At 39.1% G+C, this 130,620-nt stretch overlaps 1 protein-coding gene across 2 annotated transcripts; it reads left to right on the top strand.

The window, feature by feature from the left end:
• Positions 1-22,710: 22,710 nt before the first annotated feature.
• On the top strand, positions 22,711-125,237 carry RSPO2 (R-spondin 2). Of its 2 annotated transcripts, XM_038129492.1 has the most exons (6): positions 22,711-22,974; positions 23,285-23,572; positions 79,068-79,256; positions 85,124-85,267; positions 85,948-86,136; positions 124,037-125,237. In XM_038129492.1, exons 2-6 carry the CDS (start codon positions 23,479-23,481, stop codon positions 124,144-124,146), a joined length of 726 nt encoding a protein of 241 aa, XP_037985420.1. In that variant the 5' UTR covers positions 22,711-22,974; positions 23,285-23,478; the 3' UTR covers positions 124,147-125,237. The 2 variants fall into 2 exon arrangements, with proteins under 2 accessions (XP_037985420.1, XP_037985419.1); XM_038129491.1 differs by lacking the exon at positions 22,711-22,974 and having other exon boundaries at positions 23,004-23,572.
• The last annotated feature ends 5,383 nt before the right edge of the window (positions 125,238-130,620 follow it).

Here is a 130,620-nt window from a genome sequence, read left to right as displayed (position 1 = left end):
CAAGTCTTCTAGCTCCATGGAGACAGGATCAATGGCAATGGACACAAATTAAAATATGGGAAAAATTCAGTTAAATTTAAGTGGGAATAACAATATTTTGTTTTATTACCTAGAAGATCATTAGGCAATAGAAGCAGTCACCCAGAAAGGATATGCAGTCTTCACCTTTGGATTTACTAAGTACCTCAGCACCCTGATAGACCTAAACCTGCTCTGAGGAGGGAGTTGAACTCTGGCCTTCAAAGGTCCCTTCCTTGTCTGAGCAACTGGAATTTAAAAAGTGGTAGCAATAAGCAGTTAAAAGTAGATTGCTGCTGGTCTGTAACCATGGTTCAAGAAAGCTAGTCCTACAGCACAAGGATTTACTTTATACATAACATTGATTCCTAGGATGGGGATGAAGAGTTCTGAAACACAGCTGAAGTTAACAAGTTGCTTTTGGAGAGCAGTTTCATAAGGCTGAGCATGCTCTATGCCAAGTTCCTTATTCCCCAGGTTTTCTATCAAGGGGTTGATAAAATTGCAGTCTAGATTCACTCTATATTATTACAGCCCCAAAGCAGTCACTTTAGAACAATCCAGATTGTGCAATAGCCATGTTCCCTGTTAACACAATCAAAGAAGTGCAGTTGTGTAATAATTAAAAAAATTTTAAATGAGATAAAATAGGAATGTTTCTTTGTAAACAGCAGGGAAAGGGCCCACATGCAGCTTTTCCTTTGACTAGAAGAATTTACTTAAAAGTACAGATTTAAAATAATATCATGTCAGGAGTGAGATACTATGTTATCATAGCTTTCATTTCTATGTTTTGGACCCTTCACATACCAGCTGTGTAGGCACAGAAAAGGTACATGCAGATTGGAGCACTACTGAAATGCTTGGTAACTCTGGGTCATGTCAGTTCCATGAAGTTTTTAGGCTTGAGAATGTTTTGTAAATGTGAAAACCTTAAAGCAAAACTTCCATTCAAAATTACAATAGTACCTTCTGTAAAAGTATTGGGCAACAAAATATCTTTGTCATCTCTACCCTTTAATTCTTGCACCACCATGATGCTGTATGTGTCAGAGGGTCTCCCATTAAAGATTTCAGTCCAGCTCACAAACCCCAACACTTTTATGACTTTCACTAAAGAAACAATATTATTTGGTCCTTGGGAAGCTCAAAGGTGGAGTTTATTCAACTTGTGGATGTAAAACTATTGCTTTGTGGGTTGCTTCTGAATTTTTTTTTTTTTAAGGACGGTGGCAGGCTAGGAGTTTCTTGGTTTTGTGCTGTCATTTACATCCTGGTGCTGTCATCACTGACGATTCTGATACACAGATGGGTTTCAGGACAGGATTTCAAAGTAATTCATACTGATTTCCATTTGCTAGTCAGTTTACTGAAATAGAAATCATATAATGAATGTAAGATTCAGAGTGAACTATATTCACTGGTGACATCTTAGGTAGATGCAATTGTATTGTGCATGTAATTCTTTTCATTTTCTGAAATTGCAATTTTAGATGAAAGGGGTTTTAAGTAAATGATTTATTTTAGTACTTCTGTCAGTACCCCTCATCACTGTTTTGGAGAAGTTTAAAAAATGTTCTTGTCACTCTTAAAAAATGAAACAGAAGAGTTGTTGTATAGTTGGAGAGTGGTGTATGTGTTCTGAAGCTCACCTGCTGCTACGCATATGAAGTAATGTTTCTAGAAATCATTCTTGTAAATTGATAGATCTCACCTGGTTTCAATAGCTGAAAGGGAAGTGCTTCATTCAAAATGTTGCTATGAAGGACTTTGGTTCCAGGTACCTCTTGGTGGAGGAAATCTACTGTACTTTCAGCAGCCCAGTAAGAATTCCGTCTGCTCGTTTTTTTTCTCTATGTCCCAATGCTGCTGTTCAGAGAGGCAAGCTTGGCTGAATCTAAATCTCTAAGAACAAGCCATGTCATGGCTCTCCTTATGGTGCTGCACCAGCCCTCTGCTCTGCCAGCAGTCACCCAGGGGCTTGTCCATGTGGCTGAACGTGTGCTTGGCTGGGACTGTCGCTGTGGTTATGGAGAATGTGCTACATTTCCTGCCGGCAGTCTGGGACACCTTCACAAAGAACTGAGTTGTGACTGAATTACACAGACAGGGGAGAGTAGAAGGGGGAAGGCAAAGTTTGTTCTCAGGCAGAGGGTGCTGCTGGCCAGAGTGCGAGTTTGCATTAGGTTGGCAGTAGATGAAGCTTTCTTCAAGCATGACAATTGCAAATTCTGTCATAACTTTCCATTGACTAAGCTTTAGCAATCTCATTAGTAGCAATATTTTATAAACATCCAAGAATAGTTGTTCGCTAAACTACATGAAGATAAGGTCTACTTCATGTCTCTTGTTTTGGCTTTGCTTTTACAAAAAAATATTTGTAGTAAGTGCTAAAAGAAGGCTTGGAAAGGGGAGAGAAAGACTGTTTTAAGACTTCCTTCTCTTTCCTTTAGTTTTGTTTGGAATGATGAAGGGTGAAAGGTAGTGAAATTTTGTACTTCTGCTCCCCGGACTCTTTTAAAATGAAGGTTTTTTTGTTTTTTCCATAAACTTGTTGAGCAGATACAATGTTACAATATCAAGTTTTCCCTCTTTTGGATAATATAAAGATTGTCGTTTTCCCTTTAAGCAACTGTAACATGTAAAGCTATGATTGTCTGGGGGTTAATATATTTCAACTGTCCTATTTAGAGAAGATGTGTTGCCATGTTTGTAATTATTTTAATAATATTTTAATAGTTTCAATAAATGTCTTCTCAATTGCCATTGTAGAAATGCCATCAGAAATTAAGCCTGCAAAAGCCATTCAAGGATCTTTAACAGGAGGGTTGTGGTAAGGCAACAGTGCTGCATGTGAGAGTAGAAAAACTGTGTGAGGGACTTCTACTCTTCCCTGCAATTGTTTATGTAACCTGTAATATCCAGGAGGGAAGCAAAATCAGATGACTGTAAGCTGTACATTAAAATAAAAGCTTAAACTAAATCCCACCTGCAGCTTGGAAAGGCAGACATATTTTCTACTCCAAGTCATCACTAGATTTTATAGCCTAAGACTCTGTTGTGCCAACAAAGAGCACTGACTGCTGGAATTGTTGTGAGTCACAATGGGGAATGAGCATACGTAGGAGATCAACAGAAAATGCCAAGAGCACAGAGGGGTGAAAAGTGGACTTGGCTTTCCTTGATCATTTTGTAACTCAGCAGAGGATTTGGTGTATGAGCTATCTTTGTAAATAAACAAAGTGGCAACACGTAGGTGCCTTCCTCTGTAGAACAAGACTTCTGAGGCCTGTGGATAACAGCAGGATAAGGTGATTAGTAGCAAGAATTGGCTCCCAAGGGGCTCTAGGAGGTGCATGTGAGCTCCCTGCAGCTGGATTCATGAATAGGAGTGTCCTTAGAAAGGATGGCAACTGGCAATAGAAGCCAAATTGTTCCTTGTCAAGTAACTTGTCAATGCCATGTTCCTTGCCATGTATGAGTAGCCAGCTGGCTACTTGTGTCATGCAACCCTGGCTAAATAAAGTGTAATTTAAAGATGTGAAAATGCAAATCTGCAAGCCTCCTAATGAATACTTTCATTTTGTGTGAGAATGAGTAATGCTTTGTCAAGAACAAAACCACCACTGATGTACAGCTCTCCATTAATGGTTCACACAGAGGATGGCTATGGTTTCTTAGCTGCCTGGGCCAAGGAATAGGCCACATAACCACATCTTCCTTAACTTCACATCGCACACATCTTCATAAGTAGTCTATTTGTTTCTTGATCAGTGCATCCTCAGTGATAGGACAATATTTTGAATGAAGGGTATGAATAATCCATATCTCTCCCTGTAAAAAATAGGCTGCATGGTAGCAGACTAGACATGGCGCATGGCAGGCCTCGCCCATCTGCCCTGTGCCAGTAGAAAAGTCTAAACTTGTCCATCCACGGTGTCCCAAAGTATCTTGAGTGCCAGGGTTTGTGTTCACATATGCACTATTGCCGCTGAACAAAGCTGAGCTTTAGCAAGAGTGAAATCACAATTCAGTATATACATTCCACAGCTTAAGGCATTTAAAGGGTGTATGAATTAGATTATTGTCATGTTGGATCTCATCTTCCTGGAGCTAACCAACCCTCAATATGCTAAGTTGGCAATGAGGGGAAATTTTAATGTGAAGAACCTAAAAGTTTAAGCTTGTTTCGGTAGGTTGAACTTCTTGTTGCAGTGAACATCTACTGTAAATGCAAGAATTTGCCTTAAAAAAATGAGGTGCTTGTGAGAGCTTGCACACACTGCAGTAGCATCTGGAAAGGTGCTGGCCATGCTGCTCAGCTCCAGCTGCCTTGGCTGAAGTGGCCACAGGCTGGAAACTGCACTGTGTGAGTTTGTAAGAGTTGGGAACGTGCAGATGATATTTCTCTTATAAGGACCCTGGGCAGGGCATGTAGGAGCAATTGTTTAAGGCAATCATCTTTTTATACCCATGTTGAGAAGACTAAATTGTGTTCCTGCAGAGATCAGGAGTGATGGTATTTAAGGAAATATTGTGCTGTGCCAAAGAGCCATTCGCTGAACATGTAAACGTATTCACCTTGTGACTGAACAGTGAGGCTGCCTGTAGAAGGATCAAGGTTCTACATACGGACAGAGATTTCTTGTTTAATCTTATGGCAAGAAAATGGGTGCTTTATGTCCCCTCTTAGGAATTAGAAGTCAAAGTACCTCTTTGGAGTTTTGGGGTGTTAATTATTTCTGTATGTTTTCATATTTTACAGTAACGCCCACAGAAATGCATTGTGTTATTTGATAATAATTGTTTGCATAATGCATAATTTAGGTGTTTTTTCCCTATTTCTTCTGCTTTAAGGTGCATTTTTCCTCCCATTATGCCAGATTGCTGTATTTTTGAAGAGACAAAAGGTGATGACGTTTAGATAGTAATAGTTTTTTCTACATCAAGCTGCAGTTCCTCCTTCTCACTTATACAAACCCTGTGTTGTATGATTTCCTTGATGTAAAAACCCTTTTCCTAATGATTTTAAATGAAGACATTTTGTTTGCAGTACAGGAAATTTTTAAGTTTGCTCAGTGTAAAGAACAGAGAACAACCTGTTTATTTCTATTCCATAGGTTTATTTTTGACCTAACTAGAACTATGTTTGTTCGGTGCTGTGCCTTCTTTACTGCATATGTTGGGAGAGGCTTATTTCAACTTCATTTCTTCCTTGTTCCACACTTCATATTGCCTTATAAATCTCCCTGAAGGATCTGAAACTCACTCAGGGCAGTCAGATTCCAAAGCTTTGAAAACACTTATTGGAAATTATTAGTAGGAAAAATATAATCCAATATTTTGTATGATTTGAACATAAAGCAAATGTTACCCAGAATGGGAAATGTCCGATAATTTCTGTGAGTCTCCAGGAGGTTCAAATTAGGTTAAAAGTAACAAGAACACTCATCTATTTTGGCTTTCAGCAAGGTTAGATATTAGTTTCCTGGACAAATTCAATGAGTGTTTTCAACAAATACAGAGTTTAAACTATAATTACACGTCTTAACGGTACTAATAATTTGCAGTGTCCCCGCCAAGTAAACAGAATTTATGAGAGGTCAAACACTTGTGAATATTGAGTTGTTACTGGTATAGCCAACTCTAGATTGAGGAACTTGATTCAGACAGCCACATCATTTCAAATTTTGGCTACATTTACTAGAGTGCTATAGGAGCCTTTTGGATCGAAGGTGCCTTGTGTCAATAGTACAGTGAAGGAATATCCCTGATGTGAAATGAGCTTTCCATTTTGACTTCACTCAATCCTCATCCCCCTAAAAACTATCCGACTGCATCTTGTGTATATAATTTATCTGTCAATTCACTCAAAAAGGAGAGCTTAAGTTACTTGGAGGGCCTTCATGCCAATTCCAAAATGAAAAGCAATGAACACTGCCAACGCAGCAATTGCCTGCAGGCTTATTGAATTTCTTTCTTCACTCCTACTTACCACCAAAACCAGCTCAAGGAAAAAAAAAATCCCCATAAAAAGCTTGTTAGAAGTCAACAGAACTGAAAACTGATAAAATACTAAGTGATTTCCTGGGGTAAAAAAAGGGAAAAATTAGATATTAAATATTATTAATAAGCTATCATGTATATGCTTTGCTCTTGAATAGAGCCAGACTCAGCAGGACTGTTGTATGTGTAGGCAGAGGGAACCACAAAGAGATATATGTCGTGTTAGTTTAAGGCCATATATTCCAGTACCCCACCATGTTCTCTATCTTCACTTCCTCTACAGCTTCTGAGTCGGTCCCATGGAGAGAGAGAGCACAGCCCTCCCCTTCCCTCTCTGTTAGTGCTGCACTTGTGAGAAAAGAAAAGAGGATATAAGGGGATATCCATCGGCTGGCAGGCTCCATCTAGGTAACGAGGGGCATCCATCCATCCTTTAATTAAATATCTGCGATGCAGGAACCATCAACTCAACATCATGGGTTCTGGAGCAGCAGGGAATTTGAGATGTGGTGTTTTCCTCCTGTAGGTGTTTCCATCTGTGTTGTTCTCAAACTGGGGAACTATTATGGACCCATATAAGGGATTAAAGATAAAGGATGTGAAGGGAAGTCATGGGAGAAGCATCTACTCCAGAAGAGTGTTTGAAAGGGTTGTCTAAAGAAGCAGGAGAAGGCAAAGGGAGGAGGAGCCTGAGGAAGGTACAAGGACAGTGTGAAACAACATAGAGCATGTTATGAAAAAGAGAGAAAAGAAGAAGTCAGATAAGAAGAATCAAAAAGTACTAGGCAAAAAGTACTAGGCAAAGTTAGGAAGAAAATAGAATAGAGATATAGACAAGATAAAAATTCCAGATAGCCACAAATATCAGGGAGCAGTATTAAATTTGCATCAGTGCATGGGGCACATTGGCCAATGACATTGGTTGAAATGTAATTTCTAAATATTTTTTGGTGTTAGTGGTAATAACTGGGACATAAAACCTGGACAAAACATGGTGAGAAAAGAAAGAGGATGAAACGTTTTCTGCTGTTTGTCTTTTATCTGTTTTCTGTGCATTGGCTCATTAGGTATCCTGCCTGCCTGCCAAGAGAGAAACCATTTTGGATTTGCACAGTTGTAACCATATGGGGAAATGATAGTGTTCTCCCTGAAAAAATTTGTTTTCTCTCTAATGTAAGATAAGATATTTTGGACACATTATGCTGTTTGCATGGAAATATTACAGTTGAGCAGTTACATGGCAGAAACAGAAATGGAATAATAAACTTGAGGGAAGTAGTCTGGTTGGCAGCTTATTGGAGGTTTTGGTTAGTATTTATGACAATCCAAGGGCTTCTAGTACCACAAACATCTTTCTTTTCTTTTTGGTTTATTTGTGATGAGAGAAGAATGACAGAAAAGATCCAATTTTAAATTTCCAACATATTTATATTTTTTCTCTTGTGTTTGGAATGGTGATTTATTAAGTGACAGGGAAGAAGACTTGCCACTGGGGGAATGGCACACTGCAGCTCTTGCTATGCACTGGACAAAGCTTCCAAGCTCTAATTTGCACAGGAGCTCTTATACAAAATGCCACAAATAAATAACATAATGTGGGGATGGCTGAGAGCAAGAAGTCACTGCAGTCCAAACCTCCCCGAGCTAGAGAAGTCTGGCTGAACGATCCTGTGTTTCAACAAGGGATAGAAGGCTTCTCATGTTGGGGCAACCTGCCAGGAACCTTAAGAATCAATTTATTATTGCTAGACTGATCTAAAATGAGGATAAAAATTTCCAAAGCATAGTTGTTCCAAGCACTATAGGTGGCTTGTGTGTCTTGATGCTGTCAAATGGCCTGGAATATGGAACTAGAAATGTGGCTGTTATGTTAGTCTAGAAACACACTAGAAATGTGTGTTGTGTAGTTTGTTAGGAACTTCCAGCTCCAGACCTGCTTTCAAGATCCTTCATGGTGCTTCCAGATGTATCTGTCAAACTTATGAATGGAAAAGGTATAAAGGTATAAAGCTGAAAAATTTTAGGGCCTTAAGCCTATTCTTTACATTCTCCTGATCTGCCCCTAAAAGTTTTAGTAAATAGCCTCAGGCTACCTGATAAAGATATTAGTAGCAATGAGGATGCTATGTCATAGGACTTGGAGCAGAAGAAGAATCCCAGGAAGGGATTCCCAGGGGGTGTTCCCAGCAGGTGTGCCCAGCCCATGGTGAATCCCAAGCCACTGGTGCTCTGCTAGCACCTCTCTGCTGGCTTACCCTTGGAATTTTCACTTTCAGGAAAGGCTTAATCTGAGTGTTAAAAATCTCCTAAACTATAGCAATGTTGGAATTGCCCTGTAAATATCAGAAAGTAAGGATGTGCTATATTCCTACAGCAGCATTGCCCTAGGCACACTGTGTGTTCCCAAAATTGTCTCGCCTTCAGGTGAACAGCACAGCTATCTGTACTTCTGTATCTGACATCAAGACTGTGACAGATTTCCTGCAGTCTTTACTCAGATCTTCTAAAACTGAGAGAATGGTGTTTTATAATTTTTTGTTTCAACAATAGTCACTGATAAAGAAACCAGAAGGAAGAGATGTGGTAGTTGACAGAAAAGGTTATGTTAGTCTCATGGACAGACATGTGTAAGAACACAGTATTCAACCCCCTTTCTTCAGCCAGGTAGTGGGATTACAATTAGAGGGGAATATCTTTGAAAACTATCACTCCATGTGTCATCACCCCACAGGCTGAATCAGTGATAGAAAATAGTTTCCTTTTCAGGTGTCTAGATCCAAAATTTAAACCTACTATGCCTTCTACAGCTGCAGTCTAACCCTTGAGACTTCTGAATTCCCCATACGGATGAATGCTCAATTTCAAAGATGCAGGCTGAACTTCGCAGGAGCTGAAGTTGTGTTCCTTTTCCTGGAGTCCTTCCTGCCTGGTAAGCATTCTCTGAGACCTGTCCTATCAGGAAAACAAAGAAAGAAGAGGGATTTGTCAGCTGTATAGCCTGAGTGCATGCCCAGGACTTTTAGCACCAGGGTTACATCCCTCTTTTTTCTGATTTTAGAACAAGGATTTGAACCTCAACATCTCACCTCTCACAAGGCACCAGGAGGCTTTTCCAGTTTTGCAATTCCTAAATGATTTTTGGATCGGGTCTGCCCCAGGAGGTTTGATAATCACTCCCTTATAATCAATGTTTAAGTGCTTTTTTCAAAGCAAACCAACTGTATCTAAGAAAAAGAAACAATCTGTTGTTTGGGAAGCCAGTAACCCCAAATGCTTTCTATACCTTGTAAACAATATGATGCAGTTTATTGAAAGGTTTTGGTGTAACAAAAACTCCAGCAGTGTAAACAAAGTGGATTTATTTTAACTGAGGTATCAGCTAGTGATATCTGACAGATAAGAGATATCTGCAACAGGAATCATTCTTAGCAAAGCTCTGCTAATGCTTACTTCAGGAGGTTTACTCAAAGGATGGCTTTCTTCTACTGCTTGTTTGAACATGTTACAAAGTATTGCAGGATTTTTTTGTCCACAGTCTCACACTGGACATGTATGATGTATATAGTTTGGGTTTTAACATATTTTTTTTTACTAAAAAAACTAAGGTTTTTTTCATTAGCTAGTCTGTTTTCTCTATTAACGTACTACTTGTCTTTATGAAAAACTCTCCCCTTACAGAGTATCTTGCTGGAAGTTTGAAAAGGCAAATAATGAAAATTATTATGTTGTGTGTATTGCAGAGTCAAATGGAAAAACAGTTGTTGACAATTTGGCATTTAATTAAGCATGCTGTAGCTACCTCAGCCAAATCTCTTGCCTAGTGTAAACAACACTACCAGGTTAGATGTTAAAATAATATTTATAATATAATTTTTATGGCCTCTGTTCTGCTGGATCTGGGCTTGTACAGTCGTGACAGTTTATTAGCCTCATTAGACTGTCCCCAGCCAGGTTCAGATATTTTGTCCTCAGGCTTCTTAAGCAGTCTCAGACCTGACACCTCAAAACAAATGTCCATCTCACTTGGCCTTTGTGTGCCAGCTCATTTTCCCAGTTAAGAGAGGCATGGACTTCCTAGAGTGAGCCCAGCAGAGGAAGACTAGAGCATCTCACTTGGGAGAAGAGGCTGAAAAAGCTGGAACTGCTGGGACTGTCCAGTCTGGAAAAGAGAAGGGACAGGGGGATCTTATATGTATAAATAAATACCTGGTGGGATGGGATGAAAAAGAGAAAGCCAATCTTCCCAGTGGGGTCTGGTGACAAGTTGAGAGGTAGTGGTCACAAACCTAAAAAACTAAATTCAATCTGAACACAAAACCCCCCACTTTTTTACTCTGAGTATGATCAAACACAGGTTGGCAAAAGTGTTCCTTGGACATACTCAAAAGCCATCTGGGCAACCAGTTGTTGCTAGACAAGCAGGGAGGTTGGAGCAGGCGGCTTTCAGAGGTCCATTCCAACCTCAGCCATCCTGCGATTCCGTGATAATTTCTTCGTACATGAGACCACTGAATGGAAATGTGCCAGTACCAAACACTGCAGCGCATCCAGATTTAATACAAACCTATAACATGGCAATGCAGTTGGGCCAGAGCTAAATCAGACCCTAGAAATTGCTAGGAGTGTATTCTCCAAGGCTGGCATGACAAGGGTCCAAGGCCTCCCCTAGTACAAACCATACACACAAGAACAATAGTTGGAAATGTCCAAAATAAATTTCTCCCAGCAATTTCAATATGTTTGTGGCCAGGATCTGGCACAGGACAGGACGGGGCTGAGTTCTAATGCAGGTCTGAAAGAAAGCTTGGTTTGATGTGTCCTCTGAAGATGGAGTACTATCTTGTGTCTGATGTGAACATCTGAGTCATACCCTGAGCATAAACATGAATGGAAGGGGTCCTGAAGGAATCATCTCCATTGAAGATAGTTTGCATTTTGCATTTTACAGGAGCAAAGGGGTTTTTTTGGAGCAAAACATTTTTCAGGAGCAAACTTTAATGTAAGAATAATATATGGCTAGAGAGAATGAGAAAAACATCAGTGGAATAGAAAAATCTGCTCTAAGTCTTGCCAAGAGTTTCATGCTTCTACTCTATTGCTGCTACCACCACTGGTAAGCATGATTTGCCACCTTCCCTCCCTGTAAACTCACATAAGCTTTTCAAAACTTCTCCCCTCTTTCCATATTCCCTTTTAATAATGACTGATTTTACAGTTGTGAGCTGTGGTTTCCTTTGTTTTAGCAGCTGTTGGCTGGGCAAGAGCTCCTGCTCCTGTCCCCTCCATGGATAATGTAATTTACCTTTCTTCAGATGTCCTCCAAGCAGGCAGTGGTCATTTTGGATAAAAAGTTAGCAGGATAATTTCCTCACGAAAATATATGCTGTGATCCTATCGTCCTGGTCTTAGACATCTTCTGTGCCCACTGCTTTTTGGTCCAAGATCACATCCAAGCACAGAGAGAACTGAAATTTGAGAATTCAAATACATGCACCCTCATAGCAGTCATTTCTTATTACAAAAAGAAGAGCATGGAAAAGCCCACCTAGCTAGACTGGTTTTATGTGGTGTTCCCTGCCTTCTTTTCCACCTTCTTTCTGCAGATGATAATTTAGGCATCAAACATCTCTCAAAAAATCTGTAGCATTATGTGTGAATTATAAGCTGAGGTAGCAAAACAATATTCACACAGCCTTCCACAGAGCCACAGCCTCCTCAGCTGACCCAGCCAGCAGTTCCTTGGCTGCATCAGTGTGTTAAATGACATTAGAGAAGCAGATACCAATACAAAGCTCCTTGGCATGGGTTGCCTTTAACTTGGATGAGAAGACACCTCAGTCTGAGGCACCTGAATGAGGCTCAACAAACAGTGCTGGTGCTGAGCCACTTTTTGATCATGCTCTCATCCTTGACTTGTGAAGGACATTTTTTAGAAGTCATGAAACCATAGGTAGCTGTAAGCCAGAGATCCACACACTTCTGCTCCCATCATATATGCTCAAAATCTGACACATGTCCAAGGCATCACATGGAGCTACTAAGGAAGCTGTTAGGGGCGCTGGGTTACATTTGCCTGCCAGTGATGTCCTGATCAAAGGTATTTGGGAGGCAGCAGTGCTCTTGCACCTCCCCAAAGAGCCACCATAAGGGAGATGCTGCTTTAAACAGTGAAGAGGGTTGAAAAATATTGTCACCATGTGCACTTACCGCCATTTTGTTAAAGAACAGACCCAAATCCATAATTTTCTTTTTAAAACCCCTTGCTAGGTCATGTCTCTCATTGGTACTGTCACACAGCTGGATAAACGCATCATGTGGTGGGTGATCAACTGTCTCATGGGTTGGATACAAAGGGTTACAGTGATTGGGGTGGCATCAGACTGGAGACCTGTCCCTAGTGGGGTAGTGTAGGCCTCCATCCTCGGCCCTGTGCTCTTCAACATCTTCATAAATTACTTGGGACTGGAAGGAATACTGAGCTGATTCGCAGACAATGCAAAACTGGAAGGAGCTGTTGAGTCCCATGAAGGCAGGGAGTCCCCACAGAGAAACCTCAACAAATGATAGAACTGGGCAATCACCAACCACATGCAGTTCAACAAGGGACACTGCTGGATTCTGCTCCTGGTATGCAGCAACTCTGGATGCATGGACGGACTGGGGAATGAGATCCTGTAAGTAGTGCCATGGAAAGGGAGCGGGGGATCCTGGTCAATGGCAAGTTGAACATGAGACAGCAGTGCCCTGGCAGCCAGGAGGGCCAAGAGTGTCCTGGGGGACATCAGGCACAGCATCACCAACCAGGCAAGGGAGGGGATTGTCCTGCACTGGGGCTGCCTCACCTCGAGTGCTGGGGGCAGTTTTGGGTGCCACAGTATGAGAAAGACATTAAACTACTAGAGCGTGTCCAAGGGAGGGCAGCAAAGATGGTGAAGGGCCTTGAGGGGAAGTCGTTTGAGGAGCAGCTGAGGTCACTTGGTCTGTTCAACCTGGAGAAGAGGAACATTGAGGAGAGACCTCACTGTGGTTACAACTTCTTCATAAGGGAAAGAGGAGGTGCAGGCACTGATCTCTTCTCTGTGGTGTCCAGTGACAGGACCCAAGGGAATGGCCTGAAGCTGTGTCAGAGGAGGTTTAGGTTGGATATTAGGAAAAGGTTCTTCACCCAGAGCTTGGTTGGGCACTGGAACAGGATCCCCAGGGAAGTGGTCACAGCACCAGCCTGACAGAACTCAAGAAAAGTTTGAACAATACTCTTGGGCACATGGTGTGACTTTTGGGGATGGTGCTGTGCAGGGCTGGGATCTGGACTCAGTGCTCCTTGTGGGTCCCTTCCAACTCAGCTTCTTCTGTGATTCTGTCAGCCTGTTCTTTACAGGCTGAGCCATTCAATTGTGGGGTGAGAGACGGGTACTCAAGAACATCCTCAGCCTCAATGTACATTCAGATCCACATCTACTGCTCCCCAGGCACTGGTAGCCATATGTTTCCCTAGCTGGAATCATCAAGAGATGCTTGATGGACAATGTTTGCAGACAGAGCTTGTCGTGGTCTGATTGCTCCAAAGGCAATTTATAGCTGAGGGCTCTCAGCCCCACATTCCAAGGTGGTTTTCTATAGTGGGACACATGCAATATTTCAGGCAGCAACTGATGAATGCAAACTTTTAGCCCACTAGAATGTGGGATTCTTTCTCCTGCTTCTTTCTAGTCTAACAAATCCTGATTTCCTGGAATTGTTTCGATTACTTCATCCCCATTCTGCCTTCCACTTCCACTAACTACAATACATTCAGAGACGTAGGTCTTAATATCATGAAGCAAATGGGAAATAGTCAGTTGTGTGGTGTTAGCATACTGTTGCTGTCTAAGAAAGTCACCACAACTGTGTTTTGCAAGGACACCATTCCTGGATATTTTCTCAGAATGCATCTGATAAACCACACTGGCACTAGGGGCATAGATTGAATATAGTGATACACATTTCATGTTTGTTTTGTAATTAAGGTTTGAGAAGGTGTTTGCTGAAGAGGGTCTCAGCCTTCCACATTTGCTGGTTTGAGGTAGAAGCAAAGCTTCCAGGATGTTTGAAATCAAGCTAAATGGTGCTATGGAGTTAAAAACTTCCAGCTGAGAAGCAAGCCAAGATATTTTTTTAAAATTATTATTATTATTGGTTATTTCCATTTTAGATTTAGGTGCAGCAATTCAGGTAAAATTTATTTGCAGACATTCAAATATGTTCTTCAGGAATTTAGCCCCTAGTTTCTATCCCATAGGTATAAGGGGTATGATACAAGGTACCTTATCTTTCCCTAATGTTAAAAAAGCATCTTCAGTTTTGGAGGTGACACTTTGTAAGGGGCCAGCAGTAGCACAACACGAATCCCTTTTAAAAATCCCTTGCCTGAAACTGTCCCAGCTACATCCCTCTGCATCCCTCATGAGGGGCAGATTAAATGTGGATTTTGATACTTCAACAATTGCTTACTGTGCAAGATGCTTTTCCCCAGAAGTACTAAACAGCAGGGAGTGGACTTGGGCCCAGGGATATTATTAGTTGTACTCACAAAGCCAGCTATCAGTCAGAAAATATTCAGCTGCCAGCTGTGTGCCAAACCAGCACTGGGGTAAAAGAAGGTTTGGGACAGTCATGAGGGCATTGAAGATGATCAGTAGCTGTTTTTAGACTGAACCATGTGATTTGTAATATTCACTTTGTTAATTTGCATGCTCATTAAAAAAAAAAATCCTAACTTAATATTTTCCCCAAGGAGAGGAGTTGACACTAAATAATGAAAATCAACACAGAGGCCCAGCTGATCTGAAAATATCCCTCAAAGTGATGATAAAAAACTTCAGTATTGAGTTCAGGGAAAGGAGAGTGAAATATCTGCATTTGGCATGGCCTCACATACTCCTCTGCTTTAAAGGGCTCAGTGGACAGAGAAAAATGTCCAAAATAAAGTAGAAATGAAGTCTTCTAGATTATCATATGTATTATTCTGCCAGTGCATGACTGAGTCCTTTAATACTTATTTAAGCCTTTCAGTCCCTAAGGAGCATGATTTATGGGCTTTCTGCTGATCATCAGAAGATAGGCATGGTTATAGGCTACAACTACTTACGTACTGTGGTTCATGCTTTTGGCTCCAGCAGTCTTCTCAGCCCCTGGGGTGCTGTTGAAATGGCTGCCATCACGGTTTCTCTGCCCTATTCTCTAATTTAATTTTACTTTGAAGAATTGTTCTGAAGAATGATGACCTCAAATTTTCACTTTTTTCCCCTTATGGTTTATCTCTATTTTATTTTAAGGAAAGAAATCAGTCTAATTTTGGTTCCAGAAGATAGATATGGTACACTTCTCCAAAACTTGCAATGAAGTAAAAGCTGACATTCAGCTCCCATCATGACTGGCAGGATATAAAGCTCAAACAAAACAATATTTTACTGTGGTTTACTGGACTTTTTTAAAATTAAAAGCTGTATTTTGTGGCTCTCACATTTTAGAAATATGTCTTCAGTTACATCTGTACAATTCCTCTGACAAAACTGAATGTAAGCTCTTCTGCTGCCCTTTCACCAAGACCCTTGGTTTCTGTATAGGTATTTGTACGAGGTCATGTCAGGGCCTGGCATCCCAAGTGCACTGAGCTCATGCTCCCCTTTCCTATTCCTGTCACTGTTAACTCCTTCAGTGTAGGATCACCTACTGCTCCAGGCTCTCTCCTGAGCTGGGCTAAAGGAGGTGACAGTGTTTCAGAGAGAATGCTCATGACTTCTCTTTTAATTTGTTTTCCTGAGCTGTTTGTTCAATATATAAGGCAAGGAGTAAGCAATGATGTGACAGTGGAAAAGTACAATATTTTGCAGATTATAAAACTGTCTTGAACAAGTTTGGTTTTTTTTTTTTTTTATTACTGGAGACAATTTTACTTTTGAAACTCAGTGTAGATTAACTACACAATTTTCAGGATTTTATCTAAGTATTCTCAACTGTCCAAAACTCTTTTTAAACTCCCTTCTTTATTATCATTTGGCAGAGATACTTCTTGTATATTCCAACAAGTATTGCAATCACTTTATTGCTAAATAGATATGCTGGAGAAAACATGCACTTAACATCACAACATTTAACACTTAGCCTTCATTAACATTAAATAGTAAATATCTCTAAATTATACTTGGAAGACATCGCCAAAGCCAGTTACTAAATTAGAAAATATGTTGAATACAACATATGTCTATGCTGAACAATGCTTCTGTTACAAGAAAATAATCCACAAATCTGACATCTCAATAAACAAGTTTTCATCATACCACTTTCCTCACCTTGAAATCCTCTTTTGATTGCCATTGCTCATCGTGGTAACAGTTCTGTGTTTACAGGTACACAATCATCTTTGCTCCCTTTCCTTCTGCAACCAACAAAAACAGTGGGAAAACAAACTAGACATTTTGAGATGATAGGGTTAGTCTCTGGGATATAATTTTTAAGAAATATCCTAAATATTTTCTCCATTGAAGCATAAGTGACAAGGAAATAGAGGAAAAGTGATAAGGAAATAGAGGAAAAGTGAAGTAGAAATACAAAGTAAACATACATTTAAAACAGAATATATTATAAATATCTATATAATTTTTATATATATTTATAATATATATAATTCAAGATTTAAATAAATAAATAAATAAATAAATATATATATATATATATACATATACACCCTCAGGTATAAAAGGGAGCTTATAGGAAGATGGGTTTGCAGAGAAAAGCAAAAAGGCAATAATTACAACTTGCAATGAGGAAAGTTTTCTCTGGAGATATGGCAAAAATTTTCACTATGAGGATGGACAAACACTGGAAGACAGTTCCCAGAGAACCTGTGGAATCTTCCACCTTGAACTTTTTCAAACCTCAGCTAGATAAGGCTCTCAATAACCTGACCTAACTTTGAAGTTAGCTCTGCTTTGAGCAAGAGATGATCTTCCATGGTCCCTTCCAAACTCAGCTACTCTACGATTTTTTTGTGGAGGGAGGAGTGGATTTCTATGTGCATGAGAGATAAAGCAGTGATTGCATAAAGCTTAGGGCACATGATGTAAAATCTTGGTAAAAAAAACTATGCAGCTCACCATTTCATCTTTGCATTCCAGATCCTTGTGAAGCTGTTTTATTGAGGCCATATTAGAGCAAATTTAAACCCATATACGAGTGTTGCAAACCTCCTCTGTGGCTGTAGTGCCATGAAAAGCGTTGCAAAACAGAAAGCCTGAACTTTGGTATGCATTAATTTTTCAGTAATTTTCTGATCTATATGCTGGCAAACTAAAATCACCATTCTCCAAAAGAAGTGGATTTTCTGCAGCTGCCAGGCTGGAATTTGAACTCTCACCTTCAGAATGCAGTATTCACACAGGAGGACACTGGCTCTTGCACACTCCAAGAGAAACATTGTGTCCAAAACTGGCAGGCAGGACCTGGTACTGCGGTGCCAGTCCAAACTGGGAAAGGAGGATACACACCATTTAGAATATATTTTTCTTACTATTGTCTGTGTTTCTTTCTTTTTTTTTTTTTTTTCTTTTCTTTTTTTTTTTCTTTTTTTTTTTTTTTTTTTTTTTTTTTTCTCTCAGAAAGAACTGAAAATTATATTTGAGAGCTAGGGAAGTTATTTTAGAGATGTTAACCCTTTTTCCCAATCATTTCTTCTCTGAGCCCTTAATAAAAACATACAGCTTTGATGAATTTATTAATTTGTTCCTTAGGCAAAACAGTCATGGATGCTGTTGGAAGCTCTGCAAGAGCAAAGTCTGCACAAGGAGGTAAGAAAATCGAGGAGTTTGATCATGTTTCAGAGAGGGAGAAGAGTCAGAAGGCTGACAATCTTCTGATCTCCCCAGGGCTTGAATAGGAAAGGTATGGGCGCCCAGGGCAGTCCTCTCAGCGTGTTTTGGGAGCCCATGGGTTTTATAGGATGGACAGATCATGAAGGTTGGCAGGGACCTTGGGGGTCCTGAGTGCAACCCCTTGCTAAAAACAAATACAATCAGCAGAGGCCAGACTAGGCTGCTTAAGGCCTTGTTGTAGGAAGGGCAACTTCTCTGGGCGAACCACTTCCAGTTCTTATTCATCCTCAGAGGGAAATTTATTTTCTATTATTCCCAGCACAAATCTCCCCTGTTTCAGTACATGACCGCTATCTCCTGTTCTTCTGTCCAGCACCTCCATAAGGGTCCTGGCACCTCCTGCTCTGTAACCTCCTCATTGTGTGAAAATGAATTGTTTAGTCTCCCCTAAATTGTCTCCTTCAAGGTGAACAAGCCTAGCTTCTTCAGCTTTCCTTGACAGGACTGGTGCTCCAGTCCCCAAACATTGTGGTTCTCCAGTAGTCTTGCTCTGGTTTGGGGAGACAATATTCCATTATTGTTATTATTATTTCAGATGAAATTTTGAAGAACTAATGAATTAAGTGTATTTTAAGAATTTAAAGAAGGTAAAATTTGACTTAGAAATAAAAAGTTTGGAGCTGGGTTTTATATAAATTTATTTCTTTTTGAAGGTTAGATATAAAGCTCGTCAGATTCATTCATTTCTTTCACTGAAAATAAAGATATGTCTTTTCTACTGCAATGTGAGGCTGCTAAGACTTACGTGTTATTGCTGAGATTCTGGTCTTAGGAAAGATCATGACTTTCACCTAGCAATGAGTTGCCCAGTTATAAGAATATGGAGAAATTTCTTCTAAAATAAACCTTAGAGTTGCTCATTTTGAGATGGTGAAGTTAGGATACTTACAGATCAAATCCTAGGGAGCCCAATAAAGACTGGAGAGATTCAATTACAATTACTTTATATCACAAAAGCAGCAGTGCTTTGGCTTTAATACGGCTGAAATGTAGAAGGTAAGATCTTTTACAGTCAGTGAAACCTCTGTGGAGCACAACACATAAAAATTAATTTTCTATGAACTGAAATTTAGTTCTAGAAAATAATATGATTTCTGAACAGTGTGTAATGAATCATCTCAGCACTATTCACACACATTAATTTGGCTGCTAAGAGTTTTGAATGATCTATGTAAAATACACCTGTTCTTAGCTATCCCCATTGCTAAAGCTGTTGCCCAGACTGTCATCATCTGGTATTTCAATCATTGCCACATCATCCACTTGGGCCTTGGCTAAGGCATTCTTTCTATAACTGTTAATTGAACGTGCTCAGATAATTTTCCCAGTTCCTCCCTGTGACAAAGCCAGCCTCAGAGTGAGTGCAGTGTTCACTGGAGCCGCAGTACACCAGGTGCCATACCTACAGTCAGCTCCTCTCTGGCAACTGAAGGGAAGCTGCAGAGACAGAGGTCTACCATGTCCTACAGAATTCATCCCAGTACTTTTCCTTCCTCTGATTTTTAATCTCTTGGAGCCCCCAACTTTTTTTTCTCTGACTGTAAAAGTGTTCTGGGCTCTGCAGACTCTGGTTTGGCTTCCAGGCCAGTGACACCACACTTTGACAAACATCAGTCCTCTTCAGTGCCACCAGGACACCTGTCATAAAGTCCTTTCATACTTTTATTTCAGACACTTCCAGAAGTGGAGCTGTGTTAGTGAGGAGGTCCTGGTATCACTGTTTGCAAAAAGGACTCCAAAACTCTAGAAAGCTGTTGTAAGTCAAAGATGCATAATTATGGGTTTGTAGATGTGAAACAGTAAAGGAGATTAGCTCCTGGAGTCCTCACAAAAGTGTAGTCAACGCCTTTGTTTGATTTCCCTTTCTTGTACTTTGATATCTCTCTCCCTGACATTAAAGCTTGGGAGGATCTCTAGAGTGCCGGTACACTTCTTATTTCTGCATCAGAAAATCACAAGCACATACTCAAAGACAGTGCTAGTACAAAAAGGTTCACTTTTAGCTGTCTAGGGTACACAACATGTCACATGAAACATGAGTAGATACAGGGACTGCACATCTTGGAGAGCTTGAGTTGACACTAAACACACTTGATTGAAATAAATTATGGCATCAGTTGCAACAAGTTTTACAGAAAAGTTTCACAGTGTGAGTAGATTGGAGAAAATAAAGACCATAAACCACACATGCACATGCCTTTTTTTGGCATTCTTTCCCTTAGCATCCACTCCAAACCCGCTTGGATACCACTGACACTGAGCTAGACTGACCTTGACTGACTGAGTTCTTAGATTTGTGTTAATTAGTTGGCAGGTGATATCTTTGTAATTCTTAGATTATGACAACACTGAAAGATACTGGTGTTCTGCATAGCATAATGGAATCTCACACACTGTAGCCTCATCATGACAGTTATAATAAATAAATATTTTGCATCAGAAAATACTCATATCATAGAATCATAAAATGGCTTGGATTGGAAGGGACCTTAAAGAACATTTAGTCCCAACCTTCCTGCTATGAGCAGGGACATCTTCCACTAGGATCAGGTTGCTCAGAGCTCCATCCAACCTTGAGCATTTCCAGGGATGAGGCAGCCACAGCTTCTGTGGGCAATCTGTGTCAGTGTCTCACCACCCTCACAGAAAAAAAATTTCTTCCTAATAGCTAATATAGAACTACTCTCAGTTTGAAAACATCCTGCCTTGTGTCACTACAGCCCCTTGTAAAAATTCTCTCTTTTCTTGTAGGCTGCCTTCAAGTATTGGAAGGCTGCAATTAGGTCACACCAAAGCCTTCTCTCTTCCAGACTGAATAATTCCAATTCTCTTGGGCTTTCCTGAAAAAGTGCTCCATCCCTCTAATCCTCTTGGTGGCCTCCTCTGGACTCACTCCAACAGGTCCGTGTCTTTCCTGTGCTGGGGACCCCACAGCATTCCAGGTGGATTCTCATGAGAGCAGAGTAGAGGGATAAAATTGCCTCTGTTGACCTGCTGCCCATGCTGCTTTTGATGCAGCCCAGGACATGTTTGGCTTTCTAGGCTGCAAGTGCACATTGCTGTCATGTGTCCAGCCTCTCATTTGCCAGCACCCCCAAGTCCTTGGCAGGGCTGCTCCTGTATTGGTACTGGGGGTTGCCCCAGTCCAGGGGGCACATTGCACTTTGTCTTGTTAAATCTCATGAGATTTCTATGTGCCCACTGCTCGAGCTTGTCCAGGTCCCTCTGGATGGATCCCATCCTTCAGGTGGGTCAGCTGCATCACTCAGCTTGGTGTTTTCAGCAAAATTGCTGAGGATACACTCAATCCCTTTAAAAAAATCTTTGTAATTTGTACTAGTGATTAAACTAGTGTAGTGCTACTATTCTACATTTAGAAAAACATAAAGAGGGGCAGCACAGGGATTACGGAAATATCTGAGAGCTCGGGAAATTCAGGACAGAGTCTCATATGCCCCTTTTGATTTCAGGCAAGTTATTTATCCTCTTTGTAAGGCAGTCTTCACTATGGAAACTGATGATACTGATCCTTCTCTGCTCCAGAGGAATATTACACAACAAATGCGTCAAAAATTCTGAGGTCTCAGGATGGTATGGCAAACACCATACAGTCAGACCTCACTTATCTATGGTTAGATTGTTCAGGTCATGGAGGAAAAACCAGCTTGGATCTAACGCAGCATATTAGCTCAGGCACAGCGCCACATGAATGCAGTTATGCTCTTTCTAAGGCCAGATCTGCTGTAGAAAGAGTACATCTGCTTTTGTGAGAACCTAGCTGGCTCCATCCCGAGGCAGCTCAGGTATTTCAGCACCAAAATTATTGGCACGGGTTTTGGGGGGAGGGAGCAAGAAGGAGGTGCAGAAACACCCAGCAGAGACCTAGCCTCGATCCTGGATCTGGCTGGGTTTATTAGATCTGGCTTTGCACCAGCTGTACCAGATCCACGCTGCCTCCCAGCTTTTGCACCTGCTTCACAGAGCCCCAGGTCCTAGGGGGCTCATTAGGTCAGGCACAACGGGATGAGAACCACAAGCAAAGAGTCACGATCTGTCCATACCTGGCTGGGGAACAGGCTGTGAGTGAGGAGCAGAGAAATAAATGGCACTGTGGAGTCAGTGTAGTGGACGTTATGAGGAATTACCAGATCTTCCTCTGTCAGAACGAAATTCACTTGAAAAGTCTTGGTTCCCCCCTCTTGTTTCAGCCTTCTTTATCTGTACTATTGGGATTCCCACTTTACTAACTTTACAATACCTTTGCCAAGTAGAGATGTGTCTAGAAACAAGTACAAATCCCTTACTGAAGTGACACTTCAGGACTTCCAGAGCTATCTTGCCAAGACAATGAAAGTTTCAAGGAAGAGACTTCAAAATGTGTGAGATCAGACTTTAGGAAGCCAGAAGGAAAGGGGAGCGGGAAGTGGTGGTGTGGGCAGAAAAAAATCAATCAAGGTCTTAAATCCAGGCTTGAAACACATAGTTATCAACAAGAAAAGGGAAAGGAAAAATAAAGAAAAAAGAGAGAACAGGGCGAGAAGTGAGGAGGACTAGGTTTCCGCAGGCTGTAAGCAGGGCAGAGAAAGAGAAAGGACGAGGAGGCTTTGCGGGGAGAGGGGGAAGCCCGCCGTGGAAGAGCCTCCGGGCAAAAGCATCAGCGGCTCTCGGGCCGGCTGGCGTTAGGGCCCGGCGGAGGCGGGGGCGCGGGCCGGGGCGGGCGGCGCCAGGGCCGTGCGGCGGGAGGGCCGGGGCCGCGGCACCACCCACGTACCGGGCCCCGCGCCGCCGCGCATCCCCGCGGAGCCCGCACGGCCCCGCCGCCCGCGCCCCCGCCTCGCCGCATAAAAGGAGCGGGCGGAGGCGGGCGGCCGGGGGCCCGGCGCGGACACCGCCTGCATGTGCCCGGGAGCCCCCGCCGCCCGCCCCGCCGAGCCCGCGTCCCGGCGGCCGCCGCCGGCCCGCGTGGGGCTGCCCCGCGGCGCGGAGCCGCGCTCGGGACCCGGCGGCGGGACGGGGCGGCCGCGGGGCCGCGCCGCGGGAGGTAGGGGGGGACGGCTGCGCCCCGCCGTGCCGCGACCTGAGCGCGTGTGGGCGGGGAGCGCCCCGCGCCGGGATAAATAGCGCTGTGCCCCGGCTGACAGCCCGTCCCGGGGCGCGCGGGGCCGGCGGCAGCGCTCGCCCGCCGCCGTGGGACAGGCTTGGGGCTCTCGGCGACTCCGCTCCGCGGCCCCGCTCCTGCCCCGACACGGGTCGTGATTTTTCTCTGTCTGTCTGTTTGTTTTTGGGGAGAGCCGGAGCAGTGGAGACCAGGAGAGCCCGGGTCCAAGCTTTTCACCTCTCTCTCCCCGCAGCACAGGGGAGATGCTGGAAACGGCGGTGAATTCGCAGCGCCCGGGAAGAGCGGCGAGAAGCGTGTAAACTCCGGCGGTGCCCAGCGGCAGCCGCCGCGCCGCGACCCTCCGCCGGCCCCTCCTCGCCCCGCACGCCGCCGGCCTCGCCGCCCCTCGCTGCCGCCGGAGGAGGCTGCCCACCCCAGCGGCCCAGGATGCAGTTTCGCCTCTTCTCCTTTGCCTTGATCATCCTGAACTGCATGGATTACGGCCACTGCCAGCCCGGCCGCTGGAGACGCAGCAAAAGAGGTGAGTGGCGCCGGCTGCTCGCCCGGGACGCCGGCCGGGGCAGCTGCGGAAGCGCCCGCGGGGAAGGGCCGCTCTCCGGCAGGTGAGCCGCGCTCCGGCTCCGCGGGCACCGGGCCGGCACGTGGGGCGGCAGCGGGGGCGAGCCCGGCAGCGCGGGGCCGTGACGGCTCCGCGGGGCTGCTCGCCGCCGTCCCGCTGCGGAGGTCGAGCCGGGAGCAGGAGGAAAGGAGCGGACGTGAGCTCCCATGGGAAGGGACCGGCCGGAGCCCGGGGCAGAGAATGCCGAGCTGTAGGCGCACGGCCCCTGGCCCCCACGGCGTGTCGTCCCCCGGGGCCGGTGGAGCCGGGGTCTCGCAGGGAGCTGCCCACCGCGGGAGGGGCCGCAGCGGGCAGGGGACGTCGCTGATGTCGCCGTCGCTCCTCGTCCAACGGCTCGCGGCTGCCGGGGGATGGCTGCTAGCCTGCTGTCCACGGGACGGACTTTGAAGCTGCTTTCCGTGGACATTTCCGAGGCAGAAAGGCGGCTGGTCCCCTCCATCCTCCGGTACCGCCGTGCCGCTCCCGCGGGGCTTGGCCGCCGGCAGAGCCGCGGCGGCGGACAGCACCGCGCCTTGCCCAGCGCCCGTGGGAGTTCTGTGCCGCCAGCTTTGCTGAAAACGTGCAGATCCCTTTGAGGAAAAGACGTAAACGGTGCGTTGGGGCTCCATCGGTTTCCCTAAACGCCGATGTCGGGATGCCGGAGCTTTGAGCCGGAGCGGTGCAATATGCCAGTACAGCTCCCGTGTGGACGGAGAGGATACTGCAGCGCTTTCCGGCTGATAGCCTGGCCGAGGCTTCGTCTGTTTCTTTTTTTACTGGCTTTTTTTTTTTTTTTTTTTTTTTTTTTTTTTTTTTTAGTGGTGGGGATGTTCACCTTATAAAATGTCTCCTTAGCCACATATCCTGAATTATAATTTTTTGTTCCTTCTGCTTTTATTTTCTCGGCCATGCATTCCCTTCACATTTCTAAAGTTTGCTGAAAATCAGGTGGCTCGAGCTGCTGAGAAATTTCTGAAAGAATCGCACTTTTAGTGGTATTATTTGGAAGGGGAGGGACTTAACCTCTCCAGTGTTAAGCTGCTACAAATAGTGATAAAACTGTGAGAAGAAAATAGTTTGCGCTTTTGTGCATATATCACTTTCAGAGTAGGTACAAATAAAATTGTAAGGCAGTTTGGTTTTGATGGTTTCCAGAGTTTAATTTATGTGTGTGTGGCTAAAACGATAGCAGTCCTTTAAAGTGACCAGACTATCTGTGCTAACAAAGGGTATACTGTGTCTTTAATTAAATGTGGAACTACTTAGAGTGCTGGCTAGACAGCGGAGGGTGATAGTGGTATTTCTGCTTTACAACAGAGCTTAAGGGCTGCATTGTGGAGTACTGAAATGAATAGACATCTAACTCAAGTTGTGTGAATTGTCCTCTTACAAAAACTTAAGCTGGTTTTAATTGATCTCATGTTCACTGATTGATCCTAGACCAATTGTTGTGCTTGTTGAACAGTTGGCTTTTCCAAAGGAGATTGATTTAAATTAGTTTTTAGTTTAATTATTGGATAAATACGATCGGTATTGACAGTTGACTTACTGGCTCTATTTTGTGCTGTCACCTATGGGTTTTGTTTTGGGCTTTGAAGAATGCAGTCTTTTTCAGTTAATAAGTATAAAGTAAGCATAGCCAATTCTAAGCACAGAAAGCACAATCTAAGAATGTATTCAAATTATAATAGGTATTTGTTATGACACATCCAGTCTGAAGTAATGCTTTCGTACAGGACTCAAAATTCCAATAATTTCACAATTTTTCCATATCCCATCTGCAAATAATCAGGCAGTCACTGTGGGGTACTGGCAGTTAAAATTTCTCTGGCATTCTGTTTTGTCTGTTACATGATCTCAGATGCTCCATAATATCGTTTTCTTAATGAAATACAATTTTTGGCATAGACTGAGTCTCCTGTGTGGTAGGAATCAATTGCATTCAGTCTGGAATTATGGGCAAATATCATGTGTAGCTGATTTTTTAAAAGCAGCTAAATGTGCAATAAACTTTAAGTGTATATGCCTGTATTGGCGTTTGCTTGGATTTGTTGCTGATGTAGAATACTCTAGTGAAGAAGACTTAAGTAAATTTGGAGAGATGTTCCCAGGATTCCTCATTGACCATCTGCTTGCAACTCTTTCCCAAATCAAGGCTTGCAACACTGCAGTAGAAGCAGAATAATAAAGTAAGGTTTGGAAAGTGGTTCCTACCTTGCGTTGATTTGCTTTTTGTTAGTTAATGTCGCTTCACTAAATTTTTTTTTGATAAATACATAATAATCAACAGGCTCTACTTATTCCACTGCTGCTCCTAGTTACTTTTTCAGCTCATTAGAATATTGCTTTGCATAGTTGCTCGGAACAGAAGCTTACTTTCTTTAAAACGCCTCACCAAATTCTCCCTTTGGAAGTCTCTGCTCTGAGCAGAATTAAGGCATTTTTTGCCTTTCCCGCAGAAGAAATTTGAAAACCTCTTTAAGGGTTACCTAGCTGAAAGCTCAGTGGTGTAATATCACAGCTGGTTTAGTCTAATATTTCCTTTTCTTGTTGAATTGTGTAACATGATTTTTTGTTTCTCTTGTAAGCCTTCTTCAATGAAAATTTACATTTATTTTTCAGATTTGTCTTTAGCAGTCAGTATAAGATGGGCAGCTTCATGTCTTAGCATTTCACTGAATATCACAGGGTACATGAAAGACGAGTGGTTTTTCCCTTTGAGACATAATGGAAGCAACTTTTACAAAGAGTACCACAAGTCAAAATGGGGGTACATAGAAATGAAGACTCTCAGGGAGGAGTGATGGTATTCTGCAAAAGTTTTGACAGAAGAGAATATAAGGATCATTATAAGCAGCCATAAAAAACATATGCTAAGAAAATTCCCCAAGGGGGGAAAAAAGTCAATATGATAGCAGTCAGTGCCTGCATTGATGGAGAAACTCAAGAGTTTGCAGAGAGGCTCTCTACAGTTGGTAAGACCAATGTTGGAGTAATAAAAAATGTGAATGGGACACATTCACATAGTTAAACTGGAAGTTGTTTATATCCAAGTAGTCAAAATCTGTGGCTGTAAAGTACTTGTCTTTCCATTTGGTTCCTACTCATAGTAGGAACCTCATAGTCATGAGGGCCAAGGTGAATACTTATCTCCTACATGCTTACACTCTGTTAGAGGTACATAAAAGTGGAATACCTGTGGCAATGAGTGCATAATGAGTGACAATGGTGATGGCAAAATATCCACAGGTGGAAACAGGAGGAATACCTGGGCCAGGAAATTTCCCAAGTGTTTCTCAGACCTCAATATAGCTTTGTACACACCATTTATTGAAGAATATGAATATATGGATGGGCACAGTCACTGGGTTCAAAATTATGTCAATTAAATTGTTATCATCTTAATATAAGATGTGAATCCTGACTACAAACTTGTTGTTATTGTAGGCAGTTGTTACATGGATGTTCAACTAGAAGAAAAATCTGCTTGGATATTGGGGATTGTGATTTAGCTTTCCTAACAAGGTATTTACCTGGGATAATCTTGGTACCTGTCTCAGCTGGATAGTATGGTCAAGCTTTGAAAAAGATAGATGGTTTAAGCATTAGGGGAAAAAAAACTCTGTTGTATATGCTTGACTGAAATAAATACCACTTCTACTTTTGCAAGGACTGTACTAGCTCCTAAAGTGTAATTTAGCTCAAAAAAACCATACTACATGACTTAATTGTCTAGCATTATCCAGCTATTCTAGCTGTTATTAGCTAGTCTATCCTCTTCTCTTTGAGGTTGAAATATGTGTTATATTTGAGGGACAGTTAACCTTTTTATCTGCAGGTTAAGATAAATTCTATGTGGAAGCAGTACTTTGAGATTTTTTTTTCCTCAGGTGTGGCATTAAGCAGTTGTAACAGAACCTGTGAAAGAACTGAGTTGTGCTAACACAAGTGTTAATTTTCCAGGCACTCATGATTAGGAGACATGCTTTGGAACATAGCTTCTGTTCCTCAGACCCGTACTTAGGATAGTTACTGATCATTCTTTATATATACATTGTTACTAGAGCAATTAGAATATCCTAACACTGTAACCATTGAAAAGTTACAGCTTTTAAACCTTTGGCTATTTACAGTTATTATTGGGGACGTCTGAGGAAGTTTCTTAAACCGACAGAAATCAAAGTTTCTGTGTGAATGACTGAATGCTGAACTAGTAATGATGCAGTATTACTGAGCATAAGCAATGCTCAAACAGATTGTGAAGATTTGCAGGAGAATGCTCCAAGCACCAAGAGCAGGATTCACTGTCAAAATAGACATCTAAGTTTAGGTGTTTGATCCAGCTTCCCAAAGTTGGTATTTAGTGCTGCCTATAATATTTATAAGATATACTTCTGGGCTTGGTATGTACGTGACTCTCTTTAGCAAGCAAAGGCTGGGCAGGATATCTTGGGACAGGTCCTGTGCATTTGACACCTTTGGGTGTCCCAAGACCTGTTACTGGGGAAGCTAGAAGTGGGGAGCATCTTCTGGCACAGTGTTGGGGTGTGTGCTATTCCTTGCCTGTATCCACCCCTTTGGGTTCCATTATAGGTCACTTGGGCTTAGGATGCAGGGCTAGATGGGTGTGCCTGATCAGACCTTGAAGTCTGTGTCCATGCTTTTGTGTTACAACCTACTGTAAGATTTACACTATGATGAAGAGCTTAGATTTGTGTGCTTGATAAACTTGTCTTAACTGTATATTTCCCCCTTTTAGGGGATGGAGGGGATTTTCTAAGGCTTGGCTGAAAACTCTCACTAAAGCAGCTCAAAATGCATGACAGATCCTGAAAGTGAGCTTTTACATGAATATAGGTACATTATGGTGATAAAAGCAAGAATGCAGTTTCTTAATTCAATGTGTCATTTACAATATACAGGCCAGCATAATTACTATGTTAAAGTGTGTTAGCATGGTGTTGTTTACATAAGCTGCCCTTAAAAATATGGAAAATATGAAATTATTTAAAAGGTAGAAAGTGGAAGAGGTGCTTGCTATTAAAATTCAAAGAATAAAGAAATAAACAAAGGGCTGTTTCTTTGTTGGGTTTTTTTCTCTTGCTCTTTCTGCCAAGACTCTGACTACCCCATGGAGGCCTGCATTTCATTTCTGATAATCTAGCGCTTTTTTTTTTTTTTTTAATACCAAAAACTTAAGCTAACTAGAGGGACTGTCTAGTCGAACCTGCAAATCATCACAGGCTGAAAACATTGCCCAGCTTACCGTACCTCCAACTTGAAAGCTTATAACTCACCATAACATTCTTTCCAAAAATGCATCCTTGTTTTTGAATTCTGGGGTGGGATTCATGTGACTACAGGTAACTGTCTGGAACATGAAGGTCTATGTGTTCTTTTTTAATTGATCTAGTTGGTGCAGTCCATCAAACTGTTGGTACAATTTAACTCATCCCATGGTAAATGCCTGCCTTTAATCAGATAAAGCATACCCCTAACTAAATAAATATAAGATTACTTGATTACCTTTATCAGTAATTGAAGTGTAGTTCAGCTGTGCATGTCTTCAGTGTTAGCCCCTGAACTAAACTGAAATCAGCCCTCAATGAGAAAGGATCCACTACCTACATTGAAATTAAATGTTGGTGCAGCTCTTAACTCTAACAGATACAGATAATTTACCCTGAAAGTTCTAATCTCTCCTGTATTAGAGATTGATTTAGTTTTAGGTATTTTTTAATAAATTCAATTCTTCAAGCATGCCCTTTCTTTTTACCTCAAAGTTTTGTTCAGGCACAGTTGGAGAACCTTCTGTATTTGTCTAGGCTCCAAGTATTTGCTAATCCTTTTCTTAGTGAAGAGCATGACTTCATAAGTATTGGCTGTTGGTAATGCACAAATGTAACAGCTTGATCCTTTCATCATGGACTGCTTTGGAAACTGAAATTAGGTGCTGCCATGGTTTGTATACTCATTGTATTTGTAGTACGTGTTTAGCAGATGTAATGCTTTGGTGTCAGTGTGGTGCTGCAAAGTAATTTGTGCAAAAGGAGTAAATCTATCACTTTTTGGGACAGCAGTGGTGGATTTAAACCTTTTCCCAAGTAATTTTTGGTGTAGAGGATGGAATAGGCTTTGTATCACATTTTGATACTTGGATTCTAACTAATACATCCTAGGAAGGGAGGTGTCAGTTGAAGTGTCAGTTGGATCTTGCTTATGGTGAGCTCCATAAGGCAGATGCAGAGCTTTTTCCTGCCTACACGATGGCTTTGTCCAGGCAGCTCCATCCAGGAAGATCACTTACTGATCAGACTTTGGTGTTACACTTGTTGAGCTTTGCATATCTGTGGGCAGTAAGGTCACTTGTAAGTCTGACTTGAATTGCAACTGTGTCACTTTATTCTCTCTATGTGTGACTCCTGTCCATTTTTGCTAATACTTTTCAAAACTGAGGAGAAATGAAGTTGAAATGGATCAGGGTGGTGGTCTCTGCAGTGTATGCCCCAGAAAGGCAGATGGTGATACAACACAGTGTCAAGCACAGGAAAGGCAAGTGTGAAAGCATGAGTTTGCCAATACTCTAATGTCACCTTTCTGATGAAGTTTCTGCAGTGGAGGGGGTGGGTGGGATGGAGGAATTAAAAGAAATTGGTATTTATGCATAATACTATTTCAAAATACTTAATTGGTGTGAAACCTGTGTTCTGAACGTGGAATGGAGGTGACAAGTGTAACTCCTGTGAAATGATGGAATAAAATTATATTTTCCTTTGTAGATTTTCCTCTGAGCCTAAAAGGGTTTGAGACTTTAGTTGTATGTCCTTACTTTGGGATTTCTATGTCTTAGCACTTTGATTTCAGACAGCTGCACGTATCTCTGACCTTTGTCTGTCAAACTGTGGTCCATGGAGCAGCTGCTAGCATCTTCTGGATGTGTAGAGATCACACTGTCTCATCCTTGTGTTTCTACCTAAATACCCTTGAATGAAACACTCCAGTGAACTTGTTTAGCTCTGCTTTAATCTTATCCTATTTTGATGCAAGTGCTTGTCACTTAAATTCATATTTAAGCTTAAATTTTTTTTTAGGGGACAGCACATGAAAGATTGGCAGTTAAATTTTCTGAAATTTCCTCTTGTTTCTGGATTTGAATGTGCAAACTGAAGTGCAAAAGGTTATAAGAGAAGGAATAGAACTATAGTGTGGGGAAGAGATTAATTTTATGGGAAAGCAGAGAAGCAATTATTATCTGAGGTACCTTGATTATGTGATCACTGGGTGCTTTTTAAGATCCCATGTGTTAAGATCTGGTGAGAAGTACCAAAACACGTCATGTTCTTTGTTTCAGTAATAAATCTGTTATGTATTTCTTTTGGAAATACAAATTTCAGTAGAGCCAAGTACTAAATGAATCTCTAAGATTTTGTCCTTTTGTGGGGAAATGTTATCTCCATTCCTTCCTTTTTTGTTGATTTTATAGGATGGTCATAAGACTATAACTAGGGAAATGTAAGCAATTACAGATTACACACGGAATATTTAGAAGAGGCGTGCAGTTCTGTAATTTTGTTTCAAACACCATCCTCCCCACCCCCCACATTTTCAGTGGAATTATGTGTGTTATTTGATAAGGATAATGGCAAATCTTATGTACAATTAACATAGATCCAAAAATGAAAGTACTTCTTTGATTTTCTGTTTGTAAAAATATTTTTTCTCTCTAGGATTTAAATCTAAAAATAATCAAAAGCATATGGTTTAGGGACTGAGTCTCATATTTACCTTGCAGAAAATTTTGTCTGTTTTTTTTTGTGAGTATAGTCAAGATTTTCTCCATCGTGATGAAAACCGGACCCAAACACAGATATAGTGAAGTGGAGGAAGGGACATGGAAGATAAGTAATGTTGTGATGTTGGCTTTTAGGTTGGTGAGTTTTTTTTTAATCACTGGACAATTGCATGCGCACTAGCTCCAAAGTAGACCATGTGCAGCAATGAGGAGAGTGTTTGTGCATTTTTATCTTGGAAGATACTTGTACTGCTTTTACACTGTGAAGAGATGACTGTATTTATGTTAGAGAAATTGCAGTGCTGCCATAAAATATAAACTTCCTGATCTAAGCACATTATTTTCTTTTTTGAGTTGAAATGCTGGCTGAAATATGTTGCACACAAACATATACTCTGCAGTAATGTATGGTCTTCTCAGCGTATGGTTGCCACCTTTGGAATACCAAAAAGCCCCAAACTAGCCACATCAGACAAATGGCTGTTGTGCATGCACAGATTAATCTGCACGTGTATAGCAGCTCTGACAACACCCATCACATCCATACCAAAACATTATGGGCAGGATGGAAACAACTGAAACAGCAACTGTGCTTAGTAAGGATAGACGTTACTGATTTGCTCTTTCTTCTTTCTGGAGTTACTAAAAATTTTGGTAAAACCATATGTCTTATAATAACTTTCCAACTTAGATAGTGTTTCCACTGCCCAGCATGTGGCTGTGACTCTTGAATGGGCACTAAAATTCCATCATCTTTTGCTTTATCTATATTGAGATGATACTTAAACATTCCAGCTGAGGTGAGGCCCTGCAGTGCTGGCCCTGCTGACATGACAGCCTCTCAACTAAGGTCACCAGAGCAGAAATCAGAACTCTCTCCTGGATTCCCTTCCCATAGCAGACATGTTCTTTGCCCCTTCATGTGGGCTAGTTCAGACCTGGTTCACATCTCAATTTGCACAATGCACGCTAATAATGTGATGGGCATGGGCTCAGTTTTGACTCAGCAAGAGTAACTCTAAGTTGTCACAATCACTGCCATGCACACGAGGTGCATTGGGTTCTGTTCATAGCACAACACAGCAACTGCTGCTTTCAGCTTTCTTAAAGCTTTTAGCAATTTTTGTGAAATACTTACAACTAGCCTCTGATCTGAGATGCTTCAGTCTTGCAAGAAACCTAAACCTAAAGAGCATTTCACAGAGCATTTGCTTATTTATCTGTTGGCATTGGGTTATGTGTTTTACTCTCACCAGGGATATTCTCAGGAGGTGGTTCTACCTCTAAATTTGCTTTCCTATCTTCTCCAAAATGGTCAGCGTTCTCTCCCCTGCTTTGTTAAGTGCAAGGAAATCTGACTCTAAGGGACATCTGAGGGAAGGCACCTTTTGGAGCAGGGTAGCTGTGTGCCCTTGCTGTTGTGATGTATTCCTGTGGCAGCAGGACAGTTCTTCAACTTAAGTTCCTTGCCTGGGCCATGCAAAATAGGCCTGACCTGTATGCATCTGTCTTGGTCTTTTTAAAGTTGTTCAGCAAATACTGATTGTACATGGCTACAATCATTATTATACATTATATATTTGGTTTTACCTGACATGGTTCAGTGTTGGGCATTCTGCCTCCCTGGTGAGAGGTTTCTTTCAGGATGTCAGAGGGATTGCTTTGTTAGTCTTCCTACTGGTAAAGCTTGTGGTTCATATATATATACATCAATGAAAATGGTAGCAGAAGATAAATTCCTCTTTTCTGTAAATGCTAAGCAGCTTTCCAGTGTGAAATGTTACGGCAGTAGGGATGTAAATAATGTCAGCATCTAATTGAAGTGGTGCTTCTAGACAGGTGCTTTGGTTTCTACCTCTATTTCTTACATCATTATTGCAATATGCTGGAATGCAACACCTTTGCTGATGCTGAGAAGACACTGGGTCATGATTTCTCTTTTTAGCTATAATGGAACTGCAGAATTATGAGTAGTTATCATAATTCTTTTATTAGTCGCAGAGTTTGCTGCATTTTGTCTGTGGCCTTCAAAGCTGTTTTGGAATTCAGTTTTAGGAAATGCTTATGGCTGTAGTTAGGAATTAAAATGAGAGAGATCTCCAATATTTTTTGTAGTGTTTGAAGTTACTTTTTTTGTTTTCTGTAAAGCTTACTTTGATTCCACTTTACTCTGTTTTTTGGGGTTTTTTTTCTTTTTTTTTGTGGTTGGTTTGTTTTTTTTTTAAATGCGGATTCTTATAGAAGTAGCAGCTATGACTTTCTTTGATGCAAAATGTGTGGTGTGAAACTGAGAAGAAAATCTGCAAAATCTCATATTTAGGTGAACAGAATTTGTAGATCACCTAGTCTGGTGCTGTACAGATGTGGAGTAGTAAAAATATATATACTCCTTTTGAAGGATTCAGGTAAACAAAATTGACACATGGAGGGGAAGAAGAGGCATAGAATAACCTTTTCATTAGTGGACAAAGTTGGGCACCTGATCTTTAGTTTTGATTCTCAGATTCATCCATATTCCCTGGATTATGTAGCCCCTCTGTGCTGAGGGCATGTACTTGCACAAAAAAAAAATTATTTTCTCCATTTCAGACTAGTGTTCAGCCTCATCTGTATCTCTTTGAGCAAGAAAGACCATTTCTTCTGTTATTGTTCTGCATTTGTGTTGTACATGCTCTACCCATCTCTTTTGCATGGTCTGTGCCACCCAAGACAGAGACTTGTGTATTGTGTCGAAGGGAATCTAGCTTTGCTCAGCTTTGAGTACAAGAAGAGGATTATTTATACTGTCTGTTTTTCAACTAAAAATGTCTTGTTATTTGCATCTTGTGCCAGCAGTATTCTGGAAAATACCCCCAATGCAGAGGACCTCAGCAAGCTGGAGAAATAGAAACCTCACAAAGTTCAACAAGTAATTCAAAGCCCTGCACCTGGGAAAGAGCAGCCCCAGACATCACTTTAGGCTGGGGGGCAATCAGCAGGAAAGGAGCTTGGCAGAAAGGGCCCTGGGGGACATGGTGGGTGCTGTGCTGAACGTGAGCCAGCTATGCTCCTGTGCTGCAAGGAAGGCTCCTGGTGCTCTGGATTGCCAGCAGGGGATCATCCCCCTTATGTCAGCTATGGTGAAGCACAGCTGAATGCTGTGCCCTTCTCTGGGTTCCTCAGCACCAGAGAGAGTTCAACAAAGGAACACAAAGATGATTAAGGGACTCCAGCATCTCTTCTGCAAGGAAAGGTTGAGAGAGCTGGGATAGTTCAGCCCAGAGAAGGCACAAAGAGGTTCTTATGAATGTAGCTGAAATGGAGGGTGCAATTAGGTAAGGGCCAGGCTCTTGCCTGGTGCTCAGTGATAGAACAAGAAACAGTGAGCATGAACTGAAACACAGCAGGTACCCTCTGAACATCAGGAAATACTTTTTTACAGTGCAGGTGACTGAGGACTGATATATGTTGTCCAGAGAGATTGTATGGTTTCTGTCCTTGGAGATACTCAAAAGTCATCCACGTGTGGTCCTGGGCAGCTGCATTTGTCTGGCCCTACTTGAACAGGATAATTGGACCAAATGGTTCCTTTTGCCTCCAGAAGTTTCTTCCAACTTCAGCCATTCTGTGAAAGATGGTTTGGAAATGTATTGGGTCTCTGGCTTGAGCCTGATTTTTTTCTTTCTAGTAATAGCCACCTGTGGAGAGGAAACAGACAATCCATTCCCTTTAGGAATCCTTAGGATAAGTGACAGAATCATACACAGTTGCAATCCCCTTAATGTTGTTGGAACACTAAAATCAACCCAGGGAATCTTCTTGGGCTGTAGCACTGGTTGTCTTAAAAATAGGATTTTATGTCCTGGTGATTTTCCATCCCATGAGTTCCTTGCTGCCCCGTTTTTCTTTGCTCAAATATTTACAGATACCAAAGAGTGCACTGTGAATATAATAATTAAGATGCTAGACTTAACTCTGGTCTCCCTCGTTTTATTGTGAATCTGGGGGTGATTTCAATCTCTCTCAGGCACAGTGGATGAGCATGGTGCTTGCTCTGAGATGGTGCTTGCTCTGGGATATTATTGTCAATTTACCGATTCTATATTTGGGAACTCTTTAATTTTACCCTTTCTTCAGACTCCTGGAAAAAGTCTCGCTGCTTTCAACTTTTATTTCAGTTATTGTAATTAGCAGTGGCATCAATATGTAGGGGTTTATTTCAGCTTTGGAAGAGGGCTTTTCTCTAACAGCTTTCCAAGCAGTAACTAAGTGAAACTGCTGCATATTGAGCCTGATGTAACATGAGGCTCATTGAGTAAAATAACATTAGTCTGTGCTACTTAAACACACTCTGGAAGGCTTAAGGAGGAGAGGAAGGAAAATATTTGAAGAGATCAGCTGGATGTGGTTGAATACATGTAATGTCACCTGAGAAGGATTAGAATTTGCCAAAGCTTGACCTGAACGAAGACCTCCATTTAGGGCTTGTGTTCCTACCAGATCAACTACAGTAGTTTTTCTATGCACCGTTCTCTACCAGCAGTCATAGAGTGAAAGAGTCCAGTGATTTACTTGGCTTCTGTGTCTCAGCTGTAGCAAGTTAAAAAAAAAAAAAGAAGGTCTCAGTTTAACATTCCTTCTCCTTATTAGCTGCAGCTGGCTTTTTCTAATTACTAAAGTCAACATTTTTTTCATCTGCATTCTGTTGCTTTTATCTTTGCTGGGAGCTCAGTGTATGCACTCTAGCTGATAAGTAGCTACACGTGTAGTTCATATCTATAGATGTGGACAGCTTCAAAAAATATACATGCACTGACACTTCCAGTTCCAAGAGAAGACCCAGTGGAGTAGTTAGTAGCAATGGTACTTCATCCACCATGGCATTTGCTTTCTGATCATGTGGTGTTAGCAAACCCAGTGACCTTACTCTTAATAACATGATTACTGTGATTGTGTCTTTGAAGATCATGTTTTTTTCTGTTCTGTGATGGTGTTTCAGAGTGCTCAGAGTGCTTTCCCATGCACCTCTCTGAAGTGATGGGTGTCTCATAGGTGTGAAAATGGGGTCCTAGCATTACAAAATGAGGTAAAGGAGAATGGCAATTGGGGTTTAGTACCTCTGAAAAAATAAGTCACAAGTGATGTTCTTTTTTCACTCAAGTCTGCTACAGAACTGGGATAGGGGTTGAAGAAAATTAAATGACTGTGCCAACATCATGCAGCTAGATAGATGTTCACCACAGCAGGCCCCTATAGCCATTCCTGCTAAATCTGAGGTTTGACTATTGAAAGGTGAAGTAGGTAATACTTCTACACAGCAATAAAATAAGACAATTTTTATTATTAAGATTATAGGGCTTTTTAGAGGAATTACTTAATCTCATGCTTCTAGATATAGACTTGAGTATCACAGACTGGGAATACTCTTAGTTGGGAGATGAATTTGCTTTTACCAACAGGAGGTTTCTGATACTTTCCTCTACAGCTCTGACTGTTGCTGGAGCGAGCAATGCTTTTGCTCAGTATGAAGATTTCCATGCAAAATTTTTGTTGCAGAGTTTCTTTTTCTATACAAAATATTAATTGAGTTTATAATTTTGGGGTTCAGCATAGCATGGGCTTGATCTTAAAAATAACTTAAGTCACAGTTAAGTTTGGTGGATAGGTAATGAGAAAAAGCACACAATGAAATGCAGTGCTGTGGGGGAATAGCATGTCTCTCAAGAGACTTATATTGCAATGATTTAATGTCATTTAGAGTTAACCTTCTTTTGCATTTGCATCTCATACCACTAAATTATGAAATTGTGTCTAAGATTTAACCATTTTGTTTGCTGCTTGTTATTGTGTTTGTTTCTTGTTTTTTTTATTCATTCTTAGTTTGTAACAGAAACACTGTCCTTGTAGTAATCATGTAGAGATCCCCATGATACCCTACTGTGTGGAATAATTTTCCTTTTGTTTATGTATTTTTAGCGAAGAAGAAATCTGATTAGTTGAATGCTCTTGATAATATTCGAGTACATCCTAGAGTTTTGCATTTGCTGTTTGATGTTTCATTTTACAGCTTTACTTAAATGCTCTGCAGGGATTGTGGTTTAGTGGTGAGAGCATGAAATTTGAATCCAAGGTGCCTGGTTCTCTTACCAGCAGAACTGGTCAGTGGGTTTAAAAGCAGATTCTTCTACCCCACCACCCCATAACAGATTTTTGCATGTGTGTCTACAAGTTTTTTTCCTCTCTCTGTTTTTCTTAAATAAATGTTGAGCAGCTCAAGCAGGCACTGCAGGTCTGTCTTTCCCTTCAGTGCCTCAGTACCTCTGGTGTAGAGGGTAGTGTTTTATCACAGTGCAGTTTAAATTATATCAGTGATATGCATGGCTAACAGGTCCTAGGGTGTTAATCTCTAGGCATTTATATAGTTATTAGGAAGGATAATAAGCACATAAATAAGTTTCCTGCCTCCAAGTTTATTGACTGAGCACACACCAGCATGTAGAACATTGCTTTCATGACAATGATTTAGGAGTTTTAGAAAGTGTTGGCTCTATCTAATCTGAAGTCTTTTGTGCTGTCATGTCTATCAGAACTGAGATAGCAAAATCTGTTTGACTATGCATCAGTGCTCTGCAGGGTGCAGAAACTACTACTGCCCTTTGCATTACGAGGTAACTGTCTGAAAGTATTTAATGGGGTTTTATCCTGACGTTTAAACTTTCAGATACGAAGGATGGAGCTCTTCAATTGAAGGTAGGTATTTCCAGTAGACTGATTTAATTGCTACATGAAGAATCTATGTATTCTCAAAAAATCTCCCAAATTATATTTTATTTCCTTCCAAACTGAGGTAACTATGTTATGAGATACCTCAGAACTGGACTGTGAAATGAAGATGTCTCAAAGAGGCCCACAGTCAGGGTTACTAAGCTGAACACCTTACTAAATTTACCTTATCTGAAAGTGGAAACATAGCTTTAAAAATTTAAGGCATTGTCAAAATTAAGAAATGTGTATTTTCTTGTATTAAGAATATAAGAAAAGGAGATACCATTTTTGTCTTTGCCTCCTCAGAGCTTCCACTATCTTTTCTTTAATTCTCCATTCTCTCATTATTCACATTGCAAACATAAGCTGTGTAATGTCAGCCAAGTAGCTTTTAGTTTTTCAGAAACATATGACCTGTCTGTTTTTAAGTCTCTATTTGCATTTCCATGGAATCATGGAAAAAAAAAATCAATAGGCCCTTGCCAAATACTAATTCTAATTTCTGCTTAAAAGGTACTGAATGGTAAGCACTCAGAGTACACAGGTAAAAATAGTATATTTTTATCTTCTTTATGAGGAAATTCTCATTTGAATTTAAAAAGTCCAGTAGTCATTAAGTGTCATTTTTTTTCAGGATGACACCCAGCCTGCTGTGATTTCAGTGGATCTGAAATGCAGAAGCTAGTACATTTAATTTCATTTTTAACAGTATTCCTGCAAGATGTGGAGATAGCAATATGAATATATCTGAAAAGCAAATATGCTTCATCTGTTCTAGTTCAAGATTTCTAAGTCTGGTCCATTATCTTTGAAGTTTCAGACTCTGGTGCCTGGGGTTGACAACAGGGAGGATGACAGAAGATTTGGTGGATGTTTTGAATGTGGCAAGTACAAGCAGGATGAACAGCTCAGTGATATTGGATTGAATTAAAGTGATGTCCTGCAGCTAAGTGTACGTTTGTGTAGTGTGGAAACATTCAGTTTGAGTTGTCTTTTTCATATATCTTTTTCTAAATCAGACACTTTCATATTTTCAGGGTTCTAATTTTTCAATCCAGCATTTCTCTGCTATGTTTAAAGACAGCTATTCTGCTCTTCCACCTTCCCCTTTCTGGTTAAATTGTTTTGCTCTTCCTCTTCTCAGCTATGTGTGGCTATGGCAGCATAAATAGCATTTATTCTTCCTTCTCTGCTTGTCCAGGTGTCCATGAACTCTTTTGTTTGCCTGCAAATCCAAAATTTTCTCAGAGCATATTGCTAAAATTTCCATATTTATTTGAAATACCACCTTTTTGTCTCCCAACATCCAAAAAACCTGTCCTTATTGAGAGTGGTTTCATTGGTTCATTTTTGTCTTGGAAGATAACTTCGTAGGGATTTTTGAAGCTTTTAAATCTAGTAGTTTGAGTTTTTTGAAGAGTTCTATGAATTATGGTTTTGCAATGATTGTTTGGTTTTGCTAAATATTCAGAGCAGGATGACTGCAGTGATAAGGAACCCTCTCAGGTGTACAGAAAGTATATTTTCATTTCCTGATTCTCAGCATATGTGACCTTGGTGAAGAAAATGTCCTGTATCCACATTTCTTTTTCTGGAAAATGGGATATTGCTCCTTGCATAGTCTTGCAGCAGCTCTACAATGGTGAAGACTCTGCACATCTGAGAAATAAATTAAATTCTGTTGTCTAGTATTTTGGTTTTGCTTGCATTCTGCTACATGCTTTTTTTTGTTTGCATATTTATGACTTGGAAGATCTTTTCCTTAGCACTACATATTTTCTTATGGTGCTTTTATCTGGCATGTTTTTGGAAGCTTTCTTCCTAGAAGCAACACAATGGTCAGGATCTCAAGCTCAGACTTTAGTGCATAGTATTTCAATTTGCTTAAATTAAGCAAAGTAAGTTTCTTAGGCAAAGATATAGGGGAGAATTCTGGCCCTGTGAGGTGAATTGCTCATTTTATGCTGACCTGGGTGGAATGAGAATGTCACCATCAGTTTACAAGTGTCAGATTAAATGTTGTAACAGTGGGATGTGTTTGTGAAGAAGATTTGCTTATCCACTGCTTTTTCTGGGTTCTGGTAGGACTGTTCTCCTTTGCTTATTTGCCCAGTAGTTTTCACATCTTACACAGATTATAGATTACCTTAGTCTAAGGTGCCTTAGATCCAGCTGAAGTGAGCTGGAAAACAGGCTATTTCCAGTGCAGAGGCAAGCTTGTTACTAATGCTCAATAAAAATAAGAGAATGGGATTTCCTTCAAGTTTCTGAATTTTATTTACTCAGCTTAGTCTTAGCATGTAAAATCTTATGGGCATGAATGAGATTAAGTAACACACGCTCTAGTTAGCATTGTTTCAGTCTTGGCAATAAACAAACTTTTCTCTTTTCAGCCTTTCAGTAGATAAATGCTTCATATTTTATTAGAACAATTTGGCTCCTGACATGAACTGTAAGCCTGTTAAGCCTGTAATATGGTGATTAAAATTGGAAAAATACAGGATGCAAATATGTTCTTCATTATGCACTTTAATGCCAACCAGATATGTAGTGTGCAGCCTAGAACATGATAGTTGGAGTGTACTAAGCAACTAGCAAATTGTTGACAAGGCTCATCTGCTATTGGTTTGTGTTGGGGCTAAGAGCAAAAGACCTTAAGAAATTTCAACTGTTTGACGTTATATGTTGATGCCTGTTGCATCTGGCTGGATGCAGCTTAAATAGACAGGGCCAATACCTTTATTACCTTCAGCTCAGTATTCTTCATTGAAACAAGAAACAGGGCAAACTAAAGAATAGGAGAAGAATTAATCAGTAAACCTTACAGAAGAAAAAGACTCCTCAGTTATGGGAATGACTACTTTTTTACATTGGGAATAATAATAACAAGTAATTCTAGCCTATGAAGCAGCAAATCCAAGCTGTTTTATTTTGCCACAATCTTTTAATATGGGACTGGTTTTCCTTCCCAAATTTAATCTGCTTAGATCACTTAAAAAGTGAGAAAGAATAAATTCCTAATGATATCATAGCATCTGCTGTGAGGATTTTGGAAGTGATGGTCATGGTCTCAGTTGCCAATGAATGAGTTGCTCAGTGGGGAAAACCAGCCTCCAAACACTGGTCTCCACACTGGAATGTGTGTATCTTATCTGCGGGGAGCATGGAAAGGAAGCTTGAAAGCCTTTTGAATACAGTTTTATTTTTCCCATGCACTGTTTTCCTCTTGGATTGTCAAGGTATTAGACTTCTGCTTGAAATTTGTAAAAGACAGAATATTGATCAAGAGTCCTCATTATATAATGGAATCATAAAGTCATTCACCTTGGAAAAGAGGTCTAAGATCAGTGAGCCAAGCTGTTAACCCAGCACTGCCATGTCCACCATTAAATCACACCCTTAAATACCCCCCTTGCATGTTTTCTAAATACTTGCAGAGATGGGGACTCAAATGCTTCCTTGGGCAGCCAGTACCAATTCTTCCTTACCATGGTAATGAGAAATATGCAAGTTTTCATTGGTATTAGTGGTTCTTCCATTTCTCTCTCTAAACTGAACAATACATTTCTGCACTTGCTTGGAGTTCCCTGTGTAAGCCACTGTCCAGCAGCTCCCCAGCCTTTTTCCATCTCATCTGGCACAGCCTCACCATGGAGAACTTGGAAACATGGCCAACATGGACCAACCCTTAACAAACCTTTCCCTGGGTGCCAAGGACAGCTTAGGCCCCTTTTTAGATCCTCTTTGCCAGATTAAATCAATTCAAGCTCCCACATGGTGCACAGAATGTGTGGGCTGGACTCACATCTCACAGCTGCTTTCAGGAGACGTTCACTCCTCCAGAAATCCCACTCTATTAAGCTGGACTGACTTGGCCCAGGAGACAACCTGTCCCTCAGCACTTGCTCCTGGACAGACCCTTCCTCTGGCACAGGACAGGATGCAGAGAGGGCTCAGCTCAGCTGCTGCCTCCACTCCAACCCTGCAGAAACCTGAAGCTCCTTGCTGGGCCCCATCAGAGTTTCTCTACCAGGTGCCCCAGGACCGGACCGCCTGCTCACGCAACTGCTTATGGTGGTGATTGTGGTGTTTCAAATATTTTTGCAGTCTATAAATGGACCTGTTGTCCTGAATAAGGTTCTTTCATCCTGAGTACATCAAGCCCACTGTGTGCTGTAGAGATTTGTATTGTTATACTGAAAGTCATCATGGTTTTTAATAAAGCTCTCCTTTCTATTCCGTGGAGTTTGTCTTGAAGATATTTCTGTGTGTTGGCTTCCCAGCCAGACATATTTTAGTACATTTGCATAAGTGAAAGAACAGTCCTTTTATAAATGGAGGAGACATTCTTTTGAAACCACCAAATTAATGATAAATTAATTATTGATTTGATACTACAGAAAAATTAGTGTATGGCATTAGTGTGCTGCTATATTATTTTCTTTCTCTTAAGAGACAGCATAGCAGAAATTTCAGGTCTTCATTAATGACTTTTGTAAGAATTGGACAAGTTCCACGGCACTGGCAATTGAGCAGTAAGAGATACAGTGAATCTGTATCTCTTAATTTGTCCCTTTCTTAATCCTCAGACCTCTCTTTTGGGACCAAGAACACTATGCTTCCAGAGCACAGAATGTGGAAAAAGAGTGAAGGACTCAGTGTACTTGGTGAAGAAAAACAAAAAGGTGCTTTCTATTGGTGGTTGAGGTTTGGCAAAGGAATATGGAAAAAAAAACCCAAAAAACCTTTTTCATGAAAAGCAGACAGCTATCACAGAAAGTATCATTCAGTGAAAAGAAAAATAATTGCCAAACAAGATGTCAGTCTAGAAGCTTACTAGCAGCCCCAGAAAACAGTACCAGATTCATCGGTGTGGGATTTTGGGGTGCAGTTTTTATTACATCTGACAAAGTGTGCTGTGATCTCTTTGGAATGAGACTTCATAGAACTATATTAACAGCCTGCACACAGATTCAGAAAACATTCCTCTATTTGAAGTGGTTTAGCAAAATTCATTTATCCATTAAATCAAGAACTGTGTTTAGGCTGCAGGACCTGATGGTCCGCACAATGCGCACTGGGCTCCTACCAGTCATATGTAAACTGTCTAATTGCTCTCAGCTGTGTTGTAACAAATAATTGGAAACTGAATATCCACCAGCAGCCCTACCTGTAACTGTAGCAGTAGCAGATTCCTCTTACTGTTCCTTAAAAAAAAAAAAGATGAGAACCCTCAGAAAAAAAGTTTAGGGTTCTTTTTTTTTTTTCCCCTGCAACTTTTAAAAGCTGCTGTTGCAGCATGACTTGCCTGCCTGTTGTCCGTGTTGCAGTGCTTTCCTTGAACTAAAGCCAGTGGCCTTTTTGGCAAGTGCTCTTGCCAAATTCACCATTTGAACGACTGTCATTGGGGAGAGATACATTTCTGTGTTGATACAATGATGATTTTAACAGCTTGCTGATGCAGTGGAGGACACTCCAGAAACTTTCCTGGGTATGGAGATCTTGGCTATGAATCCCAGGCTGCTGTATGGTGGCCAGCTCTGTCCTGTCCACCAGGTAGACTTTCATGTCTAAAAGACCAGTAAACAGCCATGGTAGCATTTGATATTACTCCTTGATCACTTTATGTGGGTGGGATGCAAAAGCAATGAAAAAAAGTGATACCAAATTTTATGTAGAAGGATTGTTTCTGGTTTTGTAATGTTACCTGATCTATTGGAATTTTCCAGATATTGAACTGGGGAACCCAAAGCTGCTCAAATGTATTACAAGACTGGGGAGGACCCTGAAGGTAGAGCTATGGCATTAGTTAATAGAGCTGTGCAGTCCTCTCAAAAACATAAAGGACATATTTGTGTCAAAAATTGGGAATAGCTGAAACAAAATTGTAATGAGATCTCTTCAAAGCTATCATTATGTACACTTTCATTTTAACTCAAGTATGAAATGAAAAATCTTTTCTTTGCTTCGTGGCTGTGTCTGAGCAGATGTAACTATTTTGGTGTTCTATAGATAGCCCAGTAATTAGCTGATGATTGCTCAGCAAAGAAACCAGCAAATCAAGAATGTAGAGAGTACAGTGACTCATCTGAGAATATTTGCTGTGTGTTATATTTGATTGTTAATTCTTGGCTATATGATTGCTGTATGAAGTATCCAAGGTTTCATAACTGGAGAAAGGAGATAAAGTGTAAGAACTGGTTTTCAAAGGTAAGTATTCTCTTGGGTTCATGTGGAGAGGATCTTTCTCTTTCATATTCAGGATAAGCCAATGAGGCCAAAACAGGAATGAAAAAGCTACAAAAGTGTCACTATGAAGTTGCAGGTGATAGTATGATTTAAAAATTTAATTGGGAACCTTACATTCATGTAAGTTTAGCTGTGTTCGTAATGTTTAACAGGTGCTGATGTGTATTAACCATCAACATCTTCCAGGATATGGTCACCTGCTCTTGGTCTCCTCCTGATGTGAACTGAGCAGATGATGGGCTCAGAGGGACGTGGATCTGCCCAGTAAAGAACCTTGCGCATTCTCAACTTTGTGGCCTTGTAACACTTCACAGGCTGCAAGTTGGCACGTGAGAACAGTCAGTCTTGAATCATAGAATCATAGAATGACTTGGATTGGAAGGACCTCAAAGATTATCCAGTTTAACCCCCCTGCCATGGCCAGGGTCATTTTTCAGTAGACCAAGTTGCTCAAAGCTCTGTCCACCTTGGCCTTGAACGCTTCTAGGGATGGGCTGTCCATAACTTCTCTGGGCAACCTGTCTGTTCCAGTACCAGGAATGTGTGGTCTTCTCTTCCCTCCCATTTTCTTCAATGTATCTATTTCTAATGGCCAGCATCTATGTGAAATTTTTTTATTTGTGGACTTTCAGATTCTCTTGGAACTGTTAGCAAAAGCTCAAACTTCTTGGTGTTCAACCTATGTTAAGTTGAATTTGGTAGTTTTATGGACTTGAAAAATAGTTTTCAGTAACAGAGTTAGTTCTTTTATTTCCATTTTTAAATTTGAAAAATTCCTTCTTAACTATTTGAGCAATTTACTAACTCTTAGCATTTTAACTACATTTCATATCAATAAAGGGATGAACAAAAATAAGGAGGTTTTCCTGTGCTTATCTTTTTTAGTTACCCTCTGCTGTAATTTTGGCTGACACATTTTGATTGACAGTCCATATCTATATATATGTATGCATACAGGTGCAGTGCAGTTATATTTTTCTAAATATTTCTTAAACTTTACTTCCATGCTGTTCCTTATTGGGGTAGGATGCATTACAAGAAAAAAGTCCCTTGAATCTTGAGTGTGCGCTTTGTTCCTTGCCTCTTGGGTTTGTTTATTGTAATCCTTATCTTGAAGTAAGGTCTAGTGCAAAGTATTTTGTAGGTCTGTGATGAACTCCACTGAATTCAGGAACGACATGTAAGATCAAGGCCTAAATACTTTAACCAGGATCCTAAAGACTATAAATAAGGAAATGAGGGTGGTAAAAGGTAATGCTAAAGTAAGGGAGGAGAATGTGGCACCAAGTGGAAGGAACAGTGAAGAAGGGAGTTTTTATTGTGGAAGGGAAATCAGTTGAGTTGATTAGTTTCATATGTGAGATAATTTTTTTAAAATATTTGCTTAAGAACTAAATGGAAATTCTTTACTTGGGAATATTGTGGTTGAGAATGATTATGCGTGTGTGACAGAAGATAACAATGTATACATTAAAAAAAACAAAACAAAAAACAAGCCCAAATCTACTCAAAACATCAGGGGATTTATAGGAGAAGCACCTATTCATATTCATTGACTTTAAAAGCAAAAAAATTGTGTGTCCCTGACTTAATCAGTGTCAAAGTTACTTGGATCTCATAATATTAATCTTCTATTTGTAACAGTTAACTGAAATACAGTTCTCAAGAGTGTTTAAGTTTTAGGTGCTGATGGACAAAGTTTGTGCATCTTATAAATTGCATGCACTGTGTAGCACTCTTATTAATTGGTGGTGGAAGTTACAATCCATATTTTAAATAAGTAGTATAATACAGCCATTCAGAATTACACCACAAAAAAGAGAGGGCTTTAATGGACTCCATATGTCTGCTTTTAGAACGGGTTAAGTAAAACTTTGTTATACCACATAATGGTAAACCATCAGTGCTATAATGTCCTTGGGGTCTTTTAAGAACCTCCTTTATAGACACTCTTCTGACAAAGATTAATTCATTAATGGATTCAAACTAACAGGAATGTAGTTTATACTGCTACAATGAACAGGCATCAGTGTTGGTTGCATTGTCCCTTTAAATTCCTGGAAACTGAAATGCAATATCCTTGCTCATGAGGAAGAACTAATTTTGAACAAGCAGCAGTTTTTCAAGTAGGTCACTTGCATTTTAAAACAATCATTTCAATGCATACCTTAGCTTATGCTCTTTCAGAATAAAGATGAATAGTAGATGTGTCTAGGAACACAGGAACATAGAATGCAATCTTCCTGTATCAGTGATAATCTGTGGTATGGAAATATTAATAACTATTTCTTTAAAGTTTCATCGTTAAGCATTTCAATAAAACAGCTTTGTTTATAGCTCCTGAGTTATAATGGGTAGCTAGCCTAGGGCCCCATTATTTAAATGGTTTGATGGTCTGCATCTCCTTCCCCCCACCATTTCCCCTCCCTCTCCCCCTGCCCCAAAATAGTACCTATGCTTGGGAGTATTTCCAAACCCAGTGACTGTACATGTGTTCTGCCTGGCCTAGCCTATGGTCTTTTGTCTTATTGAAAATCAGACCACTGGACTCTTGATCAATATTGCCATGGGGAGCATGTTAAAAACCGTAGCAATTTGCCCTCCTTCGCTTGCACTCCTGGGGCACAGGCTGGTGAGAAATATGCACACCCAGATCGCACCAGGATATTCTGCTTCTCCATTCACACCTGTCTGGGTCTGCTGCTCTGTGGATCAAAACTGCCCAGTGGCACCAACACATCTTCTAGAGGGCAGGCAGAAACTATCGATGGAAATTGATGGCTGGAATTCTAGACATTTGCATAGGTGTACGCTGGTGAGACAAGCATGTTTTGGTAGAAAACAAAGGCCATGGCTCTATTAAGAGAGCCTAGACAGGAAGTTAATAATCTGTTTTTGAATTAAAATGATTTATGCTTTTCAGAATAGTGTATGTAAATATGTATGTTTGTAAGTATATGAGCACATACTAGGGAGTTACTTCATACTTTTGAAGTTCTTACTCTGTTCTGTTGAAGTGTCAAAATAAAAGAATTTACAAAACAAGCATATAAAATTTCCCTTTTCCAAGATTCTTTTGAAAAACTAATATCAATCTTTTTGTTATTTTCATTCAAAATCTCTTTCATATCGAATTATTAATTCCATGAAATGTTAAGGTTTTTTTTTTTAAATGTAGACTGACTTTGACGGGAACTGTTTCAGTACACGTAGTTGACCCCCTCAAAGTCATATTCAGAGCATTTAGCTCTTTTCAAAGCAACTGCCCTATGTTCAGATGTATCTCCCACTTCCATAGTCCACATGGATATTAATACTTCATCTCAGGATGGCTGCATGTGTCTGAGCACGGTGGGCTGACCTTGGCTGGAGGTCAGATGCCTGCCCAGCCACTCTCTCATTCCTCGTCAGCAAAACAGCGTGGGGGAAATAAGATGATAAAGCTCACAGGCAGAGATCAAGACAGGGAGATCGCTTACCAAACTAAATGTTCTTCTGCTACATGGGAGTAACAGCAGCAGGGGTCTATTTTTAAATCCTGGAGAGACAGAAAGGCATATGGGCCACTTCTTGAGTGATATCACAGTGTTGCCTTGTGATAATGAAGTAAAACACTTTCCTCAAAACTTAATAGAATTGCTGATATTTCTATATTGCTGATATTTCTATAAAGCAAGGGAAATAAAGCAAAAAAAATGAATAGTTCTTCTTGCTCTGTGAAGTAGCCCATGCATTTCAAGGCTGTTACACAAACTGACTGCAAACTCAGACATTGCTTCATCTATTTTTCCTTCTTTTAAAAAAAAATGCTATTGCTTGCTCTTTTATTTATCACAGGAACCCGGGACCTGTATATTTAGGGTCCTATTCTCCCATATCTTAAGTGTTGGCAATACCTTTGGAGGTTCTGCATTTCACTAAAATACCAGTTTGATGCTGGAAGGGAACGATCTAGCTATCAGACAAGGACAGGAAGTTTATTTATAAGTCATCGTTTCTCCCTTCAAAAAGGACTTTAATTAGTTTAGTTATTTGTAAATTCACTTTTTTCATCAAGCGGTAGTTACTGTAGTATCAAACACAATACATCAGTTATTTCAGATGTTGGGATTGAGTACATGCTTGCAATTATCTTCTGCACATATGTAATACATTCTAGCATTTTATAAGGCTGTTGGTTACAAATGGCTTTGAAATAACTACCATGCCTTCCAGCTATAAAATCCCATCATAATTATTCATTATATCATCATAATTTTTATTATGTTAAAAGGGATTCTTCCACACCCTCTCCCACAGCAGAATGTTGTAGAAGAGATTTTTTTTGCCCACATTAATTCAGGATTGTTCAGCACTGCAATACAGCCGTATCATCTTTGTTTTAGGGAAAGCTGAATGGAGTGAGACTGTTGCTCCATGAAACTTCAGTAATTGGGTTCATGTTTAAATAACTTGGGCAAAAAACCCCTTCAGCTTCCTAGCTTAATTCTTTTTATTATCTGCATGTAATCTGAGTAGGTTCTAACTAGAAGTTCTCTAACAACTAGGCTAGCTGGCTTTATAGCTATAATTTAGGCATAGTTGAACATACCTCTGACAATTCCCACTTCCTGTTACATGTTCAGAACATAAAAGACAAGGATGTTGAGATGGTAATTTGTTTCTGAAAATGAAGTCTGATTATTTTAACCCATCTTCCTTAAATTTTAAAATTATTTCTGGAACTTAAGGTCATTTATTTGTTTTTAGTTTTGTTTTCTTCTCTTTTACATTTAAGACTACAGAAAGAATCTGATTTTAACTTAATTTTAATGTGGTATATGCTGTTATAAACATGCAACTGCTTAAGCATATTTTAGACTATAAAATACACTCATTTAAACTGCTTTGCTTCCAGAGCATCTGATTTAGATACTTGTGCATTCACTTCTGAAATAAAGTGAAAGCATATTGTGTCATACAAGATTATTTTTTTTTCATTATCTGATCCTCATGCATTTGAACTTGGGCTTCTGTGACAAAGGCACAGTTGTTTGTCTGCTGATTGAATTTAACAAGAAGCTGGTGTTCTCTAAGTACAAGTCCCTCATTTCCTATAGCATAACAGTACAGTAATGCTGAGGGCACATATGTACAAAAAAGCATTAAACTCCAGAAAATCCCCTTAAATCTCAAAGCTGGAAATTCAACCACTGAAAGGTAATTGTACTGAAATTTAAGCCCAAAGTAATTTTTTTACATGGTTAAGGAGTTTTAAATGTGATTAATAAACTGCAATAAAAGGAGTATTTAGAGGTAACTTCAGGGAGATGTTATGAACTCATGTGCTGATCAGTGATTGTAGTTCCCAGCCAAATGTACAGCAAAAAGATATTTCAAAACCTCTAGGGAAATAATAATAGTAATGATCCACATTTTACTGCAGCTTCTCAATTTCTTCAATTAGATATTTATGTAAATGAGGTATTTTTGGAGCTGCTGTCTAATAAACAGGAAGTATTGGCAAGTGTCTCTGCACCTACTCCTGAAGTGTAGCCCCCTTTGTACAGCGAAGTACAACACTGGCTTAGATTGCGGTTTAGAGCGGGACACATTTCAATTAACTGTAGCCACCTGAAGGTGAGGCTCTGTCTGACTTACCATTAGTCAGTGAAACAAAATGGGCAGCTGAGCAGGGATGCTCATCCCCCTTAGCTTTTAGGTTCCTCTCCAGTCAGTGGAACGTGATGAGCATCTCCAAGGTAGTTTGGCTTATCCCAAAGGGCTAACCTTAGAATGAATCCTTAAGGTTTTAGCTGCTGAATTTAGGTGAGGTGAATTCCATCCCCAGCTCACTAAATATTGTAAGTGGGGCGTACTTGTTAATGACTTGAGAATCACTCAGGGTCTCTGTGCCGGAAATTAAATCACCTTACAAATTTTAGTAAAGCCGAATATCTGTTTTGATATCATAGAGCAACAAAAAAAGTTTGAATTGTGAATTTCTGAAAGAAATACCTTTGTCAAGGCTTCATATCCCAATGGATGGGCTCTTGTCTGGGAAGTTTTGATAGAGTTTAAAGACTGAAATTTCAGTGATTTTTTTTTTTTGAAGTATCATTCAATTATGATAAAGGGCTATGGTAGAAAAATACTTTTAAGCTGAAACCTAAACATGTATTTTACATTGTACAACATGCACAGGTCCTGTCCTGTTCTTCACTCCTGTATTTTCTAATCCTGACCTTCACAAAAGATTGAATCAATATATCCTGCAAGCCATCAAGAGCGAAAAGCTAACACACTTCTGTGAGTGACATCCTTTTTCTCACAACTATCAATGAGCTAATGAAAATACCTAAACAAATAAAGAAAACTGCTTTGTCTCCAATTCTGTTAAAGCAATGTAAAAGTTTCAAATTATTCAGCAGCATGTTTGTGGAACATCTTGTACAATTGAACATAGTATGTTCAATTTCTGGATTGCCTAGAAAGATGTTCTGCTAAGTTTCTAATCATCCTATCTTCTCTTGCACAGCAGTATCAACCTCTCTATAGTATTCTGTATGTGTGAATAGGTAATTGTTTTTCTCTGGTTCCTGTCTGGCTCTATATAGTTACCACCCTGGGCTTTTTTTTGGTAGATGGGTGGGGCAATGGATTGGCTCTTAAATTATTTTGCTTTTGGCACTGGTGCCTGACAGGCTTCTGCCTTCTGTTTAACTCTTATTTTTTTGTTTTGATTGTAGTCACTGTTCTTTATCTCTAGTACCTACATTGTGATGTGTTTGTTTTAGAGTTTCCACAGTGTGTGATAGTTTGTTCTTTGCGTAGTCTCACATGTTCACCTACTGACTTGGACAGCAAAGAGGAAAAAGGAAAAAAATAAAAAGGAAAGACTATATGTATTTTTTTCCAACATTTGTAGTCAACACAAAATACACTGTGGAAAACACAGTTATTTCAACAGACTCAAAACTGAGGCCTGGGTAAAGTTTATAGTTTCAATGAGACTCAAGGGAGCATGTATTTTTCTGCCAACTCTAAAAAGACTTGAAAATGTGTTGAAATCTTATATGTGTTGTATTTGTTTTGTCTGTGTAGGCATGTGCTTCTGTGTGGCCCCTGTATTTCTTGATGTTCTCTACAGCTGACCTTGTAGGTGGGTTTTATGTCTCCAATGTTGATCAAAGGGAGTTTGTGAAGCGCTTTTTAAAAGTTCTTTGAGAGTTGGTGTGACTCATGTTTCATGGGTTTGAAGGATTTATTGAAAATATTTCAGCAAATTAATTTTTATTTCTATGAGGGTTTTTAATTTAGTTTCTCCCCTGTCAGGATTTTTTCCCCTCTCTACTACAAAAAAAAAAAAAAAAAAAAAAAGGATTTCCAATGGTATTTGAGTGGAAAATTGAGAATTTCCATTTTATGATCTGATTCCATATAACTGAGTGTGTAATTTTGCTCACGGCAAAGTTACTGGTCACATGCACGTGAACATATTAGACTTGTATGCACCTGTATATCAAGGTAAGATTTTTAGAGTGGCATGTGTTGCAACTTCTTGCACACCATTGGATTAATTAGTTCTCTTTCAAACACCTACTATTCCTGTTAGCAACTGTTAATAAATATTACTCATTGCAGCTAGGGAAGGGTTGAGGTATTCCGCTGTGCTGCTTCAGGTGTCAAGCAGGGAACAGGAACCTGCTGTTTGATGCCAACTGAAAGAACAGATCTCTGGGACATGGTTTAATTGATTGATTTATTGTCCCAAGCATGCTTGTTAGGTACCATATATTGCCATATATCTGCTATAACTTTGAAAGTTACTTTCCATACTCATGTTTCCAAGCAAATTCAAATGTGTACAGACATAACTGATTTTAAATATCCAGTCAAACAAGGCTGATTTCAAGACCACTGCAAGTAAGGTGTCAGTACACTTTCCATTTTGACCCTGTTGGAACTGTTTTCATGAAATTGCTTGGTGAGGTGGATTAAGTTGGTAGTGAATTCCCCCAACTACCATTGGACCTGAGCAGAATTTATCCTGGTCTATCCACCATGGTGCTTTTTTCAGAGAGTTGCTGTTCTTAATCTGTAGAAAAGCTCTGCATAATAAGTATGTAAAGATGGGAGCTCTCACAGGAACATATTTGAAACTGCACCACATATGTGAGCAGATGTTATTTTGTGGTTTAGAAACATTAATTTTTTTTTCCTCCAGCTGTATACCAGAATATTCCATTTGTGCACTTTCTGGATACAGTCAGAAGTTTATGTATCAGTTTATCAAAAACCAGTCTGTTCTCTCTTGAATTTGTGCCTGATATTTCTGAAGACACTTAGATACATTTGGATGTGCTTTTTTGCTTTTGGAGACATTTTTATTTGTTTATGTTGATACATGATATTTTGAGATTGCTGCTCTGCAAGAGCAGCAGCCAAAAGGAGTTGAGACTAATCCTTTTTTTAAATGGTTCAAAGAGTAAACTGATATAGTAACTGCTTTTAGACTCTCCAAACTACTTTGTAACAAAAATAATATATTTAACTCTCTCCCTGTTTAACTAAATACAGTTTTATTTAATCATCTTCTCTATTTGAGAATGAAGTGATTTGAGGTATTGCAGTAGGAGCCCATATCAGTCTGGGATTTTGTCTGCCTTTTTCTTCCTTAGTCACACTGAGTCATGGTCTCCCCTTTTCTTAGAAGAGCACGTCTCTGCTGCCAATAGTGGGCATGCTTAGCCACAGAGATTGTGTGTGTGTGTGTGTGTGTGTGTATGTATAGCTTTCCTTTCTGGGCACTGTTTTCTGAAATTTGTATCGATTCCTGTTTCTAAGGTCAGGTACTTTTCTTGCATTCTCTTGAATTGCAGTGTCGAAACAGACCTACTGCCAGCAGGTGGAGATTGGTTAAAAAAAGAAATCAATTGGTTGATCAATCCTCTTTATCAAAAGTGAGATTTTCAGATGGGTTCAGGATATCTAACTTTTTTTTTTTCCTGTTCTAAATCTCACTTCACCACAACCTGCTAATTTCTGCTGGTGAAACAGTTTATGCTGAAAGGGCATTTGGAGGGAGATTTCCTGAGCGGCAGAGGCCTTTGAGGAAAAGCTGATGAACGGGCAGAAATATTGCAGCTGCCCACAAGGACTCCAGTGACACTTTCTGTGCCTCAGAGAGCCTGGCAACTCCCTGCCTTTCCAGCTGAGCACCACTGTGAGACTCCTCTCCAAAGGGATGAAAAACATGCAAGATATCTCTAAGCCGTGTGAAGTGTCATCTATCTATTTGCTACTGCAAAGCAAGAGGGAAGGTTTGAGGATCTGGATTAGGAGTTAATAACTTCAGCCTTTTTGGTCTGATTCCAATGAGCTTTTTTTCTTGATCTTCCATTTTGAGGACTTTACAGGTAACATACTACCATGGGAGATCTCACGGTCAAGTTTCTATTTAGCCTAAGGTGGTCTGGTCTCAACCACTGGGTATGTGAAATAGGTTTGGGTTTCTTCTTGGGACACAGCAGCATCAGAAGCTCAGGGCAACCTTGAGCTGTGTTGGAGGCCAAGCTCTGCTACTTCTCTCCTCATTGTCCCTCTGATAAAGAGCAACTTGTAGCTCTGCTGACTCCCTTCTTCCACTTGAGAAAACTGCAGTGCTCAGGTTTCTCCAAGGCTGTGACGTTGCGGGGTGGCAGATGCTCCCAGCCCAGCTGTGCGAGAGGCAGCTGGCTGGTTTGCCTCCTCCAGGGAAAAGGCACTGAGCCAGATTCAGCTTGTTAACTTCCAGCTGGATCCTACTAGCTACTCTGCCCCAACGTCATGCACAAATGGCAGCTGACATTTGGGAAGTAAGCGTAGAACTGCAGACTGTCAGAGAACATACTTTGACAAAATTTGAAACATCTCTAAAAGCATTGAGAGGGCTTTCGTGGTATGAAGAATTCATCCAATAATCCTCTGTCAATTGAGAATCTGATCTGGGATAGGTCAGACCTGAACTCAACAAGCACTGTGACACAGACTGTTAACAAACTCCTTTACTGGCTTTGCCTTAGCATTTATTTTCTCTTCCTTTTTGCATGGGAATTTTGGTCTACATCCACTCCTCTGCACACCACTTTCTTCAAGAACCTTTTCTTGAAGCCTGAGGAAGTGGTTTAACATTGGATGCAGACGCAGACACACAGACACACACAAGCATAAAATCCCACTGATAGAAAAGGAGTGTGACTTCCTGTACGCAGTGGGATTGATGGGGGTGGGAATGGCACCGTTTCTAAAATGCAAACAGCAGAAAAGCAATCCCCAAAGTATATAAAATTCCTATGATTTAAATGACTAAATCAGCTGAGTGCTGGTAAATGTTCTACTGCTTCAGTACAGAGGTTAACCCGCAGCCTCTCCATCAAACAAAGCTGGACTGTGGAGCCAAGCAAAGGCCATGGTGGTGGGTTACAAAAGAAGGTAGTAGGAATGGTTGTGAGCATCTTACCACACAAACTTATTTGCCATTTTATTGACAAGTAGAACTAAAGATAGGGAAAATACCTGCAGCGTACAAAACTTTATTGAACTGTAACCTGGGCTTCCTTGTTACTGAATTTCTGCTTCTCTGTTAATATGCATCTCATACAGTAAAGAATTGAAGTAAAGAACTCAAATCAAATACATCCTGGCCTGAAGTAAGATTGCTTGCAATATATTCAAGGTGGAATAGTAGGAAAATAGTGTGAATGTGATAGTATAATTTTCATTTTTGAAATTTTTGTCTATATTTCCCCCATATGTGTTCTCCTCCTGTAAAACTGTTGCACATCCATCTCCCTATAAACTTGTTAAAACTCCTTCTGAATGTCCTTGATGTTCCCATGTGCCCTCAGACCAGCCAAGCTTATGGCCCAGTGGGGTAAAAAGTTGCTGTGACCTGCTTCTCTGCTACAGAACCCATTTAATTGGGTACTTGGGCATTTAAATGCCTGAGTGTCTTGCTTCCTAACTGACATATTCTTAATTCTCTGTGCACCTAATTAGAGAATGCAGGTTGTTCCACAGAGATCCATGCTTTGCTAGGTGGTTGTACAAGGGCTGCAGGAGGACCTAGTGAGACAGCATTTGTCTGGAACTTTCCTTTATGAGGAAAAGAGAAGCATAAGCAGACGCTGGCACAACAAAGAGGTTCCTCACAGGCCAGTTGAAGGATTTAGGGGTGTTTGTGTCTGCAGCAGACTCTAGCAGTACCTGTGCCATCAGTAGGAACAAAGCTATGAGAAAGATCCTACTCATTTTCAAGTAGAAATGAAAAACAATCAGCTGAATAAACCCAGAAACAACTCTTCAGCTTTCTCTTCAGCTTGCTAACCAGCTGTTATGGGGAAGAAATCCATTCTTGAAAAGTAGTATTGAAAGGATCATCACTTTAGCTGAAACTCCTTCTGAGCCTCGTGGTTGTACAGATTTCTGAGAGCACAGCTTGGACTGAGAGAGTTACGACAAGCTTTTCTTTCTCTCCTAATCACCAGATTCTTCAAAAAGACTGTCCCAGTATCACTTATTCTTCTCTATTCCTTTTCTCTCTTGTTTTTGAATATGATAAAATAAGTTTCACCCTTAGATAACCTTGTCTCCCCATGAAATTTTATTTAGATGTCTACAGTCCTAAAAATAATACATGAATGAAGTGTTCCAAGCAGCAAACCGCAGCTTCCTGAGGTATCAGTGGCTGTAATGCAATTTCTAGTTCAAGGATTTTGTTTTATAAGTGATATAACATTGCAGAGTCTACATCCAGTATTGCTTTGCTGGGCAGTATTTGTGGGTTTTTTTAACCATTTTTGGGTGCAAAACATATGCCATTTAGTTGACTAACATAAACAGAAGACTGCTAAGGTATGTTTTCTGTGATAGTATGCCCACTCCTCTACTTAACAAGGTTTTTAACTATATAATGCTTCTAGCCTGCAATCAAAGCACTGCCCACAAGTTTTAGTGATATATTTTATCACTTACATAATGAAAATGCATTGACTTTTGCAGAAGATTTCGGTATATTACTCTGATTCTTGGTATAAATTGTTTTCCTGGTGTCTAAAGCCATGTTTTCTCAAGCAAACTCTTGTGAAAAAGAATCTGACTGGGATTCAGTAGCCAAATGTTTTTTGAAAAGACATCATAAATGGTAAATTATGATTTCAAGTTAATTTGTCTGGGACAAAGCCAAGCATGATAGGTGTTATGTTCCAAAATTAGATCAGCGACATAGAGTGGGGGGAGGTGAAGGGGAGGGTGAAGTGGTAATTTGGCAATACCAAAGTACTTAATTTTCTTGACAAAGTTCTGGTATTTTAGCACAATTTCATTGTTTGGACAGCAACCAGACACTTTTTAATCACTGGAAGTAAAGCTAAAGATTTAAGAGCTAAGAGTGTTACGGTTGGAGGAAGCTATAAGTAAGGCTCTGTTTTCTTAAGGAAAACAGAGAGTTCAGGCAGCTTTTCAAAGATGATAGTTATACTTGAACCTCTATGCAGACTATGTATTGATAAATACATGTTCTCTAGTCTTACTCCAATAAGTTCAGCAGTAAAGCGTGCCCTAAATAACTTCTTAACTTGTGTCTCCCAATGTGCTGTTTCAGGTCTAAGGTGATTTATCAGTATAGTTATAGCAATAGCTATAATTTCTTCTGATTGTGAGTCAGAATTCCTTAATTCTATATCTTTTATTGTCGACTGAGAAAGAGAGGTGTAGAACGAAGTAAAATGTAATGGCTATGGTTAAGAAGTAAGCTGGTTCTAAAATATGCACTGTGTTTGTATTTGCACTCCGTTGCAGCCTGTCTGCTTCCAGAGAGTTAGGGAGACATGGCTGCTGATGAACACAATAGCTGGAAGACTGTTAGTCGACAAATAAATGTGGGTGTACTTAAGCATTGTCAGTCAGCAGGTCATTACATACAGCTCAGTCTAGACCATCTTGGAATCACTGCAGAAACCACTGGCATATAAATCCCTCTTAGTCTGATGGGCTTCCCTGGGGCAATATTTTTTAGTCGGGAAAGATGCTGTGGAGGCTGGAGCTTGGAGTGGTGATTGCGGCAGCTCCTGTGCGCTGCAGCTCTCACTTCACCACAACGTTCCACGGCTGTCAGGATTTTGGCTGCTTTTTCCACTGGCTTCCCAGGCACTGTGGGGAGAGCAGACTGGTGTGTCCTGGTGCTGAGCCATGTGGGCTTTCCCTTAGCCTTAAATATGCTGGAAGGGCATGAGTACCTGGGAATCCTTGTGATACCAGTTCCCAAGTGCCTGTGTTCCTGCTCCTGTGCAAGAAATACTCTTGTCAGATGGGCAGCACCAGAACTTGGCTTATCTTTGAATTATTTATTCCTATGTTATTCTGTACTGGAATGAAGACTGATTTTGAAACAGGAAGATCTGTAAAGTGGAATAATATTTTCTCAACATTCCTGCAAATGAGAATGACTGTTTTTGTATCACAGGATTTTGAAGTATTAGGTAGATTCAGCTGAAGAGTTATGTAGTTAGGGAACAGAAAACTGTTGAAAACTTTGTTTAGAAACTTAGAAAACTGTGTTTAGAAAGTCGTCACGCTAGTGGTGTAGAAGGATAGTGTGACATATAAAATTCTCTTCTACTTTATATTATTTTTCTAATCAATTCTCCGTTTAACAATCATTGTTGGATTGGCAGACTAATTGTTGTTTGCAGAGTCAAGCATTTGTGGTGATTTTATTTGAATTTTAGTGGGACAGAGTTCATGTCTCTAGCATTAAGATTTATTTTGTGAGTAAGTTAGAGTAACCAGAACATTTTGTGTGAGTTTATTTTATGTGTAAATAAATAATTTTGCATGTGAGATAGTTTGGTTTTGAGGCAACTTCTTCAGAATCTAGCTGTCTGTAGATAAACTGCTGCAGTGCTGTGAAGAGGATGAGTGGCTCACAACTTAATGTCCTGATGGACAGTGGTGGCAAGTCCCTCAGGGGTCCACACTGTGCCTAGTACTGTTTAATATCTTCAATATTGACACAGTGGGATCAAGTGCACTTCTAACAAGTTTGCAGAAGGCACCAAGCTGAGTCGTGTAGGTGACATGCCTGAGGGAAGGGGTGCCATCCAAATGGACCTGGACAAACTTGAGACATGGACCCATGGGAACCCCATGAGGTTCAGAAAGGCCAAGTGCTGGTGCTGCACCTGGATTGGGGCAACCCCCAGTATCAATCCAGTCTGGGGAATGAGCAGATTGAGAGCAGCCCTGCCAAGAAGGACTTGGGGGTGCTGGAGAACGAGAGGCTGGACATGACCCAGCAATGTGCACTAGCAGCCAGAAAGCCAAACAAGTCCTGGGCTGCATCAAAAGCAGCAAGGAAGGGATTTCTGCCCCTCTGCTCTGCTGAGATCCCTCCTGGAGTGTTGCATGCACCTCTGGGGCTCCCAACATAAGAATGATGTTTGTGATAGGACAAGGGATAATAGTTTTAAACTAAAAGAGGGTAGATTCAGACTAGATGTAAGGAAGAAGTTTTTTACAATGAGGGTGGTGAAATACCAGAGCCCATTGCCCAGAGGAGTTGTGGATGCCCCATCCCTGGAAACATTCAGGTTGAACAGGGCTCTGAGGAACCTGCTCTAGTTGAAGATGCCCCTGCTTATTGCTGGGGGTTGGAATTACATGGCCTTTGAATGTCTCTATCATCAGAGATTGTTCAGTGAAATCGCTCACGCACCCTTTTGTCTTTTTCATATATGAAAAATTTTTAAAAGCTAAAGTAAAATGAACATGTTTTACAGTGCTTGCAGCAAAGCAGAGCTAAGCATAGCACCATGTTTTTGTACAGGTATATGCCACAAATATGTTTTTCTCTGCAGCTTTGGAGATGAAGGAGGCAGCTGCTCAGTGAGGACCATAGTGGAGAGTGAGGGAAAACTGTTCTTTTGGTACCTGGAATTCTTTTTCAGTTTCTAATTTTTACATTTAACAAACCCTGAAAAAGCACACAAAATGTTGAAACACAAAGTGTTAAGACTGACTTTCTAGGTCACAGGTTATGTTTTAAAGCAGACTCATGTTTTTATGGCTCCTGATAATATTTTTGGAATTAGAAACCTGTCAGTGTTTCCATTTGGAGATAGGGAGCTATAACTGGCTATAAAAATATGTTCCCAGCCAAGGCATACCATATGAGGTTGTTGCTGAAAAGCAATTGAAGTCTGGCAGCTTTGAAATAAGAGGCACATCAACATGATTGGGAAATCTGCTGTTTTCTGGTGATGCTGCATTTCTAGAACTCAGGAAATGTATGATGATAGGTGTGACTGTTCAGGGTCTGCTTTTATGGGTCACTGTGCAGAATCAGGTCTGGGTGGATGATTTTGGTTTGTCTTAATGGTAGGTTTTCTTGTGCTCTGGATGTCATTTCACAAATTAAGTTCTTGATAGATATTTTAACACCTTCTATCCATTTCCTAAATCTTTTGTGCAATTGGTCCTTTTCCTTCGGTTCACCACAACTTTAAGTAGCTCCAGCACATTCTTCCAATTTACAACATCTCCCTGACTCACCAGCTGGACTCCACACATAGCCTTGGTGCTCCAGGAAGGAAGACTTGGCATCAAGTGAGTCTGGGGTTAATGAAAGCCTGGAGTGGGAAGTTATAAAAATCAGATGGTTATAGTAATTTTAAGGGGCTGTACGCTGAGTTTAATAGCTCCATGGGGACTGGTGATATGTATATATGGGGAGTGGAGAAGGAGAGAACGGGCATAGCAAGGTGCCATTATTTATGTATATTAATATGTGTGTGTGTGTGTCTCTCTGTGTGTGTGTGTGTGTGTATCCCTCATCCCTCTCCCCTTTCATTCCCTTTTTTCAGGAGATTTGATATGTTTTGGCTAGAATCCTAGTTTGACCTGACTGCACTGCCTCATCAAACAATCCCTACAGAAAGCTTGCAGAGAGGAAGCTGTTTTCAAGATTTCAGTTTTCTCCTCTGGCTGCAATGAAATATTTCACTCTGATAATCACACATGAGTATCTCTCCTGCATTTGCCATGGTAATTCTAAATCAGCTTCTTTATCTTTTATCATGATCAGATGAAACTTACCAGTTTCATATTTTGTTCAGGCAAATGTAAGATAAGTTTCTTCAAAAGGAAAACAGCCCCAAAGTAACTTGGATTTTGGTTTGCTCCAAATTCAGGGTCAGAATCACATGGGCCAATGCTCTTGCTGAGGTGGAAGGAGGTAGTAGCTGGAGGCGGTGAAGGGTTGGCTGCAATCACAAACTTCTCATGGCTGGCGGCCTGTGCTGCCCAATGTGGAGGCAGAGGTGCAGACTCAGGAGCTCACAGCTCCAAGTGGAGGCACTGGAAGCTGCTGCTTGGACAGGGCTTGATGCTGCCATCCTTGTCCCTTTGTAGAGCAGATGCCAGGTGCTTGATCTCAGTGAGCTGGACCATTGAGTCTTGTCCCTTGTCCCTGAATATAAAGTGATAGTGGTGTTACTTATTAGGCATAAGAGGACATGAAAATTAGGAGTTGTCATGTTTAGGGTTATGCTGTATCCTAATGATTGTAATCTGCAGAAAATGAATGTTTAGGTAGCAGTGAATAGCACAATATTGAGGCATGATGACTTTAAAATAAAAAAATAGATAATATAATCTTGTAAATATAAAAATTCTTTTATAAGATAAGGTATTCTATGGGACTGTCTTGCATTTATTCTCTGTCATTCTAATTCCAGAGTGTTAAAAAGTGTTTTTTTGTTTTGTTGGCTTTGCAAAGTCAGCATTTTGACAAAAATATTCTTGTATATTTAAGAACAATGAAATAAAATTGCAACCTATATTCTGCTTTTACCTACATATTTTAATTATGAAGACCATGTTTTTTTAATGTAGTTTGAAAGAAAGCATGGGGAGTACAAAACCTTTGAGGGAAATACAAGCCCTTTTTATGACATTGTTTAATTAGTTGTTTTGTAGGGCTGGTTTTGGCAGGGAGTATAAATGCATCTGTATATGTGGACATGTACATAGATGCACACACATGCTCATAACTTGAGCAAATTATTCTGGCAAGTCCTTGAGACTCAGCTGTGGAACACCACTTTGTTGGTTTAGCAGTCATGTTTTGGAGAGGAACTGTACTTTGAAGAATATTCTAACTGCATAATTTATTCCATTAAAAAAATATACACTCGAGGTTAGGATAGCTTGTTTTCTATACGCTTCACAATGTCAGAAAAATAATAAAAGCAAGCAAACAAAACCCCAATACTATGTATCTTGAGGTTTCATTTTAAGTAAAGTGTTCAAATAGACATTTGAATACAAATGTGTTTAATGATGTTTTTGCAGAGGCAAAAAATGTGTTATGACTTCCTAAAAATAAATCTCTGGTGGTAGAGATGAAAATGTTCTTATGATTCTCAGCTGCAGCTTTATACATTACAAATGCCCTCCAAAAGTCTTAGAAACTAAAAACTCAACTAACTCTGAGCTACAAAGTGAGAAATGAATTTAAATATATTGCTTTCTTCCTATGAAATAACTGTAAAGAAAACAGGTTTATTAGGGGTCATTTGAGCGCACTCTCCTTCCCAGGACATGAGCTTTCATTTCATATGCAATGAAGTAAATTTGTTCTCAGTCATTTTGACTTCTTGTTTTAGAGCCCAGATGTACCCACATGAAGACCTTTTTTTATTACACATAGTTTTTTGAATGAAGAATGTTTTTTTTTCTTTTTAAGGTCTTAATGTGGGACTTCAAACAAATAAATAGGAGAGCATGTTTAGTAGTATTAATTTTTAGGCTTCTCTTGTTCAATAACAGTGTGGCTAGGATTTTCTTTACTCAGGTGCTGTTATTTGGGCTCTCCCCAGGCTTTCCTGAGAGTGAGTTTTTGCCTGTCTTTACAGAAAACTCGTATCATCTGCTTTCACTGAGAAGAGAATTTTTCTTTCTTCCTGTTAATTACTTTGAGTCAAAATGTCTCGTAATGGAGTCGTAATCATGAGCAGGTTGAGTTAAAGACCATAGCTGCACCAAGGCTGTACTACACAATCCTTTCTTTCTGGAAAACTACCTGCAAACATTTATATTTCAGAAAACTGTACCAGGGACTTACAACTGGAGCATTTCTGACTGCTACTGTCTTGGTTGAAATGATTGGAGTCTGTTCATGTACAGCAATCTTGAAAAATCCTATTTGAATATCTATTTAGCTACCAAGTTTTTGGTGCCTCATTGGAAAATTTTTCTGCATTTTTAATAGCTGTTTATTTCAGTGGCTTATGTAATTTTTATGTCTTGTGGTGTCTAGAATGAAATATTTTGAGAACTGATAGGAGAACTTTGGAGGATTAATTTATCTTTTATGAAATACTCCAGAAATGAAATTGTTCCATTTTTAATAAATTGAACTCTTCACTCTTTCTTTTTAAAATAAAATATAAGCTCATGTAACTTCTTATTTTAAGTCACTGACTCTCTTTCCATCCAGGAATAGTGAAGTTCTATTATTTCACTTTTGAGAAAGAGGGAAGAGTAAGAAAGGCTACAGTTTTTCACCCAAGTCATAACACATCTATGCCCAAATTATTGCTTGAACTTAGGTGTGTCTTATCTTAAACTGAGGGCTCACTGAGCTAGTTCATTCTTCCTCTCCCAGGTACAGCCTTTGTAATAAAAGGGAATCAAAAATAAAGCAATTTATTTAGCATATTGTAATTTGTTTTGTTATGACCAGGAAGGACTTTTACTAAAATACAATGACAAGTATTATTACCTTTTACTCAGAAGTTTGCAGACTAAATATTCAAACTGGCACAAAGCACTCCAATTCAAAGGTTACATGGCTATGTGTCACAGACTACAGCAGTGACCAAGCAGCCACAAACCACTTCTGGTCCTTGGAAAAGCGAGAATTAATTAAAATGAAAATTGCCCAGATAGTCCCATCTAGTAAACCATGCTGCATGCTGCAATTCTGAGTTGATTTGATGGAAGAAAACTCTTTTCTGTATGTAATCTGAATGTAATCTGATAAGTAGCTTGACTCTGAGTATATTGGAGATATATATGAATTAGACATGAGTTTTGATCTAGCATATTATTTCCCCCTCATTATGGTCAGTCTCTGATCATTCAGAGGAAGAAAAATAATTTTCCTTTTTTCTTGGGAAGCTGTATCTTCTGGTTGCATGTTAAAGTTGGTAACCTTTCAAGGTTATTGGCTGGGCCCCAAAGTATGAGATTATGTGTAATTTATAAACTAATGTGTCTCCGCTCTTTTCAAGAGGTGTCTCTGTGGGGAATTGTTAGCAGGTTATTGGGCAGTAGTGGATGTTGTCTTCCTCTTTCCTGAATTTCATGTAATTTGAGCTGAGCTGCATTGCTACTTATAGGTCTTTTCCTCTGGTAAGCAATTTTTGCCTCTTAAGACTCACTTTATGTGGGAAAGGGTACTCCCAGCTGTGAAGATACCATTTTTGTTACCTTATTTGCAGTTACAACACCTTTCTAAAATACTTTGTTTCTATTTCATTCATTGATACTTGTTGTCTTCCTCCATGGGAATGCCTGTGTAAAGGAATAGACCTGGACATCCAGAAAACTTTGCAGATCCTCATGTACTTTGTTATCTATTCCTCTTCCATCAAAGTGTGTTTCACATCATGTAGCTCAAGCTGCCTCCTTCAGGCAAGAAGTGCAATCTGATACTTCACATGCAGGTTGTAGGCTCAGAGGGTGAGTGCTGTGGAAGTGACTTCTCTGGCAGGATTTTGGACTTCCTTCAGCACTCTCCTGCTCGAAGCAGTGTCAGGTGTGATGGCAGACCAAGTCAATTGGGCTTTATCTATTTGAGGCTTGAAATGGCTGTGCCTTCGTTAAACTGTTGCAATACCACTTGGAGACCTGGACTTACCCAAACTGAGTAACTCCCAAACTTGGAGCAACCACAGCATCCATGTTACTTTGAATTTCCTTCTTGGGCAAGGGTAAGACAGTATTTTCTCTCTGCCTAGTGCTTCAGGAAAATTTTGACAAAAATTCAATTTGAATTGTAATGGATTCAGCCCAAGAAGATAACATGGAACCTAAAGTGCTATCAGTTTTCTAGTGCAAACATAATCATTATCTACTCTTTGCCAGCTGCCATACTGAGGAAATTCAGTGTTGCATCTACACAGTACCCAGCTCAGTTTCTCTTCAGACAAGTCATATCGACCAGGAAATTACCAGCTTAGTCTTCCACAATACTCTGGGGAGCAATTTCCTTTTTTGTGGTCAAAGCCTCATTCTCAACCTATGATGCCTAGTCTGAAACCCTGGTGCCCTCCATCAGGCTTGGACATCTGGCAAATCTCCTTGTACAGGCCCTCACTGAGGCTTAGGTCTGAGCTAGCTTTGATCAATGTAAAGAGCTGTGCAACCTTCCTTTCCTTCTGCAAAACTTCTGATACTGTGAATATAACCTTACATGCATTTTAAAGTTCCCTACTTAGCTTACTTATATCTAAGGACATTAAATGTTCCAGACTATTCACAGCTATCTAAACCTTGAATTTCTTCATTCCTAGAATGTTCACTGCTGTATAATCTGGAGAACTAGGGCAAGTTCTTCACTGTTACAGATTTACAATTACAATAAAGCATTTTTTTCCTTTGTCATTCCTTTATGTGCTAGTTCTGTTGAACAGTAAAATGTGACAGTATCAATAGTTAAGGTGTGGTCATTAGTTTACTGGTACCTAATATAACTGCAAATAACTACTTAGTCTTTGCTTCTGTTTATTTCTGCTGGAATTTCTGTATGAGTCCAGATTTGGTATCTATGACTTTTAAAATATGTTTTATTTCATCTTCCGGGAGGTGAAAAGAAGGACTTTGCTTAAACTCCTTCTCTAACTAGATTTTTTTTTTCCTGTTCCTTAGACAGAGGAAAATTCCTTTTCAGGAATTTAAAAGTTCCTTTTTAGGAATTTTTTGGTAAAAGTTTGAAAAGGTAAAGTGAAATATCACCCATCATGCAGAAAGTCTTCTTGTATGTCATTGTACTTTGTGTTTTAAATGGAGTGTTCTGGATCTTCACGTCTATAGCTTCAGTGCTGCCAATAATGTTTTGTCTTCTGTGGTTTGGGTGGATCTGGATTTGGAACTGTGTTTTTGTTGGAATGCCTCTATATTGGATCCCTGCAGTTTTCAGTGCTTGGAAAAGTTATAACTTACAATGGAAGACAAAGTAAACCCACCATCAAAGGGGAAAAATTAAATCTCTGTTTATTCACCTGCATGCTAAGATGAATCTTATTGACAGCAGCTAGCTGAAATATTCTAGATATTAAAAGACTTGGAAAAAAGTGATTTTTTTTAAATGCCTGGGACTTTGTTTCAATAGGATTTGTGTCCCAGATGTTGATTTGCACCAGCAATATGCTGGATGAAATTTGTGTTGAATGTGCTATCAGATAGAGGCACAGAATATGTATACGGGAAAAATGCATTTCTGTGCAGTTTTGTAATTAAGGAATAGACTGTGACAGCCTCTGCATTCCTGAGAGACTACAGCATGGGAATCTGAAATGGAAAAGTCTGGGAATGGTGTCCAAGTGACTTTTAACCATCTGAGAGGTGGAAAAACACTGTCCTGTGGACTCCACTGGCCAGGCCTCTCCACTGGCATGGTGTTATGAGGAAAGAGTAAAAGAGGGTTTGTTGTTTTAAGGTTTGTTTCCCTTTGCAGCTTTCACAGCAGCACTATATATAATGAGTTGGTCCAAGGTATAGTAAGTCCAGCTTCTAGACTTCTTCTAGCTTTCAGAAGAAGCATGACTATTTTTCTGTATTAACAATGTAACTATCGGCCTCGGTTTGAGCATTTGCTCATGCTTCGCAATGAAATTTATTTTCGATGGAAGGCAAATAAAACATTCACTTGAAATAAGCTGGGGAACATGGTGGTTTTCATGTATTGTCTTCCCTGCATATCTCTTCCCACATACAAAGTCTAGAAGGAGCTCCTGTGCCTCATAAGTGGGTAAGACATAGTAGACTAGATGGAAGTGAAAGAGAGATAAAGCCTCAGCTGAGGAATGTGATTTTTCAAAAACCTGTTTGGGAGAACCCAGCAATTGGTTTTAAAACCCCACAACTTCTGCTGCAGATGGTTTAAGGTCAGCTCTGTGCAGGCTCTCTGTCTGAGCAGCCAGGCTCTCCAGTAGACACACTCCTGGCAAGATGCACATTGTCTGCAGCAGAGCTGGGACCGGTGAGTCACTGCGTGGTGGCCTGATGGAAGGGAGCTTTCACTGTCCCTTCACTGAAACCAGCCTGCTGGCCCACTGTCCCATGAAACGAGCCGATTTCCTCAACCTGTAGTGTGGGGAGATTTCCTTGACCTTTAGCATTTCATTTGTCTGTTCAGTGTCCCAGGAAAGCTGACCCCCTTGTGCCCAGCCAGTCTGTCAGTGTCCATTACGGGGGCCCTTCACTGAGGAGTCCTGGGTCAGAGGGTGGTTTGACTGACTGAGCCAGGGACACACACCAACAGAATGAAGGAGACCCCTCAGTGGGTCTTCCCACTTTGAGTGTGTTACCTGCTGCCAGTGGCTGCTTGTGCCTGTGAAAGAGTCAACACTAACAGTATACACAATAACACTCTTTATTAATATGAAATTGTGACAAATTAAGGTTCAAGAATTGCCAGTGATAGTATCTGACTGCAAAAATGTGTTCAAAGTAATATTGTTAATCCTCAATAACAGTGTGCATAGGGCATGGTTCTTACCCAAAAGGTGTCCCTGGGGGGGGGAAACAGGTTCGGCCTGTTGGCTGCTCCCAGCAATTACGATGGAGTCTTCCCTAGCATTTCCCCATTCTCACTTACTTACTACTTCTTTGTGTTTGGGTGGAGCTTGAGTGGCTCTAGTCATACATACCTTTGTTACTGAGGGGTGTAAAATCTTCTTGCTTTGCTCTTAAAAATACAGTAAAAAAAATATAGAGCACACGTTTAGTGAGCAGTGATCATATTTTGAAGTCGGGCAACTTTGGATGGAGATTAACATTATAATTAGGGTACAATGACCTGAGTTCATCCGAGGAGAGCAATTTCACCACACCTGCTGACTCAGCAGCTGGACACCTTCTCCTATCTCCCTTGGCTGACAGGTTCTGTGTAGTTTATCAGCTGCAAAGTACTGAGTTCCCCTTCCTCCAAGGATTTCTACAGAGGCTGGCTGTGGTGTCTCCACTCCTTTCCATGCTCTGTTCCATCCCTCTTGGTTGCAGATCATGTGTATGGGGAGTCATTGTGGAGCATTCCAGCCAGGGAGCAGCAGCTGTATTTTGCCCTGTAATTTCCACAGCATTACAATTTATGTTAGGGTGTGAATGTAACTTCTCAGTTTCCACTTATTTTACCCCCAGCCATTTTTCCACTAAGGCAGAAGAGCCCCATCATTGCATGAAGGGCATTTCAGAGAGAGCTGAACATTGGGGTAGATCTGAGGGGTAGAGCAGACTGGCTGTCTGGCCTCTGTCCCATCACTTGATTTGTGCAGTCTTCATCAGATATAAATAATCTGTGCTGTGGCCAAAGTCAATGAATGTGCTGCTCTTCCTCCCTGTCTGAATTCCTGGGGTTTGGGGAAGAACTGCAGCTTCTCTTTAAGGAGCTGTTTTGCAGGATTTCTACATTTCACTTTATAGACATGGAAAAAGGAGGAAGTGTAATTAATGTAAAATCTAAATAACAGCATTTGGGAGACAACTTATCTTTCAAAAGTACTGGATGTTAAAAGTCCTCTTGGGTTTTGTGATTGGAATTTCTTGAGGTTACTATACATGAAACTACTGACATTTCATCACATTATCTGGGGCTTATAAAGTATCCTAAAACCCAATGGAAGTTTATGCAAAGCTTATATCATGAATATTTTTATGGAGACTGAAGATGCCATAAAAGAAAAAGACTCATGAGATTTGGAGCAGACAAAACTACTCCGAGCTGTGCAAATAGTACGCAATTGGCAGATATTGTCTGTGCTTCAGTACTGTTAGACCTATAGGGTTTCTAAAAAGGCATCAATCTATCAACTCCTAAGGAGATGAATTTTGGAAGGACTCTTCTCAGTGTGATGAAAACTGAAGCATCCACTTCAAAAATCAGCAACTTCAGCTGATTAAAAGAAGCGGCTGGTTCATTTGTTGGAGTAATATAATTTCTTACTGTATCTGAAATGGATTGGCCCACAAATTAAAACTCAGAAATAGGATTGGCAACATACACATAAACGTGCATCATGTAAGACTTTCAAATACCAAAATGAGTACTTGGTGGGGAACAATGTTTGAAAGAAGTGACCTATGAGTGGTATTTGTCAATCATTTGGTTGGTTGTTGTGTCGCTCTTTTTTTTTCTGGACAGGCACTTTAGCTGTCCTGTTTGCATGAACACAATGGAGCAGGGCTTTTTAATTTTTTTTTTTTTAATACTCTGTGGTTGTGATGCTTGGACCTTTTATCACCAGTGTTTCAAGTGTGTATGTTGAATTACTCTCAGTTGTAACAGGAAGACCTAGAATAAAACTGGTGAATCTGTAAACAGAAAATATCAGTAAAAGCTAACATTTCCTAGGACATTGCAACAGGGAGTATGACACTTTCCTCTCTCTGTCTATTTCTGTAGTTGTTTTTAGGAAGGCAAGTGAATGGGGTGGTGTTTGTGACTTGCAACAGATGTTCTGTATTTTTTTTTCCATCCTGTAGACAGAATGAACTTCCCATGTACAAAATGTAAACTGGTGACAGCTCTGGATTTCCGTACTGGAAAGACAAGTACCATTAGCAGGGAAACACTGGGGAAGTGCAAGAGGCCTGATCAACCAGACTGCTCCATTTTCAGGGGAAGAGGAAATATCTAGGAACTAAACAGAGAAATTGTGGAGGAAAATTCACATCCCAAGTAGAAGAAGGAAGCAGCATTCAGTAGAGTTAAGGCAAGTGAGGATTGGTAGGCTGAACAGTGAACAGAAGAGGTCAAGAAGAGTTAAATGTTTCCAGAAAACAATAGGTATCCAGAAAATGAACCATGAAAGATACCTTTAAAAGCTCCAGATGTTCAAATGAAGAAAGACAGCTGAGATACCTCTGTTAGTAGCAGTTCAACCCAGCTGGAAAGAAAATCAGTAATGTTCTCAAAACATCTTAGTAACCAAGCATCCTGAAACCAACATGTAATTTTATTGGTAAAGTAGACTTCTGAGCTTGGTAGTCAGGATGCAATGGTGCTAATGCCTAGAGTCACTAAATATTGCAAAATATCTCAATATGTAGGTGATTTCTTGAGACTTGCCAGAGTGCTGCACGAGAATAATATCAAACTGATCCTCATAGTGATTCTCCATGTCATGGTGGTGGGGAAAACCATACAGAAAATTCTGTAAGTATTCAGCTGGATAGATGTGTAGCAACAGTAAAATGTTGTGATTTGGAAGTGGAATAAATTGCCACTGTCTTTTGAGTATGGATGGAATGAAGACAAGTCTCTTGGAAGCTTACACTAGAATAACCAGAAAGACACTATATCAAAAATGAGATAATGAAATGAGCTGATAAGTGAGAACAGTTTAAGCATAAAATTGTGATATTGAAAATATAATGAAGACCTCCAAAGGAAGTGAAGGAATAGTAACCAGGCAAAATTGCTCACAAGCAGCATTTGATGAGATTTATACCAAACTCATTGAAGTGAAATGCTTTTCTACAGTTAATCTGTCTTCAGAGGAAGAGTGACGAACATGTGATTTCTCAGCTGTGGAAAACTTCAGAGAAAATGATTCTGAGTGGTGATGGCCTGGTGGCCTGAGAAGGAGCACTGGGTGATCTCCTATATAACAACAAAAAAAAAAAGGCTGCATTCTACCCAGAGCAACATGGTACTTGGGAAATGGTATCTTCATAGTAAAAAAAAAATAAAAATTACATAACACGTGAATGTTTCAGGACAGTAAAATCTAGGAAAAATAGAGAAATTATATCACTTCTTTACTTGGCATCGGTACTGTTGCTTTTTCAATGCTGAGCTTTTTTGAGTATCCATAAGCCTGCTGATAAAATTGTTAGGGATTGATCAAAGGACTGGATACTTTGCCTTGTGGTGAGACATTCTGGAATCTTGCTCTGTTTATCTTACCCATGAGAAAGCTTAGACTTGACCTGATCAGAGGATCTGCATTGGGAAAAAAAAAATGTTGAAAAACTGCTAACAAACTGGCAGGCAAAGATATAAAAAAGGTCCAGTGGCTGGTCCTTGAAGTTCAAAATTCCACTGCACATTTTCAACAGTGTGAGTGATTAGCCCCTAAGATATCTTAACAAAGGTTGTGGTGGTTTCCTTACCACTAACAATTTAAAAATTAAGATTGAGTGGTTTCTTAAATGATATGTTTCAGTAAAGCAAAAGTTTTGTGGCTTCTTTGTACAGGGCATTGGCCTTATTGTTCACAAAAATCTCCTTTGACCTTGAATTTTTAAATTCTCTTAAAGATCATTACTAGAAACAAACGAGTCCTTTTTATTTTTCATTTTTAATTGAAGTTTTCTGCCTAAAACTTACTTTTGCTTTTACAAAGTTCTAATGAAAAATGGCCAATTTTTGTTCATACCCAGTCAGATGTTTTTCAGCTGTAGTGGACTTGCAGTGTTACAGTCTCAGTGCCTTGGTATAACATGTAGTATTGGTTTATCTATAAGGTTGTATTTTTTGTTCAATTCCTTGGCACCTCTGAAGACATAAGCCAAGCACAAATCTATTTTATTGAGATGTGTATGGGATGTCTTCAAAGCATTAATTGAATTCAGGATTATGAAATCTACTATTTTGCAATAAGTGCAGCTTGTAGTGGTCTTTTAGTTCCTCACCTCCTCTGAGTCCTATCTGCACATCTCGTGTTTACAGTGGTAAGTGTCTTGGAGAATTTTTTGCTAGACCTGTACTAAAATCCTGCTACCAGCATTCCTGTGGCTGCAGTCCCAGTTAGGGTGAGAGTGTCTTTAAGCTGGTCATTGTATCAGCAAGCTCACTTTCTGACTTCAGAGAGATCAAAAGACCAAAGACTACCAAAGAGAGACACAGCAACCAGCTAGCAAGTGATATTAGGGACATAGTGAGCATGTTAGCCTGGCTCTCTAAAGAAATATTTTTTAGGGAATGACTTTAGTGCTTGTTTCTCTGCCAAGATCTCCTCTTTCTCCAACTGGTTTTGGATTCATTTGTCTATTTCAGCCTGGTTTTTACAGAAGCATAAAACCACCAGGTTCTTGTGGTGAGCTGAAGCACCAGGTTCAAAAAGCTTTGTGACAGCCATCAAATGGGTATACAAGAAAGACACAAATTAGGAGTTGTAGTATGGGCTGCAGGACAGTAAGATCACAGAAAATCAAATGCTCTAAGTTCTCTTGCTTACAGAACAACTTATATTCTTGTGGGAAACAGGCTAGACTCATTTTGATTCTCTTATGATTTCAAATAGTCATAACAACTCACTTAAAACTGCTTCAGCAATGTGGCTTAAATACATTTGATCGAGACAAGAGTTAAAGTAATTAGCTGATATTTGATTTTACTTGATATGGATCCAAACCATGAAGCTTTGAACACCCTTAGGGTTCAGAAGTGTTTCATTCAGTGTTTGGGTACTAGTCTGTGTTCTCAAGTAACATTTTGAAACTTGGCAAATTTAATACCAGATTTAAAATAAAGGCACTACATGGGGAATCAAGTCTGTAAATGTTTTTTCTTTAACTATGGAGGTGCTCTGGACTATAGTTGTAGAAGCAGAAGGAATAGAAAATGCATTACCTGTATTAAGGTGTGTGCTTGTGTTTACATGCAGTGTTCACACCTGTGTACATACTTACGTGGCTGTACAAAACGTTACTCCTGCTGCAGGGAGCTTACAGTCTTAACAGAGAGCCAAGGCAATCATGTGCTTTGAGAGCCAGAGGATGGTGCTAACTTACAGCATGTGTGCATTTTCAGTTTTGTGATGTGATGACAGCAGCACTCTGACACTGGTTAACATTTGTGGGCTGTGTGGAAGGAGCAAGTCTCCATGAGGGATTTGGCTGGAGGAGACCTGCCTGCCTGGCACACAGAGATGAGGAGGGTGTTCCTGGCAGGGTTGAAATAAGGATGAGTAGCATAATGTTTTACATTGCATGTGATACAGTCAGTAATCTGGAATGTGATAGACCATATTTTTATAAGCTTTTTATTTTTTATTGCAAACAAATATAGAGGGTAAAAAAGAAGTTATGAAAAAATTAAAAAGGAAGTGTATAGATGTTTCTGTTAAAGGCGGAGGCGTTTGCTTCCTCTTCAAACAGCAATTATATGTGTGCTGGAAAAGCTGTATGTGACAACAATGCATCCAATTTGCTGTGTTAAGAACCTGAAATGGGAAGGGAAGAATTTGAGGCAAGGAGGATTTCATAGGATTTAATTATGGCCTATGTATATAGGGCCAAAAGAGGCACACTTAAGTGGGTATCTTCAAGATGGAATCCTTATGTGACCCCAAAACCAGTGCTATGGTATGTGATTTGTGAATGTGTATGTTCATTGTCTAAGTAATTTGTTAGTAGATCATATCACAATTTTCCCTGGCTCTGGGAGAAATTGAAATAATGGAAAGGTTGCAGAATTCAGACCTTCCCATGAAGCTCTGAAAAAAAAAACAAGCAACAACAATGTGGAAGAAGATTGATTCAGTGGTACACACTTTACAGTAATTTACTATATGCAAATTACCTGGAAATTATTCAGTCTAATGCCTAAGCAGCACAGTGGGAAGTTTTCAGATTCTTTCACAAAGTTTGCTCTTTGTAATGTAACATACAAATCATATTATCTTCCCCTTACCATTATAATTCTTCAGTGCTTTTTAATTTCATAATGTGCAAAAGAAAGAGAAAAGCTAGGAAACCAACAGGGAAATTCATCAATATGTGACCATTAATTAAGTGATGATTTTGAACACTGTCCAAATTCAATATGTGAATTAAATAATTGTTCATTTAAGTAACAATAAATACAATATATCTGAGCATTTCAGAGCAGTTTACAAGTTTTGAATCTCAGAGTATTTCTATAAGAAGATAAAAACATACAGCTATAGAAATAAAAAAATAATTTTTTAAGGTGGCTCAAGAGATGAAGAAGGAGGAGGGTCCAGATGTCACAATTTGAGAAACCTATACAATTTACAGAATTAATATATTACTGAAGTCTTTATTATATCTTGAGTTGACCTTAAGCTGTGAAAGATGTGCCATCCATTTCCTGAACAAATAATAGCATAGGATAATGGAAGATCATTTTATGCTCTTAGCTCCTTTTCTGTGGAGCTGAAGCCAAGAGGAGTCAGCATAATTAAATTTGCCTGAAGAAAGAAAGGGTTATCCATAAAGCCATCTTACCACAAGCACAGAAAGGGTGCTTGGGAAGGGTAACATGTGGCCGTAATAAAGGAAATTTGGACAGTAGAGTCAAACTCAGACACATTTTGTGGCAAATAAGTGAGAAGATCCATGAGAGAAGATGGCAAAGAAACCTACATGGAGCCCTGATGTGTATCTGCTCCAGAGCTTAATTCTTGCTCCAAAAGATCATAGAATTGTTTAAGTTGGAAAAGACCTTTAAGATCATTGAATAAAGCCATTAACCCAGCACTGCCAAGTCTACCACTAAACCATGTCCCTAATCACCACATCTACACATTTTTTTTAATAACTCCAGGGATGGTGATTCAACCACTTCCCTGGGGAGCTCTTTCCAAGGCTTGACAAACCTTTCCATGGAAAAATATTTTCCTAATATCCAATCTAAACCTCCCTGGCACAACTTGAGGCCATTTTCTCTCATCCTGTTGCTTGTTACTTGGGAGAAAAGACTGAACTCCACCTTGCCAGACCTTTCTTTCAGGTATTTCTAGAGAATTATGTGCTCCCTGACCCTCCTTTTCTCCAGGCTAAACAACCCCAGCTCCCTCAGCAGCTCCTCATAGAACTTGTGCTCCAGACCCTTCCCCAGCAACATAGCCCTTCTCTGGACATGCTCCAGCTCCTCAGTGTCTTTCTTGTAATAAGGAGCCTAAAACTCAGCACTGGTTTTGAGATGTGGCCTCACCAGTGCCCAGTACTGAGGTACAATCACTGCCCTGGTCTTGCTGGGCACACTATTCCTGACACAGGCCAGGATGCCATTGGCCTTCTTGGCCACCTGGGCACAATGCTGGCTCATGTTCATCAACTGGGCAGCTTTCCAGCCACTCTTTCCCCAGCCTTTAGCATTGCATGGGGTTGCACCTGTGACCCAAGTGCAGGACTCAGCACTTGATCTCACTGAAATTTGTGCTCTTATCCATGGTCCACAGATCCTTCTGCAGAGCCTTCCTACTCTCTAGCAGATCAACACTCCTGCCCAACTCATGTCATCTGCAAGCTGACAGAAGGCACCCTCCATCCCCTTGTCCAGATCATTGATAAAGACATTAAACAGGACTGGCCCCAGTGCTCAGCCCTGGAGAGCCGAGTGACCAGTTGCCAGCTCTGTTGACCACCACTCTCTAAGCCTGGTCATCCAGCCTGGCTTTTTACTGAATGAAGAGTACAGCCATCCCAGCCATGAGCAGCCAGTTTCCCCAGGACAATGCTGTAGGAAATGGTGTCTAAGGCTTTACTAAAGACCATGAAGAAACATCCTTCGTCTTTCATCCTTCATCCTTCAGCCTTTCCTTCATCTATAATGTTGATCATCTTGTCACAGAGGAAGGTGAGGTCAGTCAGGCAGGACCTGCCTTTCATATCATGCTGGCTGGATCTGATAACATGCTTGTCTTGTGTGTACTGCATGATGGCACTTAAGATGATTTGCTCCATGACCTTCCCTAGCTCTGACGTCAGACTGATGGGCCTGTAGTTCCCTTATCCTTTCTCTGACTCATCTTCTAGATGGGTGTCACATTGGCCAATCTCCAGTCAGCTGGGACCTCCCTGGCTGACCAGTAAATGGTCCTCCACCAGCTCCCCCAGTATCCTTGTGTGGATTTCATCCACATAAATTTGGATGGGTCTAAGTGGTATTGCTGACCATTCCCCATGGATTATGAAGGCTTTATTCTGCTCTCTGTCCCTGTCATTCAGCTCAGGGGGCTGGGTACCAGAAAAAGACTGGTCTTATTACTGTTACAGACTGAATAAAAAAGACATTATATACCTCAACCTTTTCCTTTTCCTTTGTCACTGTGTTTGCCTCCACATTCAATAAGGAATGGAGATTTTCCTTAGCTCTACTGCTGCTGCTAATGCATTTATAGAAGTATTACTGCTTATGGAAGTAGCAGATGCAGTTCTTATTTGGCTTTGGCCCTTGTAATTTTTTCTCTACATAACCTCATGATATCCTTGGAGTCCTCCTGAATTGTCTGCCCCTTCTTCTAAAAGTTATAAACTCTGCTTTTTTTTCCCAAGTTCCCACCGAAACTCTCTGTTCAGCTAATCTTGTTTCCCCCTGGATCATCTTTCGGCATGTGACACCTGCATGCTTCTGTGTCTTTAGGATTTCCTTCTTGAAGGCTTTCTAGCCTTCTTGGACTCTGTTGCCCCAAGGTAGAGGTTTTGGCGACCCCTTTCCTTACTTCACCAAGAACCAAAAACTTACTGTTTGGTGATCACTATGCCCAGGATGGGCACAGTGACCTCCAACCATCACATCCTCCACAAGTTTTTCTCCATTCCCAAACAACAGGACCAGCAGTTACCCTCCCTAGCTTGCTTCCTCATCAGCCTTGTCAGGAAGTTATGTGCCCCCATGTTCCAGAAATGTCCTAGGCTCTTTCCTCTTTGCTGTGCTGTGTTTCAAACAGACATTGGGTAAGTTGAAGCTCCCTATGAAAACAAGGGTGAGTGATTGTTAGAGTTCTCCCAGCTGCTTAGAGAATGTTTTATCTGCCTCTTTCTCCTGGTTTGGGGTCTGTTGCAAACTCCCATTGTGATACCTACCTTGTTGACTTTCCCCCAATTCTTACTCAAACCCTCTCAACCCTATCCTCACCATCACTAAACTCTAGAGAACCAGACCACCCCTACCTTCACTGAGACAGCAGACTGACAGACCCTGCTAGTACCCTGTCTCTCAGGCCCTGGTATACTGCTCTTAGACTTCAGTGAGCCTTGTTTTATCCTTTTCTCCCTTCAAATATCTTCAAAGCTCATTCAGTGAGCCCTGTTAACTCCCGTAGAAAGATATTTTTCTCCCTTTGAGACAGTTTTTCCCTGTCTGTTGCCGGCAGGCCTGTGGTTTTGCTCCCTTTAGCTATATCCATATGTATAACATTTATCTGTATCCATATGTATACACGTATATGTCCATGTATATGTATGTACACACGTGTGTATATGTATATGGTAGCCTTTAGCTGTATTCATACTGTTCAGCAATTGGCCTGGCCCTAAGTCAAAATCATATACATTATATCAGCTGTTTTGAACTCCAAAAAACACTGTGAGTAGTGAGTAAGTTCAGGAATCTTGCATCCTTGTTTTTGCTTTATTCCTTTTAACTCTCTTGTTATAACACAAGTTTCTATGAAGAACCTTGAATAAACTGGAGGTAAAGATTTACTGAGAATGACATCCAAGGAGACTAAAAGAGAAGTCAGAATTCTACAGGATTGCCCACTATGTGTTAAGCAACAATTGCTTTTGTGTACATGGTCACAAATTTTTTGATGTGGTTACAGTAAGACAATCCCTGCCCACAGTGAGAGGAGGGATGCATCCATGCCTAGTTCATAATTTGTTTGTTTGTCTTGTATGTCTTTGAAGAAGTGGATTGGGAATGAAAATAGTTACAAGATGAAGTGTAGGAAAAGTTATATCTCAAGTCCTTTAGGCAACAGGAGGTGGGAACTGTTTTAGGAGTGTAAGGCAGTTGGTCTGTTAGGGTTTCTCATTACAAAATGGTTAACAGAGTGCTGAAGAATGATACATATCCCATAAAGAGTAAGGATTCTTTTCCCTTCAAGAGGATCTCACCTAGTGAGACTGGTACCAGGGGATTCCAACACTCAGAAAGTGTCCCACTGACAGAGCTGTTTCACACCAGATTGCTTCACTTCTTGTCCTGCCTGCCACCCACTAGGATTATTTGTACAAGACCGGAGCTGAATGGTGTCATGCTGAATTTAGTGAGTCCTGTGTGGGGGATGGGAGCAGAGAGAGAATTGGAATGTGGTGTGCAGATGTGTGAAGGTGAGAATAAAGCTTATCAGCTACTGGTTCCAGAGGGTGGTGGGTTTTCCTTGTTTTTTTCATGACTCTGCCGGTGAAGTCATCAGTTGAACAACCTCAATTGTCCAGCCATACGAGGTATAAGTACCAGATCACTACATAAGGGTGTGAATAATTTTAAATATTTAAAAATATAACAATTAAACATTGGCCTTCTTGGTGAACTGCTCCCTGGGTGGCCTCTATTAAAAACCTCTTGAGACCCTAAAGACGCTTCCCTTTGTTGCATATTTTTCTTTTGCTTTTGGTAAAACAGGTTTGAACTGGCAAAATTCTGTGAAGTCCTGTAGCCAATTTAATATTTAAAACAGAACTGTGAAGTTGTGCTGGTTTCAGGAATGTCTTTAGTCATCCTCCCTCTGCTGACCTACTGTGCTGACCCAGCACCTGAGAAGGACTTGACAGCCCATGGGGACAAAGAGTGTTCTGCAACTCTGCAGAAAGGCAGGACAATAAAAGCTCGTAAGAACAAAGAGTGTTGTGGCTGAAGTTTGTGTTGCAGTTATCAGCCAAGCAATTTAAAAGAAAAAAAGAAAATAATCCAACAAAATCAGAACATAGACTTGAATGCACAGCAGCTGGTGACCTAAAATGGTAACCTGCACTAATTGTGCTCCTTTAGTAATGGCATATGGTTTTCAGCCCAGAGAAGAAGGCTCTTAAAACTGCTTCTCTTTTTTTGAAAAATTTGTCTTGATACTCAGGTCAAGAAGAGTCTGTAAGAAGACAGCTGTTCTAGGACCCTGAGAGCCAGGGGGCAGCACACACTAGTGCTGTACCTGCTCTGCAGAGGCTTCTGTACTCTGAATATTGCTTGCTTCACAAATCAGAAATTGCATTAGTGATGTTGCTCAATTTCCATGGGCATATCATTCCATGTGCATATTATCAGGGTGCTGAAGTTCTTATATTTTGTTGCTGTTGTGTGCTTATGTCCCCAGCTTCATAGAATGCAGCATTTCATTTTTATCTGACTTTATACTGTGAGCTTTATAAAGCTTGGTCTCTGCTTGCCTGTGCCTGTATTTTAAATGTGTGTAAAATCATTAAATGGCTCTACATACAATTAAAAAATCTAGAGATTGTGTTTCTTTTTATTCAGTGCCCCTGCAGATGTCTGAAAGTGAGTGCACTCTCAGAACCCTCCTTTCGAAACTTTTTGTAGTCATGCAAAAGATGAGTAACACTTTGGAGGATAGAGGACTTCCAGCCAAAATACTTTCTAAATGACCTTAAATTGTAATTTGTCTCATTTTGCAGCTAACTATGGACCAAATCCAATTTGCAAAGGTTGCTTATCTTGTTCAAAGGATAATGGGTGCATCAGATGCCAGCACAAGCTATTCTTCTTCCTGCGAAGAGAAGGGATGCGACAGTACGGGGAATGCCTGCACTCCTGCCCGTCGGGCTACTACGGACTGAGAACGCCAGACATGAACAGATGCTCAAGTGAGTTATTTCTTGAACGCTTACACTCACTTTTGTCAGAAGGCCATAATTCGTGGTAGGTTTTAAGATGACATGTTGTCAAACACAGTTGTGTTTTCACAGATGTCTCAAGATCATTTTAAAACGTCTTTGCTAAAGAAGGTCCCAGCTAATTCTGCGATTTACAACATTCAGCAGATTAACTAGTTGATGAATTGACCTATTTTTTATTGCTATTATTGTTAGTTCAATTAGAGGGGTAATTTAGGGAAAAATATATGATTCGTGCAGATACTCCTGGTTTTAAGAAACAAATTCCCACTATATGAAAATACAACTGATTCAGAATAAATTTAACATGTAGGTACAGTTCAGAATAACCACTTTTATATGGGTGGGCTTTTTGCCATATTTTTTTTCCCACACAAATTTCAGGTGACCAGACACCTCACACCAGGCATGCTTTAATATGTAAGTGTTGCTAATTTAATAAAACAGATGTACTATTAAAAACAAACAAACAACTTTTCACTTTTAGTGAAACATTTTATTTGGAGATTTACAACCTGCTAATGTGCAACAAGATTCCCTGTTTGCATGTTTGTGCCTAGAAGCACAACTGTTAAAATCCATGAGTGCTCTGGTATCTCACATTATTTCACCTCTGTCTGGCAGTTGTGCTCATTTGTATGGATTTTTCCATATGCTCATATGTGGAGCATTACCCATATGGATTATTAATCACTGCTATTACCTCTTACTCCTGTTTAGGGGGAGAATGTTTTTGTCATAGTCTAACCAGAATCAGGTCACCTGACATAAGAACCTGAAGTGAGAAATAGCTTTTCTTTTTTTCTTGTAATAATCAAGTGTCTGTTAAATGTGTGGCACCTTTCCCCCCGTGCTGTGCCATGTCATTGGGAGCACAGAGTTGTGAGAAAGTGTGTGCTGGTTTTCACATCACACATCATCTTGAGGCTCACATGAGGTCACTCAGTGGCAGTCTGGCTGGATGAGGACCACTTATGGCCATGCTTGGACCTGTCCCAAGCTATCCCACCTCTTTCTCCCCATTCCCTGCGTGGGCTCCATGGATATAGTATTCCCAACTGCTGTGTAATATTGCAGAGTGCTGCCTAATCTGTACCAGGTGGTTAAGTTTTGATAAAAAATTAGATGAGACATTATATGGTTTATACATCCAATCTGTAAAATAGTTTAGCATCTTGGCCTTAATTTTCCTTACACATTTGTGAATTCGACTTCTGTACTAGAAATCTTTCAAAACTTGGCTGTAAATACTTCCCCATACAAAAATGGTTTTGAATATACTTGTAGGTTTAGGAAATAGATTGATTTATTTCTATTAGCCTGTACTGTGCTTGTGAGAAAGGCAAAGTAGTCTGTACTGGCAGTATTCTTTAGTTCCTTGAAAAGTAAAAAATAGAAAAGTTAATTGCAGGAAGTTGAGGGTGAATTCAAAGTAATTTTTTTTTTTTTTTGGTTTTACCACGTATGGAAAGTCGCCTTTTCCCCTGAATTACAGGACTGATTTTGAAAAGCATAAATGCAAGTTCTGTCTAACCCATACTGGTATGTGTTGAGCACTTGATGTTTATCTCATCCACATGCCTTTCACAGTCTCCCCCTGTGAGAATAATGATGCACTTGCATTTATGGACCAGTCCTGGTTCCCCTCTGACGATTTTTGTATTGTATATTTTTATGTTAGTGTAACTGCTGACTATTTACGCATCACTTCTCTTTTGTTTTCTTGGTTTGGTGATCATGGTTTGCACATATGAAGCATTGTGGACATACAGACATTTTGTTGATTGAAGTTGAGTTGAAATAAACATTCTTAAAAATTAAATAGGTTTCTTCCTACTTGCTCTTCTTAGGTATGCTTACAGATTCCATTGCTCAGATAGTATTATCTCAGCTAAAAATAATAAAAATTTTGGCTATGTTAAAATCCTTATGGGAGTTACAGGGCTTGAATTACATAAGCTGAAATAATTTCTGCTCTAATAGTGTCTTCATAGGCACAAAAGCTTTTAAACATTTTTACTGGAAAACTTTCCCATTTTTGTTAGAGAAGCTATAGAAAATATTTTTTATGGAAAATGTTTTCTTGATTTTAAAAGCCAAACATTGTGCCAAATGTAACACAATAAATACTCCAGGCAAGTGGAGCAGCTCTAAAATTATGGAAATTTTGGATTACAAGACAATTTTTCTTTTCTACATGTAAGTTAAGTTCCTAGACTTTGCTAAGTGGTTCTAGACTAGTTTTCTAGTAGCAGTGAATCACAAAATTTGAGACTGCTTGTCTCTCAAAATCAATGTAGTTTCCTGCTGGCTATGATTTCCATCTTGAACACTGCAGTATGAGAATGCAGTCCTTTTGGACATGAACTTGGAAAGTGTTGAATCTCTTCTGTAGAAGAATGCCCGAGAGATGAACTACACTTCGTTAATTTTCCAAAAATTTTTTAATAATTTATGACTTTGAACTGAAGTGCTCCAACAAGACATAATCTCATGAGAAAAAAAAAAAAAACCAGAACTGAATTTAAAGAGTAAGATGAAACCTGTCAGTTTGGTGGTTACACTGATTAATGGATCAAGCCTGTCTTGAACCTTTCAACTTAGTCCATGGCCATAGTAACCTTTATAATTTTAGGAGGAGAAACCACTCAGAGATTAGAAATTACAGCTCACTTCAGCTTTGGTTGACTACTTATTTGTTTAGGTTCTCCCTCTTTCTCCTAGGTGGGCCCAACATTGTAATTTCCCCTTCCATTCACCTTCAGTAAAAACAAGAAGAGAAATGTTTAAACAAATTTAGCATTTATTAAACACATGTAGTTAATTCAATGCATTAAGAAAGGTAATGATTTTTATAAACAGTGTTACAAAATAGCAAAACTTCATGAATATGCTGTTGCTTGAACTATACTTAAGTAGTATAGTAGAGCATAAGATCCTTTGAGACAGTTGCAATTGCACTTGTAGCAGTCAGGGGATTCAATTACCAAAAAAATAGCGCTGAAGGTGTTGCTGGTCAATGACAGATTGGTGCAGAGTGCCAGTGGACACTTCAGGATGGCAGTATGAAGTTGGATCTGTAGCACTAAAGCTGCTCTAGTGAGCAGCTGAGGAATGGGAGCAGGAGTTGAAAGGAGTGAGTGTCATGGTGATGGGAACAGTGGGCATTGGTGAAATTGTAGAAGAGTCAGGTTGTTGTCACTCCTAGTTTGTCTTCAGCTGCTGTTAGATTATCATTATGATTAGCACTCAGTAGCTCTAAGCATTATGATGAATAGCACTCTGATGAATTAATATCTTTATTTCAGAATTTTTACTGTATTCTTAATACTCTTTCAGTATTTTCTCCTAATTTGCATCTGATGCAGATGAAATAATAGGTCTTCATGTTTGAAGTGGCTTATTTTCATAGGAAAAAAAATGAAAATAAACTGTCTGAACTGTCTTGGGGGAAATCTCCACCCAACCTTCATCCAGCCTTCACTCCTCCCAACCTTCACCTACTAAAGCTTCTAAAAGACGGATATTTCAAGGACTCTCATGTGACACAAAAAGAAACTGGCATTGCTGGTAAAGCAGAAAATACAAAAAAGATGGGAGTTCTGAAGTATGATCAAAACTGAAAGAGGATTTATTCATTCATTTAATGAATGATAGTTTTATGGAGAGAATCCAGTGTAAAGTGAGACTTCCACCACCAAGCGCATCTGTATCGTATCAAAGGGTAGCTTCTGTTGAAAGTTTTTCCTTTAGTCCCCCTTCCACACACACAGAAGAGCTTTTAGCATGTTACTCCCAACATGTGTTTTGAAAGCAGTAGTTAAAATGTTGTTTAAAAATTGTTGTGTCACTTGGATGTGAAGGAGGGTTGCAAGATGCTGATTTTTCTTTCAATGTTCTGGTCTGCATCTTTGTTTTAGGACTGCATGATTTGTAAAAATCTTTATTTCTTTTCAAGTGTCTCAGGTGGATGGGCAAGAGGCAAATGTTTTTTCTAAATATTTAAATACACATGGTGTTTGACTCAAGCATGGCATTTAATAAAATACTTGCAGTACACCTTGAGTGTAACAAACCAGATTAGCAATTAAGTATTGTGGTACATCTCCAGAGCACATCACCTAGTTGGTTTTGCCTTGCAATTCATTAATCTAGGAAAGTGATTTTGCAGGATCACTGTGTAGACATTGACCAGGATCTTGTTCTTTAGAGACTGGTTCAACCCTTGTGAAAAAGAAATTATTATTCTAAGGAATTTCCTGTGACCCTAAGTGTGGACAGGAAGTCCAACTTGTGCTGCTTATATAAACACGAGTTTTAAAAGTCCCTTTGGAGAATGCTGGACACAGGAGTTGGTACATTCAGGTTATGTGTGGTTGTGTCTAAATAAAGCCAGCAGAGGTTATCTTTATGAGGGCAAAGCTTCAAACTAATGCTCACATTCCTTTTAACCAAGCAAAGCTCAACACCACTAGAAATATACATTTTTCTTTTCATTCAATCTGCCTAATTTTTTGCCCAAAGCCACAAGAAATCTGATCTAAAAAGCCTCATATTTCCCTAATTGCTAACAAAGAATTTTACACAACCACACTCACACACACTGTTTAAATATTGTGGGATGCCCTGTTTTGGCCTGCTGAAGTTCAAGAATAAATATTAAAATCTATTTCATAAATATCGGCTAAATTTGAAGTGTTGATTTGAGATATTTACTAATTGCTATTTCAGAATAGTGACCTTATGGTTTGCGCTTTTTTTTTCCATTATAAAAGAATGAAGAATAAATGAGTGACAGAATTACCAAAATGATTACTATATTGTTTCATAAAATGAATAAAAAATGCTTCTTGCTGTGGCTTCAGATAGCTGAAGAGAGGATACAGCTATTGTAGCTTATTTAATTTTGTTAGCTGAAGGATTAGATTTTTAAGAAATTAATTATAAAATGATCATTACTGTTCCAAATATAATGGCTTATCCTTTTTAATCTTTGGAATATTTTTTCCCTGATATTTTTTGTAGGTATGTTATGGTATACATATGATCATTAATAACTAGCTCATTTCCAAGTTCACATGTTTTAATATGGAATAGGATATTTCTGAAAAGCCTACTCCTGAGTCTGTCATCTATTGCAGGTCATATTCCTCTTAAATTTTCTGAGAAATACAATATTTCATAAAGATAATAGTTGTTTGGTTTGGTTTGCTTGTTTTTTTATTTTTAATTTTTAATCTATTCATTATGGTGTATGTCTCCTAATAATTTAAGAATGGTTATTTTTTGTGGATTAAGTGTTTCAATAATAGAGAGGAGATAAATCCAGCAAAATTGAGGCTTCTTGCACATGCATATGTGTAGACATGGACATCAGATACACTACATGAAAGCATCCACTCAGCTATTCATAGGGTCAATTCATAGAAAAAAAAAGTATCCTGCTTTCAGTGATAACTTATAAACTGAAGACAATACATGCAATACATGCATACTTCCCAAAATAATTTGTTGCATCTCAGTTTCATCGAAATTACTTACACATGAAAATAATTTATACTGAACATTTTTCCTCCAAAGAGATGTCAGTAATTCAAATATAACTAGACTAGGAGTTTTATCTACAGTTTGATTTTAAAAAAGTAGGATTAGAAGAACATAGAGGAAAATGTGGCAAACACAGTTACCTCTAATTTTGTCTATATACCAGATGGATTTCAGGATGACAGTATTATAGCATTTCTGGCTTTGCTGTTTCATTGCTTTATAAGTCCCTTCATTTGCCGTCCTACCCTAACTTTGCTGTCTCACTGTTCCTTATGATCCTTTTGATTTAGGATGCAGAATAGAGAACTGCGACTCCTGCTTTAGCAGAGACTTTTGTACCAAATGCAAAACTGGCTTTTACTCGCACAGAGGCCGCTGCTTTCGAGGATGTCCTGCTGGATTTGCAGCCTTGGAAGAGCTTATGGAATGTGTGGGTGAGTCAAGTAGCTCTTTTGCTAGGTGGCCATATTCAAATATGGCACTACTTTATGATGATGCTTAGTATTTCTTAGCAGGAAATATTCAGTAACGAATTATTATTGATTTCTTTACTGGTAATACTAGTAAATTTTTCCAAACTTTAAAATCCGCTTCACTGGGAATGCCACTCTCTTGTGCATCAGAAAGTTCTGTCCTCTTAACTGTAAAATCGCCTTTATGAAGATTTGCAACTCAGAATTCATAAGATTTCAGGACTTGTGTCGGAACAAACTCTTTCTTTCAAGAGTATTTCTTGCCTTTCATGATGGAGAGGACTTGGAAATGTGAACTTCTGAAGTTTTCAAACCCAGGTGACAACCAAGTAGGATCTATATGTGAGATAGAAAAAATAGTCAATCTCATTGTTCTAGGAGAGTTTTTGAATATTTGGAACTGTCATAACATATCAAACATAAAGTTCAATATTCTGACTTTTTTGGGGGTGGGTTGATACTGGCTAAAAAGATTCAGATTCTGTAAGAGATTTTAATTTTGTTTCTAGCTTTTTACCTGCTAATGGTAAAACTGTCAAGTGTTGCTTTCTAACAATGCATGTTGTAGTCTTAAAAAAAAAGGAAAAAAGAAAATAAAAACCCAGAAGAATTGCTCACTCGTGTTTCCTTTGCTTTATCAGAGGGCTGTGAAGTGGGTCAATGGAGTGAGTGGGGAACTTGCAGCAGAAATAACAAAACATGTGGATTTAAGTGGGGCCTGGAAACGAGAACAAGGCAAATTGTGAAGAAGCCAGCAAAAGACACGATACCATGTCCAACCATTGCAGAATCCAGACGGTGTAAAATGGCCATGAGGCATTGTCCAGGAGGTAAGTGTAGCCCATGCCAGAAAAATCTTTATGAGCTGCGGGCCAAATTCTGTCTCTGTTCTGCCAGCCAAGGCTGAAAAGCAGCAATAGTACATCAGTTCTAGTCTCTATAGAGAGACTCCAGGGAAATTCTCAGCTTAGGAGCAATCAGTCCCTCAGCAGACTGTGAAACTGTTTTCCTGGTGTGGTACCAAGGGTTTTTCAGAGGTGCCTCGTGGAAGAACTGTAACAGGTTGCAGTTTGAGCTTCAGCATGGAAATGATGCTGATGGTGGAAGAACTACTTGTTCTGCACATGGCAGGAAAGATTATGATTCTAAACCTCTCTGCAGGTGACACACACAATGTTGGTGTGCTGGGTATTTAAATTAAAAGAAGTTAGTTACACATGGCATTGTTAGCTAGAACCATTAGCTGGAACATGTTATTTGTTTTGAATATTCTGGAGCAAGGCCAAACTGTGATAGATGTGATGCAAGCAGAACAGTCATAGATATCAAGATTTTTCACCTTGAGACCAGCCTATGGCAAATGCCCCAAGGAAATAAAGTGAAATTTCTTCATCATGGTGTTGCAAGACTTAAGCAGTGATGCTGATGTGAGAAAGGAAATCAAAGGCTTGGTTTTTGTAGACCCCAAACTGAAGACACATCACTGCTGGAGAGTTTTTTTATCTTTTAGGTTGAAAAGTTTAACCTCTCAGGTATGGATTCTGACAACTTAAACAGGTTTCAAAATTTGTAGGTGAGGTGGGTGACCAGCAGGTGATAAAGATGCCATTCCTGTCAGAGTCACAGGGTTAAATAAAGAATGAACTTCAAGAGATCTCTAGTCCAACCTCCTACTGCTAGCTGGGTCAACTGTGAAATCAGACAAATAAAAAAAGAAATAAAGGTTGAGGAATCGTGAGGAAAGTCTTAACATGATGAATAAGATAAACCTGAAACAGTCTTAGAAAAGGCACCTAAATAAATTTCTTTGTATTCTGGGATTGTTGAAGGTGTCTTGGATTGAACATTCTGCCTACCAGTGTGTACTTTCCTTCCCTATCTCACTCCCTGTATTCATACACACAGAGGCACACAGAGGGCACAGTCACTGTGGTACAGGGGGCACCTTAAATAAAATTCTCAAAGGCATTGAAGAAAGAGTGTAACCTAAAAAATGAACACCTCTGTAGGAAAGAAGAAGAAAAGGTAAAAATGAAGGCTGATTTGGGCTGCCATGGTATGCGTGTCATGGTATCTTTGAATATTAGTCTGCATCAAGGTAGTGACACTTACCAGTGCTTGCAGCCTGCTGAGTGATCCAGTTACTTGTAACAGACTCTGAAGCCCAAATGGGGTTAATAATCAGATCAACTGAGGAAATGTTTTACTGCTGAAACAAAAGGAAATAAAAAGAGCCCACGACAAGTTCTACTAAATCTCCAATCAGTGTTTTCTTTCTTTTCATTTGGCTTCACATGCAGGCAGTTTAGCTTGCAGTGGAAAACTGAGAAAATTGCAGAATTTTTTCAATTCAACATCATGTGGTACAGATTTAGTCATTTATGTACTCAGTGTGTATAAAGGCAGGCATTTTATGGATGCAGCATCCAACTTCTATAATAACTCCTAGCAAGTAGAAATACGGGTTTAGTCTTTATAGTTTAGTTAGGACACAAACTATTCAAATTGTTGTAAATAGTTTGAGAAATGTGCTTAAGTGCACCATAATATTCCAGAATGCTGTAGCATGCTCATGTAACTATGTTAATCTGAACATTCATACCTTTTTATGTTATATTCTCTTATGTTGTTTCAAATTTTCTTGTCTAGCAGTTCAGGCCACTGCTTAAAGATTTACATCTCAGATGTATCTTTTCAAATACACAATGGCTTTCCTAAGAGTGAGAATATTTATTGCCTAGTGTCCAAATTGTTTCTGTATTAAGGTCCATGATGAAATCTTTGCTTTTTTTTCACCACGTATCAGGAAAGTTGTTGCTGGAAATACAAGTTCAGTGAAGTACTTGTAGTACTCTTTCATGGGCTTCAGTAAGTCCTAAAGATTACGGTCCTCTTCTCCCATGGTGTGGAATTCTCTGCATCTGTTTTCAGAGATAAGAATAAATGTGTACAAAACTGTAGGTTTGAACTTTCCACACTGAATATAGTGTTTAAGACTGCTTCTGTGCCATCACAGAAAACACCTCCCAGAGTATAAGCTCCTTTCTCTTTCTTAAGAAACTCCTGGGAGAGTGTTAGTAGTGTTTTAATTGCCTAGGGGGAAGTCTTCCCCAGACCTGGTTATCTCTGCAGGTGAGGAAGCCACAGAGGCTGCCCTGTTTTGTACAGCTTCTGCTTTGTAGTATGTTTTAAATTTATACATTTTAATTTATATGTAGTATGTTTTAATTTATATATACAGGGCTGGTCTAAGACCCTGTTCCTTTATCATATTTTAGTAGCAGGTTGCCACATTAGACACTCAAAATGTTTTATTGCCTATTTGATCACTGTGACATAGTGGGAGGCTCAGACACAGCTTACAGGTTCTGGCTGCTGAGGAAGAGATTCTGAGTCTTTAAAAATATGGTGTTTTCCTAATGTTGGGAATTTTGTTACTGAACTTTTAAACTGAAGAAATAATAGAAAAAAAATTGTAAGGTTAGCACTTCTGGGAGAGTGAAGAACCATAATCCCCTGTAAATATCAGTTGAGCGGCTGTTAATAAACGCTTTCATCCTAACCTTCTCCGTACATAAACTCACACAAATGTGGAGAATAAGTATTGGATTATACAGCTAAGATGATTGAAGATTGTTATGGATTAAGCTGAGCACAGGAAGTAAGGATATTTGTGGTGGGATAGGGTCAAATAAAGTGCTTTTGTCATGTGCTTTCTACTTCTGTATATTATAAGTTACTATTTATGCTCCACACTGCAGGGAAACATCCAAAACAGATTTTTATGCATTCGCAATAGAAGGAAAGTTAAAGAAGGAGACTTAAATTCTGTTTTCCTACTAACTATTTCAGTTTCATATTTTTAAGGTGCTACCCAGCTGGCCATATGGCAGTGGTACAACTTCAGTTTTTGATGAATGATTTATGACTTTCTCCAGTATCTGTAGAGTTGTAGAGATACAAACTGGAATACAAGTTAAAGATCATTTAACTTCTTTGCTACTGAAGGTAGCAGCATAAGAATAACACTGATTTCATATTTGCTACTTAGAGATATTTCCTTAGTGTCAGGAGTTATAGATTTAACTGTTACAGTATGGAAATGTCACATTTGTGTATCTGTTAATGTTATGTAAGTTACCCTGTGGCTTTGACTGTAATGTGAATTCTACTTTGAGAGGTTAGATTTAGACAAAGCAGACTTGACTTGTTCAGGACAACTTCTACCTGTGCTGGTCTCTTCCTGATAAGGAATTTTCTTCTCTTTAGTTCAAAAAGAGAAGAAAAAAAAAAGGCTTAAAAAAACAATGGGGAAATCAGCAGTCAGAAATGTAAAATAGACTGATAAATCTTGCTCTCTTCATGTTTTCCCATCCATTTACTATAAATATTTTATTTATACCTCTTATTTGTACGTTGCTCATATTTACCTCAGTAATGGCTCCTCTTTTGTTTGTACACTCCAGGAACCTGCAGATTAGTTTAATTATTCATATTAAGTGTTACATAAGCAAGCAAAGTAGCTCTCTGCTATTTTAGTGTTCATCAGACTGCAGTTCTTCAAGCTGTCTGAAACTTGAATAAAACTCTGTGCCAAAATAACACTTCTGCAAGTGCCCATTGCTGGCCCATGTCCAACCTCTCACCCACCAGCACCCCCAAGTCCTTCTAGGTCACCAAAGTTTTCTATTTTCCAGGCTCAACAAACCCAGTTCCTTCAGTCTCTCTTCACAGGGTAAACACTTCAGCTCCTCACCATTTTGGTGATGCTGTGCCAAACTCTATCAATATTTTTCTTTTCTTGAGCTGAGGGACCCAAAGCTGCATATGGTATTCTAGATGTGGTCTGATGAATGTCAAATAAAGAGAGATGATCACTTCCCTTAATCTGCTGTCATGCTGCATTAACACATGCTGCCACTGCATAAAGTTGGCTCACATTTAGCTCAAGTTTCATCAGGACCTTCCCAGGAGAGCTGTTCCCCACACAGTCCATATCCAGCCCATATTTTTTCAGGGAGTACTTCCTTACCAGATGCAAGACTTTGCACTTTGTTGAATTTCATGAGGTTCCTTTCAGCTCCAATGAATGTTTTCCTCATAAGTTAAATAAAAATCAGTCAAAATAAAAATAACACCAGAACTCAGTGAATGATCAGGCAGTTGATCACATTCTTTTGAGCTTTTTGATGCATCTACATTGTAGTACCCAATGTTGAAAAGTTTGTAAGCTGGGACTCTTTTGAGATTTAATTTATATATTGCACTTATGGTCTGTCTCAGTGCCAAATACTTAAAGACACCATCTGCCCTTTGAGTCAAAGCTAGGGCATTCTCTAGCTGGGTCTCAGGAAACACAACCACCATATTCTCTGTCTCCTATTGGTCGTGCTATGTTGTCACAAGAACAGAGAGCTAAGAGGCAAAGGCTGGTCCAGAAGCAGCAAGAATTGTTGCCTCCTCCATGAGGACTGTCAAGCATTTGGCTGGATTGGTCCAGTAGATTGTGTAGGCACCATCCTCAGAAGTTTCTAAGACTTCACTTGACAAACTCTTGAACAATCTAGTCTGAATGGTCTCAATCCTATTGGGGATCTCGATCCTGCTGATGTTTGGACTGGGGACCAGTCTGAATGATTCTGTCTGAATGGCAGAACATCCTGTGGGTATGTGCTGAAAGAACACTGTTCTTCCTGTTTGAGTGTTGCAAAATTGCTGATAACTTTGGCTCTGAAATAGAGACAAGCTGGAATGACTGGTTGTAGGGAATAAGAGCGAACCAAATCTTTACTGTGGCTGCTGTAATGCTGAAATATCTTCATTTGGCCGATTTCATTCTGGTTGAAATTCTACGCAAATTATGTGTCATGTTTTGAATATAATGCTAATGATTGTTTCAAGCATTTTCAAGTTTAGCCTTAACCAGGATAAAAGCTTGGTTCAAAACGCTGATTTCTTGATTTACTTGTTATTGTTTGACCTGTTCTCTCATTTGTCTTTGGCTGAATGCTGCACATTTCTAAATTCAAAATCATGCATAGAATCTAAAAGATCCATTGTACAATGTACTTCTACTTTAAGTTAATGCACTATGCCAGCCTGAGAAAACATTGGAAGACCAGCAGAACTATAGAAATGCAGCTATAATTCTGTATTTTGGAATTGCTGTGACTTTTCACATCTTTAAAAAAAGTCTGATTTTTGACATTTTTAATAAATTGGGGATTTCATTCCATTGCTAGTTAAGTCATGACATAAATGTCTGTGACAAGTTAGACATAAATGAAAATGATCCCACTTAGAAAAGATTATCTTATAGGTTAAGGCATGATCTGACCAGAGATGGTAGCGACCAGACACCATTGTGGTTTAGGGAAAGATGACAAGATTTACAAACAGATTGTACTACTTTGTTAGTATTGCATGGTTCTAGACAATGGAATATTATTTATCACTTTAAGACTAAAATTAGGATTTGCGAGACTTGTTGGTATTTTAAACAAGGCTGTAGTACATAGAATATACCACAATTACACTGTCATTGCCTGCTGCAGCTCTCTGTTAATTTTGCAGTTGCATTGGACCAAATCTGCCCTTGCTTGCACTCACCTTGACAGGTAGAAGCTGCATTTAGTGTAGCTCCACTAAGTGCTGGCTCTGCTAGAATCCTGGTGTCACCAAGCAGGTTTCCCTCCTTGATGTGTTTTTTGCGTGCCCCTCTGGACAAAAAGACTTGTCCTTAGCTTGTCTGAAAAGATGACCCATCATTGTCATTCACAAATCATGACTCAAAGCTTTTGAAGGAGAGAAGGAAAACCAGCTTCAGCATCAGTTTACATCAGTTTATAAGACATAAACTCCACCAAAACCACCTAATTGCACAGTGCAGGGTGGGAAACAATAGTAATGAGGAAATATTTTTGTATTTTAGTTAATGGCCATTCTGTGAAGGACCAAATAAGTGGGAGCAAGAAAGGACAAAATAGTAGTCCTACGTATTTTGGAGGCTTTCCAGGAAACAAGAACTGTTTTACAGAGTGGCTTAACCCTCAGAGCTTGGCATACTTATTAGTACATTTGTTCAGGAAGCAGGCGTTTCTCTGCAGCAGATTCTGCTTGTCTGGATTGTCAACATCTACCTTGTACAGAGAATGCTGTGCTGCAAGTATTAAAATGTGAGTCTTTTTCTACCCTTTAGTTGACGACATTCAGAAGGGGCTACAGCCAGTGAAAACTAATTGTAAAGCAACTCTAGATGCTGAAGAAAATGAAACACACAATACTGCTCATTTCAGTGGGAGTGCCTGCAACTAGACTATGTATTTTAATTAAGGCACATAGGCAGGAGCTATAGTTATATCATCAATAATCAATTAAGTTGATACCACCTTCTAAGAAGAGCAGAATTCTTTTAATCTCTGTTTGGTAACAATAAAAAAAGTGAAAATCAAATAATAAGTAGTTTCAGGTTGGAAAGGAGCATAGGTCATCTAGTCCAGTCTCCTGCTTAAATCAGATCAGTTGTGAGAAAACCAGGATTAGCCATTACTCTCACAACTCTCAGACATTAAATAGTCTCCATTTTTTTGTCTTAGTTATGTCCTTTTCATATACTTATTTCAGAGATGATGATTTGCAGCTTGTTGCTTTTATTTGTTTTGAAGTAGAAAATATAGAAATGCACAGCAAATTTATTTTCATGACATTTGCATTCATTGACAGATGTACATGCATGCATGTGCCATGTGCCTGTATCGGAGCACTTCTATACCTGATGCTTCTTAGATTTGCAGGTAAAAGTCAGGCAGTGTACCTCTTGGGTAATAGAATACTATAAAGTAACTCAAATGAAGCAAGAAACTCTGGGTTTTTTTCCTGCATTAAAATATCAAAATATCATGGTTTTTGTGCTTTTTTTTTTTTTTTTGGGCTGAGAGAGCAAATAGCTCTCTCTGTATTATTCATACATTTGATTCATATTCATTAAAATGAATTCACAAATAAACGGTGACTTTTAAACAATTGCTGTTATTTTTCTTTTCTACTGTTGGAAGCAATCCATTCCTGAGTTATTTTCCAGAGAGAAAATGCAATCCAATTGGCCTCATATTTGAAAAGTAGTTAGAAATAGTTTTTATAAGCCACATAAACTTGAACATCAGTTTGAGTAGCAGTCATGTTCAATTCTGAAACCAAGTACTCTCCATCAAGGACCAACAGGCAGATTTTGCAGCAATGCCTCCTCTTTGCTGCTGATAGATTACATCATATTGCTTGAAGGTTGAGGTAGCTCTTAAAGCTCTGTGAACAAGATATAGCTGTTGACTGATCCTCCTTTTTCTCTGTGTTTGGAATCAGGTCAGTTAAAGAAAGCAGTTAAACAATTAAGTGCTCTGTAACAATATCAACACTTATCGAAAATAACCCTTCTGACATTTAGGTCATTTAGGTAACTGTTCAGTGTTTGGGTTTGCATTATCCTTGAAAATAGGATGGTGGTTCTTGCATGGGAGTTGAAGCAGCTTGTGACTATGTCACTGTGCTCCTACGAAACTTTTTTTCCTGTTTTTGTCTGGATAAATACCACTATGGGTTACAATTACAATTATTAAAATCTGTGGGTTTTTGCAATAATGTATTACTTATACTGAAACCTGTAACTTAGATAGATATAGCTAACCTAAACTTCCATGGAGTGCAACTTCAGTCTCTTTGAATGAAGCAGAATTCAAAAATGCATAAACCAGAAGTTAAATCTGTAAGTTAAATCTGTCTAAAGTGATCTGTAGAGGGTACTTTTCATGACAGTAGAAAAACAATTTTGCAGAAAAGCATTGTTGTTATTTGATTTCTGTTTTAGTTTTCCTCTCAGTACCACTGCCCAAAGAATATCTTGTAATGGACTATATATACTGAGCACAAGGTTTTAACTTTACATACTTTATCAGGATGATACAGCCTGTGGAAATTTATGTATTGTTTTATCATTTTGGCAGGCTACATTTTCAGCTTATTTTTAGAGGCTTTCGAGGGAGTTACTGGCAGTGCAGAAAAGCCAACTCAAGTGCATTTTCCCCTTCCTTCTGAATATAAATTATCCTTCAATCCTTCTTTTTAATTTAACTAATAGGAACTACTTTCTTGGGAAGACATCAACATAGTTTTCCCAACCATTAAAAGGTAATATGCACAATTTATTTATTTATTGCCATTATTATGTCTTAGAACAGATAAGTACTTTTAACATGTGTGTTTCTTTAAGTATACCATATTTCAGAAGTAGCATGAGTATTGAGTGATGCAGTGTCTCCTGTGGGAGTTATCTGTTTTTAATGAATAACTGAGTGTACCAGAGTGTAAATCCTCGTAAATGACCAGAGTATGAGTTAGAATGGTCCCATGGCAATTATACAATTCAGGGTTGTTTAAAAATACTGAAGGAGAGCCAGCTGCTAATCCACATGGAAATACAAATTCTGAAAAGGGCTGTGGCTGATCCAAGTGCACAGATTGAATTTGTCCTTAGAAGGTACTTGATGGATTTTATTGCGCATACCCTTGTGAAGTAACTCCTGTTGGTTTTTGTCTCTTGCTCATTCTGAAACCACAATCCACTTGTAGGAGGAAAAGTCATATACATACTCATTTCTAATTCTTGACCAAAGAGCTATTTTTGTACATTATGGTGTCAGCCATTTCAGTCACGGCAGAGAAACCAGGAAATGCTTGCCTGCCTGAGATTACATGTTCTGCCCTTAGGATCAATCAGTTATGCACAGTTCTATGCATCTCCTCTGCCAAACCACAAGCCTGGGTATGGCAGGTCTGGAGAACCATCTGCCTCAGGTGTGACACGACTATAGAGCAATCAGTCTTTCTCAGTTTTAAAGGGTTCAATAAGGCTTTCTTTGCACAGAAGTCTCTTCTTAAGTAATAATCCTATTAGGGTATACAGAGATTATTTGTATTCACAGCATTGGTACAAGGGCCACATCCTGACTTTGGTATCCTCAGGCACAAAGGTAAAGCTGACAGGTCTGTATTTCCCAGGGTTCTGCCTCCTGCACTTTTTAAAAGTGGGTATAGTGTTTCCCTTTCTTCAGTCACCTGGTATTTCACCTGATTGCCATGATTTTTCAAACATCATGGAGAGGGACTTGGCGACTACATCAGCCAGTTCCCTCAAGACTCTGGGATACATCTCATCAGGCTGCATAGGCTTATGTACCTTCAGGCTCTTCGGGCAGTCATGAACCTGAACCTCTCTTATAGGATGGATTTTGCCCCCCTCGTCTTCCAGTCTGTTCCCTCAAGTGGTATGGGAAGAGAGGTTGCTGGTGAAGACTGAGGCAAAAAAGTTGTTGAGTTCCTCGGTGTTCTCCTCATCTTTCGTTACCAGTTTTGTCAGTTTTGCTCATCAGGGGGGTACACTTCCTTTGACCTTCTTTTTCTGGCTGATGCACCTATAGAATAGAATAACCTCCGGTTATTCTTTGCGTCCCTTGCTAAGTTTAAGTCCAGCTATCCTTGGTCTTCCTGACTGCACCTCCATGCAACCAGGCAGAGAGCCCATATTCTTCCCAGAATACCTGACTCTGCTTCCATTGCTTGTGCATTTCCTTCTTGCCCTTTAAGTTGACCAGTAGGTCTTGACCCAGCCATGCTGCTCTCTTGCCTTCCTTTCCTGATTTCTTACAACTGGGAATCGTGAGCTCTTAAGCTCTATGGAAAGCATCCTTAAAGTTCTACCAGTTCTTGTCCCTGAGGGCAGTTTCCAGGGGTTTCTGTTGACTAACCGAAATAGGACCAGGGGATCCTATTGACCAATTCCTTGACCAGCTAGAATTTGCTTTCTTAAAATTCAGGATCCCAACTTTTCTCTTTGCCTGACCTATATCCATTAAGACTACAGACTCTACCACTGCGTGATCACAGCAGCCCAGGTTTCCTCCAGTCTCGGTGTCACTGATGTCAATGATCATTTGTGTTAGTGACCATCAGGTGCAGTACTCCTCGTCCAGTACCAATGCAAATTATCTAGATCACCCTCCCAAGTGCAGCAGCCAGCAGTGTATGCAAGCTAATTGCAGCTGCTTGGCTGCTAAGATAGAAACTCATTACGCTGCTGCACTTGTGATTGTGATGTCTCATGTCTACCCTTCATAACAGCTTTGTTATTCTGGAGAATCATTTTGTATGCTCTGCGCCCTGCTTGCTTGACAGCTTGTGGCAAGCAAAGGTAGCCTAAGACAGGAGCCTCACAGCTTTAGGCTAAATTCAGAGAAGTGGTTTACTTCTTGTCCTACAGCCAGAGATCACAAATGTGGAGGGCAAAGAATCCAGGAAAGAGAAGGAGAGGGGAAAGAATCTGAGAAATAGAGTGAATGCTTCTTCCTCTTTGGTTCTTTAGAAAAAAATCATGAAGGTACAGACATATGGTCCCTAATTAATGGTTTCTTTAGCCAACGGGAGAAGGTAAAGCCTGTTTACACATAATGATTCACTGAATGGTTTCCAATACCTTTTAAAATCAGACAAAGAGTGTGCAATTCCACAGTGATGTGTAGTTCAGAGACTCCTAAGCCAATGCTGCATAAAGTAGCTCAAGAAACGGAGAGTTTTAAAGGGTCAGCATAATGCTGTGCAGGAGTTAATGGTCCCTGCTGAGACACACGATTTATTAGATCTGGCATGGTGCTGTGCAGATATAATGTTTTCAGGTCATGAGGTACTATGTTTGGGATGAAGAACTGTGATTTGCCCTACGGGTGCATAGATCACTTGGGGGACTCATTCTCTTGTGGGATTTATTCCTGTCTAATTATTACAGAGAGTCTCACAATAACTCTGGAAAGGCACACTGCTCAATGCATAAATGCAGCAGCTTCCAGTACTCTGCTTCAGGCCAGATTTAATTTAATTAACTTGCAGCAGACAGCTAGAGGAGTGACGGGGGAGTGCCAAGAGGGAATATGTGAAGAAACAATCTCCCCAGCTGCTCTCACTTGTGTGACCATCGGTGCTAGAACTAGGCTGGAGTCAACTGCACTGATTTTTAAGGCTGTGCAGTGGAAGTTCTTCACAGAAAGCTTCTAGATATGTTCGCATCTTTACCTCTTAAGCACAGCACAAGAAGAGCAATAGAAGAAGGGGAATGGAAGAACAGATCTGCTATTCTTTCTTTTTTTTTTTTACCGTTGCTTGGTTTTGCCTTTGGTGCCGTTGTTGTTGGTGTCTTTTTAGAGCTTTTTGAGACAATCTGAGATAATTTTATTTCAGATTGGAAAGTTTGGGCATCACTGATTCCTGCAGTTCACTTTGCTTTACATCTCTAAGGTGAATGCAAAGAACTTCCTCTTGAACACTTTGAATTCCTGGTTCATTCTGAAGAACTACAAAAATTACTGCAGATAGTGTTTGGTAAAGGAATGGGAACCTAAGAACAGGAAAAGAATGAGAGAAAGCAAGAATTTCTCACTACGGACAGGGCATCCCCACTCGGCATTGATGTTACATGATATTGTACCCATTAAAAATAAGTAGGTTTAAATAACTTTCTGAGCACAGTCTTAAGAATAAATTAGCCTAAAATGAATAGTAGCACGTAAAGAGTAATGTAGTACCATGGAGGTATCTCAATACTTTCCCTTTGTCCGTATAAACATTCTGCACCACATGATCAAACACAGAAGCAGCATTAATTATGATGGACACAATGCAGGGCCCTTTTGTGCAACTAATCCTCTATCTTAAACATATTTATTTTGTAAGTCACTCTTTAGATTTTGAAGTGGCCCCAAAATTCTGTTTTAAAGTGTCCTCCCCTGAGTTAGTATCTTCATCTTTGCCATTTAATGTGAGAGTTTATCAGTTTGTGTTTCTTTATGAAGTGTGTATCAGGTAGAAAAAGGCTACTGGGGTTCAAATGAGGCTGAGCTTATACAGCCTTACATAACACCTTCAAGTTTGACACTTCAGTCATATGTTGTGCGCATCTACTTACTGAGTAGAAATACTGCAAACACAATAGCAAGCTTTTAGATCATGTTTTAAGACTATTCTACTTACACAACTTTATTAGCTTGGCGGTTCATATATTTGTCTATTTTAAGCCTTTTATTGGTTTCCTGTGAGCATTCCTTGGTGTTCTTACCTATGTACAAATAAGTGTGATGACTTTTACAAACCTGGTGCCAAGTCAGAGATATCTTCTTGCAAAGGGCAGCAGCAGCAGTAGGACACCAAAGCAGGTGCTTTGCATCATGCCAGATTTATTAAAAAACTGCAAGAAGTTCAAACAAGAGACATGACTTGCTACTCTAACATAGCTGCTTGAAGTATCACGGAACATAAAGATCGCAGGTATTTCCAATGACATCAATATCCCATGTTAATACCATGGCACTTGCTAGAGTAACTCCTGATGAAAATGGCAGCCAGCTCTTCAATTTCTCTGCTTCTCTGTCAGATACAAACGTGAACATTTTGAATGGGTTGTCAACTGTACTTAAACAAAAAGTTCAGCACAGTAGAAAGAATACTATTAAAAATGTCACACTCTTTTGATTCATTGTTTTTAATGTTGCACAATGAAACCTTAGCTGTTGACTAGAGGCAAGTGCCAAGCAGCTTTGATCAGATCTAGCATAGCTGCCTTGAAGCTAGATTGCATCTATACTATATTTTCTTCAATACTGACGAAGTTGCTACATTTATCTCCTACTTGACATGACAAATGTTTAAAGGGTTTCTAAAACAAAGCTAGTTAAAAGCTACCAAAAAGATGGTTAAATTCTGGCTTTTTATTTTTGCTCCGAATTTCTGGACCAGATTATTTTGTTACCTACTCATTTACCATCTGTTCCTTGTAACTTCTAAACAAGAAGAAAAAAACTTCTGTTAGGGTTTGCAAAGAAAAACCACAATTTGGTCAAATATAGAGGATAATCTCAAGCATTGCAAGACATTGTACAGGGGGTATGCACTAAAAATCAGTTTGCAACTGCCATATAGCACTAACAGTGATAGATGAGTAGGACTCTTTGAGTGTATTTACAACAGGAAAAAAGACTTTGTATTTGATAACTGATGGCTGAAGAAATTTCTGGGCCATAAAAACTTGACAGATGAAAAATATCTACTGAGCAAGTCCTGTGTCAGGCTTCAGGTCATTGCTCTGGTTAGGCAACTGGAGTAACTGGTGGGAGGTTTCTAGCTAAAAGAAAGTACTGTGGCAAAATAAAGGGAGGTGAGTCTGAAGAAAAAGGAAGTTGTTTCAAGATCATTACAGATTGTGTCAGTGTGATAATACAAATTACTGACATTCTGATGTAAGGTCAAAATCAGTTTTTCATAGTCATTGAAGGTGATCCTATGTATGTTCTCTGTGGGATGAATAGATGCTATCAGCTGTAATTCCCAGCACTCAGCACATGATTATTCTGCCACCAGACTTTGTTAATCGTGTCTGCAATCCAGTGCCAGCTTGAACATACGCTGCAATAATTCCTCTTTTGAGAACAGGGGACGCCAGTGGATGATGAGCCTTAGACATATAAATGGAAAAATCCTGGGAGATAAAGTTCATTTTTTTTTCCTTGCAGCTGTGGCAAGGAAAAATAGAAGAGGATTTATTATTTCTGCAGAACTCAGAAATAGAGATGACCCAAAAAACAGCACAGTGTTTTGAGAGAAGTTTTACAACATGCTGAACAGCTCTTTCAAGTGGAGTTTCTTAATTATATAAGTAATTGTTCTTCAAATTTCAAGCTCTAAAAAAAAGAGTTGATTCATACGTCTTTTCCAGAATAATGTTTTTTTGGGTGGAGTATGTTGTGAAATAATAATATTTTACTTTTCTCTTAGTTTTCTTCCAAACAGCTGATTTTTTAAATGTTATTTTATTTTTTTTTAGAGAGATAAAAGAAATTAAATTTCTTTGGAGAGGAACTTTTTCCCTCTTTTATTACAGTGTCATAGGTTTACAGTACCTCAAACAGTCACACAAGCTTATAAAGAATTCACCTCCCAGTTCTTTGGGTGAGATGCTTATCTGGAATATGTTGGGGGTGTTTTATGGATGAGTTGCTATTAATCTCTCATAGCATTGATAAGCATGAACTTCTTGATGGTTATTGCCAAAAATCAGAAGTCCCCTCAAAGCCAGCAAAGTTTAATTGTTTGCTTGGTTTAAGTGAGAAACAAATCTATCTGTTTTGTAATTATTACTTGTTCCGTGAAGTAATGGGATCTCAGAACTTAAAAGTGAATGTAAAATAGGAGCCAAAATATAACTAGAGTCCTTCTCACTTCATTGAGCAATTTTAGAACCTCTCTTTGTTTCAGGGAACATTTTCCTAGAAGAAATAACTTTTAAAAAAACCCCAAAATTGATACACTTTTCTTCAGCTGAGTATAGAATAAGAGTTTAAACAGAATTGCTGGACTTATTGCTGGAGTTATAACTGTCTGCATCAGTGCGTGCGCTTCAAAGCTGGGAGCAGCATGCTTCAAAACAACCACTTAAAAATGATTATTCCTTTTTAGACAGTTGTTCAAGTCAGCATCTCTGTATCATCTTTCAGGGCTATTAAAAAGGGCATGGATCTATTGATAGGATTTCATTTTTCTATGTGAACCAAAATTTTATCTAGTAGGACAATTAGCTGAGTAAATTCTCTAGAATTGGTAGAAGCTTCATGTCAGTTCAATAGCAATTGAATTGGTGTGTTTACCTTTCGTACCACTTACAGTAGTTTTTCTAATTGTCTTGTTCTAAGACAGTAACAAACGACAGAGTAGCAGATGCCTTCTGAGAACAGCATCATGTGCAAAGTTTTTTTCTTTTCCCTCGAATAAAAATGAGTGATTTTGGAAAGACACCTTTTTTAGGGGGTCAAACTCCAATGCTGTCAGTGTGGCAATGCTTCAGCTGCCAAAGGAAAGGTACAAATGCCCTGAAATCTGTAAGAGTATTTGTTCCTTGTGGACACTTTGAGGAAGCTCAGGTACTTCCTTCAGCAGAACTCACTGAACTGTGAAGGTTACCATGTATCACTTCCAGGAGTTGTTATAAAAGGGTTTTACCTTATTACTTCCTAAAACGATTTAGAGAATAAAGTAGTAGTGAGGACATTAATGGTAGTTCCCTGTATTGCTTTCTTGTGTAATTTTTGTTACCAGTTTCCTCATTTCTTAAAGCTCAGCTGCTGGAACCACCACATAATACTTTTAATGCTTTAGCTGTTTTTCCAGTCTTCATAGCTGCAGGCAAAAGTTGGAGAAAATGGACACTTTGAATGTTTCAACACCATAAATTAAATGAAAAGCACTGGAAATTAATTATTCTGTTAAAAGCCAGTGGTTTTACTTGCAACTGGATTATGATTTTTGACTCAATGTGGTTGTCAAACTTTTACTTGACATCTACCCCAAAGAGAACATGTTTAGAGGTGGCCGTTTTCAAAGTTTGCTAAAATACTGTCTCACTTAGGTATTCATGTGAAAACTAATGTATTTCTGTATGAAAACATTTGGTTTTCATCTATGTATTTCATTTTATGTATTTACATAAAACCTAGTCAGCAGCAAAAAAATCAAGTGTTATTAGGAAGGAACACTTCAATGCACTATCTGGCATGCTAATTCGAGAAGATTAGAAATTCACATTGTCTATGAGGCTCTAAAAAATGAGCTAATGCAATGCATTGTGACTGAGCAAAATAATAGCTGGTAATTTACTTCCTTGGCTCCTGTCAGCAGTTTCATTTGTCTTGAATAGGTATAATTGTGTGTCCAAAAAGAGATTGCTCTAAACCCGGTTGTGATCTAGTCAGACTTTCCAAATCCTGTATTAAGCAGAGCAATTTCCTGCTTCAGATAAAAATACTTCAGTCTTCAGTTATATTTATATTCTGCTAGTAAAACATAGCTTTCTTTTAAAATGTGGAAAAGAAATATTTCTTCAGAGCTGAGTTGATTGAAGTTGTCCTATTACAGCAGTGTTCATGTGAATATGGTGTTCAGCTGAGCATAAGTTAAAATCAAAAAACTCATTTTTACAGGGCTGTTGAAGGGTAGAGATGTCAGCCTGCTACCTCAGGTATGAGATCTGAAAAGCAAGCACTTGCTGATTGTTTAACAGTTATGAGTTATCACAGAGGTCAAGTGCGGGAGGTTTCAAGCCTAAGCCATTTTGCGGAAAATGAAGTGATAATAGTTACTGCCATTAGCCGTATGAGTCAGTAGTAACTCAGAGAAACATTGCTTATGCTTGGCAGAAGTTAATGCTAAACATGCTCCATAATCTCATTTTAGCTAGCAAACATATTTTCCCATTAAAAAGGAAGCTAAATTGTACTTATGGGGATCTTACACTTCTGAAGACAAATGCAAGAGGTACTTAGCCTAGTTTGGAAGTTTTGGAGTGTTTTTCTAGCAAATTTGTAAAGATAATGATAATAAAAATCAGATCTGGATCTTCCTTGCTTCACACAGTGTTTATTACAGTCTAGCTTTATTTTGATGAAAAAACAGCAGAAAATTGAGTATCTAATTCTGTATATAATAATAAAATGTAGGAACATTTTTGACTGAGTGACCACACCCCAAGAGCCAACATTTATTATTCTGCCTTTATTTTTGTGCCACTCAACACATTCAGCTATGACATGGGAACTTAGATTTTGTGTGTGCTTGATTAAGTTTGGTATATATCATGGTTTTCATTTATACCTAAAGCTTACTGGGTTATCCCAAAAAGCTAACACCCCCACATTAGAGAGACTGGGACAATAGTCATCTGTTTAGATATAATATTAATACCAAAATGTATGTGTACAAGCACAGAACTAAAAGTGTTCGTGTGTTCCCAGGCTTGCTGGTATTTCCTAACTCCAGAAGATGCTTGCAGCTAGAATAATTTTAATCTTTCACTATTGGTGTTTCTTTTAATACACAGCTGCTGTTCAGGCTTTCAAAAATTTGTTCCATAACAGTTTTGTTATTATCATGCCCTAAGGAGTGCAGAGCACTTTTGAACATTTGCTGCTGAAGAGTATTCTTTCTGAGGGATGAGTGTGTTCAAAGTTTCCTTCAGCTTTTATAAAAATGCCCTTCTGACTTCTAGATGGACTTGCTGCTCTAAATCCCTCAGGGGCTTGTGAAAATGTTGTCGTAAAGTTGGTCTTTTCTGCCCAGAGTAATCGTATTGCAGAGCATGCTGGGAGATTTTTGTAGTCTTATACTTGTTCACACTAAACTTCAAGATTACAAATAGTGCCATAAAATCATATTCTCTTGTTTTCCTCAGAAGCAGTGTCCTAATTTATGAAATATTTCTGACTATGTTACAGTTAACACATATCAGCCCAAACGAGAGAAATACCTCAGTGGTCAGACCGGCTGAACACTCCACAAGGAGCCTTCCCTGACTAGTTTAGAAACTGGAATTTTAAATCATTTGTTGATAAAAATGTTGTTGCACAATTCTTGGAATTGCTTGATATCAGTGAAAATATCCACAATTTATTTTCAAGTATTTAAGACCCTATTGTTGCAAGGCTTAAATCAAGGGATGGAAAAGAAGGATAGAGATTTTTTTGTTGTATCTACCCATGAATTACATATTAGTTTGGAATAATGGTTGCACAGTATATCTTTGAATATAATCTGGAAATTAACTTACAGCCCTAGAATCCTAACCCTGACCTCAAGAATATTTAGCTTTCTATATCATTGCAAAAAGTCTTGATCATGATTTAATTTATCTTACCATTATAAAGGAATGAAAAATTCTCAAAATCATGCCATAAGAACAAACTTTCTTCCAGGATTTTGGAGCTTCCAGTACTGGCAGAAAGTAGGAATTGCAGAAGTATATGAAAATATTCAAATTGTGGTTAATGGATGGTGTTTTGTTTTGTATGATTATATTGCTATTGTACTGTGTATAATTGTGATACTTGATATACAGCTATTTTTCTAAATGTCAAGATGTGGCCACTAAATAACCCTAGAACTCCAATTCTTGGTTACTAAAATAAATGATTTCCAATGGAATAATGCAGTTTGGAGAGGAGACATAGCTGTTGCTCATTTTTGTTGGGACATTTCTACTTCTGGGTATTTTTTTTATTTAGGTCTCTAACATAACCACAAAAAAATTTGATATGTTTTCTTAAGTCCCTTGAAGAAGAAAGAAAATTCATAGTATTTCATAATATTCCATTCAAATAATGTGTATTTTTTCAGTCCTATACTGGGACAAGATTTGATATTCTTGTTTGATGGAGCGACTCCTCGCTCAGGATGCTTGGACAGAGATAGGTCCACTTTCACACAGGTGCTGGCACAGTGCATATTGAAAATCACAATTTCAAGTATTCATGAAATTGTTGTAGCTTCACCAAAACCTCCATCCTTGAAGCTGCTGAGCTTAGCAGACATGCATAGTGATGTGACTTTTCTGCCCTCCATAAAATAATCACAGTATTTAATTTTTAAAGTATTATATTAAATTATTAGTTACTTTATTTGGCAATGATTACAAAAAGCATCACTTAACATAAATTCACCAAAATGTCCATATGTCAACATTTCTTCTGTCATGGTGTTGTTTGTGCCTAGTGACTGCCAGCCTTCTAGCACTTTTGCACCTTCCAAAACTACTTCTGGCCCCTGCATGATTTCTTCTTCCTTCAGTTTTTGACACATTTCTCCCTGTTTAGTTATATTCCTCCCCACTTCCCTGGTTTAATTCTGCTTCCTGTGCTTGTACTTTATTTTTCTTCAGTAAACAAGGGTTTCTACTCTGTATGTCTTTTCTATTTACTCATTAATGCTATAACTCACTCTTTCAATTTTGCAAGCTCTTTCAATCTGTGTAAAATAAATTGATGTAACTAATCTAGAGTGATAATTTTTATCAGCCTGCTCAATAATTGTGATGCCACTTTGTATTTAATAGGTAGGTAATCTAAGTGAGTGGGATATATTTATCTAACATTTAAATAAGAAATCTCAATTTAATTATGTGTTTGAGCCAGCAATGTGCTATTACAGCCTTTACAGCCTAGAAGGTTAATGGTGTCCTTTCTTGCACTAGGAGAAGTGCTGCCAGTGGGATGAGGGAGATCAGCAGTGGTGAGGCCACAGCTGGAGTAGTGTGTCCACCTCTGGGCTTCCCAGTACAAGAAAGACATGGACATACTGGAGAGTCTTCAGTGAAGGGTTAAGTGAAGATGACTGAAGGGACTGGATTGTCTCTGCTGTAAGGCAAAGCTGAGAGAGGCAAAGCTGTTCAGCCCAGAGAGAAGGGTCAGGGGGATCTTACGAATGTGTTTAAATACCTGAAGAGAGAGTTGAAACAAGGTAATGGGCATGAAGAAAAACCAGGAGGTTCCTTCTGAATGTCAGGAAACACTTTTTCACTGTGAGGAAAACAAGTGCTAGCACAGGTTGCTTGAAGAAGTTGGGGAGTCTTTCACCTTGGAGATGTTCCAAAGCCATTTGAACATAGTCTGGGGCAAATGGCTCCTGCTTGAGCAGGAGATGTTGGACCAGATGACATTTCTTTTTAAGCTCGAAGTCCTTCCCAACTTCAACCATTCTCTTCTATGCATAGCATGATTTCAAATTTGAAATGGTGGTAAATTAATCAAAATTGTTATACTAGCTATCTTAAAAGCAAGCATATTGCCAGAGGTAAAAAGTTCATGGCTTTTTTATTAATTACATGGTTCTCCATTATTCATTAAAAAAACCCCCAGAAATGTGATGTAACGTGCTTTCATGCTATGTAATTTAGAGAACCTGGTATTTTAGTCCACCTGACATTCTCAGTCTGTTGCTTTACCAGGGAAGGGCAATTTATATGACTAGATGACTGATGGGAAGCTGTACACCTCACTGGAACACTGAGGGTGATTGTAGAGAAAATTTCTGGAACTAGCAGAGCACTATGGAAAAAAATTAGAGAGAACATATGTGAGATATGTAATGCCAGTAAAATATCTGCAGTTTACTTCATGTAGCTGAAAGTAGAATGTAGTTCTTTGCTATACTGTGGATGCTTTTTTCTTACAAATTAGACATAAGCACCATTTGTGTATCTTTCTTACTATCCTAAAATAATTGCCCTTTTTTAGAGTCACTCTGTCTCTCTGCTACGATAATAATTAAAATCAATATAATAAGTGACTAGAACCTAAAAAGATTCTGTCTGCCTTGAAATGTCAATACAGAAGCCTGAAATCCCTTAGCCACTTGGACTTTGATTTCTTAATCGACCTACCTTTTAATTTCCACAAAATAACATTTACAACTGAACATTTGCAGTGTTGGTGGTTGAAACAATGGGCACTGTGCTTAAAATTCTTTTTTATAATGGTTATTAAACACACCAATGTCTTCTGTGTAGAGTTTCTCCCTTCAAGAAGCCCAGAGGATCTGGCTGTATTACGTTCCACTGCACATCTGCAACAAACTGTTACCATTTGCATTAGCACAATAGTTGGCTGAATAGGCTTGCCTCACAACAGAATATTAACAGATGCCTTTCTCTTTTCTGACCCCATTTAATCACAGTGAAAATAATTTTCTGGTTTTTTTCCCAAAGCTGATAGAAGTCTTACTTCAGTGTGTTGTCTGATGTAGTCAGCTTATAACAGAAGTCTTAACCATTCATTTTATCAGAAATTAATGTCTCCACATGCTTTCATGTTTTGTAACCACCATCCTGGGTGAGTTTTTCCAAACTGTGGTACTTGAAATCTATATGCAAAAAAATGCAATTATTTTTTATAGTAGGAAACTTCAGATAACTGAAATGTAGGCACTATGTGTCTGATTTGTAAGGAGTTTAAATTAGCGATAGAGTCATGCACACATTTTTGTATGACACTATGGAGCTACAAGTTTTAAGTGGCAGCATCTTGTTGGTTACATGATGCTATAGGCTGGCATTGCAAAAGAAGTAGATTCATGACCTATCATGTCACAAATAGACCTGGTGTTCAGGGCATAAAGTAATAAATATCCTGATTTTAGTATGAAAACACTGTTATGGTGAGCTGTACCTCCACTCTTTCTTTTACTCTCTATTAGTGTAATCTCATAGAGCAGTTCACATTTTCCCTTATGTTTCTGATCTCTCATGTCTCAGGCAGTGTGTGTCAGACTTGCAGGTTCAATCCATGTCTTGTGCTTTTTAAATAAGCCTGAATTTCACACATTTTCAGTTTCATGCAAAGTCAGCTGTCCCTTCTGCGCAAAAAATGTTTGTCCTGATCTATTATCAGCTTAAAAATTGTAAGTCAGAATGTCATGGTTATGATGTGCTGACCAGATATGCAGGATTAGCATAATGAAGTGGCAAAGAGGTTCCTGAGTGGTGAAAAGTCAGGCTGAGGCTTTCAGGACAGGACAAATGCTCTCCGGCAGAAACCTGTTTCCAAGTCCTTCTGCAGTGAGTGCCTCCATATGGCCATGGGCATGCCAGGCCTCATGTATGCTAGGGAAGCTTCTTGTGAGAAGGAGTACATGTCTTTGTCTACTTTTATACTGTTACTGACATATTAGTTTTGGGCTACTGCTGCAGCAGTGGTTTTGGTGGATCCTTGGTTCACCCAGAGCAGCCACTTTCATGTTTTTGTATTCTGATGCCACCAGCTGACTCTTGCAGACCATAACATTATGAACATAGGCTTTTAAGGATTTGTGAAATTCGAGTTTAAGTGATTGTTCAAGACTTATGGCCAGCATGGAATGAGCAAAATTCTGCTAGTAATAGTAACTTATATCTGGTCTGTTGTTTGAAAGCTCAATTATGTTTCCAAATAGTAATTCTTGCGCATAAGAAGAGAATAAATCAGTTCTTCAAAGATGACCAAAATTTCATTGCCAGATGAAATTTCAGAAGAGAATCATTTATCAAAACAACGTTTTTGAGAAATGATGAGATCAGGCTAGTTAAGTTGTTCATTATGTAAATTATGGATGAAATCAATCCCATCTATTACAATTTTTAAAAAAAGAAAACCCTATCTTCCCATTTAGTAACATATTGTATTGTTCAGTGTTAGTTTTAGCTTCTGTACTTGGCCTATTCATAGATCTGCAGCCCATTACAGTGGCGCCTGTTAGGGCAAATACTATGAAAGTTTTGCCAATTTTTCTATGATAAACCATGTTTTCCAGGAATTCATACTTAATCATACAATATCCCTCACAGTTGAGACTTGGCTTGGAAAGTCTTGATTCACAAAAATTTCACTTGTATGTTTATCCAGATATTAAAAAATAAATCAGTCATCTAATTTATAAAATCAGAGGTATTTAAAAATAATATATTGTTTAAAGATCAGAGAATTGTATTTGTTGGAAACTCATAATGTTATGATCTCTTAATTCAGATAGACACATTTCCTGACAATGAATAATTGATTTCTTGCTCTTACCTTACTAATCACTTTAAAATGTTTCTGTGTGTTTTGTCTGTTGGGCAGATCCATAGTTTAAAATAGTAAAATTTTTTCAGTATTCTAGAAATATTCAAATGTCTGATATATTTTCCTTTAAAAAGCTCACTGTGCATCAATGAAAATCTATAAATAACTCTGTAACTTGTGGTATGATGTTGGTATTATATTCTAATGTGCATTTTAAAAGTTTTTTTCTAGATATCATGCTTATAGTGCTGGCGGCAGGATTTTTTTTTTGTTTAGTTAATTACATATGAATAATGATTAATGCAAGTTGTGAAAGTTGCTCATGGAGATGTGAAAGTTAATCTGCGCTGTTATTCTTACCTGTGATTTTTCTGCAGTTCTGATAGAGACAAGCTTTAACACTGTCTATTTCTAACTAAAAATCCAAATGATTGTTTTGGATTTAAATTGCCTGTAATTGACAGACAAACTAGCAAGAAATGCTTGTTCTGTAGTACAAACATTTCTTTTCAACTGTGTATTAGTGCTTTACATTTCCTGTTGAAATCAGGTTTGAGGAAAGAGCTATTACCTAAAGTTTATTTACACAGAATGAGCAGCAACAGAAATCACATGTTCAAAGCCTGTGTATGTGGAAAGAAGTTTAAAGAAGAATAACTAGTTAGCATTAGGGAGTAAGTAATTATTTGGCTACACAGAAGGAAACTGGAAGATATTACCTATAACTGGAAAGATAATAAATTCAGACAGAATTTTGAAAGGATTTTTGTGAAGTCGGTAAATGAGGAGAAGAAAATGCTTCCAGTCTCAGAGAGAAGGAAACTGGCTGTAATAGTGGTTTAATTGTCTCAGTAGGGAAAATAAACAATTGAGAGGATGCTTGTAACTAAGTTGATAAGTATGTCACACCCTAAATGATCCAGTTGTCATCCACGATTAATCTTACAGGACAGTTTAAATCAACATATGGAATAGATTGTGATGAATGTGCTGGACAAGAAATGAGTATTTGCTGACATGATGAAATAATTAGCATTTGGTAGAGATCAGTCATACCTCAATGTGAGGAGCTGATAATCACTTGGCTGAGCTTGGTCCAAATTAATAGTTCCTTCCAGCACTTAAAACGATATCAGCCAGTCCAAGTATGCAGCCAAAGTCGCACATTTGTTTAAATTTTCTTCTTAGTAGCTGGTACAGTGCTTGGATTTAGGATGAGAAAAATGTTGATAACATACTTATGTGCTGGCTGTTGCTGAACAGTGCTTACAGGACTTCTCAGCTTCTCATGCTGCCCTGCCAGTAAGTTGGAGGGGCACAGAAAGCTGGGAGAGGACACAGCCAGGGCAGCAGACCCCACCTGAACAAAGGGATATTCCAGACCATATGGCATCATGCTGAACAACAAAAGTGGGATGAATTGGCTGGGGGCTAGCAGCTACGTCTCAGGGATTGGCTGGGAAATTTCACTGTGCATTGCTTGTTTTCCGTATTCTATCACCATCATGGGTGTTGATGTTCTTATTGTCATTTTCCCTTCCTTTTCTATCCTATGAAATTATCACAACCCATGAATGTCACCTCTTTCCCGATTGTCCTCCCTTATCCCATTGAAGATGAGTGAGCAAATGGTTGTGCGGTGTTTAGCTGCCTGTTGGGTTAAACCACAACTTGAATGTTTGGCTTTTAGGACCATGTGTTCCAGTCCAGGCATTTATCACTCATGCATCTAATCTGTAAAAATTGTTCAGCTTGAAAAACTGTTGTAAATTTGAAGTTAGTGATGTCTCAAGGAGTCAGGTAAATGTTTCATCATTTCTTAATCTTTTGTAAAGAACAGGAAAACAGGAAGGTAGCCTTCTTGGAAGACAGTTGGCACAAGAAACATGCCAGGAAACCTGCTAGCGTTTCAGGACAGTGTTCAGACTTGTGCTCTTGCTCTGTTTATTTTCATATAAACATAGAATGGTTTGGATTGGCAGTGATTTAATGACCCTCTAGTTCCAACCCTCCTGCTGTGGCCAGGGATGCCACCCACCACATCAGGTTACTGATTTTATTCATATTACATAAACTGCAGCACTTGCAGCTGGCCACCAGTTTAGCAAGGATTGTGGTTTGTGCTGCTGTACTGTATTCCAGTCTCTGACTGCCAGCCTCAATATATACTGGTGGAAGTATGTCTGGTGCACAAAGAATTATTAGCACCAGGCATTTCTAAGCAAAAAAAAACCCAAAAAAACCAAAAAAACCAACCAACCAACCAAACAAACAAAAAACCCCCAAAAACCCCAAACAAAAAAAACCAAACAAAAAAAACCAAAATAAAACAAAAAAAAAATTCAATAGTTTCAGTATTTCAGCAAATACTGTCACAAAATAATAAAGGCAAGATCTCACATGCATTAGAAGCTCACCACCAAAGTAGCCATAAGAATCTGATGATGTGGAGCTGGAATAGCACATGCATTTATATTTTTCATATGGTTAATTAAACCCATAGAATCATTCTGTACATACTAGGCTTTTATTGGTATTAGAATAAAGAATTTCTTTTTTTTAAAAAAATGAAACTGATAATTACTTCTCTCTGTGCTTCTAATCAACAGTCTTTGATGTACATCTGTTTTTTAAGCACATCTGTACTGTAACTTCCAGTCAGGAAAAGCCTTTTATGGCAAGTAGCCTTTAAGCTACATGCTGTGTTTATTTCATGTATTCGTTTTCCTTTTCTTCTTAAGAAAATATCCACACATTTTCCTTCAATTCAATTTCAGTAGAATTTTCAGCGAATATATAACTTAAAATGTTTTATGCAAAAAAACCTTCAGTTTTTCAATTTAGTTTTGACATGTTGTTGAAACCGATGGTGGAGGTTATAGTACTATCTTTCTTGCAGATATATCTCCTCTCAGAATAAGAAGAGAACCTATTTGTCCACTCCACATGTATTATTGGACACCATATTATATTGCTTCTTATATGATGTGATGCCAAGTGTGTCTCCAGCTGCTGTGTGTTTGAGAGGGATCTGAGGGGAAAGACAGCCTGCTGTGGTGCTGAGAGCATCTGCAGTGCTAGGCTGCTGCAACAGAGATGCTGCAGACCATTTATTGATTCTCCTAGCAAATCAGTCTCTTATCTCTGGAAGGGGAAAAAAGGCATTTTTTAGTTGTGACCTTCAGGTCAGTGCTGAATGTAAAAAAACACATGCTTTTAAGTACAATGTGTTTAAACACTGATACACTTAGGGTTGAAATACATACTCATTATTTAGCATACATAAGTATGTGAATAGCTCCTGCAGACAAATTTATTGTCATGGACTTAGTTTAGTGAAAAAATGTTCGGATAAGCCTTTGTTCAGTTTGGGGTGGTTGCTGCAAATGAGGCCAGCACTGCCCTGCTGAAGGTGTGACTGCAGCTGTCCAGAGAAGGGACATGGGAGTGCACAGCTGTCCAGAGGAAGGGACATGGGAGTGCACAGCTGTCTGGAGAAGGGACACACATGTACACAGCTGTCCATCCAGTCTCCAGCAGCACAGATGGAGCTGAGCCTTTGCAGGCACATTTTGCTTCCATGGGCTGACAATTTTAGTGCATCCTCTTCTGCCTGTAAAGCTGGCAGTAGTAGTTGCTGGGTTGGTGGGCACTGAGGAAGAGCTAGGACAAAAATGTCCCCAGCAGCTGCAGCTGGATTCAGAAAAGGGGCATTCCCTGTAATTGTAGTAATACTGATTTCATTCTGAAAATACACTCAAGTTATGTTTCTAATGGCTTTTCCTAGACATACATTTCAATAGTGAAGATAAATAACAGACTTGGCTCTGTGGCACCATCCTGAGAGATCACATTTTGCTTATTGCAGTTTCTGACGTGAAAGGCGTTAAAGGCATACGGTTAAGTCCAGCCCAGGTTGTTTTGGTTTTCTTTGTTGGTGTTGTCATGCCATCAGAAGAGTTTAACCAAGCATAATTACTTTAAAAGTAGAAATTTTTTTTTTGGTGAGACTAAGCCTGTACATTCATATATACAAAGCCTCTGCAAAGTTTGTTCCTTTTGGATTTATATTTGCAGCTGTAGAAATGAAGCCAACAGAAGCATCACAAGAGTCACGTCCACATCTACCTACCATACCTGAATGTGTTCAGACTCCAAACATTAATAGATCTAGTGAATTTTCTTCATCTTTACCACAAAATAAAATTAAAGCATTTGCTGGCTGGATGTCTAGGAAAAAGTGGTGATGACCTCTAGATGTATCTTTAAGCACTACTTATTGTTTTAGTCAGTTATATAAGTATCTTTTAGAAAAAGAAATAATCTGAGGATAATGGTAAACTATATTATAGAGTAGATCCAAAGAAAAATGTAGGTTACTTTGTAAAGCAATTACTTTTCCTGTAGTTAAATGTAAAGTTATTCTGGAGAATCAGTTATAGAACTAGGAAAACATAGCTGCAGGATGAGGAATGGCATCCAAAAAATAGTGTTTCTCAAACGAAATCATTTGAGTCCACTACAATATATAGAGAAAATTTTCAGATACAATTCCTTTCTTATATATAACTTTGGTTATAAGGAAAAAGCAAAAAAAATCAATTTCAGAATTCTGATATCCAGACTGAGACCTGTATTTTATAGAAGATATTGGAAAAACAGTTCAATTGGAAGCTGCAGGTACAAGTAAAAAATAATTATGTGAGGACTACAAAATAAACTTTAAAGAAAGGTGCACAAAATCTGCCACATGTTTAACTTCTCAGATGATGAACAAACATTTATCTACAGTTTGATCTAGGACAGAAAGGAATAATAAGAAATAATACCTGCATAATAAAAATTCAAGTTAGGAATTGGACTGAAATTCTGATGGTGGAATGATTAACTGCTGGAACCATTACCAAAGTATTGGACCCTCAATCTCCTCTTGTCTTTGGATTTAGATTGGACAAATTTCTTCAACAAGTTAGTAGCCTCAGCAGCATGTGAAACTTCTCATGTTTATGCAAGAAATCTCACCAAAGGTTCTCTTGACCCCAATTCTCATTTGCAATTACTTCATCATCTTAAGTTTTAAGGAATAAAATATGTTTTTAATGATATTAATGTAAAATGTAGGCATTCTGAAAGAGACCGATAGTATCTAATTTGCCTATGTATTTATTATTTCATCTACAGACTTTGAAAAGCTATGCAGGTAGGAATGAATAGGGCCTCATAGTCTTGGGAAAGTTCTTCTCATTGAGCCAGCAAGAAAGGTACTGTAACACATTTAGGGACAAAGCCATGCAACTCAGAACATCCTGTAACTCCTGCCTGGCCCCAGCTCAAGGACAGTCACTATCTGTACGGTATTTCATATTCATATATATGTTCATATATACATGAAGCTGTTGGGCTGTTACCTGGCACTGCACTGGGAGCACAGCTTGGGCCACATCCAAGCCAGGGAGATGCCTGCAGGAGCAGCCCTGGCACGTGCTGCCTCTCTGGGAAGGACAGGGCTGCCCCAAATCAAAGTTCAGACAGTTGAGGTAGGGTCTGGAGATGTTCTCTAGCACTGTTGAATTGAGTGATGCAGGTCTAGCATTATTAGGGAGAAGTCTGTGGCCATAATGTGTGGGATGTACAGGTAAAGGGAAGTCCTCAAAGCTAAATTTGGACCTCTGGTCTGATCAAATGCCCGTGGAGAAGGGAAAGGTGTTCACTGTATTCAGTGGTGGAGTTACAGATAAAGAGAGACTGCCTGACCAAATTCAGGCAGGCACTGGAACATCCTGAGCATCCTGAAACATCAATCCAGTGAGTGCAGGGAGCAGTGCAGGTGCACAGCTCTCCTGGTGCACTCTTCACTGCATGAGAAGAACGAGGCAATAATTTTACACCATATTAAAAATAATACATTCATATTCACTTTCAGTTATTATTCAGAAGGAGTCTTCCTGCTGGACTATACTTTATTTTGTGGTCAGGTGCTTAATTTAGCCTCTTTCTGAACAGCTATAGGATTTACTGTGCAATAGTTAAGGAGGGGCATGAGAGATAATAAAATAAATTTCTGAGCTGTTTCAGTTCTAAAAAAGGAATAAAATAAAAATATCCTGAAACAAATTTATTCCTCAGTTCTTGACCTGAATCCTTGAATGGAATTTAAAAAGGACTAACTCTTCATAACTAAATAGTATTCCACAGAAGAAAATATATCTCTAAAAAAAATTAGCTTCTCACTATAATCTTCCTCTCTGTAAGAAACCCTTAATTGAATAAAATGCAATTTCCAGCATGAAATTAAACCTTGGGGGTGCCAAAAATAAATTTTGCTTCAATAAAATTCACGTTTTTTCGCAATATGATGAGATAAAAGTACAATTAATTAAATTAACTTGGAAACAGGAAGAAAAATAAAGAATCCATTTTGAAATAGTGAGAAGAAGGAGTTTAAAGTCTGATTAGTAACCAGTCAAGCCTAGAGAATTTCAAGTCAATTGTTTTTGAGCTATAAATGTTGCCTGTATGGTTAGAATGTATTTACATGTGTATGCATACTCTTGACAGTGTATAATTTATTTTTAATTATTTTGAAATTTGCTTTATATTTCTCTGTAAAAGGAGGGGAAAATAAATAATCCCAAACTTTCCATTGCAAATATTTTGCTTGGAAAGCATCTGATCTGACATGGTGTTGATTAAGATAAGAATAGTGAGTACCCTGCATGCAACTGATATTCGTATTGTTTGAATTCTGAGCTAAATTTACATTAGACAAACAGTTTGGCTGCAGTGGAGACTCACCTGTTTTCATGGAGCTGTGACTGAGAGGACAGTGGGACCCAACATTTCAGCATCTGTGTATTCAGTTAAACATGGGGTCTTCTATGAAAGTTTTATAGAGTTTCCATGTCCCCTTGAGTTTACTGGTTTTCCTCTACCCCAAGAGTGCTTACTCTTGCTTTCTTCTCTGAGTATGTTTGTGAATTTTCAGTCTTTCACTTTCCATATTCTTTCATGAATATATACTTCTACAAATAAAAAATAATATTCCTGGAAATGTTGTGAGAGCAGGCCAGTTTTCAGCTCATATCTCACTGCCATCTACTGTATATGCTGGAAAACTGCACTGTGGGAAATGCATTGCGTTTCAGCTGTGTAAGATGACTCTTTTCCCAGTTAATTTGCCCTAAAGTTGAGGAAAAAAAAAAACCTACTGAACTTTGAATAGGCTGTGACATGTGAATTCATTCTTTGTGTAGGAATCAGTATTTCTTTAACAGATGACAATGTCTGATTACATCATATTATCCAGAAGGAAAAAACATCAGATTATATAGTATTGCTTAGTTAGTTTATATTCAGGCCAGATGAAAAATAGATGGGTAGTTTGGGAGAAAAAGAATACCTTACTTTGCTTATTCTTGTCCTAAGTAGTAATACCTTTTATTTCTTAATGGAAACGCCAAAACAAAAACCTAGCAGGATTTAGATGCAGGAGCTTGAGATATTTTAATATTCCTTTTAGATGAAGAATTAGTCTTTGAATATTTTAAATTAGCTTTCATCTCAGTAGCTGATGTCTAATGTGTGCCAACATCAAGTGTATACAACACTAAGTGCTGGTTGGGATAGATATAATAGTTTACCTAAAGTTGTGACATTATTAAGTTGTAAATAAGCTATCAGGATTCTGGGTGTCAGGAACTGAGTAAGATATAACTCAGATCAGTTTTGCACCGAGTGCTTTTGTAATGGTTTGTGTAGAAATTGCAAGATTTACTTAAGACAGATTTTTTTCTGATTTCATCAGGAAAGCTGACACCAAATAGACAGGAATGCATGCAAAACATCAAACTCTGAGTTTGCATAAGTGAATTCCACTTCTTAGTCTATTATTAATTTCATTAGACTGGGAATATATGTTTCTACCATTAGCTATCAGTATTACACCAAAAAGAATAAAAAAAGATCAGTAAGCTTGCAAGCTCAGACATTGCAAAGCTGAAGAAGTGCCTTCAATTGCTTCTTATTTTTATGTTTTGATTATGGCTATAATTACAGTATGGGTTTTTGTATTCTTATCCAGTAATTGTTCTAAGACCTCATTTGCTGAACATTATTTCACCCATGCAAATGAAGAAAGAATGATTAAAGAATTCCTTACTTTTTGTGATGTTCATTGTTACCATGTTTCATTGCTTTGCAAATGTTTATTAACCCACCTTTACACGTTCTGGTCCTTGGGGATCTGAAATGGTATTGTGGGCAGCTGATGTACTCTGTGTGATCATTCCATCCCTTCTGGTGTGTTCAGAGGCAAATACATGTTCACAAGACTTTGTCAAATGACATCAGAAATTCACCAGGAAAATAAGGAAGTGGTTTCTGACACTTGACCCTTTCTGTTGCATCTCCTAAACATTATTTCTTTTCCTGTAGCATCATCCAAGACAAAATGTCTTACACTCTTTTTTTGTCCAGAAAGATATTTTACTTTGGCTGATTTCCTCCAAATCATATTCCTCCTAAAGCACATATTGAGAACAGCCAATTTTAGCCTAAATGTTATGGCATTAAAAAAAATCCACCACTGCAAACTAGTTTAGGAAAACTGTCAGGAATTCAGTAGCAGGTGAGATTGGTAGAGATGCCCACGGGTTGTGGTTTGCAAAGTTACTAAAGCTCTGTATGTCCCTTCCTTGTGGGCCACCTGTCAGTGTTGGTTTGTAAATCATGCTCTAGGAAGAGGATGACTCTGTAGCAGTGAGGAATTTTTTTTTCCATTGAGTGTGTGTTTACAAGATTTCTTAACAATTTGTGCATTTCTCTGGCAGTTTCAGTATCCAGAATTTTTAACTGAAAGCCCTGGGAAATAAATTATTTCTGGGAATAATTTCTGGACTGCATTCTTTGTTTGCTTGGTTTTTGGATTTTTGCGGTCAGTGTTTATGTGCAGCTTGACGTGTGGTGCAAATGCAAAATAAGTGATGAGGCATTTGTGGGTCAGGGCATGACCAGTGTTCTACCAGAGGGGCTCCTCCAGAAGCTGATTTGAGAAATGGCTGAGGCAGCTGGGGGTGTTTCCCCTGGAGAAGGGGAGGATCAAGGGAGACCTTATTCCTCTCTGCAACTACCTGGAAGGAGGCTGGAGCCAGGTAGAGGTCAGGCTCTTCTCCCTGGCAGCAAGAGATGGGATTAGAAGACATTGCCTCAAGCTGTGCCAGGGGAGGTTCAGGCTGGACATCAGAAAGAATTTATTCACAGAGAAGGTTGTTAAACCACGGAGGTGGTGGAGTCACAATTACTGGAATTGTTCAGGAAAAGACTAGACATGGCACTTAGTGCCATGGTCTAGTTGGCAAGCTGGTGATTGATTGTACTCAATCTTAGAGGTCTTTTCCAGAGCCTAAATGGTTCTGTGATTCTGTGATTGTGACATGGTTTAATGACATGGCAAACACGGTGGTGGTGCTTTATTGGTGGTTGGACTTGATGATCTTAGATGACCTTTCCAACCTTAATGATTCTATTTTGTGATTCTGTGACCTGCCATTTTTCTCTTGATATGATCTCATTGACTGGTTAATCAATGAGTATCATCTTTCCACTGCTTTCGTTAGTTCCCTGATGTTACCATCCTTCAGTGTTATGTCTTGATAATAACTTTTCTAGCTTTCCCACATGGATGAATGCCACACATGAGGTCTGTGGTAGAACTGTGTCTGTAGGAGCATCATGTACAAATATTAAAGCAGCTTTTAGCAGCAGCATTTAGCTCCTTAAAGGACAAGTGAAAGGGGAGGAAAGACTAAAAAGTGTATTTAGCAAGGTCTGCTTTTATCTTAGGATTCCCCTGTGCCTTGCTACTAGTAGTGAAAGTTCTGTGCATGAAAATCTAGAAGGGAAAAAGGCCCACACATGTAAATCTCATCATTCAGTAATCATCAATAGAAGAGAAAAATGTTTTAAATAAGGAAGGGAGTATTAAGCATTCTGGTAGCTCTAATATGATGATTTATTTGTATGTAAGACTGCTGAAATTACACTGTGAAATAAAACTGCAGATGGTTGTTTTGTTCCTCCCTTTTATTAAATGTTTTAAATTTGCTGCCCTCATGTGGCTGTATACTATACTTTCTCTGCGGAAACTCCCGATGGACAGGATTCCTTAGGACAGCTGTACGTGCAGGAGTGTTTGCACACCAGAAGGACAGTTCAGACACTGAACTGGTGCTGTCTGGCTGAGTCAAGAATGGCAAGAAATGTGGCCGAGAGTCCCTGTTAATACATTTCGTGCCTTTTAACTCTGGAGGGCCCAGACTGCCCTGGGTGTTATGAATCTGCTGCCCAAATTCTGTCTGGAGAAAGCTGCCTTTGCAGCTGTCAGAAGGTAATAAAGGCTCCTTCCGAACCAGGTAAATGTGTATCCCCAATTGACCAGGTGGGTCCATGCAGAAGGAATACCCAGTATTTCCAAGCTTCTTTCAGCTTGGGGTATGAGACAAAGCAGAAAACTGAGCACAAGGACATGAGTTGTAGGAAGAACACTGATAAAATGGTACAAAAGCAACATAAATTGAAGAAAAATAACCCAGCAAGATCCAGTTTAAGGGGTTGTTTTTTTGTTTTTTTTTTTTTTTCTTTTTTTTTTTTTTTTTTTTGTGGCTGTTACTCTTTGTTGTATGGACAATTGCTGGGTATATTAGCATAAATAATTTTTCTTCAGGAATGCATGTTATAACTGCATGATAACCTGTATTGGACCATTACCATTTAATGTTGCCATTAAACTACATGATAATATTTTGTTGTATAGTATATTAGTTGCCCAGATACCTACCAGAACTAAGTGGTCTGAACAAAAGTTTAATGAATAACACTGTAAAGACACCACCCATTGGGTTAAGTTACTTAAAAAATAAAGACTTACTCATTTGTAATTTATAAAGCAAATTGCAAAACTGAATTTTAAAAAATTCGAATAAACAGTTTAAATTATAGTATTGCTTCTACAGAAACAACCTGTGCAGAAATGTGAGATATAGAATGATAGATTGGGCTTTCTTGGGGTTTTTTGGTAGGTAGTTGAACACTGAATTCAGCTACATTTTACATCTTTCTTGGGCCCTGTAGATTTCAGTGTATACATATGACTTTACAGAGAATTAAAAAAAATATGTAAATCATGTTCAGAGATAACTTTGATAAAGAAATTGAGGAGCCTGTTTTTTGACAGTCAGAGATGAAAAATGCTTTCCAACAAAAAGCTAGTTACCTAGTTTGTATGCAAGAGAAAACACAGTCAAAATAAATATAAGAATACAGTACACTATATATCTGAACAGTGCTCAGATATCCTGCTCTTAGCATGAATTATTTGTAATGCTGCTAGCATTAAAGTCTTAAAAAGAAAAGACAGCAGTCATAAAACAAAGATTGGAGATGAGGCCTGATCTGGAGACCTATAACCCAGAAAGCAGAAACAGGGTGCATTGCCATCTGCCAGATGACAAACAGATGAGCATCCTTCCACTAGGAAGGATGTAATGTCACTTAAAAGATCAGTGCTGACTGTGGATTCTAGGCAGTTGCAATGGATTGTTTTCTTGCTTGGATACTGCTTCTGATCAGGAGAGGTTTATAGGGTGATTGGATCAGACTTAGTATCTCAGATATTCATATATCCATAGAATGGTTTGGGTAGGACCGTAAAGATCATTTACTTCCAAACACCCAGCCATGGGCAGGGACACCTTCCACTAGACTGGGTTGCTCAAAGCCTCATCCATCCTTGGCTGTGAACACTTCCAGGGGTGGGGCAGGCACAACTTCTCTGGGCAGCCTTTTCCTCACTACCCTCACAGTAAAGAATTCCTTCCTGATATCTAATCTTAACCAACACTCCTTCAGTTTGAGGCTATTTTTTCCTGCCCTATCGCCACATGCCCTTCCTTGTAAGAAATCGCTCTCCAGTTCTCTTGTATTGCCACTTTCTGTTCTGTACAATAATATTGTAGCGTGGTTTTGATGGTGATAAAACCCCTCTAAAGAGGCAGAGTCCTTTCACTCACTCTCCTCATTTTTTTTCACTCAGGAGTTACCTTTTTTTGTGCCACAGCAGGTTCTGGACTGTAATACAGTGCTGCTAAAAAATTCCACGCCTTTTCAACTGCACAACAGAGCCAAGCATGGCAGAGCCCTGCTGCTTCTTATGGAGAGACGAGCCAGGGGTCAGGGCTCTTGCTCCAAGGGGCAGGAAGTGAGCATGGCAAGGTGTGGGGAAGGTTGTGCACACAACTTGCACGACCTCCACACCTGACCCATGACACAGAGCAGAGGTAGCTGCTGCCATCCTGGCCCCAGGGGACAGTCTCCTCCATTGGCTGTCCTTGTCCCAAGGCCCTCCAGTCGGGGAAACGGGATAGCTTCACTCACAGACCATCTCAGAGGATAAACATCATGTTCTTCAAAAGAAGTCTGTAGCAAGATATTCAGGAGATACTTCTGCTCACTGTGCTTCTGCTGATAAAATAAACATTGTAATTTAAATCCGCATTTAATAAAAGTTATTATGCATGGGGACTTCAGCAGCATACTTTGTTTGAACTCTAGTCTTCATAATCAGTATTTTCTTGTTAATCTCTAATCTCTGTTACATTCTACTCACAGTACGGGAACTGACGGTTACCTGAGAAATACTTTTTATATTCAATTTTCTGGTTAAAATGACATTTGGAATTTGGGACTCTTAGTATCACCAAATCATCTGGATTTTTTTGGTGTGGTTTAATATTGTCCTGAAAATAATGAAACTTAATTTGTACAACAGGGCAATTTGAGATATAGTGAGCAGCCAAAGAGCTCCTAACAGAAGAACAAACTATCATTTATCAGTGGCTCAGGGATGCTGCCTCTGCATGGGTAGCTAGTCCTAGTCCACAGAACAGGTAGAATTTAATTTGCCTTTGGTGTGTCTTGGAATAAAAAAGCAGGGGGGAGACAATTGCTGCAGAGCAGCAGAAGCAGTGCAATGTTCTTGTTGCACAGTGACGTCAAATCATGGAGCTCGAGCCCCATTCATTTCTATTTTAAGGATATCATATGGGGAGTGTGCTGGCAATTTGGCTTGATGTTTGTGTTGCTGGAACTACTTTCTAAGGCTTAGACAGAGATAACCAACTCTGTTGTGTGTTGTTTTATCAGCTCAACTCATAGTTTTTTTAGAGGAAAAATAATAGGATCTTTCACTACCTTAAACTTATAGTAAGCAATTAATCTAGTTCTCTGGAGGAGACCACAGAAACTAGATGAGACACTGACTGAAGCTTATATATCTTTTACTGTTTGGTCTATTTAGTGAAAAACCCCAGAAGGTAAGATCACTGAGCAAACTGGGTAGGAAATTTCCAGTAAAGCTCCTGTTGACTCTGCTGGTCTTGTGAGAATCAATTTACCAGCAGAACTGGTCACTTTTCTCATATCATTTCCCCTCATCTACTCCTCCTTAATAAGCATGTCAAAGATTTGGATTAAAAAAAATAGCATATTGAAAGTGCAATTTAGAATACAGTGTTGAACAATACATGCAAGTTCTGATGCCTTAAAATATGCCAATCAGTAGAATTCCATTAAAAAATTATATTGAAATTTCTTTAATTCAAACCATTTTATTGTAATGCCACTTTGTGTCAAGTGTTCCTTGCCTCTGACCTCATTAGGCGTGCCTCGTCATTAGATACACTGTTACTAAAGAGTTTTAACTTAAAAGCTGCTTTGATTAATGCTTGGTTGGACTGAGGATTTATTGTGTAGGATTAACTAGATTTAAAAATGGCAAAATGCCATAGTAACTTTAATGCCAGACTTTAATGAGAAGCAGAAGTAAACTCCAAAGACCCTTATGATTTTTAATATGGACTAAACTCGTGTGCTCGTTACCTTAATGTCCTCTCCTATTTTATATACAAGTACTCCAATAATTCCTAGAGGACAGTAGCCTAGAAAGTGTATTACAAATGTGTAACCTGAAGCATGTACATATTTTTAATGAATCTTACATTTTTATAATTTTATAATCAGATTTATTCAGTATTATTATCAAATGTAGAAAAACTCTTTGCACTGGTTTGGGTCTTTTCAATTAAGAAACAATATGGAAATAAACAAAACCAGACTGGCAAACATTTTTCCCAATAAATAATGTACTGCCAATGTAGACTAAAAATGCATTTTCACATTTTTGTGTAATCTGCTAATCGAATTTCTTTTTACTATCTTCTTAAGTTCATTAAGTGCTCCTGAAAGTTTATAAAGTTGGCGCTTCTAGAGTTTAATAACCTTATTTTTTTACCATTGATCACATATTTTAGTATATGATACTGCCAAGAAAATCCAGACCATTCTCACATCCGACAACATTTGGTCGTCTCCTTAAATCCTACTAGACTTGATAGGATTTAAGCATATACTTAAAAGGTAATGCACTGCTCAATGAGGGCCTTTGTATCTGACATTTTTTCTGTCCATGCTATCTTTGCTGAGATAACCAAAGGGCACTGATTTATTATTAGAGCTAAACAGGAAAAACTTTCTCATTCAAAAAGCTTGTGAACTTTTTTTTCTGAATTGATGGTGATTTCCCAATTTTGTTTATTTTTCAGTGAACTTTCACTAGTAGAAGCATGTAATTAAATTTTTGTTCCTGCACAGTTATATACTGTGAGAATTAGGCACAATGTACTAATAAGCAATATCAACAGTTCTGGTACTGTCTCTGTCAAAGCAGGTAGGATGGCATCCAACCAAGTTCTTGGGCTGTAATGCCAAATTTCTCATTGAAATCTCAGTTGTGTTGGACATGACTTAAATAGGATTACTCACTCAAGCAAATTTACACAAGGGTCTAAGGCATATATCCAGCTTCCAGTGGGTAAGGAGCCTGCATTCTCATTTGGCTCTGGGCCTTGGGCACTTGCATAACGTTGCTTGTGTAACTTACCCTGCCAAAAATGAAACCTGCATCAACATGGTTACTCATACCAGAAAAATTGTGCCTGTGGACAAGTGATGACAGTCAGGGATCCTGCTTCCTTTTGTAACACACTGAAAACTTCTGTTTTCACTGATGATTGAAGCTCTTTAGCCAGCATCACCATTGCAGTCCCTATTGATAGTTTCTGTACCACTGAGTTGTTTTTGTTGGGTTTTTTGTCACTTCTGGATTCTTTACTTGACTCATTCTTATTATTTGTTTTTTTCTTTTTTTTTTTTTTTTTTTTTTTTTTTTTAGGGAGAAGGCCAGCAAAAACGAAGGACAAAAAAAAGAAGAAAAAGAACTTGATGGAAAGGGCTCAGAAGCAGCACAGCATCTTTTTAGCAACAGATAAAACAAGCCAGTAAAGACTTGATTTTCCTTAATGTATTTTTTTTGCAAAGTGCACAAAAGCTGCTATATGCTCCTGCCCATGGATGCACTACAATTCAGCTGCTTTGACAGTATTGGTGGCAAATAACTTGTGAAAATAAAGTCCACAAGCTTGTTTGTTGTATTTATATATTTTTTATTTTGTTTTTTCCTCTCTTTTTTGACCTGAAGACTTCAATGTCAGGAGTGCACTGAGTTGGATCAGTGGAAGTGGTCCTGAAGTGCATCAGCAATATTGTTCTGAGTGCCTGGTCAACATGTTGACAAGGAAAGAAACCTACACAGCACCAGTAGGTGGACTTGTGCATATTTAAATAAACAGGGGGAAAAGGAAATCTTGGAGGTGTGGGTACAATTGGATTTATGGCCTTTGTTTCCTATATTCGTACATTTCAAGAGTAAATGGATGTGACTTACCTACTTAGTGGTAATGTACATCGTTCTCACACCTGCTATGTCGACATAGTTGTGTAATAAAACTGCTTTAAGACAGCGTGCTGCAGGATTCACTGCTCAGACTCACCCAAGCACAACAGACTGTGTGTACATATTACTCTGTCTACATATAAATGAACATATTTACTGTACATCTATGCATTTTTATGTATAATACTTTATACATGTTTAAAGGTATGTCCTGTTGGTTCTAGTAATGTACTTTAAATAATCCAGTAAATGTTTACTTTTTGCTATGTTTTAACTATCTTCTCATGTTCCTCAATAGTTACAAACGGGATTTTTTTTTTCTCAGTTGCAAAGCACACTCATTTGCAGAGCTACCTTGCACTGACCCTCACAATGGAGTGTCAGCTCTGAAGTATAATTGCCAGACTAGTAATCCACAAATTCTTTCTGCTATTCAGTACTTCTCTTTCAGCCCCCTTGTATTTTGTCTCAGAAAAAGAAGGTTAATTAAAAGAAGGTTTTTTTAAAAGAAGGTTTTTTAAGATGGGACAAGATGATGATAGAAGTTTTGAGCATCAGGAGAGAAACTACTTGTAAAGTTCTTGGTATCTAAGACTGTATGTGTAGTTTGGGATATTTTTGTTTGGTTGTTTTTTTTGGTTTTTTTTGGTTTTTTTTTTCCCCCAGTGTAATGCAGTGTTTTATTTCAAATAGTCCTGATGCAGCCAGATAAGAAAACAAATAATAAAACAAATAATTCTCCCTGAATAAGAGAGAAACAAAATAAAGGTCATGTAAGGTCAACCATTCAAAAGTATAGAACACACCAATTCCCCAGTATTGCCAATTATTTGTAGAAGCTTGACAAATTTATTCTGCAGCTGTTGTTTGCTTTGGGATATTTTTTGTGGAGAGAGGTAGAGACAATTTTCTGTGTAGGACATTGAAATGGCACAGGATATGTAACTTGGTAATCTAGCATTATCGGCCTGGCATTCAAGGTGATTTTTGGATACCTGGTAGGGAAAGCCTACACTAAAATGCCTGTCTCCTAGGAAAATTATTTCACTTTTAGACCTAAGACTTGCATATGACCTACACAAAAAAAAAAAAAAAAAAAAAAAAAAAGAAGCAGCAAAACAGACCCCAGACCTCCACAAACCTCTTTTTGACATATACTTTAGAAAAATCCCACAAGTTCCAGCTTTAGTTTTATGGGTTATATTATTTTCAAATAAACTAGGGAAATAAAGCATCTGTAAGCACAAATATATCTGCATTTAGCTATGATAAGTGTTACTACCAAATGTACATATGTTAGACACATATGAATGTTCCATCAAACTGCTTGTGGACTTCCACTCAGCCATGAGGTTTTCACTGTATGTTCATATTTACCTAGAACATAATAACGTTACAGACAGTAAGATTGCTCTAATCCTGGGATGCTATTTTGGACATGAAATGCTCATTCAAAAAAAAAAAAAAACAACAAAAACACAATAAGAACTGTAGCTGTTTGTTTGCTTATTGGTTATCAAATTTGGATGTAAGTTCAGTTAATGCCCTCATACAAGCCTTTCAGTAGTGGTTATACATATTGTATTAGGCATGTCTTGGAAAGAATGCTACAAAATACAATAAAATGGTGTCATAAGCTCCTGAGTAAAATATTTTTGGTCCTTTTTAATTCAAATAGCATATTCTTTTGGAATTTCATACATGTAGAAAAACTGCAGAAGGTGTGGAGATGTAAATGTTCTTCCACTGGAGTAAAAAATGTGAGGGTTTTCCATACAACAATTTTGTTTGAAAATACCCTGAGCATTAGATGTACATTGATTTCTCCTGTCCCACTCACTGTCATGCCAAGAGTTTTGTTGTGAGTGTAGTATGAAAAAAAATCATCCCTAAGTAACCCTCTGTAGCTCCTCCTTTGCTCTGGGCATCCTGCCCATGCGTGGTGGACCCTGTCAGTGTGTTCATAGCACTGGGGTTTTGTAGGATTACACTTTGTAGGTTCCTTGGACATTAGGAAAAGGCTTTGCACTGAGAAGGTGTTTGGTCACAGGCTCCTCAGTGAAGTGGCCATGGCACCAAGCCTGTCAGACTCAAGGAGTGTCTGGGCAGTGCTCTTAGTAATATGGTTTCGTTTCAGGTACTCCTGTGAGGAGCAGGGATTGGACTCAGTGATCCATATGGTCTTTCTTATCTTGAGATGTTCTATGATTTGATGAATCTATGACCTTGAGGGATCAGCTAGTAGAAATATTTGCTTGAAACAGGGCTACCTTGAAGTTATCTTCAGATATTATTTCTTAATAAAGTGAAGAAGATCACGTTTCCAAATCTGGATAGTGTAAAAGCAGCCTGTGCCTACTGTGGCTCTGATTTCCTTTAAATTTGATCAGAAGTTGACTTACAAAGATTGTAGTTCATTTCTGGTAAGTAACTGACCAGGTATAAATGCCACCTTTCCCCCCCTTTCATAGCTGCTACTGCTTTTTGAATCTGTTTCTCTCAAAGAGCAGAAGGTTTCAGGGCAGTGTAACTTTTGTGTTCACAAGGCTTTTATGCCCTAGTTTAATGGTTCACTATTGGAAATTTATTTTAAACTACATAAAATTCAAATTAGGAGGACAAAGAACTTTATATGCTGTAGTCATTGGTTTTAAAATGCTGTTACATTGCTATGATGAGTAGAAAGTAGATGCTTTTTCAAAACAATACATTATTTTATATCTTATTCACATGTCCCAGAAGAGACAATTGCTTAGTGCACTGTGTATTTTGGGTCTCTCTGTTCTCAGTTTGCCTTAGCTTATCCTGGCCTCCTAATATCTGTGTCTAAATTAAAACAAAAAAAACCCAAAACAACCCAAACAAAACAAAACAGAAAAAGGAAAAAAAATGAAAAAAAACAACCCAGGTGCATCTTTAAAGCAATTATTTTGTGGCTGACTGGTCTTTATTGCATCTCAGCTACTCTTGTTAGTGAGAAATTATTGCTAGACGTCTCTTTGTTTATTCCTGGGGGGAAAAAAAAAACAATGTTGCATTCCACATTATGGTAATGCAAACCTTCCATATTCCAAGTGTCACTATAAGGAAATTGTTCTCTTACAGCTGTATGCTCAATATAAAGATGACAGCAAAAGAATACTGCATAGTTATAGAGCCTACATGATGTGTCTTCATTTATCAATATGAGTTACAGAAAACTGCAGAGCAGAAAGAAAAGTAGATTTTCATCCATATTAGCTAAAAACAAATTAAAGATCAATTAAGTGCCATGTTAACTTTTTTAAGCAAAAATGTTGCTAAAATCCTGGATGAAGCTTTATAAAATGAGAAGACAGATATTTTCCTGACAGATTAAAATCAAATTCAGTGCTTCAGTTTCTTTATGCTGATTAAATAGAATATAGAATAAAAACAACCAGATATTTCCAGCATGAGTGCCGTGCTTTTTTAAGTGGGTGATGCTACTGAAGGCTGATGCTACCACTTACCAGAGGGTATGAGAGTTTTGAATTCAAACTCTCTCTCTTCACCAACAAAATGTATTTGTCTTTGGACACCAGTCCACTTTCATGTCCAATGGTGTAAGCCAGCATGAATTCCAGTAAGCTCTAGACTGAAGTTATTTTGGACTGACACCAAGAAGAACAAAATGTACCCTTCTGAAAGTGTAACCCAGAAACCACTGTCAGCTTTTTGTTTAGTTCTTTACCGAAAGCTCTGTGCTGAACCCTGCATCATTTCTTTTATGAGAAGCCTCAGCCTTAGGACTGAGGAAAGGACATTAACTTTAGGAAGTCTTAGAGTAGCCTGATCTGCAGGACATCTGGGAGAAGAGCAGCTCAGTATTTGAAGTGCAGTTCCTCTCAGAAGAGAAAAACTTTAAGAAAAGTGTGACTAGAGAGAGCATCCAAAGTGAGCCCAGCCTTTAGTCCATTGCCAAACTCTTCCAGACTTCAACTGATTTTTTTTCTGTTTATGTCTAATAAACATATGTCTTCAACCTCAGTGAGGCTGTATCCTTACTTAAAGGGCCAGTAATATATCTGTGGTTGTGCCAGCTGCAAAAATGCTCCCAGCCTCCTTGTTTTCAAATTGTGTCTTCAGTGACACTTGTGTCACACTTGATTTTAATTGGGCAATACTGATGAAGCAAAGTAACAGTTCATAGACCACAAATGAATAAACACTAAAAATGAGCCTGGTTTGTTCTACCCCTGTGACTTTTCAAAACAGAAATTCAGCTCAAGAAAGCAAACATGTCTTGGCTTACAACCGTTTCTTAGCTTCCCTTCAGACTTTAAAGGGGCTTTATGAGAAAGTTAAGAGTTTTGAGGGTTTAGCTGGGGTTATTTGGTTTTATTTTTTTTTCCCCTGATATCCTCTTTTTAAAAATTATTTATTTTAAATTTTTTTTTTTGTCAGAAACTGCAGTGAGACTTTCTGTTTGCTTTCTGTTTCTGATTGGACTTGGTTGCCATCTACAGAAGCTAAGGGCCACAACTGCAAGGGGGCTCCTGATATTTGCTCCAGAATTGTTTCAGTCTTTTATTTAATTTTCTTGTGGTAGGTACATGAAAAGTCTCAGGGACATGGAGTGCATCCACAGGATTTCTCTGTCACAACCTGGTGCTCTCCTTTTGGCCACATGTTCCTTGTCATGCTGTAGCCTGGTTTCAGCAGGGGCAGTGAACAGTTTTTCTACCATAAATGTCTTCTAGTCTGCATATTCTCTTGGCTAGAGCATGTAATTTCTAATTCTAAGGCTGATCCTCGTAATTTATTTTGTGGTCAGATATTTTCTCTCTAGAGAGAATTAAAGAGAAGTTCACGGACTAAAGGTCTATAAACAGATGATGAGAGGCATGAATGTAACCTCTCACAGTTATAATCTAATACATGAATAGGTAAGTGAATAGGTAAATAGAATGAGTGATTGCAGATGCTGAGGGAATATGAGATGAATGGACAGCAGATAATGGCTCAGGTATTACACAGTATTGCCCATTGCCACTGGTGGAGAGAGACTATTAAACTATTGGTTTGACTTGTTAGAGCTTCTCTTTTAGGCTTTTATGGAAAAGTATGTTGTGTTTGCTGCTCTACTAAGATAGTTTAGATAATGGGTTTTCTGCCTTTGTTTTTTTTTTTTTTTTTTTGGTTCATAATGAATTTATAAATTCAAATCAGTTTGATCCCAGTTCAATGGGATTGTTTAAAATCCAAGCCTTCGATCAGTTCTCCTGGGACTGATGAAGGCAGTCAGTGATCTCAGCAGGGAAGGTAAAAGGTCTTTATCCCCTAAAAGTATACTTTGAACTAAAACTGTGACAGTTAATGACAAGGTGATAGCTTGTAGAAATTTGGCAACAGGAAGAAAGATGTGTAAGAAATATTTTTCAGTCTTAATTATATATGCAGTAATGATAAATATGTGTGAATGCTGAATGATAGCATTTTAAAGATCTGGAATGAGACGTTAAATATTGTGTTTCTTCTGCATGTAAGCAGCTGCAGTTCTGCAATGCTGATTATTTGAATGAGGCAATACATCTTCATTTTTACTCTAATTTTGGGTTTATTTTTTTCTTTCATGCTAACAGTGCATCACAAGGATTTGAGGGTTTTGCCTACTCTTTCTTCCCCTCCCCTCCTGCTCCCTGGTATTCCATCTGCCATAATTCAAGGGATTCCCACAAGCCCAAAGCTGCAGATGTTTTACAATACTCAGCTGACTTGGATATGTTTTGGCATATATTTTCAAGTGACACAGCCAGGCACTCCAAAAAAAAATCCAGATGTTATTCTGAGAGAGAAAGTAGGTAGCACATGCATTCTAGATAAGTATATTGATTCTTATTCTTTCCTTGGTCAGCTTCATTCTTTTAGGTGTGATGCAAGAAGAAAGAGCAGATATATTTTCTGGGAAGCCTTCAAATCCCTTTAGAAAAGTAAAGATTTTTTACCATAGTAAATTGAAAAATATTGATACTGGTGTAGTTTTGAGCAGAATGCTAATATTG

This window comes from Motacilla alba, chromosome 2 (genome assembly GCF_015832195.1).
Source record: "Motacilla alba alba isolate MOTALB_02 chromosome 2, Motacilla_alba_V1.0_pri, whole genome shotgun sequence".
Lineage (NCBI taxonomy): Eukaryota > Metazoa > Chordata > Aves > Passeriformes > Motacillidae > Motacilla > Motacilla alba.
This window is presented reverse-complemented; position numbering and strand designations above follow the sequence as displayed.

Coding starts and splice junctions, on each gene's coding strand:
- RSPO2 (XM_038129492.1), top strand. CDS start 23,479: ATGCAGTTTCGCCTCTTCTCCTTTGCCTTGATCATCCTGAACTGCATG. Junction 23,573..79,067: donor CTGGAGACGCAGCAAAAGAG/GTGAGTGGCGCC, acceptor CTCATTTTGCAG/CTAACTATGGACCAAATCCA. Junction 85,268..85,947: donor AGAGCTTATGGAATGTGTGG/GTGAGTCAAGTA, acceptor TTGCTTTATCAG/AGGGCTGTGAAGTGGGTCAA.